The 123,695-nt window shown below is 34.4% G+C and overlaps 13 protein-coding genes, 1 long non-coding RNA gene and 1 other non-coding gene across 29 annotated transcripts; 7 read left to right on the forward strand and 8 right to left on the reverse strand.

Moving 5' to 3' along the window:
• The first annotated feature begins 758 nt into the window (after positions 1-758).
• On the forward strand, positions 759-2,110 carry LOC129304694 (LOB domain-containing protein 20). The gene is made up of 2 exons (XM_054944440.1): positions 759-1,142; positions 1,644-2,110. Exons 1-2 carry the CDS (start codon positions 804-806, stop codon positions 1,980-1,982), a joined length of 678 nt encoding a protein of 225 aa, XP_054800415.1. The 5' UTR covers positions 759-803; the 3' UTR covers positions 1,983-2,110.
• A 3,095-nt stretch (positions 2,111-5,205) lies between these two features.
• Positions 5,206-10,430, reverse strand: LOC129307085 (probable zinc metalloprotease EGY1, chloroplastic). The gene is made up of 10 exons (XM_054947948.1): positions 9,866-10,430; positions 8,832-9,293; positions 8,522-8,662; positions 7,697-7,798; positions 7,275-7,486; positions 6,454-6,504; positions 6,298-6,367; positions 5,974-6,042; positions 5,738-5,788; positions 5,206-5,651 (listed from the first exon to the last, which is right to left on the reverse strand). The coding sequence occupies exons 1-10, from the start codon at positions 10,199-10,201 to the stop codon at positions 5,493-5,495; spliced, it is 1,653 nt and encodes a 550-aa protein (XP_054803923.1). The 5' UTR covers positions 10,202-10,430; the 3' UTR covers positions 5,206-5,492.
• Positions 10,431-12,683: 2,253 nt separating this feature from the next.
• LOC129306481 (uncharacterized) lies at positions 12,684-20,183 on the forward strand. Of its 6 annotated transcripts, XM_054947098.1 has the most exons (12): positions 12,688-12,916; positions 14,026-14,254; positions 14,431-14,588; positions 14,704-14,849; positions 14,965-15,027; positions 15,164-15,256; positions 16,139-16,300; positions 16,887-16,978; positions 17,454-17,608; positions 18,311-18,595; positions 18,678-18,737; positions 20,044-20,183. In XM_054947098.1, the coding sequence occupies exons 1-12, from the start codon at positions 12,835-12,837 to the stop codon at positions 20,061-20,063; spliced, it is 1,545 nt and encodes a 514-aa protein (XP_054803073.1). In that variant the 5' UTR covers positions 12,688-12,834; the 3' UTR covers positions 20,064-20,183. The 6 variants fall into 6 exon arrangements, 5 of the variants coding, with proteins under 5 accessions (XP_054803077.1, XP_054803073.1, XP_054803074.1 ...); XM_054947099.1 differs by lacking the exon at positions 20,044-20,183 and having other exon boundaries at positions 12,689-12,916; positions 18,678-18,901; XR_008592219.1 differs by having other exon boundaries at positions 12,690-12,916; positions 18,311-18,737; positions 20,044-20,130.
• On the forward strand, positions 20,143-29,130 carry LOC129306483 (BTB/POZ and MATH domain-containing protein 4-like). Of its 2 annotated transcripts, XM_054947103.1 has the most exons (5): positions 20,143-20,282; positions 20,383-20,894; positions 21,359-21,704; positions 21,822-22,101; positions 28,327-29,130. In XM_054947103.1, the coding sequence occupies exons 2-5, from the start codon at positions 20,509-20,511 to the stop codon at positions 28,599-28,601; spliced, it is 1,287 nt and encodes a 428-aa protein (XP_054803078.1). In that variant the 5' UTR covers positions 20,143-20,282; positions 20,383-20,508; the 3' UTR covers positions 28,602-29,130. The 2 variants fall into 2 exon arrangements, with proteins under 2 accessions (XP_054803078.1, XP_054803079.1); XM_054947104.1 differs by lacking the exon at positions 20,143-20,282 and having other exon boundaries at positions 20,506-20,894; positions 21,485-21,704.
• Positions 29,131-33,987: 4,857 nt separating this feature from the next.
• LOC129306107 (cationic amino acid transporter 2, vacuolar-like) lies at positions 33,988-41,255 on the forward strand. The gene is made up of 14 exons (XM_054946472.1): positions 33,988-34,421; positions 34,941-35,142; positions 35,243-35,327; positions 35,898-36,038; positions 36,428-36,546; positions 36,630-36,726; positions 36,851-37,023; positions 37,130-37,196; positions 37,881-38,039; positions 38,554-38,824; positions 39,131-39,236; positions 39,558-39,670; positions 40,108-40,183; positions 40,702-41,255. The coding sequence occupies exons 1-14, from the start codon at positions 34,262-34,264 to the stop codon at positions 40,856-40,858; spliced, it is 1,926 nt and encodes a 641-aa protein (XP_054802447.1). The 5' UTR covers positions 33,988-34,261; the 3' UTR covers positions 40,859-41,255.
• Positions 41,256-43,079: 1,824 nt separating this feature from the next.
• LOC129306372 (replication factor C subunit 3) lies at positions 43,080-47,077 on the reverse strand. Of its 2 annotated transcripts, XM_054946928.1 has the most exons (11): positions 46,884-47,077; positions 46,670-46,780; positions 46,370-46,402; positions 45,279-45,447; positions 44,834-45,015; positions 44,578-44,714; positions 44,334-44,432; positions 43,945-44,014; positions 43,785-43,859; positions 43,404-43,449; positions 43,080-43,306 (listed from the first exon to the last, which is right to left on the reverse strand). In XM_054946928.1, exons 1-11 carry the CDS (start codon positions 46,965-46,967, stop codon positions 43,248-43,250), a joined length of 1,065 nt encoding a protein of 354 aa, XP_054802903.1. In that variant the 5' UTR covers positions 46,968-47,077; the 3' UTR covers positions 43,080-43,247. The 2 variants fall into 2 exon arrangements, with proteins under 2 accessions (XP_054802903.1, XP_054802905.1); XM_054946930.1 differs by lacking the exon at positions 43,080-43,306 and having other exon boundaries at positions 43,428-43,531.
• Positions 47,078-53,429: 6,352 nt separating this feature from the next.
• LOC129304368 (probable polyribonucleotide nucleotidyltransferase 1, chloroplastic) lies at positions 53,430-72,711 on the reverse strand. 2 transcript variants are annotated; one of them, XM_054943993.1, is made up of 25 exons: positions 72,293-72,711; positions 71,671-71,739; positions 71,059-71,165; positions 70,910-70,952; positions 70,106-70,189; positions 69,505-69,569; positions 68,104-68,260; positions 67,158-67,214; positions 65,680-65,793; positions 64,618-64,884; positions 63,621-63,692; positions 62,332-62,445; positions 61,386-61,478; positions 60,561-60,739; positions 59,266-59,449; positions 59,023-59,070; positions 58,726-58,798; positions 58,170-58,243; positions 57,933-58,040; positions 57,750-57,844; positions 57,059-57,122; positions 56,663-56,716; positions 56,520-56,561; positions 54,744-55,195; positions 53,430-53,857 (listed from the first exon to the last, which is right to left on the reverse strand). In XM_054943993.1, exons 1-24 carry the CDS (start codon positions 72,578-72,580, stop codon positions 54,863-54,865), a joined length of 2,784 nt encoding a protein of 927 aa, XP_054799968.1. In that variant the 5' UTR covers positions 72,581-72,711; the 3' UTR covers positions 53,430-53,857; positions 54,744-54,862. The 2 variants fall into 2 exon arrangements, with proteins under 2 accessions (XP_054799968.1, XP_054799967.1); XM_054943992.1 differs by having other exon boundaries at positions 53,430-53,900.
• A 3,069-nt stretch (positions 72,712-75,780) lies between these two features.
• LOC129304369 (cation/calcium exchanger 1-like) lies at positions 75,781-77,989 on the forward strand. Its single transcript, XM_054943994.1, has one exon. It carries the CDS (start codon positions 76,061-76,063, stop codon positions 77,840-77,842), a length of 1,782 nt encoding a protein of 593 aa, XP_054799969.1. The 5' UTR covers positions 75,781-76,060; the 3' UTR covers positions 77,843-77,989.
• A 4,069-nt stretch (positions 77,990-82,058) lies between these two features.
• On the reverse strand, positions 82,059-84,437 carry LOC129304370 (cation/calcium exchanger 2-like). Its single transcript, XM_054943996.1, has one exon. It carries the CDS (start codon positions 83,998-84,000, stop codon positions 82,279-82,281), a length of 1,722 nt encoding a protein of 573 aa, XP_054799971.1. The 5' UTR covers positions 84,001-84,437; the 3' UTR covers positions 82,059-82,278.
• A 4,439-nt stretch (positions 84,438-88,876) lies between these two features.
• On the reverse strand, positions 88,877-91,414 carry LOC129304371 (protein PNS1-like). Its single transcript, XM_054943997.1, has 3 exons — positions 91,117-91,414; positions 89,710-90,855; positions 88,877-89,611 (listed from the first exon to the last, which is right to left on the reverse strand). Exons 1-3 carry the CDS (start codon positions 91,237-91,239, stop codon positions 89,477-89,479), a joined length of 1,404 nt encoding a protein of 467 aa, XP_054799972.1. The 5' UTR covers positions 91,240-91,414; the 3' UTR covers positions 88,877-89,476.
• Positions 91,415-101,790: 10,376 nt separating this feature from the next.
• On the forward strand, positions 101,791-104,776 carry LOC129304372 (beta-glucuronosyltransferase GlcAT14A-like). The gene is made up of 4 exons (XM_054943998.1): positions 101,791-102,685; positions 102,806-102,881; positions 102,955-103,070; positions 104,158-104,776. The coding sequence occupies exons 1-4, from the start codon at positions 102,190-102,192 to the stop codon at positions 104,667-104,669; spliced, it is 1,200 nt and encodes a 399-aa protein (XP_054799973.1). The 5' UTR covers positions 101,791-102,189; the 3' UTR covers positions 104,670-104,776.
• A 60-nt stretch (positions 104,777-104,836) lies between these two features.
• On the reverse strand, positions 104,837-106,703 carry LOC129304373 (40S ribosomal protein S2-3-like). Its single transcript, XM_054943999.1, has 2 exons — positions 105,975-106,703; positions 104,837-105,237 (listed from the first exon to the last, which is right to left on the reverse strand). The coding sequence occupies exons 1-2, from the start codon at positions 106,635-106,637 to the stop codon at positions 105,079-105,081; spliced, it is 822 nt and encodes a 273-aa protein (XP_054799974.1). The 5' UTR covers positions 106,638-106,703; the 3' UTR covers positions 104,837-105,078.
• Positions 106,704-109,899: 3,196 nt separating this feature from the next.
• LOC129304374 (uncharacterized) lies at positions 109,900-111,314 on the reverse strand. Of its 2 annotated transcripts, XR_008591682.1 has the most exons (3): positions 111,263-111,290; positions 110,565-110,633; positions 109,900-110,111 (listed from the first exon to the last, which is right to left on the reverse strand). It is a non-coding gene; the product is annotated as an uncharacterized LOC129304374 (long non-coding RNA). The 2 variants fall into 2 exon arrangements; XR_008591683.1 differs by lacking the exon at positions 110,565-110,633 and having other exon boundaries at positions 111,263-111,314.
• Positions 111,315-111,797: 483 nt separating this feature from the next.
• On the reverse strand, positions 111,798-111,901 carry LOC129307537 (U6 spliceosomal RNA). Its single transcript, XR_008592428.1, has one exon. It is a non-coding gene; the product is annotated as a U6 spliceosomal RNA (small nuclear RNA).
• A 3,020-nt stretch (positions 111,902-114,921) lies between these two features.
• On the forward strand, positions 114,922-121,129 carry LOC129304964 (uncharacterized). 6 transcript variants are annotated; one of them, XM_054944826.1, is made up of 9 exons: positions 114,922-115,205; positions 115,605-115,711; positions 116,283-116,355; positions 116,451-116,569; positions 117,408-117,488; positions 117,685-117,780; positions 119,026-119,106; positions 120,092-120,145; positions 120,679-121,129. In XM_054944826.1, the coding sequence occupies exons 1-9, from the start codon at positions 115,097-115,099 to the stop codon at positions 120,904-120,906; spliced, it is 948 nt and encodes a 315-aa protein (XP_054800801.1). In that variant the 5' UTR covers positions 114,922-115,096; the 3' UTR covers positions 120,907-121,129. The 6 variants fall into 6 exon arrangements, with proteins under 6 accessions (XP_054800801.1, XP_054800807.1, XP_054800802.1 ...); XM_054944827.1 differs by having other exon boundaries at positions 114,923-115,205; positions 116,460-116,569; XM_054944828.1 differs by having other exon boundaries at positions 114,924-115,093.
• Positions 121,130-123,695: the final 2,566 nt, after the last annotated feature.

Consider the following 123,695-nt stretch of genomic DNA (forward strand, 5'->3'; position numbering starts at 1 on the left):
AAATGAGAATAAAAATGGAACAAGCCCATGGTCTCTCTAACCTCTAGATTGTGCTGCATCCTTTCATCTGGTGCCTGCTGTTACGCAATCCAGTTACAAGCGCGCGCGCGCGCGCGCGTGTGACACACAATAAAAACGGCGGAATGATCTGTTTTGCGGCCCCAAAAGGAAACTGAGAAGGAAAATCTTGGATGTGGGCCCGACCATGACATCCATGCATGTTTGGGATTGCCATCTCACGCGAAGAGCCGCCCAGACCTTGTGCTTTCCCACGAAACCAAAACTTTCAGGTTTCATATATATACGGCAATACTTTTTTGGAACCAACAAATCCCTTCAAACGTTGGAAGGAAAGGAGAAGTTTGTTTGATTTCATTGCAATAATAAATAGTTTAACTATCACCATTACTCATGCATAAACTTAAATATTCCCTTCAAACGTACTGGGAACGAGGATCATTAGAGACACACAATATAAAAAAGAAATAATTTTTTAAACAAAAAGTTATTGACATAATTACAGAAGGAAAAGAGAAGTTTGTTTGATTTCATTGCAATAAATAATAAACAAGAGTTCAAGAAACAGAATAGATAGGATGGGTCACGTGGCTTCCTTTGCACGTGCCTCTCACCAACCATAACGTCAACAGAAAGCTCACCACAATCACCTCGCCAACCCCTCACGAGACTAACGTGCATTCTTCCGCATATTATTCCCCGTAACCATCACCTCCTCTGCACCGCTCCCCCCAAAAAGCCCCACTCTTTTCCCTTTCCTCTGTCTCTCTTCCTTCCTTCTCCATATGGCTGACCCTCGGCGCCATCCCATTTCCGCCGCTCGCCACCCTAAACCCTCACCAGCCTCCGCCGCATCCTCCCCTCCCTGTGGCGCCTGCAAGTTCCTCCGCAGGAAGTGCATTGCTGGCTGCATCTTCGCTCCCCACTTTAGCTCCGATCAGGGGTCCGCCCGCTTCGCCGCCGTTCACAAGGTCTTCGGCGCTAGCAATGTCTCTAAGCTCTTGCTTCATATTCCCGTCAACCGCCGCCAAGAAGCAGTGGTTACCATATCCTACGAGGCTCAAGCTCGCTTGTCCGATCCTGTTTATGGCTGTGTTGCCACTATTTTTTCTTTGCAGCAACAGGTTCTTAATTTCACATACACGTGTGTGTCGTCTTGCATTATTTTATGGTCCAAAGCGGTTCATATTTAGTTAAGATTTGCTTACTTCCGGAGCTAGCAGGTAAGATTCTAAATTCAGCAAGCTAATAAGGAATCCGTGCGCGCGCCGAGGGACCTTGATCGAGATTGCCTGAAGAGAGACTCAGACTCGAATAAACTCGAGAACCACGAAAAGGAAAGAGAGCTTGCACCTTCTTGGTTATATCGAGGATATAATTAATGATCGGTCGACTTGCATGAATCGAGACCATCAACTTCCTGATTTCCAAGGCATTTATATCACTAATAATAAGCCAAAATAAGTGTGGAACTCTCTTGTCGATCATCCATGATCATACTTCGCACCGATCGACGAGCAGCAAGAAAATGAAAATAAATGCGCTTAATTATGTGAAAGTAATTAATTGATTTATGATGAGGAGGAAAAATCAAAAGGATTCATTTATTGAAGCTGTGAATTCAGGTGGCATCTCTGCAAGCAGAGCTGGGAATGGTGCAAAGTCAGCTGATGAACAGTAGGTATGCATTAGCAAGTGCTGTACAGAGCTCGCAGCAGCAGCAGCCAAACATGAACATAGGACTCCAGCCAGCGTACTCCAACAATTCATCTGCTTCCACCAATCTCATGATGAACATGAGCAGCAGCTTCAGCCCTTCTGGTTTTGACCTTGCGATGGAGGCCCCACCTTCTTCCCACAGCTTGGACCCTCTTCATTTCTCTCGCTTGTCCAAGGACGAGGAAGACGATGAACAAGAAAGCAGGATTCCCCATGTTTTCAACTATGAGATCCTTCACCCTTAATCACTTGGCACCCATTTTTGTTTATGTATTTTAGTTATACCTGCTGTACAACTAAAACTACTGATAAATACCTATAGACTATAGCTGCAGTAAAAGAGCAGCTAATGAAAACATCCTTTCTCCGTCAATATATTTTGTGAATGATGACGTGGATTCCCGTAGTTGCCCTCAGATAGTTCAGTATAAAAAAGAGGAGAGGGATTCATTATTGGGTCTCCAATCAAAGGGATGCTCTCAATTATAAAGAGCATAATTTTCTGATGGCTGACAAGTTTTGATGGAAAATCCATGTCGAAGTACCGGTAATTAATTCCCCGTCCCACGACAAGAACATGAGACGTCGAGTTTGGGCACAAAGGTTTCTTCTAACAGTCCTGATATTTTTCAATTTTTCATGCAGTAAGATAATAATTAAACTTGACGCGTTGATACATTGTCTTAGAATTATTATATTGAATCCTAGATTATAATAAGATCAATCTGCAGCTTAAGTGAACCTAAAGAACTCCTCTCAAAGAGCCATGTGTTGGATCGATGCGTTTGAAAGGTTCAATTGCATCATGCATGCGTTAAGTTGGCCATCCTACAGAAGAGGTGATGTAAACCAAGGAGGGGAGGACCGGAGGAGGGGAAGAGAGAGAAAAATGAGAGGAGAGGTCGAAACTCTATTTCATAATAATCAAAATTAAATATAAATAAAAAATTTAATTCTATTTATAAAGTTCTGAAATGATAAAATAATGATTAAAATGTATTTTTAATTCTTTAACTTTATATATAAATTTTAATTTAATTCTTTAATTTTATAAAGTATTTTTTTAATTCTTTAATTTTAATATTTTTAATTTTAAATGATAATTTTTTTATGTCAATCATTGTCATTAAACAAATTAAACTTAATATAAGATATTTATGTTAACATTTGAGAATATTTTATCAATATTTAAAAATTTAATATAAAACTTTATTAAAATAAAATTAATAATATTAAGATTAAAAGATTAAAAATATATTTTATAAAATTAAGAGATTAAAATAAAATGTTGTATAGAGTCAAAAGAATAAATATATACTTTATCCTAAAATAGTAATAAAATAATAAATCTAAATCCTAAATCTTAAATCCAATTTAAAAAAGATACGGATGATAATATCTCATATTATTTAACATAAATAAATCTAAGATAATGATATAAAATAAAATAATAAATTTTAATTCTAATTTATAAATTTTATTATTTGAATATCCTTAATGGATAATAATCCTAATATTTAAGACAAACTCTAATTATCTTAATTAATTATTATCACATATTACATCAAGAGAGCATCCTTGCTAGCTAGTGACATAGCTTTCACTTCCATCCAAGACAATAATAGAAGCTAATAGATGTATTTTTTTTTTTAAAGTCAAGTCAATATTATATCAAAAAAATAAGTAAAAAGAGTCCATCTACACCTATAAAAAACAAAACAAACTTATAATTCCCCTGGCGGAAAGGAAAAACAAAAGAAGCATTCCGAATCGCAAGCAAAGAAAAAACGAGCAGGAAAGCAATTCAAAAGGCCGTGAAAATCACTCTGCAACACATCTAATCCTTCTCTTCTAGTCAATAAATGTATGAATTGGCTTGTCCGTTAAGTTTCTAATAATAATTTTGACACTACAAATTCTGACGGACCACCTTTTAAAGTGTAGAAATTGTATAATTTCTGACATAACCTAAACAATTTTTTTTTTGCACAGTTATCTGTGATCTTGCGTTAAAAACAAAAATTGAGAAGGACTACGTACATTCCTGTACTTTTGTAAGCAGAACCCAAATAAAGAATGAGTTCTAGGAAGCTCATTCATCGGACATAAAATGGAGGAATCAGCTGCTGAGCTAAGCTTGCTGCTTGATCATTCCGCTGCACGTGCGAATGTCAGGTGACAGGGCCAACCGCCTAGATGAGAAGGGACCGCATCACAACCCGACCGCATTTGAACCCCCCTCTTTCTATGTTTTTTTTTTTTAATTTTAAGAATTCATATTTTTCCCGAAAATATTAAGAATTCATTTGGTACATTATTATTTCACCTTTTATAGTATTTTGGAATGGATGTTCGATTATTATTTTCTTTTGCATGGGTTTAGTAGTTAGATACCAGCTGAGAACCTTTTTTTTTTGGTGGAACAACAAAATTTTATCTTGCTTCGTATGCACGTGATCTTTTTTTTTTTTTTTTGGGCCAGCGTCTGCACAAGTGATTGAAAGTAATTATTATACAGTATAATTTATTAAGTCATTCCATATCATTGGATTTTTACATTTACTTACACACAAATTATACCAGCTATGGTTGTTTGTGTGGAATGCACTTAATTTTAGGTTAGATATTTAGACCTGCATATGTACTAGTACAAAAAATCACATTGATAAAATTGCTAGGGAAAATTAATGTTTTAGTCTCTCAATTATGATTTGTTATTACTTAATTCCTCAATTATAACTCACTGCGATTCAGTCCTTCAATTATGACTCACCTATGACTCAATCTTTTAACTTTTAACTCACTTATAATTAAGTCTCGTAATTTTTGTCAGTTTTTTTTCATGTTAACTTATATCCACATTAAAGAGCAAGAGAAATTTTTTTAGGCAATATGAGTATTTTTTATCCCTCTTATTTGATAAGAATTTTAAATTATAAGTGAGTTAAAAATTGAAAGATTTAATTGTAACGAGTCATAATTGAAAAACTGAATTATAAATAAGTGAAAAATTGAAGAATTAAAAAATTAATTTTTCTAAATTGTTATTAATTAGGTTTAACAACGTTTAAATATCAACTTTAGTTATTTTATATCATTCGTACATTGTAGATACTTTTCGTTTTCTTATTTAGTAAATAAATTGTACAATACAGCCTCAGACAACGTAACACGTATCAAAAAATATACATTCGCAGTCCGGGCCCGAGGAACCAACTACATTTAACCATTACTTCATGCAATGCAGCGTAAAGATTGAGAATTTGAGATTATCACGAGAATCGATCCCGTCGACAAGTCATTTAAAATGGGGATGTTCAGAATTCTTGCTATTAATTAATGATGTAAAATTGAAATTCAGGATCCAATTTTGACCTTGACATCTTCGATGCGTTTTCATGGGTAGAACAGATGTTCATCTTAGAGTTCTTTCATCTTTGCGTTTTGCAGCACTGATTCACGCTATCCTCATGCCTCCAATAGTAAATTGCATCTCTTTTTTATTGTCCATCTGACAAGTATCACTTCAACCAAGTTTAGTTTGTAATAATAATAGACCATAATTGTATCTTCTATTTTTGATGAATAGGTATAAAATCGAACTAATTTACATTTTTGGCCCAATAAAGTACACTGGGTTCATCACTCGAAAAAACCTCAAAAATGTTTCGCTTTAGCTGTGACTTTACCTATCTAATAAATAGAAAAGCTTTTTTTGAGAAAGGATTTACTCAACGCATCACGGCCATCACCTATCAAAATGCGGTTGCAAGACCTATACCCAGTTCCTCTGCAAGCTCATCCCAAACAGGAAGCAAAGTCAAGACAACAAGAAAAGTAGCAACCGCCACCAGGGTCCTTCTCCATGTTCCAACCTCCGTCACATCATTCAAGCATGGTTTCTCCGGTGTCCTCTGAAAAAGTGCATAAATTCAATCTGAAAGTTCACAAATAATAGCAATACCTTCTTGGTTTAGTCATTTCCTCTTAAGACGAGTACCTGACATAATAAAACATAGAGTCCCCAAGGAAGTGAAAGAGGCCCACCAAGCTGGAGATGCAAGGATGATCATACTGTCACTAATAATTTCAATATTGAATCAAGTAAAAAGAAACACACACGCAGAAGGATGGCTGGCATGGAGCATTAGGGCAATACAGTCTAAAAGTGTCTGCTGAATTATATCTGACTGGTTGTTCATGATTTTATAATATATCATAGCAGAATAGGCATACCACTCCTAATCCAAGCAACGTGTAAGTTGTCAAGCCAAAGCCAATCAATGCACTTTTTCCAAATGCACCCTACAAAAACATGCCACATATTAGCATGCTCCATTCATATTAGTAAAGATCTAATGAATCAATGAAGGTCTTCAGCCTGGTGCAAATTTAGTTTAGAATAGTGATTTTCTTTTCTTTTTAAACTCACATATTACTATCATCACCAGCCAAATTCCAAAAATATGAAATTGTTCACAAGCCTCAGGTCCGGAATAATCAGTAATCAAGTGCAAAAACTAATTTCCTCCCTGGAGCTCAATAGATGAAGTAACACACCTGCACTGCTCTTCCACCATCAAGGCATCCGACAGGAAGCATGTTAAAAGCTTGTATCGTCAAGCCACACCTATGAGGTCATAAAAAAGGTGATAGCGATCAAATTACAAAACAAGAATAAAGTCAGTGATCATCTATACAGGAAATATGCTTTACCAGCCAGCAATTACAAGAGGATGAATTGAAACAGTTGCAGCATGCATTGCTCTGCACATTGAGAACAGCAATGGATCAATGTGAACTATAATTAATTATACACATAAGCATGGAACATATCTAATTACTGTACACAAAGGGCTGCACTCAACCACCTGATGTCAATTGTTAGACCTTTTCTGGTGAATTGAATAATATTGAGCATTGGCGGTCACTGTCCCTCATTTCTTTCTATTTTTCCCCTCTTTTCTCCCTCCCCCTCCCCTCCCCTCACTTGTCCTACATGACCACCCTAAACAAATTCTCATGCTTGTGTTTCAAGAAGATGATTATCTTCATGGAGAGCATACAGGTGAGATTGTCAAGTATAAAAATTTGAACATCCAAGCTTTTTTCAAACTGGTATTATGACTTAAAAGAGGCAGGAATTTGTTAGTATAAAGAATAAGGTCTATTGTGGCTTGCCGGTAAAAGAATTTTGCTTTCACTTTTCAACTCACGAGCCACGAGTTCAGATCAGCAAGAAGAATCAGAAAGAATAAGGTCTATTGGCTTCTGATAAGAACTCTGCCTTGATTTTTTCAAAAACAAACCAGTTACACTGCTTGCAAGAGAATAATCTGCAGTGTGCTAAGACCAAGTGGAATTTCCCCGCCAACCAAGGTAAAAACCAATTGCCTTGCCTTGGTTGTAAGCATTTTCACTCTAATCCAATGGATATCAACTTATTAATTCTGAAGAGAAGATATCACAAGAACCAATTCAGCATAAAGCTAACAAGTTTTAAACACATTAAAGGCTCAAAAACAAATGAAACTTACGTATAACCGAGCATGGCTCTACTGATGAGTCCAAGAAACAAAGAACCTTGAAATAACATGTTAGGGACTTGCACCAAATCTCCTGTTGTAGCTGGATTTGATGAAAGTAGCAGGCCGACAGCAAACATTGAAAAAGATAGTACAGCACCAGCAAATGGGCCTGCAAGTGATATGTCCACCTTTGTGCTTCTATCAGGAAGAAGGGATTTAAACTGCAGAAGAAAAAAATATGGATCGTCACTCAAATATGCAAACTAAACCTTAACAAGTTTCACTCTGCCGGATAATGTTATATAACTTATACTGTTGCTCATGCTCCCAATTTAAAAAAATGACCAACAAGATTCAACCCAGAAAATATTTCAATATCAATTGCACATTCCAAGTTAAATTTATAAGCGGGAAGAATTAGATTAGCCCACCTGAGTAATTGCGCCAAAACTGCCAAGAGTGATGTTTGGAATGAAGTAAGGAATGCTTAGTTTCACTTTCTTTGGAAAAGCTGCCAGGAAGTGTCCAACTTCCTGCATATAGCCAAATCAATCAGGTAGACATCCAAAGAATCTAGGAACATAACTGGGTACTTGGAAAATTTTAGTGATACTTTCCAGAAAGCAGATTAAGTAAAATATAATTAATATGTGTGGCGTGGAAACTTTAAAATACTAAAGAAGTAGTTGGCCTGAGACTAAGGGCTCATGGTACAATGGGAAAATGGATCTTCGGAATCCACAAACTAACTCGTGAAACTATTCATTACTAACACGAAAATTTCATCAGTCAGTCAGCAATACGTGACAGGAATGCTGATTTCATAATTACATCAAAGGCAGATTTTATGGGAAAAGATTTTGATTTCCTAATCAGATTCATGTAAGGTAGAGAGTATCAGCCCAAGTAATCAGAGTATCTTTGACCAGTTATTGTCTAATCCCAAGCAACAGCTCCACAGACAATCGCAACATAATGAAATTTGTCCGCACCTAATCAGGTTGGATCTCATCCTAATCAAAGAACCACCATACAACTTACATGCACTATATACGAAGTATACTAGTCAAAGTGGATAGTGATAAGTAGCAAGTTAATTAGATCAGCCAAGGCAAACATTTCTATAATGAAGACAGGGTAAATCAGACAACGGTCTGCAGAAAATAACTCCAAGTTCTGTAATCACTGACAAAGATATTTTAGTGAAATGCAATTATGTGACAAAAATCCAACAAATGATAAGAACTAATGCTTACATGAAATAGCAGAACCCCCAAGACACCATATGCTACAGGCAAAGCTGACTCAACGAAGGGGAATAGTAGCTCCATATCAGGGGGTTCAATAGCATTGGGGTCTGTGAAGTATTTTACAACTTCTGGAGGCAGTCTATTTATCTGATGAATCAAAAACATGAAATCAACAAACCAGTTTTAAATAACAGAAGTTGGTTAGACAATATTGATGTGACGAATAAAATTTAGAAGCGTTTGAGATATAATGGTTTTTTCATCAACATTTACTGATCAGCACCTGATGCTTACAGAGAATCAGTAACCAACCTACCTGAGAAGCAATTCCTAGCTCCACTGAGGAACCAATGGTAAGAAGAAACAACAACAAAGCAATCACATATTGCCAAAGTGTTGTTGGCCCGGGCTCTGAAACTTCCTTCCGCAGCAAACCAAAGCTAACGCGTGGCCCACCACGAGGATCAGGACTGTCTGAATCAGGTTCTTCCACCATAAAAAGGTTGTACTTATCACCTGTGACCTCAACTAGCTGACTTTGAAGCTTGGCAAATACATCCTCTCTCTTCCCCCTTAAATTTCCAAGGAAAAGTATACCCTCTCCAAGGTCACCAAAAGGCTCCTCTTTGGTCACCCAAAAGGTTGTATAACCAAAAAGCTTATCCTTAATCAGCTTTACATCAGCAGGATCCACCTTCTCAGGCCCGAGGAGTTCCATGAGTTTGAAAGAATCAACTTGAAAATTGTTGTATGCTGGCCCAACTGAGGATAAAGATGACTGAAGAAGCGAAATAAAGGAACATAATCAAGAACGATAACTGACAATCCTTATACTTCCACAGAAAATATTTATCAGGGGGCTCTCAGTAAACGAGTACCATGGAAAAAATAAATCGCAAGATAGAAAATCATACTAACAATAGCAGACAAGTAGAGCAGGCATTGAGAAGCACAAGATCGTTCATTAAAGGACCTTTCTTTTATTTGAATTCATATCAGTCAACGTAAATGCAGTAAAACGGGCACAAAAAAAAAAAAAAAATTAGGCAAGCGTTATTAACGATGAACAAAATACAGGTGCCAAGATTATTGAGGAGGAGAGCTAACTACAAAATCTTCTCATAAATTTATCACCTGGACACCCATCATCATTTGGCACTCGCCAGATAATAATGGTTTTACATTTATTTTAACATGACAAGTGTGTTGCTTCAGCTTCCTCTTACTATATGTTCATTCCATCAAATTAGATAAAGAAGCAAAAATCTCATGCCATTTAAAGCATCATGAAAAAATCAGAATATGTGGAAGGACCCAAAAACATAAAACAGAGAACAGAGAGTTAAGTACCCTTGAAGAAACCGGGGACCTTGACTTCTCAGGATTCAAGCCATTTTCATTTCTCTCCTCAGCCCCTTCAGCTAGTGTGGTCGTCAAATTAGAATCTTTCGAGGCATGACTACCGCTTTCCCCTTCATCATTAGTGTCGTTATTGCTGCTAAAGCAAGTAAACCTACCAAAATCGATATACCTGCCTGATTTCGATCTTTGTCTGCAGAAATAACACGAACCCCTCAATCTGCTGAGCCGATGGTATTGAATTCTCTCCCTGAAAGCGCGTCGAACAGGGTTGGAACGGAATTCGGAATTCAAAGGTATAAAACTACAACTTGTGAGAGTTCCCATGGAATGGAAAGAGAGACCAAAAGGAGTGACGAATATTTGAAAGGAGTAAAGCGTTCGTTTCAGTCAAGCATTTGGAGAAGAACTTAGAATTTAAAATTTCAGCACTCTAAACTGCCACGGAAAGATGAACGACGAACACAACAGCGAGCCTAGCAGTAGGAATTATGGGCTTCTTTGGATGTGGCAGTGGAGCATATCTTCTTTCCCGGCTTCGGCTTCTGAAATATCTTTTCCTTTTCTTTTTTCTTTTTTCTTTTTGCTAACAAATATCTTTTCTTTTCTCCATGGTGTACTTTTCAGTTTTTATTTCATTTTAGATTTAGATTTCAGATTCAGATATCACCATGTCACCAAGTGCGTGAGATTTCTTTTTTTTTTTTCACCAAAAAAGTATTCGCACGCACGCACATTCTTAACAGACAGTATACAATTTCATATTAATGGTTATATTTTTATTATTCTTTCAAAATTTATATTTTTATTATTAATTCTGCATTAAAGAAATACATATACATATATGTATATATAATTTATAATAACAAATATTTATAATCTTTATCATCACAAAACGATTTTTTTATTAAATTATGTACTATATATTTGATTGGAGCACACCGATTTAACCTTTTATATTGACATATTTATTAGCAAATAGCATAGATAGATTATTTAGATTTTTTATATATTCAATTCATTCAAATTATTATCATTATAAATTATATATTATAGAAGTTAAAGGGTTGTCTGTAGTCAAAGGCCTCGGCCATGTCAATTACGTGAACTATTGGGTTATCTTTTGGGCCGAATGGGCTTTTCATTGCAGCCTGTGAGTATTCCAATGAACGATTGATGAAGGGTAGGTGCCCTTTTTTTTTTGGTTTTTTTTTTGTTTTGAACAAGGGTAGCCTCTTTTTAACGCTAGCATCAGCGCGCTCTACAAAGATGTCAGCCAAAAAAAAAATTATTATTTAGGTATATATGTTTTTTTTTTTGTTGGGAAAATTGTTCCAAAAAAAAAAGACCACAATACTCATTCGTTAGAATGACTTGAAATTTAGGGAGGAACCTTGATCCTGCAGTGCTGGTATGTTTAGGAGTTAAATGACTAAATTATCCTCAACCAAACACTTTCTTGTGATATTTGGCATTGTTATGGCCGCAACTCAGTGATTCCTAAAGACTATGATAATTGCAGCAGTGAGTGGTCATGATTTTGACGATGATGATGGAGAGTAAGGCAAGATATTGGTTGGTTGATCTCTCTCTAGTTTTTTGTCCAATCCCCAAACTTAACTCTTATGATATGGAATCATTCCCCATCCTCTCTCATCGAAGCCAGAGTCACTTCTCATCCTCATCATCCTTGTCTCCTCTAAGCTTTTTTTACTGTCTGCTGTAAAAGTGATTTAATGTGCTTCCAAAAGTATTGATAAGAGGAAATTAATGAGATATTCAAATATACAAAAGTCTCATTCAAATATGTGGAAAAAATTATATTTTATTGAAAATCAATCGAATATCGAAAAAGAAAAATTATATATGCTTCTAAAAATATTCACAAAGAAAATTAATGAGTGATATTTAAATAAATAAAAGTTTTCTTATATATAATTAAAACTTAAATGCACATAGAAGAAGAATCGCTGCACATGATTGAATGCCCCAACTCATACTATTCCAAAATGCTTCTAAACTAAAAATTTTAGAATATCAAAAAAATGTTATTTGAATAAATGAAAGTTTTCTTGCATATGATTGAAGTTCAAGTGCATGTAGTGGAATAATCACTGCATTTAATTGAAAACCTTTGCTTCTAATATTTTAAAATACTTTCAGGTTAAAAATTTTTAAAATGTCAAAAGATGTTAGTTGAATAAATAAAAGTTTTCTTGCATATAATTAAAATTAAAATTCATTCACTGAAAGAATCATTGTATATGATTGAAGAACCTTGCTTCTAGTATTCTAAATTGTTGACAGTGAATGACTTTGTGATATATTTACCAAATGACCTTATATTAGTGTTAACATGATAGTTAAAAATCTTGTGTGAAATGTAGATAAAAAAAACCTTGCTTCACGTTTGTTTTTTTACGACAACAATATTTACACCATTTAGCCTTGAGCAATTAATGCTAGCGAAGGATCTATTATTAGAAGCTATCCCAACTCTTTTTTAGCAAGTAAATTTGTAGTGAGTTTTTTTTGGGCAATTTTTCTTCTTCTTCTTCTTCTTCTTCTTTTTTTTTTCCGGCGGAGTACTCATTGTTCCATTGAAGTCGGGAGGTTAGCGAACTATTGGGTTATCTTATGGGCCCAATGGGCTTTTCAATGAAGTCGGTGAGTGTCACAAGGAACGCGTTAATGAAGAGAAGCCTTGCAAAAAAAAAAAAAAGAGTGGGGTAGCCTTTTTTGAACGCTAACGTACGCGTACTCTTCAAGCTTTCAGGGAAAAAAAGGAGCTATATAAGTTCTATCTGTTACCTACAACACAATTTACAAGTAACCAGCGGATGGCCGGATGCGATTAAAAGGAAAATCGAAGCGACAAAGCGCGGGATTTTAAATCCCATCGTTCATTTCTTTCTCGCTCTCCTTCTTTGCCGAACAGAAGCTAGCCGGACTCCAGAGGCATGGGGTTATTTCTTCTTCTGTTCTTCGTCTTTATCAATTCGCCTGCATTTTCAGCCGGCAATCAGGAGACCGCGATCAGAGGTGACCTTCTTGCCTTTTCTTATTGTTTTTCTTAATGAAAGTTTTCGGGTTTTTGACCTGTGCTGCATGTTAGATTGCTGAGTTGAAATTGAAACAATGGGGTCTTTTTAATGTATCTTAGGGTTTCTTTATCTTCGCACTGTACTCGACAGCAGCCTCCACTTTGTCGGATGGTTAGGGAATTCAATGAAATTTCTTTATTGTTGTGTCTTTTTTTATTTATTTAATGCCTGTGTGATTTGTAAGCAGAGCGAGGACGTGAACTATGTCTTAAATACAGGCCCTTTCTTCAATTTTAATCAACCAAAACTTATGCATTTATTGACTGATAAGCGATAAATCTAGCAGAAGATTGACGGTATTGTGATCGAGTCCCCTTTCGTCAGAATGATTGATCTCACTCGACTCTTTTTTCGATGTTCCAATTTCAGTTCTAGTTGTTTGACGTAAATAAATATATATGGGGACTGTGTTCTGGTTATGCACTAGTAAATTGCTTACCTGATCATATAATCAAACATATAGTAAATGGTTGAAAAATTGTAGGCTACATCTCTCTATTTTGTTTTTTTGTTTTTTAAATCTTCTCTTGGGCTTGGGTGTGGATGAGAGAATGAGGGGTGTGTTTGTTATCATCATATTCTATTTTGAATGAGCAGAACATCAAAGTTGGAGAATATGCTTTGTTTCTTCTCATTTCAATTTCACATTTTTGGCAAATTTCATCAATTTTTGTTGAGTTTACTGTACCTGAGAACTACCTGAATTTATTGTTCTACAATGTATAAATTTCCTCTTATGGCAAATCAGTTTTTAACCACATCATTTATCAGGCAGTAGCAAGATTATCAAAAGAGGGATAAAATCTGCCATATTAACATAATACTAATTGTGAGAGACTTTATGCTGTGACTTAGTGAGCCATGTGCTTGTTTTCTAGGGAATAAGAGGAATCTAACATGCTTTATATCTAGCTAAGCTGTAATTCAGACCAAAATATTCACGTCATCTGTATAATGTGTGTTCTCTGTTTTAAGAATTTTGTTGCTATATATCTCCCTTTCCACCTCACTGTGTTTTGAAAGAATCTCTACATGTTACAACTGCAGGAATTGATCTTGAAAGCCCGGTTTTGAGTATCCATGCCTTGTCACTTTCTGGGAAAATATCTACTCCTGGACCTGCTGTTAAAGACTTGTTAAGATGTGAACGTGTTCATGTATATGGCCTCTCAAGATTGAAACTTGGAAGTTATGCAAGTTCATTCCGCATTACTTTGGCTCCCTCAGCTGAAATTCCTGAGAAATTTCATAACAGGATCCAGGTTTGTCTCCACAGGTAGGTGCAGAGCGCATGCTGTGCACATTATTCTCAATATTCTTACTGTTACTCTACCTTCTCTCTCAGTTCTCAAGTCTTTTTGGTACAGTCAGTCTTTTTTCACTTCCACGCATTTAGCTTCAAATTACAAAGTTTGTGAAGATTGTTGCTTCTCACTTGGGGATCACATGCAGGAATAATTCACTTGGATGGTGCCAATGTGAAAAGGCCGAATTTGAAAGTGTCCAAAAGGGAATCTGGAGTGCTGTTATTTCTCCATATGAGAAAAGATATATTGATGTGAGATTCACTGATGAAATACCAGGTTCTGTTGTAGTTGCTCTTGAAGAAGGTTTGTTTTTTTTTATCTTAACATTTTGTGCTCTATTTATTTTACTCCTATCTGTTGTTTTTTTATTAAGTTTCTTTACCATCTATGCAATCATATCATTTATATATTTCTGCAGATTTTCAGCAATGGCGACTTGTTTGTCTGGCATTGGGATTCATACTATTGTTGTTGGCTCCCATTGTTAGCAGTTGGGTTCCATTTTATTACAGCAGTTCAATGGCCATAGGAGTCTTTCTTGTTATTATTATCCTTCTTTTTCAGGTATCTAGTTTAATGTTGTTTCTTATTCCATGGTTCTCATTTTGTTTGACTGCTTTTCAGGTTTACCTTGCTCTTTATTTATCCATTTACTAACTTATTCTTATTTCAAATGTAGGGCATGAAATTGTTGCCAACTGGCAGAAAAAATATCTTTTACCTTGCCGTATCTGGATCAGTGGTGAGTTTACCTTAATCCTGGTCTTTGTTGATCACCAAATCACCAGCAGGTCTTCATGTTTAATGAAAAAAATTAATGATTGATGTTATTACTTATTATTTAAAAAACTGTGGATCTTATTTCTGTGTTGTTTCAGCTTGGAGCAGGGTCGTTCCTTTTGCACCACTTCTCTGTCTTCATAAATTCAATTCTTCAGAGTTTTGGGCTGAGCGAAGAGATGCACAATCCAGTAAGATTCTTGCATGATTTTGTGGATATTTGTTTGTTTTAAGATCTTTTGTTCTACATTCTAGCAAATGGATTGAGTTGTATATGCATTTTCAGAATCTAAAACCTTTTTGCCTTTTTTTTTCCAAGACCCATTTGAACCTTTGCGTGCAATTCTTTGCTCAAGTGATGACAATAATTGGAATTTTACACATTAATTCTTTCTGACTCAAGCTGAGTTAGCATTTAGTGCTTCTCTTTTTCTGGTCTGTTTATTCTTTAATATTTGTGTACAGACAGTCGGTGTGTAGAATATTCTGTGTTGGGGTGGTTCTACACATGGCATGCCTAAAGGAGGTCACTATGAAATCTATTCTGTATGTATATCTTGATCTAGAATAAAATACACTCACTTTGGCTTATCCTGAAAAACTGTGCAATTAGAAATTTGTTTATATTCTTTAAACTCCATTTTCCGTTTGATTTAATCTGTTGTATTCTTGTAGCAGACAGTAAGTAAATCATTATTATCTCCTTTACATTGCAGTTGGTATTCTTAAATTCCATGAGGTAGCTTTTGATCCCTTGGGCTTTATTTCACGTGAAATATCCTTTTGGAATGCTAATTTCTTTGTCTAGGTCAGCAAAAAATATTGTGAGATCAATAGAAAAGTAATTTCCTCTTTTTAAAGTATGGAAATTTAATATTCCAGACCATGCTCAACCTCAATTCTTTAGATAATTAGATTTTATCCTTTAGCTATTATTTTCCACCTCGCACCTCTAAGATGGTTTCTTTGGTTTATGCTGTGTAACTCTAGCAGGTTGCCAGCAACTTTTATTAGGTTGCAAACGCAAGTTATTATAACTCAGATGCTCCTCCCCCTCCTTTATTTGTTCACAGGTTACAGTTTTTGTGCTAGTGGGGATCATCCTGGCTGGAGCTGCATTAGGCTATTGGATTGTTAGGAGATTCGTTATTTCAAAAGATGGTGGTGTGGATTCTAGCGTCGCACAATTTGTGAAATGGGCAATGCGCATCCTTGGCACCACATTTATTTTGCAGGTTTGCCTTTTATCTTTTCTTTGTATATACTATGACTGTCATTGACATTTGCCCACTTTGTCATATATCTGATAATTTCACTTTGTCATTTTGGATTGTGTTGAGTGACTTGTTTTTGTTGCATGCTTTTTCAAGATGAACACATTTCTGTTTGTGGATACATGTTACATTTAAACTTGCCTGTGCTTGTTGGACTTCAAATTTTGTATAAATTGTATGGTATAAATGATTAAATGAAGACATTTCTATCTTCTTATCATATAATTTAAATTTCTATATCTGATACTCTGTTCCTTTTCCGAAATACAATAGTGACTCTGAAGAGCTTTTTATCTTATGACCTATCATATCAAATCCCCTACAAGTTTCTAATCTGGTTCTTATCTCATGGAGACTCTGAAAGCTGTTTTATTTATTTTGTTGATTTGTATTACAGACATTTTCATCGGATCTTTCGTGATTTTTGCTGGTGCTGAAGTTTTTGTTTACTACTACCAAATGTTTATTGTTTTGGATTGTTGAACACTATTCTTTTAGGTATTGATGTACTTGTTCTTAATCATTCTGGTTATCCATTCTTTGACAGAGCACTCTTGATCCTCCTCTGGCAATAGGAGCGTTGGTTTTGTGTGGGACCTTCTGCAAACTTACATCTTCTATAAGGCATCTTTATGGATGGTAAGATTAGTTGTATTCGTAATTTTTGATGCTTTGTTTTGTTTATGTTAAAGCATTTTACCCTTGATAGTTACCATGCTGGCAATAATTTTCTATTCAACCTGTGCACACCTGGTCCTGGAGAGTTTTTCATCTTGCCTTTCAAGCACACATAGATTCATCTGTTTTGAAAATTCGTTGTGGATTCTTCCAAAATATTATACGATGTGACTGTCAAGACTTGTGATAACTTTATTTGGAAATTCTTTGATGTTTTCATGAAAGGTTATCTGTTTCAGACTCTAGATTTTGAATGCGAAAATCCCATTTTAGGGAATTTGAGCCAGTTCTCTATTTAGATCATAAGGAAACTAAAATAGTGTATGTATGGCTGTCTGAGTTTGGCTTGATAGACTTTGGTTTTTCATTATCAGTGTTAGATGTTCGTACGTTTTTCCTCCACACAAAATGGCATTGGCATTGTGATTTCGTGTAGGTGCACTTCAGGGAAGGAGAATTATACATCATGGCATGCTGGGCAGGTTAGAGGAAGGCGTGGTCGTGCTGAATTCTTAAGCAAGTCAACCCCGAATGGAAAATTGTGGAATAGCCCTCAAATTCAGTGTGCATGGTCGAATTCTCCTGTCAAAGGTATTATTCTATTATTGTTTTTACCTTTTTGATATATAATTACTGCAGTGCATACTTTAAAGCAATACCTAATTTAATTTTTTGATATATGCTGTGTCTTAATTTTTTGATATACTTTAAAGCGTACTTTTTGATATATAGAAAGGCTTGTTGTTGTTGTTGTTGTATGCTCTGAAGCATGGATGTATTTCTAACTTGTTGAAAAAGTTCTCCCATTAAGGAAAAATCTGATTTTGGTCCTAACTTGAAATCTGAATACCTTGCCAGTCTCTTTTTTCCTCCCCTTTTTATAATTTCAATATGGAATTCAGAATAAAGTTGTTTAAAAATTGAGGTCTGTAATTCCCTTTCGTTAGCTAGCCTTTAAATCTGGGTTTGTGTGTGTGTGTGTGTGTGTTTTTTTTTTTAATTTTTTTAATGCTTGCTTAAATTCATAGGATCCACTAGCAGACGGTACATAGCTTCAATTCTAAAGAATTGAGAAACCAGAACATCATTCCTCTGATCTTCTTCAAAAATAGTATTGGTACTAGGGTATGGTCTTAATTCTCAAAAAGACTGTTTCCTAGATTGATAAAGGCAACTCATGCAACAATTTGTCTTAAATTCCTTAAAGTAAGCCCAAACATCTAGCATATTTGCTTGTTTAGAGTCAAAATAACTTTGCCGTCATATGTGGTACACTTATTTTGTCTGTTTCAGGCATCATATCACCATCTTCTAGGAATGGAACGTCACCCCGATCTTCTGGAGCACGGGCAGGAGATTATTATTCAACTTTCCATAGGACAGGCAACAGAAAGAAGTTCACAAAGAAAGAGTGGGATGATTTCACACGAGAATCCACTAGACAAGCTCTATCAGAATGGGCATCGTCTCCTGAATTTACTGAGTGGATCGTCGAGCATGCAGACCGGATACAACTCCTTCCAAGTGCAAGTTCAGACGAGACAGAGGGAAGTGAATCGGATTCCTCTGATGTAGGAGGTGAAAATGGATATGGAATTTTTAGTTGGCAGTGACTATGGTTGAAGGTTCTATTAATTGGTACACATTTTTTGTTTTTCAGAATTAGGGGAAGCAGTGACAAGATCGAGTGATACTGTGATAGGAAGTCAGAATTGCTTTTGTAAGTAACACGTAGATTAGATATATAAATGCTGCAGTTTGACTGAATTATCTGCATTGTATATTTCTTTTTCCTGGTAAATCTTTGATAATTGTTTGCACAACGTTAATTATAAACGGATAATTTTAGTTTAAATCGAATGAAACTGGCTGAGTTCTTTTTTATGCCCCCCAATAATTTAGTATATAGTAATGGATTAAATATTAATTTTTGCTGAAATTATAAGTCCTATGTTTTTTTATCCTAACTTTTCGAAATATACACTTTTCTTTATTTTTGTTGTTTTGGCAACAAAATGTTATTTAGATTTAAATTAAAAAGAAGCTTCTTTACGAGAAACTTACAATAGATCTTTGTTTTTGAGAAATGGAGAGTATAATTATGGATCAATTTTTCGTGAAAACAATTCATCTTTTTAATTATATAAGAAACATTTGAATTTTATGCCATTTAATTTTTAGCACCTGATATATTCTAGCGGTTAACAATTCAAATTTATAGAAGCCGTTTTCGAATGAACTTTACACACACACACAATTCAATAAAGATGGGTTTAGTTAATGAGTAGGTAATTCATACTTTATGTAAGGATGTGTTTAAACTTTAAATTCTATTGTAAATCCGTTGATGGATAATTTGTGATTACTTTTGTAAATTTCCTTTGAGTTGTAATGTTGGTCTTAACTCTAGCAAGATTTCGGGTCTAATCTAAATTTTATCTTGCCAAAAAAAAAAAACAAGTCTTTCTTTTGAGAACATTGGAATAAAAAAAAAAAGAGTCAAAATCCAAGTTTTGATATATTAAATGAGGTTTAGAGGGGCTGGCGCCGAAAAACGGTTTCTATTTTGAGGCCAAACTAGGGAATGGACCTCTCGGGCCATACCATTTTTTTTTTTTGGGTTGTAATTAATCTCAAATTCTTCAAGCCATTTCTACGACTAACTTTTGTTTATTGGAGTTTATTGGAGTTATCTTCGTGATGTTTTTTTTTTTTTTCATTTATAAAGTTTAAACTATTAATTTTTTTCTTCAAGTCCTTTTGACATAATTAATATTGCTAAAAAAAAGTTTTCTTATTTAAAATCTTTAATTATTACTTTCCATAACTTAAATTTGTGATCTTTGAATTTTTCTGACTTGTAAATTTTGAATTAAATATTTTTAATGAGGTTTCATCATTTCAATGAAAATTTTCTCCGACTAGGATGTGTACGCGTAGCGTGTATATAAATACTTTAGATATTTGACAAGATAATAACAGTATCAGAGGTGATGCATTACGGCTCATTTCGTTTTCGTATATAGTATCAGCCCATGCATCATGAAAGTGCAAGGAAGGACCTGATGGGCGGGCGAAGAGGGAGACGCCTTTCAAATGGAAGACACGTCAGTCTGATGAGGTTTTTCGGACAAGAAAACCGCCAACTTCATTAATTCCTATTTCTCTATTTTGGTACGAGCCTACAAAACAGATCCTAATCAAGCGAGGTCTTTTGTCTCGATTTTGGAGAATCCTCCAGCACCGAGAAGGCGAGAATCTCCGGGTAAAATTCTTGGCTTCATTTGCAATATATGCGGCTATTCAATTAAGGGATAAAGGAACACCAAGAGGATAGATTCGAGCTTAGTCAACATCATTTGCAGCTGCAGCCAATTTTCCTTCTTTTCCCCTGAAAATCCCACGAAAGGAATCTTGCTTGTAGGGGATCCATCAAATCTCGTTTTCGTTTTCCTTTTCACGATCTTCTTTCCGTATTCAAGAATAACGTGATGCACTCGCCGAACCGGAGCATTTTGGTCTCTCCCTCTTGCTCCCGGTCGGTGACGGAGACCGTGAATGGTTCGCACAACTTCGTAATTAGAGGCTACTCTCTTGCCAAAGGGATCGGCATTGGCAAGCATTTAGCCAGCGAGAATTTCACGGTCGGAGGGTACCAGTGGGCTATATATTTCTATCCTGATGGCAAGAATCCCGAAGATAATTCTGCGTATGTTTCGGTCTTCATTGCGCTTGCGAGCGAGGGTACTGATGTACGAGCACTGTTCGAGCTGACTTTGGTGGATCAAAGCGGAAATGGAAAGCATAAAGTTCATAGCCACTTCGATCGGTCGCTTGAGAGCGGACCCTATACTCTCAAATACAGAGGCAGCATGTGGTGAGCTTTTTTTCTTCCCCCCCCTGAGTATTGATTCATTCATTGTATTAAGGATTTTTTGTTCATTCAAAAGATTGTATTCCTTGGGCGCCGTTTGTTTACCATAAACGGCACCTTTTCTTTCTCTTAAATACAGGCGTGAAGTATATAACAGTTCTTCAATGTTTTACTTGTGCATATATATTGCCAACACTAATTAATTAATGATGTTTTTAAGCACTGATGGTGAGGGATATGAAATGAATCTCCTTGGCCAGTAGCTTCAGTGGTACAAATGAAGTTTTAGATTTCATGGTGGTTTTTCAGTTTAAGCTGTTCATTTAACATTATCATTCTTTTGTAAATTAGTATCACGCATACCTCGTGTCATGTCCTAGGTTGATGGTGCCAAGGTTTCATTGTTATGTCCTGTTTCATGCTACTATAATTCCGATGTTGCCTGATATACTTCTCATTTCTATTAGGGGTTATAAACGGTTTTTCAAACGAGCTCAGCTTGAGGCATCTACCTTCATTAAAGATGACTGCTTGAAGATAAATTGCACTGTTGGTGTTGTAGTCTCATCTATAGATTGTTCAAAATCGAACAGCATACAGGTTCCTGAATCTGATATTGGAGCACATCTTGGCATGCTATTAGAGAATGAGGAAGAAGCAGATGTCATTTTCTCTGTTTCTGGGGAAAAATTTCGTGCACATAAGCTTGTATTGGCTGCTCGGTCTACTGTATTTGAGACTGAACTTTTCAACAGGATGGAGGAAGATAATCAAGAGATAGTTGTTACTGACATGAAACCAAAGGTTTTCAAGGTAATACTTACCTGAAGAAAAAATATCTTCTCTTTTTTCTTTTCTCATTTCATCTAGACTTTTCCTAGCTTCATTTGTGTGGCTATATGATGTTTCTTGAGCTCTTTTGTTGAGCAGGCATTGCTTCACTTTATTTATAAAGACACACTTATAGAAGATGAAGAGCTCTTTCTGTCACAATCATCTTTCTTGCCAGCAGTATCTGACACATTTGCTGCAAAATTGTTAGCTGCTGCGGAAAAGTATGATTTGCCAAGACTTAAACTGATGTGCGAATCTGTACTTTGCAAAGACATATCTGTAGATTCTGTTTCTTATATGCTGGCCCTTGCTGATCGTTATCATGCTACAGAGCTGAAGTCCATATGTCTAAAATTTTCTGCTGAGAACCTTGTTGGTAAGTTTTCCTGCGTAACTTTCCAACTCTGGAACTTGAGATTTGAAGTTCAACTATTTTTTAGCTTATAAGATTTGGCATCCTTTTGTGCTATGCTGTGTTCTTCAGCTGTGTAAGATGTATTGATTATTAGCATATGATGATTTTCTAGCTGAGTGGCCGGTAGATAATGCCTGTATTTGACATTGTCGCAGTAATTTTATGGGCAATGATTACAGAATTTTAGACATTTGATTTTCAGCACCATCCCAACATTTTCCAACCAAGTTTAGTAGCAGACTTTTGTGTCATGAGCACATACTCAAGTTGTAAAATGAAACTTGTTTAGAAAGACTTCACTGATAATAAGACGGGTGGTATGCGTAGATGATTAAATGATTTCACTTCATTGCAGTTCTCCTCTAGTGTTTCAGAATTTACATTTGTTGGTTGCTCAAAATAAAAATAATTATTAAAAAGAATTAACAATCCTATATATCAATAGGGTATGATGGAAACTACTGATGATGTACTTGTCAATCTTTGTTGTATGGAAATGAACTTGTAGTTGTCATATTAAATATGTGACACGTAAATTGTAATTAAATAGATATAGTTAAGAGTTAAGACTATTAGGAGAATAATGATAGCAGGTTAGGATCCCTATATATAGGGATGAGGTTGTGTATATCAGATTGTCTTATGCTTGATAAAATTGCAGAGTACTCTTCAGTCATCTCTCTCTTGTTCTCTATCCTATTTCTCTCTTCTTCCACTTCTTCCTCTTTTCTTTTCCTATTCTCTCTACCACTACTCATTAGTGGTATTAGAGCCGATGGTATTCAGCCTGTAGGCCAGAGACAAGAGTGCAGAAGCATCAATGTGCAATGGTAGAAAGCTCTGAAGAACGAATTCGTGCCATTGAAAATGAATTACAAAGATATGCTTCCTTGTCAATCACAATTCAAGCCTTGGCAGCCTAGGTTGCACAACTGATTCGTGAAAGAGGTGACTCAACTGGAGGAGGCAATGGGAGCAACAACAACGGACATGGTCGTCCAAGAAATGAAGCTAGGGACTACCAGCCAGCCACAAGGTTCACAAGGACGGGCTTTCCTTGTTTTCAGCGTGCAGACATCATAGGTTGGATTTAAAAATGTGAAAGGTATTTTCACCTGCCTGCTACACTTGAAGATTGGAAGATTACCATGGCAAGCCTTCGTCTTGATGAAGGGGCATTCCAATGGCACCAAGCATGGGAGCAAACGACTGTGGGCAAACCACATAGAGGCTTCAAAGACTAATTTTGGGCCTCTGTTCAAAGCCCTAATGGGTGGTTTAATGAAATTGTGTTAGTCAAGCTCTCCAGACACTTACAACGATGCCTTTGATTCAATTATCTACAAAGTACAAACCTCGACTGCTAGAGGATTAATTAGTTTAAACGTATATGTCAAGATTGGAAGAGGTATTTGGAGGTCAGATCTGTATCTTGAACCTGTCAACCCTCCAAGGAGCACGAAGCCTTGCAAAAATTCATGATCTGAACAAGAAATGATTGAGCGCCTCTTCTTGGTCAAACTTAGAACGTGCCAACCTTTGTAGACAGGTGGCGAGGTGCAAAAATGCCTTCTAGAAGTAGTGGGTCCCATTAATCAAAAACAAATTCTGTCTCCTCTGTTTCTTCCTCTATACTATCAGTACCATCAAGAACCAGCACGAAAAGCTCTAGAAAATTAAGCCTAGTGGAGGTTGAGGTGCTACAAGCAAAAAGTTTCTGCTATTATTGCTGCTAGACATTTTCGAAAGGCCATAGCTGTCTACAAAGGCAAAGAATGCAGCTTCAACTCATTGAATTGGATGAAGAGTTTGAGGTATGGCTGAAGATGACACAAGAAAGGGGGTCGCAGTCCAAGAAGTATCTGAATGCCTACATATTTCACTCCATGCTATTCAAGGGAGTGTTGGGCCTTCAGCTACAGGAGTTCAAGGCTATGTGGGCAAGAGACCTGTTCAGATTCTCATTGATGATGGTGCTTCTCATGCCTATATGGATTGTGCATTAGCCAGAAAAATTAGGTGAAAAGGAGACACTTGTGCTACTGTAGAAGTTGAGGCAGCAGGAGGTGGGAGATTGAAGGTTTATCACATATAGAAGGGTAAATAGAGGGCGCAGGATGAAGAATTTGAAGTAGATTTTAGCGTAATGGAAGTTAGGACATGTGATATGGTTTTGGTGTTGTCTTGGCTCAAAACCATTCACCAAGCTCATTGAGATTATGATATCTTATACATGACCTTTTGGTATAATGGAAAATTGTGTAAGTTGCAGCCTCGCAAAATCATGGATTTTAAGAAGATTGAAGGAGAGTTAGAAGCTAGAGGGCAAATGTTTCTATTGCAAATGTTAGAAGAATGTGATGAAAGGCTACAATGTTTCAAAACTGGGAGAAAATGTGCTGCCAGTGGGATTCAAGAGTTTTTGGATGTGTTTAATGAGCCCAAGTGCCTTCCTCCTCTAAGCCCATCCAATTATTCTGCAAGAAGGTTCTGATCTAGTGAATTTGAGGCCATATAGATACCTAGCACCTCAAAAGAATGCTATTGAGGGTATGGTGAAGGATTTGTTGCCATTAAAAGTCATACAAGAAAGCTTGTCAACATTAGCTTCACCAGTCGTATTGGTGTGCAAGAAAGATGGGTCTTGGTGGATTATTGTGAGGTTAACAAGAGGAAGGTCAAGAACAAGTATCCTATCCCTCTTGTGGAAGAGCTTCTAGATGAGTTAAGGGAAGCAAGGGGTTTGCAAAGTTGAATTTACATGCTGGTTACCATCAAATCAAAATGGAGCCTAAAGATACTAACAAAACAACTTTTAGAACTCATTCAGGGCACTATGAATGGTTGGTAATGCCATTTGGCTTTATTAATGCACTTGCAACTTTTCAAGGTGCAATGAACAACATCCTAAGAGAGTATTTGAGGAAGTTTGTATTGGTTTTTGTTCACGATATTTTGGTGCACTGCCCTTGTATGGAGTTTCATGTGCAACACTTGCATAAACTATAGTGCTGGACACTTTGAGAAAAAATAGCTATTTTGTGAAGATAGTGAGTGTACCTTCACTACAACTCAAGTAGAATACTTGGCTCACATCATTAGTGAAGGAGGATTTTCAACCAGTCCAAAGAAGATTGAAGCAGTGCTGGAATGACCAGAACTAGCTACTGTGAAGCAATTAAGGTTTTTTGGGGTTGGGTGGATACTAAAGGAGGTTTATTGGAGGTTATGGGTTGTTGACAAGGCCTTTGACTGATTTATTGAAGAAAAATAACTTCCATTGGTTAGAGAATGCTGTACTTCTTGCACTTCCAGATTTTTCTAAGGCATTTGTGGTTGAATCTAACAGAATCAACCTTTAGCCTTTTTCACCAAGGCTTTGGCTCCTAAGCATTTGAATCTCTCAATTTATGAGAAGGAGTTACTTGCTGTGGTGCAAGCCGTTAAACATTTGCACCAACATTTTGAAGGAAGGAAGGAAGTCATTAAAACGGACTTGCAAGGCTTAATTATGAAGACTTCATTTCAGATGTTTTGTGTGGCAAAACTCACGGGTTACAACTATAAAATTCACTATGAGAAGGGTAATGGAAATAGTGCAGCGGATGCTCTTTCTAGCATGCCTTGGCATGAATTATTTCAGATGGCTCTTCACACTTTCTCATATGATCTTTTTCTGGAAATTCGGAAAAGTTGGGAAGATAACGTGGATTTAAGAGTTTTAAGGGGGCTTATTTGCCGTAGCAAGGGGATATAGAGGGAAAATATACATGGGATGGACAACATTTGCGAAAAAGCGGCAGATTAGTGGTAGGAAATTTCGTTAGTTTAAGGCACAAAATTTTGGAATGGCTTCATGCTAGGTCACAAGGAGGTCATTCAGGTGTGCAAACGACATATCAAAGGGTTGAAAAGCTGTTTTGGTGGCAGAAATTGTTTGAAGATGTGAAGGAATTTGTTAACCATTGTTACACTTGTGCTAGGTGTAAGTCTGAATCAGTGGCATATCTCGGGATGTTACAACTACTTCCTTTTCCTAGTAGGATTTAGGAGGGTGACTATGGATTTCATTGAAGGGTTGCCCAAGTCCAATGGTAAAGATACAATATGGTTTTTGGTAGATCATTTGAGTAACTGTGCAAATTTTGTGCAACTTTGGCTCAGATTTTTCTACATTATGTGTGCAAGTTGCATGGATCTTTGTTAGAAATCATAAGCGATAGAGCTCTTATCTTTATCAGCGATTTTTGGAAGGACTTTTTGAAGGTTCTGGGGGTTGAACACAAGCTAACTTCTTATTATCCCCAAACAAATGACCAAGCCAAGATTCTCAATAGGTGTTAGGAGAATTACTTGCCTTGTATGTGTTGGGAAAAGTCAAAGGATTGGTGTAAGTGGCTATCTTTGGTGGAATGTTGGTATAATACTTCTTTTCACACTTCCACCGAGGCTACCCTTTATGAGTTGACAGCAACCACCAATGCATGTGCCTTTTTTACCTTGAAATGTGGTTTTGGAGGCCGTTGATAGGTCATTTGCAACAAGAGAAGAGGCTTTGGGATTGCAAAACATCATCTCAACAGTGTTGTGAATAGAATGAAGCAGCAAGCAGATTTGCACAGGTCTGATAGGAAGTTTGAAGTGGGCCAATGGGTGTTTCTCAAGTTGCAACCTTATAGGCAGGTTTTGGCAGCCTTGAGGAGCACTCAAAAGCTAGCTCCAAGGTATTTTGGGCCCCATAGAATCTGTCAAAAGGTGGGACCAGTTGAATACAGATTGGAATTACTTTCAGAACCAAGGGTTCATCCCACTTTTCAAGTTTCTTTTTTGAAATTGTGCCCTGATCCTTTGTTTAAACAAAGGCATCTACCTTTAGATTGGCTTGAACCTCCTCCAAATTTGGTGCTAGAGAAGATTTTGAACAAGAGAATAGGGTAGAAGAAAGGGGAGAATCATCACAAAAGTCTTGGTGCAGTGCAAAGGTCTCCTAGATGAATAATCTAGCTGGATATCACTGTTTCATTTGCAGAAACGGCATCCTTCTTTCAGCATTCCAGACCCTTGAGGTCAAGGGTTTTTCAGGGGGATTGTTGATATGTAAATTGTAATTAAATAAAGGGTCAAAGCCCATTTTTGTCCCTAAACCATACTCTTAGGGATACCCATTGTCCTAAATTCAATTTTAATACAATCTTTCCCTTAAATGTTCAAAACTGGATCATTCTTGCCCCTAAAGTTTACCTGAAGTTATTTTGGCCATTAAACAATTTTTTTGACAAAAATGTCCATGTGTCACTCCACCTTGCTCTCCACCTCTCCACCTCACTACCACATGGCACGTAGAATGTGTAATTTGCTTCGCTACCCTTCCTTGTCCATCTAACCTCGCTCATCATTACTGTCTTCACCCTTGCTCACCGGAAACATCCATCAATACAGCAGAAATTAATGGAAGCAGAAAGAAATCAAAACTGAAATAAAAAATCAACATAAATTTAGTAAATCAATCAATAATCGAGTAGCATTCACCCTTGCTCGCTCTCATTCTTCCAAATTCGTCATGGAAGAAGCCGTCAAAGCTCACATGTCCTTCTATCGCAAGTTCAAATCCAATCCTGCAATTCTCAGTACCCAGATAGACAAATCACGCAGTTTAAATAAAAAAGGACGAAACTTAATTCTCAGGACCTAGATAGACAAATTGCACTTTAAAATGGAAATGAGAAGAAGAAATTTAGGCATTTAGCAAAAGTAACTGTTGCCCTTGAAGCACAATCTACTTCCGTTAATGATTGTCTTGTTAGGCACAGTTTGATAGAAACCCACATCACCCAAGTCCTATACTCGCACAGTAGGCGTTCTAAGAAAGCTAAGATCGGGGAAAGTGATGAAGGGAAGTGGGTGCAGGTCAAAAGTAGTTGTTCGCAGCAACTTACATGGCCGAAGCATCAGGCACACTAAAGCCTCTTGAGCGGTTAGGCTAGCAACTCCCTGCCCCTTTCACAGTTAGCTATTACAAGACTTTGCTTACGTGTCAATTTTGGCTTCCCGTGTTCCATTGGCATGTGGCTTTTGACTTCGCGTTTTCATTAGAAACTTGGAAATCGAGAAAGAACTCAGTTTTGCCCATCAGATTTCTAAGCATTTTATTCTTATTCCCATTTCTTCATTTGTTGTCTGTTGCAGCTGTGATGCAATCTGATGGTTTTGAGTATCTTAAGGAGGACTGTCCATTGCTACAATCAGAACTGCTAAAGACAGTAGCAGGGTGTGGGGAAGAATTTAGCGGAGAAGGAAAATGCCGAAGTGTGTGGGCCCGATTTTCTGATGGTGCAGATACAAATGATAAAAGTGTGAGACAACAAACCTGGGAAAATGGTGTTGAAAGAAATCAAGGTCTATGGGTTCAGCTTTCTGATGGTGTTAACAATAACGATGGGAGTCCAGGGCAAGAAGGTTGATGAGAGTGAAGTTACCATTAATTGTTTATTTCACAGATATATTTGATAGTTACACACCACTGAAAGCCCTACAAAAGCTCGGCGTTGGTTGAGGGGAAGGTGGCAGGATGCAAGACCATGTAAAAAAAAAAGAAAGAAAAACCACGACCATGTAACGTGCCATGTTATTACTTGTTTTATGCTCTTCGGCTAATATGATCGGATGAGGATAGAGTGGCGGCGATGACAGGTGATACATCATTACATTGTATGGGTGACTGATACAGATCGAATATTATCACAATGAACTGGTCATGCCTTTTGCCTGCCTGATGGGCTTGTTGAGTCCCCCCAATCTTGCTTTTCAAGCGAGGGGATGAATGAAGAGGCCTTTGTTTTCAAGGAAAATTTACTAAAATAATTCAAAATAATGTAAAGGGAGAATGACATTTGTGTACCTTGGCAGACTTAGATGTTTTATTCGGCTAGACTGTTGAAATGTTATTTACATACTTAGGTCTTTAAGCAGAATTAAATTGTTGAAATGTTATTTTAGCTGTTCCCCGCTAATGGTGGCTTTGAAGTTGGTAGACAGGATGGAAGCAGGGAAAGTGGGAAAGAGTAAAAAGAGTAAGGTTCTTTTTTTTTTTTTGGGAGTGGGGGGATTTCGTGATCTGATTTGAATGTCAGTGGCATTTTAACATTTATCGGGCTACATGACGATATTGACCTTTTTTGTAATAAAAAAAACATTGTACCAAAATAAAAAAAACAAATATCGAAAATTAGACTGATTAAGGTATTGATTAACGGTTAATATTCAAAGTTGGAATTATATTGGGATTCAATTAGTTATAAATAAAGTATTTTATTAAGCTAGTCAAAATATTGATTTAATAGTTTAACTAAATTTTTAGAGGGAGAGAGATACGTAGAGGGTATGCCACGTTTCATTCAAATAGTTACATTTGGTGTATACTACATGGATTAAATTATATTCATTGGACTCTATAATTGACGTGGAGTCGAAAGATTTCATTTCCCTAGAAAATCTTTTTAGAAAAAATTACAATCAAAGACAGCTAGAAGAATCTATTTACATACAAGTACCAAATAATTCTAAAATTAAGCTACAGTACTAAGAGACCAAAATATAATTAATTTTTAATGTAAAAAGGTAAAATTGTCTTTCAATTTTTTTTTTTTAAAAACTCCTTGGCCACTAGCAGTTGGAGCTCCGACGTCAGTGGTCGAACCACCTTGTCGGATCGACTATTTGAGCTTTGGCAGCGATAGTCAGACCACCGTCGGAGCTCCGATGTCGATCATCAAACCAGTGAGGGAGGTAGACTATCTTTTAACAAATACTTTCAATTATATAATACAAAGTTTTGTATATATATTTAATTTTGTTTCCATTTTTTATGTTAACATTTATCAGGAGCTCAATAATTACTTGTCATTTTACAAATGACTACTTATTAAACTACTAATGAGACTTGTTAAAAAATTTAATATATACTAATTTTTATAAATGCATAGTTGCTTTCATTACCAGGAATAAAAAGTTCCCATTAACAATTTAACAATTAACCATTTGTAAAATGACAAGCCAAGTTACTAACTTTAAAAATTTCTTTTAATAACTTGACAAGAAAATTTTAGCAAAATAACAAGTTCTTACATGCTTTTGACATGTAAAATTTTAGCAATAAAAATAAGTAAACATTTATAAAAGCCACTCTATATTAAATTTCTTTGACAAGTCTCCGTTGATAATTTAACAAGTGAACATTTGTAAAATGATAAGTTTCATTACTAGTTTTAAAAATTTCTCTTAATAATTTGACAAATTCTTTTTAGCAAAATAACAAGTTCTAATGAGCTTTTGACATGTAAAATTTTAGCAATAAAAATAAGTAAAAATTTATAAAAACTATTCCATATTAAATTTCTTTAACAAGTCCCTATTAATAGTTTAATAAGTAGCCGTTTGTAAAATAACAAGTAACCATTGAACTCCCAATAAGTATTAGCATGAAAAGTGAAAGTAGATTTTAAAATGTAATGGGGTTTATCATTTCACAAATAGTCACTTATTAAATTATCAATGGGGATTTGTTAAAGAAATTTAATATGTAATGGCTTTCATAAATGTTTAATTATTTTTATTAACAAAATTTTACATGTTAAAAGCTCATATAAATTTTTTATTTTGCTAAAATTTTCTGGTCAAGCTATTAAGAAAAATTTTCAAAGCTAATAACAAAACTTGTCATTTCACAAATAATTATTTGTTAAATTATCAATAGGGACTTGTTAAAAAATTTAATATAGAGTGGTTTTTATAAATATTTACTTGTTTTTATTACTAAAATTTTATAAGTCAAAAGCTTATAAAAACTTGTTATTTTACTAAAATTTTCTTGTCAAGCTATCAAGAAAATTTATAAAGCTAGTAACAGGGCCTGTCATTTCATAAATGGTTACTTGTTCAATTATTAACGAAGAATTGTTAAAGAAATTTGATATGAAGTGGTTTTTATAAATGTTCACTTGTTTTTATTACTAAAATTTTACATGTCAAAAACTTATAGAAACTTGTTATTTTGCTAAAATTTTTTTGTCAGGTTATCAAAATTTTTTTTCAAAAATTAATAATGGGACTTGTCATCTCACAAATGATTACTTGTTAAATTGCTTTTAGGAACTTATCATTCTTGATAATAAAAACAAGTAAGCATTTATAAAAATTAGTGCTTATTAAATTTTTTAATAAGTCCCATTAGTAGTTTAACAAATAGCTGTTTGTAAAATGATAAATAACTATTAAGTTATTGATAAGCATTGGCATGAAAAGTGGAAGGAAATTTTAAAATATAATAGGGCTTGTTATTTCACAAATGATCACTTGTTAAATTATTAATGAAAACTTGTCACAAAAATTTAATATAGAATGGTTTTTATAAATATTTATTTATTTTTATTGCTAGAATTTTACATGTTAAAAGCTCACAAGAACTTGTTATTTTATTAAAATTTTCTTATTAAATTATCAAGAGAAATTTTTCAAGTTAGTAACGGGGCCTGTCATTTACAAACGATTACTTGTTAAATTATTAAGAAAACTTGTCATTCCTGGTAATAAAAATAAATATGTATTTATAAAAATTAGTGCATAATAAATTTTTTAACAAGTCTTATTGGTAGTTTAACAAGTAACCATTTATAAAATGACAAGTAATCATTGAGCTTCTAATAAATGTTGGCATGAAAAGTGAAAAGACAGTTAAGTATATATATAAAATTTTACATTATACAATTGAAAAGATTTATTAACCTACTGACTAAGAGGACATGAGTTCAAACTAATCTTGACCATTTAAAAAAAAATAGTCTGCCTTCCTCATGGATTTGTTGATTGGCATCAAAACTTTTGCGGTTACGATTTTTGTTGTCGGAGTTCAAACAATCAGTCCGGTGGGATGGTCCGGCCACTGACGGCTAGTGGCTAAGGAGGTTTTTTAAGAAATTTGAGAGGCGATTACATCTTTTCAAGTTAAAAATTAATTATATTCTAACTTTTTAATACTGTAGCATAGTTTTAAAATTATTTAATATTTGCCTGTAAATACATTCCTCCAGCCGGTTGTAATTTTCCCATCTCTTTAATGCGGGAACTGCAGTGAATCAATCATTGGGGTAAAGACAAAATTCAATAAATGGATACATCTGTTTTCTTTCAATGCACGTCATTGATATGCCTTCCATGCCCAATCATGTAGCTTGCACAGGAGTATGGGGGAAGGAAGATCTCACTTTTTTTTATTTTCAATTACTTGAACGTATAAATTTAATTAGCTTCTTGAAATTTAATTTTCTAATTATTTTCAAATTTATGAAAATGGTTGGCGTAACTACACTACTACAGAAGGGAGACACACACACATATGAAACATTTTTAATTGGTGCTTGCCCTAAATATAAACTTGGAAGCATTTGAATTTTCTTCATTTCAAAGTCGTGTGCTTCATCGATACACGAGTGAATTATCATATTTTTTAATGAAAAAAAGTAAATTACTGTATTATTTTTTTGTTTCAAAATAGTTAGAATAAAACTAACTGATTAAGAGGTGAAAGATTTGACAGATAATAAAAATTTTGCACTGTAATTTTTTTAACCTATAAGTATTTTTTATTGAAGATCATTCTGTTCGAAGGCATTATTAGTTATTAAATGCAGGTATCTATTTTAATAGGAATTTGGCTTGCTATGTTATAAACTCCACTCACAAGTATCTTTTTATTAAATATAATCATATTTGAAGCATGGTTGAGCACTCCTTAAAACAGAAATTCAAACATTAATTTATTATAATTAAAATGACTACGTCTTTTCACTAAATTTAAAATCGTTATCATTGCCCTTGTCATCACTCAATCTATGCTTTTAAATTAGACAATATATTTCTTCAAAAAAAAAAGATAATATATTGCATCAAAGTAATTAAATAATATAAAGATCAATCTCTTTGTTAATTAGCATGCATAATTTTTAATTGATCTATTTTAATAACACGTCTCTCACAATAAAAGTTTGAAAAAAAAATACCTTTTAATGCTAATTTAAAATTTTAATTGCAATGTTCCAAAAAGAATATTTCCTTAACTATTCATATTTAAGTCTAAGCACTATGCATTCCCCAACGCTATCCATTTAAATTTATATTTTCAAATCTTTGTGGCCATAAAGATTCCATTACCACCGCCCAACTGACGCATTCGGCATTTCACATGGAAGCCGCAAAATGTTTTTATAATAATACTAATATATATTAGATTCAGATTCATTTTGTAAATATTTTTAAGAGAACTAGTAAGATATTGTATCGCACTGCAAAAAAAAAAAAAAGCATACATACATTTATTAAAATCTAATGAGAATTTTTTTAGATAATATCTTAATGACCGCCACCGGAAACAAGAATGATAATCAATTAATCATCCGCGATCTTCGTGCCACATGCATACTACGGCCTTATCTACCATCCGTCACCAATTTTACATTTCATTTTCACTCTGATTCAAAGCATAATTAATGAAGAGATTGGTACTGTACATCTATTTGCAAGCGGGCCGCATCAGAGTCCTGCCTATACCTTTTCCCCAATCCAAGATTGGGCCCGGCGCAATTCTCTCCCTTGGGCCTTGGCCATTAGTCCCTTCGCACCATTTTACGATACGCAATTCAGAGATCCCAAATTCCAGTGCTGTCGTCATGCACGTGTGATTGCGACTACGCACAGTGGCAGGCCAAGAATCGAGGTATACCGGGCAGCGTACCATTTCTGCCCACGGGCACCCCGGGCAGCTCACCCTTCCATCCGCAATGCTGCACGCGCTTTTTTCCCTCCAACTCCGTCCCGGTTTGGTATTATTATGAGGATGAGTCGTTCAATAAGAAGACTATTTTAGAACGATAACGACTTGGACATAGCTCAGCCAACGGAATTATTGTTCCTTTTTCCTTCAGGAGCGGGGAGAATTACTTGTTCTCTCTGAATCTGCCCGCTTCCTCCCTTTCATACCAATAGTGTCAAGCACACCAGTGGATTTCGCTGGGAGCGCGGGCAGATTTTCGGAGAAGTCGCAGTTGGGTGAAGTCTTGTCGGGTTCTTCATGGGTGTCTCGATAGATCCACAAGAGTGTGGTAAAAGTGGCGGAAAGGGTTCATGGAGTTCATTGAATTTCTTGACTAGGAGGAAAAGGGTGGATTCTGATAAGAAGTCTGATAATCAGCTGGCCAAGGAGCTGTCTGTTCCCCATCTGATTGCTATTGGTAATTGTCTCTTAAAATGTTTCTGTTTTGAATCATCTTTTTATCTCGGCAGTTTTTTTTTTTTCAATTCTCCGGGAATTTCGGTGTGCTTCTGCTGTGAATACGTTTGGATCTGTTCCTGATCAGCCACTGGATGTTATATGTGAATCGTTTTTACTTTGTTTGACTGACCGAAGTTGTGGGACTTCAATCTTCTCCCCTCTTTCTCTCGTTGATCGTTTATGGAATCTTGCCCCTACTCTTAGCCACTCCTGAAAATCTAGCAGGCTTGAGCTCGGAGATACCCTTTTTCTTTTGATCTCGGTAATCAGCTTGTGGTTCCTTTCGTGTTTGATACCGTTTCTTCCTTTCTGTGTGACCGATAGTAGCTCCATTAGAGAGAAATTAGCGAGCTACTGTACTGAATTTCGTCTTCTCTGCTGTTTCATCATTGCGCCTTGAGCTTTGATCCCTCCCTATCTCAAATGAAGCCTAAATTCCTTACCTAATTGCAAGTTGACATATCGTTGCTTTGATTAGGTGTCGGTGCTACAATTGGTGCTGGCGTCTATGTTCTTGTTGGTACTGTTGCTCGAGAGCATTCTGGTCCAGCCTTGGTGTTTTCTTTTCTAATAGCTGGAATAGCAGCTGGTCTTTCAGCTTTTTGCTATGCAGAGCTGGCTAGTCGTTGTCCTTCTGCTGGGAGTGCATATCACTACTCATACATATGTGTTGGGGAAGGGTATTTTCTTGTACCCTTACATAGATGATTCTCTTGTTATATTGACGATTTTCATCCTTGTGTTCGTTTTTGCCCTCCTAAATGATTGCTTTGTTTGTAGTGTTGCTTGGTTAATTGGATGGGCCTTGATACTGGAGTATACAATTAGTGGAGCTGCTGTTGCTCGGGGCATATCCCCCAATATGGTTCGCTGCTCTCTTTAACTCTTATAGTCAGTTAGTTGTCTGTCCATATATGACCTTAAGGAGATGGGTGCATAAACTTTTCTCCCCCTTGGCTGATAGACGGGGCAGATAAACTTATTTGAGAAGTTGGTGGAATGGTTTGCCTTTCCCCTCTCAGTCTGTGGAATATGAATTGGATAATGAATATCTTTCATTCAGTTAGCCAAATAGAGTGAGGTGAAAAGGGAATACAGGGAAATGCTATGTTTAAGGTTCTCATTAGTGTAGTTAATGAATTGCATTATTAAATTTCATTTTTCTTAAATTAGTAAATTGACTATTCAGATGTTCCGGCTACTTGATGCCCATTTAAACGCTTGAAATTATTGTATTGTCAGAATTGTGTGAAATGCTCCCCGAGTGTAGGAAATACTATTTACCGTCTTCACTTTTCTTATTTGATGTTGAACTTCTATTGGGCATCATTTATAGATGATCTGTATAGTTTTATCATCAGATTCATCTGTTCAACCAGCTAGTCAGATTTCTCAATCTAATTATTTACGTCCAACATTTTTTTTAATCTATCAGGCTGCTCTTTTTGGAGGTCCGGACAGTTTGCCCATCTTTTTAGACCGTCAGCATGTTCCTGGAATTGATATTGTTGTGGATCCATGTGCGGCCATTTTAGTGCTTATAATTACTGGTCTTTTATGCCTTGGGATTAAGGAGGTATGTTGATATTATAATCTTTGTTTTCATCTACTGCTAATTTCTCGTGCACTTGAGTATTTTTACACCATTTTCATTCACAGTGCTTTTTATACCTACTTTTAAACTAATGTATGAAGTCAAATTATGTAAGCAAATTTTTTAACAAAATAGAGGTTTAAAACTGATGAATGCAATGGTGTAAAGAGATGCACAACTATTAAACTTGTGCTGGCGTACTCTGATCCATTCACCTAATCTCTGTCGTTTGTTTTATTTTCTTTTGAAATTAATTAGGGAATAAATATTTGGCATTAAGAATTGGTGCACAACTCTCATCACTAGCCCTCCAAATGAAAGGGACTTGACTTATTTTTTGAACATATCTTTGAACACTTAAATATTTGCAGAGTACGTTGATACAAGGCATAATCACATCAGTGAACGTATGTGCTTTGGTTTTTGTCGTAGTAGCTGGTGGTTACCTGGGATTCAAATCTGGATGGGTTGGATATGACGTTCCTACAGGGTACTTCCAAGCTTGTCATTCACGTCCCCATGCATGTTTGATCTTTCATTAATTAATGAATACATGACTATGTACTTTGATAGGTACTTTCCCTTTGGCGTAGATGGAATGCTTGCTGGCTCTGCAACTGTTTTCTTTGCATATATTGGTTTTGATGCCGTTGCCAGCACCGCTGAAGAGGTATATCTGACAATTCATATTATTATTATTTATTTAGTTTTGGATTGTAAATGTCATTAATTCTTCCATAGCTTGTAGTATATCCTTGAGTTTAACCATTGTAATAACATTTTTTTCTCAACAGGTGGAAAATCCTCAACGAGATTTGCCACTTGGTATTGGGGCTTCATTGTTTGTTTGTTGTGCATTGTATATGATGGTCTCCATTGTCGTCCTCGGTTTAGTGCCTTATTATGCAATCGATCCAGACACCCCCATATCTTCTGCATTTGCTAACCATGGGATGCAATGGGCAGCGTGAGTGTATTATTTAGCAATTCTATGGTTCTGAGTCTACATTAATTTTGGACGACAGAATAGATATTATAGTTGCCAAAGTCACATTTCCTGATTGTGATTGCAGTTACATAATAAATGCTGGAGCTTTTACCGCTCTCTGCGCATCGTTGATGGGTGGTATACTTCCCCAGGTAAGTTAATGGGAACTTTTTTATGCTCTTTTTGTGCATTGAATTGTGTATTTCTTGAGTTTATTCTTGAATATGAAATTTTAAGCAAATATGTTAACTCTAAATATATAATCAAATACTCAATTGACATAAAGTTTCTACCATACACGTCGGTAAGGTTCAACTATATTTTCAGTCGAAAAATTGTTACATATTGAGGAAGCACTTACTAAAATTGGAGTTATGAGGTATATAAATTTTTGTGAATTTAGGCTAGGGTTTAGAATTTGTGTCGGACAAATTCCAAATGCCAAATTATCTTAATAATGATGCCTAAAATGTGTAGGTTATATGTATTTTCTATTTCTTGAGCCCTGTATTGGTTGGCTTGAAATGAATTTTAGATGATTAAATGAAACTTGACCCAAATGTGCTGCAGCTGGTGCGAGAACTTATGAAATGAGTATTTCTATGCGCCCAGTGCTTAAATTTTCCTACGATTAAAATCCTGGCTCAGGAGAAGCACTAGGCGCATTCTGCAGTTAATTATTGAGATCGCCATAATGCGAGTATAAGATACATTGCTTCTTTCTTGTTTCAGTTCTATTGCGTATAGCAGTTAACAAATTTGTTCCCCTTATCCTTGGGTGTTTTCTATTTTCCTTGTAAAATTATGAATGGAAGTAACTTTTTAATTATTTTCAGCCACGAATCTTGATGGCTATGGCAAGGGATGGCCTTCTGCCATCATTTTTTTCAGACGTAAATAAGCGCAGCCATGTTCCAGTTAAGAGCACATTGGCTACTGGCCTTTTTGCTGCAATCTTGGCATTTGTCATGGATGTCTCTCAGCTAGCTGGGATGGTAAGTCCACTTAATCGACAGCGTGGATCCATGATCTTATATCTATTTGATCAAATTTCAGTTTGACATGTACTGTGTGCTCGTAAATAGTAGGGTGGGGTAATATACAGGTCATGTCATGACCAAGAAGATAATTCTTCAGTTCCAAGTATACAGTGCATATATCTTTAAATTAGACATTAATCACCATAATGGTGCTGAATCCTGTCCACATAGTTAGAGTCTTGTTAGATTTCAGAAACAATTTTGGTAGAACAGTGAAACTAATCTGGAACAGCCATTGACTTTTCTATTGAGCTTCCCTCAAGGCAATCTTTAACTCTCTTTTTAATGTATAAAAGTTAAAACAATCAGGAGTCATGGGATGCAGATTATGATAGATGTGCACTCTCGGCTAAGATTATTGTGACTGAATACAAGTTGTTTCTTGATAGGTTCTTCGAACACCATATACTTAGGACGTTGTTACTGTCTTGAATGTATATATAACATGTATTTGACTTGTCTCCCGCAGGTTAGTGTGGGTACGCTTCTTGCATTTACCGTGGTAGCAATATCTATATTAGTCCTTAGATATATGCCTCCAAAAGAAATCCCACTACCACCCTCTCTCCAGGATTCAGTTGATTATGTTTCATTGGGGTATGATTGGAGCAGTAAAGAGACGAACGAAAGAGATGCAGAAGCAAATATTGGTACTTCTGATAACACCAAACTTTTGGTTGTCAAAGAGGATGCATCAATTGAGTATCCTCTTATTCCTAAACAGCTTGCCATAGGAAACTGTGAGTTATGCCTTTCCTTTTCTTTTACCAATCTCTCTATTATAAAGTAATAAAAGAATTGGTTATGCTTGATGACAGATGGAAAATAAAAATAAAAATTTTGTCCGGCAGTATAGCCAAAAATGTCAGAGTAAAATGTAAATTTATCTATCAGGGTCTATTAGACATGTTTCTTTGGTAACTAACACCAAAATACTCTTGCCAAATTTGTCACTAATTATTGTGATTTCATGTTATTCTTTCCTTTCTTTCTGTCATTTGTCATCTGTTGTTATTCTCCTTACTGCCATTTGTTGATGGGTGCAGATGTTAATGAAAGTAATCGGCGAAAAATTGTTGGGTGGATTATAGCATCCACTTGCTTAGGGGTGTTTGTCCTCACATATACAGCTTCAAATATAAGTCTTCCCAGGTGGGTTTATAGGGAGATTGCCGTTTCATTCTCCAAGCAGTCATGCTTTACATAATGATGTTTTTTTAAAAAAAAAAAAATCAATTCCATAGAGAATTCTGCTGCTGATTTTCAATGCAAAGTAAGTGGATCTTTCAAGGACTTGGCCTTACCCTTCGGGTAGGCTATGGATTGATGATATACATGATAATTAATACATCAGTTACAATGGGGTTTGAGTGCAGAATCATGTTGCATCCGCATCATCAACGTTTGTCCTGTCATTCCGGTATGCTTTGGTGTTTTTGCTTGCTTACAGAGTTGTGCATTTGCTGTTTCCAGCTCTCTTCGTTACACATTGTGTGGGATTAGTGGCATCCTTCTTCTGTCTGGCCTGGTATTCCTAACCTGTATAAACCAAGATGATGCAAGACACAACTTTGGGCACTCTGGAGGTATGGCTTACTTCCATCCTTGATAAATTTTTGTGGATAGTGTGAGTTGGGGTTTCATTGCTGTGCAACTACTCTAGACATCTATGCAGAGATATGTATCCTGTACTGGCCCAAAACGGGGGGAAAAAAACAGGTGTAGATAGCTAACGTCTTGGCTGCAAATCCTGTTTACTGACCAGGATGCTGTAGCAGATATCAGAATGAAGGATGGATTTATTAATATTATGAATCAGACTCCATCTAAATAAATCTCTTAAATCTTTCTTAATTTGTTCTAGTTTTTCTGGTTTGGATCCGAATCTCACTGAAGTTTGATGCGTGGTTGTGTTATACAAGATAGGAATAATTCCTCTCGATAAGAGCACCGTGAAGCGGTGGCTAAATTATGAGAACGAACCAAGTGTGAGACAATAGCTGTTTTGTTGATCTCTTTACAGGTTTCATTTGCCCATTCGTGCCTCTGCTGCCTATACTTTGCATTCTCATCAATTGTTACTTGCTTATTAATCTTGGGTAAGTGCTAACATTCAATCTTCGAAACTTATCTGTCAAAGCTTTGAATTGGATGAGGGTATCAATGCTGGAAAGTTACGTTAGGTTTTTCTGCTGCTATGTCATCTTGAAACAGGAGGGATGATTCGATTTTAACTTCTATTTAGTTCCAAAAGAAAGTCTTTTTTATGACCCATTTTTATAATAGAAAAATCAAATTTTATTGCCACTGAATATAGATGGAATTACTTGGAGGAACCAAAATGACAAGCTTTTTGTTAACTAGGAATTTACATGGAACTATACCGTTCAGTTTGTTTCAAGTCTTTGCATGGTAGTTTACATGTTCTAATATTTTTAATCTAAAACGAACAAAAAGTCCCTGCCCTAAAATAAAATTGCACTTGAATAATATACGAGAGAGTGCGGAGGGGCAAAAGACATGTCTACTGTATTTAGTGGACTTAATAGTGATAGGTTCAGTATAGTTTCTTGAAGGGGAAATTGCATGATTTGGCTAATTAGTGTTTTTGTCACAGGGCGGCAACGTGGGCTCGTGTTTCCGTCTGGCTGTTAATAGGAGCGCTTGTTTATTTGTTCTATGGTCGAACCCACAGCTCTTTAAATGATGCACTGTATGTGCGGGCAACTCCTGCGGATAAAATCCATCGGACCCGTGAAAGATATGTGGCTTAATCTCGGTGCATGATATTTGTTAAGCCACCCACAAACCCCAATACGTGGAGCGCGTTTGCAGCTTAAGATGAAGAATCATGGCCGCTTCACAAGTTGTATATGCAATCCCTGTACAGGAAACGCACCTCAAGCCCCTAGGATTAAGAGGTTTACTTCTAGAGAAGAGTGTAGTTGCATGCTTCAAATTACAGCCCCACTTCTTCTAGTACTTTTATGTATTGACAATGCACTTGCTATCTTTGTGTGATGGTGGGTGGTGGGGATCTGGGGCTAGCTCCACTTCAAACAATGTATAGATATACGATGTGTGTACATATATATTAGGTACTCGTTTAGATTTTAGTGGAGTGTAATAAATTATGAAAATGATTAATTAAATGATAGATTTTAATAATAATTGATTATATTATAACACAATTTATTTGGATATTTTTTTTAAATTAATCTTAATAGAATAAAAAATATTTGAATAATTTATTTAGAATTAATTTTATTTGTTTAAATTAATGTGAAGGACATTACCTTTTAAAATTAAATTATTAATAAATTTTAATTTAATATTATTAAAATTGATACATTTTATTTAAAAAGTAAAATATACTATATTACAAATTTAATTAATTAAAAAGTTTAAATTATATTAATATTAACATTTAAATTTACGTAAATAAGTAACTCAATATATCTTAGTTAAGATAAATTTAATAGAAGGGAAAGATTTAATTTTTAAATATCAAACATCAATTTTACAATAATTAATGAAAATGATAATATATAAATTAATCTTTAATGACATTATAGATATGAGTTGTATCTAACAAAGATGTTAGGCATTATCTTAAAATTTTAGCAACATAAAAAATATAGTAATGTAACAAATGATGCAAAATCTCTCTCTCTCTCTCTCTCTAGATCTTTATAATAATCTTTGTAATGATCCTAAATTTTAAATTAAATTAAATTAATTTTTTTATCAATTAATATTTTATTTGAATAATTGAATTTGAATTAGTTTTATAGTAAATGTTAAGTGAAAGATGATGATTAACAGGAATTTATGCCAACAACTTTTTTAAATATCTAAAATTTAAATTTTATTAAGGAAAAAAAAAAAGAAGAGAAGAGAGTTTAATTTTATTTTTATTTAATATTATGCCTTTTTATAATTTTTTCTTGAATCTTTTTTGTAATTTCTCCCACCACTTTTGATCAACTTTTGGCAAAAAGCTCATTAAGAGAGCTTACAGAAACATGCACGTTTAAGCCAATAATCGATTTTTAACTTTTTTTAACTGTTTGGATAGCTTGGCCCAAAAAATTAATTTTAGGTTATTTAATTAATTTCGGCCCTTAACCGAATACACAGTAATGTGAGATTGATTGGCCCACTAGCTCTAAATCGGAACGTGATAGAAATCATACTCTCTATTCGCTCCGCATGTTGCAATGAGAACAGTATGGTGGAGATTTCAAAGAGAAATTTGCAGTTAAACGTAGGCTTTGCAGCTGGGATTTCGAGAAGGGATCATGTGATTAAATAGAAGTTGACCGTAGCTTGGCGGTTAACCTTCCTTGGATTCAGCCTTTATGACTGAGATCCTAATGGGTCTACCAACGGTGAGAGTCTTCCTTCCGCACATTGGTTTCAGCTTTTATGATTGAGATTCTAATTGTTCTGCCTCTGCGGGTTACTAAGGAACCGAAAGGTGGTGAGCTCACAAGGAAGATAAAGTAGTAGCCATGGAGTCGATGAGTTGAACTACTTCAGTTCCAAAATGGCAGGGCATGCAGAATTATTTAGTGATTAAGAGTGTAGGTATGCGTTACTTGATACATATGGTCAGAATAAAAAAGATAAGGTAAAAATTCCAAATAATGTAGCATCTCAACTATAAAACAATTATTATTAATTAAACATTTTTATGTTTTTGTTTTTGTTCTTGATCTTTTATAAAGATCAATAATTCATGTGTTTGTGAATTAACTTCAACAGATTCGATCACGATTTGATCGCAACTCAAGCAGTAAACTCTAACTGAGGCTTTCACCAATCCAGTCTTCGATTTTCACAACACTAAATTCAATTAGGAGGAAGAAGAGTGACAAGAGAGTAAAACGGATAAATACTTCTAACTTTAGTTAGCCATAAAAAATCATGATCTAAATTATCAAATTTTTTAAATGTTACCAATTTACTATAAAACGTGGAAAAATGGATAGATAGTATCAATCATCAATAGAACTTAGAAGGGTAAATGTAAAGTTTGCACATTCCATATTGGGTAACACATTGCGAAAATATAGTGATAAATTCTACAAATAATACTAGGTACAAAACTTACGTCCACCACATTAAACATGTTGAATGAACAGAACCATAATCTAGTATTCAGCCAAATGTCGCAATTAGGAAGGCTTTATAAACGCTCATGAATTTAGCCACAAATGCTGCAAATTTGAACATACAAAACACAGAATGGGTCAGCAGCTCAAATTCATACTGAATGTCCCATCAATAAACAAGTGCACGTTCAGGCCAAAATACCTTCAATGTGGAAGATGGCCTTCTGTCCAAGACGCATTCTATGCTCCTGGTCCAATATGGTAGAAGAATCAGAGGAAACGGTACTAGAAAATGGCTGGAGAAACTAGCTAATTCCAAGCCCATATGGACTAAAAAAAAATAATAGCAATATTAAATAAAGCAGACAGAGTGCATTAAGAAGACGGACACCAATATGAACAATGACAACAAATTCCGTAGGAGTTGCATTGTGTTCGATAAAAATGTCACAAGAATCTTACAAAATTGAATTGAACCAGCAAAATACTTGCAGAAGACAAATTAGGTATGAAGATCTCAAGAAACAGACATAAACGTGAAATTCAGATGCCAATATTAAATAAACGATTATAATACACTCACATAATAAGCCGCCCAATGGCAGACCTCAAGCTTTAATTCTGCATCCAATTTCTTCAACAGTTCATAAAGAAGCCTCTGAGCCACCAAATACAAAATTTAAAGTCAAGTCGCGGTATGAAGATGATTTGGGATTGGCAACATTTTCTAAGATTGTATTAACCTTCAAGATGATCTCAGGAGGGATACAGTTGATTAAGAGCTCATACAATTTCCCTCGAACTTGAAACAACCTAAAGCATATGCCAATGAAAGAGACAGATAAATATATACATGCATGGAGAGATGTGAGATGCAACGCGGAAAATAAAGGCCACACAGATCACTTGTAAGCAATTGTGAAATCTGAGTTTTATCTCTATAATGGTAGCATATTAAGATAAGTTGACTCCACCATCAGATAGGCTATCCGTGAACCTGATCATTTATGCTGTTTGGTATGCAGGAATTTGCAAGGTTGAGAAGGAAATGTGACAGGAATGTTGTTAGTCAACAGAAACAATTTATTTCTCCTAAAATATTTGAACAGCAGTTAGCTATATCAAAGCAAACCTTTTTGGGCTTTGTTCTTTCATTATGTCAGATGCAATTTCAGAAATATATTCCTCCCAATCCATTGGTGGTATTGTTTGCTTGCTACTGAAAGGATACCTACAAGTCATATGACAGTAAGAAAAATAGGGAGTGGTCCATAGTTTGATGATCCATATTTACAGTAGTACATTAAAAGTAGATCTCGATTTACAACCATGGCAGTGCATCTATTAAAAAAAGGGATGCTTAACACGGAGCTTACTGTTGGACACGGCAAGTTTCAAAAGACAATATGGCCCGCCTTAGGTTCCGATTTGATTTCTCTGCTATGCGAGCAGCAAATCCAGAAGGAAGTTGCAGCCCTTCTTTCTTTCCAATGAACTCCAATGCTCTAACTATCTGGCAAATAGATCTTGCACAGATTATTATAAGAGGCACAATGACACTACTGCCAGAATCACAGCAATTTTCCTAATTGTAACATGATCCATTGCAGCACAGGTTACAAATTTACTGACCTGCTCTTCACTTGGTGCATTTATTCGCACATTTAAACAGCGAGAGCAGATTGCTTCTGTAACTCTTGAAGAACTATTGCAGCATAGAATTAACCTGCAATAAGCGCTGTATTTCTCCATTGTTCTGCGCAGAGAATGCTGAGCTTCTCTAGAGAGTTTGTCAACCTCATTGAGCACTAGTACTGATATGGCACAGAATCAGATATTGTAAGTAAACAAACAGTAAGAACACAAGCGGAAAGGTAAAGACCAGGGGTTGTAATTATTGCAGTTATTTTACAAGCCTTGGACAGAGGTTGGCTAGCTTATAAATGAATTAATCACTACAAAATAAAAGCACCAACACCCAGATGCAATAGACTCTAAACTATTTAATAACAGTGCAAGGTACCACTAGCATCTATTAACTAACTGACAATCAAATAATAAAACAACTGCTATTTACCTTTAAATCCTTTCTTCCCCTTGGTATCAATTGGTCTATTTTTAGCCATTTCCTTAATTACTTCTTGAACAATATATCTGTCCTGAAAGCCTGCATCACTGGGGCTCATTTCTATGTGATTGGCACTTGATAATGTTGTCAGCTCTATATCAATAGATCTACTTCCAGCCTGAAACCAATCTCAAATATTTACAAAAACTAAAAATAAAATGACAACAGTTCAGTTCACAGTGATGAATTGATCCAAACATTATTATAACTTATTCCTCAGCAGCCACAGGATGACAAGATATACAAGTCCTCCCTTATGGAGAATACATGATATTGAGATTAAAAGCAAGATAATCTCATATAACACTGGTATGGGTACAGTATACAGAAAAATGTGAGTGTATGTATGCGTGAGTATAAAATAATACATATAAAAGTACAAAATTTTTATTCATAACAAATAAATAAATAATATTTGCATGAAACGTAACAATTGCATTACAATAATATTGAAAAAAAAATGCATACTGATTCAACAGATAAAAATTAAAATACTAAAAAAAATCTTAAGACTAATTTAGTTGGGTTGTTTAATCTTCAATATATTGCTTGTCTTTTCACCTGACAACAGTCAAACCCAAGAAACGGGTCCAAACTCACCGAGCCTGTTTATAATCACTCTACCAGCCTCCAATGACCTAAAACCAACCGTGAAGAAAAAAGTTTAGGTTGCTTACCCATATCATCCTAGTCCCACATGGCACCAACTCAGCACCACAGGTTGGGGATTGGATATGTATGCACAATGGAATACACAATTCAGCATACCAAGAGGCACCCATATCCCCACATGCATGTAGCTGGGGAGGAGTGTGTGCTTGTTTGGTTATGCTTGTAGTTAATTGAAGACCATATATTTCACAGATCCGGATCATCTGCTCCTCCAAAGAGAGCAAATGATACTTTACATCTCAACCGTTCCTTTCATCACAATAAGCCACGTGATGAAACATATTCGGTAGTTTCTTTTGAAATTTTAGCAGCTTAGGTCACAACATAAATAATGCTCACGTCAATGAGAGAGAAAAAAAAAATCTTACATCCACTTTCCATGTCCTATTTTCCACCTTCACCTGCAATATAAATAGAGCTAATTCAGAAAGCAATAAAAGTGTAGGTTCAGGACATGCCAGGAGGGTTGTAACTTGTAATGAGAAAAACTATTTCTACTGAATAAACACAATAGACCAAAAGTTAGGCGCAAATTTCTTCATTTCACCTCCCACAAACCCGAAGAAACCCACTCAAAATATAGCTTCGTTTCATATACTCTCTTCAATTATCTCACTATGAAAAAGAATGAGAAACAGTAAAATGATAATTTAAGAAAAAATGTTGACCTTCTCGGCACTGTTCCCAAACATTTGTCGGAGAAGAGCCATGATTAGGGTTTTTTTGCCAGACCCTGGCGGGCCATAGAAAAGCAAATGCGGGCAATCCTGCTCCGTCACCTACATCAAGAATTACGAAGGTCACATAAAAAACCCTCAGAAATTAACCATACAAAGTGTACTGAAGAAGCTTAAATTGTGTTACAGGGAGAGAGTAGATAACCAGTTTCTTAAGATTTTGGGCGACTTCTTCGTGGACCACAATCTGGTCGAGGGTTTTGGGTCGATACTTATCTACCCACAACATGCTCTTGATCTTCGTCTACCTTCAGAAGGGCAGATACTGACGAGCGAGAAGAGCTCCTTTGGAGTCGGTACAGAGGGCAGAGTGGCGGGAAACACATCTCGCGCATCCTGGAGGGCTCCTTGTAGTGTAGGTTTTCTAATTAATTTAATTATTAAGTAATTGAATAAATTAGTCATGCTTAAGTCAAAACTCATTACCGTTTAACAATATCACTTTTTTTTTTTTTAATTTCATCACTAGATATCTTGAAAACCTGAGTATTATCACTCCTCACAAATGTGAGATTGTTATTATCAATGATAATTTTATGCGTGCTTTAAAAATATATTTGACATATTTACTTAATATAATTATATATTATATTAAATAATATCATATTAGATAGAGTTCAATTTTTTTAATGTCTTTTTAAATTTTTTTCTTTATTTATAATTATAATTAACACATACAATTTTCCATACTCAACACATTAACCAATATAAGAATAAAAATATAAAAATATCTTACATTTTAAACTAACAGTAACTTATAAAAAATGTCATATCTTATAAATAGGTGGGAGTAAAATTTATCCCGGTCCACAGAAATTATGACTTAAAAAGTAATATTTCGATGAGAACCTAATGTGAATATCCAAGCAATGTAAACGTAACCGTTAATTAATCATATTGTTGTTCATATTTTATTAATATTAGATTAGATTATTTTTGTTGGCTATAATATAATATTCCCTCCATTAAAAAATATAAAGCATTTTAACTAAATCTTACCCCCTAATAAAGTAATTACCCACTTTCAAACTAACTATATCTTTCCATACTTACTCCTATTAAATACCCTACAATAAATATAAAGTCATTATCAATAGAAGTACTTTTAAAAAAAGGAAAGACTAAAAATGCTTTACATTTTTTAACATCCAACTCTTCAAAAAATGTCTTACATTTTTAAACAAAAAGAGTACAACTAAATTTGTTTATATTTTAAAGTAGATTTTATTTTCAAAGGAAAACATAACCAATAATTAATCATATTATTTACATTACACAATATTTGAGGTTCATAACTAGAGTTGGGAATAAAGACTGGGCCTGAAAGTCTTGTTTAAATAAGTGTTCGGGCTTAAAAATAGGTAATTTTTAGAGTAATCAGACTTCTAAGCTTGGCCTTGCCTTGAAAAGAAGAGCTTAAGCTCGAGTAGCCCTCCTAGCCTTGTTATAATTTTTTTAAATTAAAAAAAAAACTAAAAAATCAAATTAAGGATTTTTTTAAATATAAGATTTTTTCAATTTCAAGAGTATGGATGTTTCTTCCATTGGGAAATTTGATAAATTATTATTTGAAAGAAACTTCCTTTAATGGTCATCAATTTTTAAAATTACATGTGTTGCATTGGTTGAAAACTAATCAATAATAATTTCCTAATATTTCAAGTATGGCATGTAATGTTCTAAGTATTTTGATCACTATAATAACTAGTGAATCTACTTTTAGTATAGGTCTCATGTACTAATGAAGAATCATTCTTGCATCCTTTCAAATAATGTGCAAGTATTAATTTGTATTTGGGATTAAATGTTTTTATGCCATTTTATAATAATTTTTATATTTTTTTCTTTTGACATACATACATACATACATACATATATATATGATAATAACACCATTTTGTTAATATTTATTATTGGTGATGAGGAAGAAGTTGCAAAAATAATTAATATTGAACATTTACCTCTATCTTTAACTTGCATATAAGGAATTTAAAATTCTATTTTTAGATAATGATGAAAAGGATTTGGATTAAGATTGATGAAAGTCTTAATCTTCATTTTAAATTTAGATTTTTAAATCTTTTTTTAATGTGAAACTTTAATTTTTTTATGTTGAATTTTAGAATATTTTATTTAAATTATAATATTAATTTTTTATTTTTTCAAATGTGAGCTTATAGGCCCGGCTCTGAGCCCTTTGAATAAGGACCAGGCCTCTAGATTAGATCAAAATTAGGGAGTCAAACTTTAAGGTGTAACACACCAAATTTTTTTTTTAAAATAATTTAACTCAACCATAGTTGGGTTACAGCCACCCAACACATTTTTATATCAATAATTTTAATATAAAATATTTTATAATTGGCTTCAACTCATACACTATAACATTTCAGATAAATTTTTACCTCCCACATGCCATTAGGCTAAATCACATTTGTCTATCCTTATACTCCCAACAAGTAAACTAAATCACATTTGTCCATCCTTATACTCCCAACAAGTAAAATAAGCAATTTAGTCAATTTTCAACACAAGTCAGTTATTTGACCTTATAATCATGCCATTTTAATCAATCCAAAGTAAACCTAATATTAAAATTACAGTCATCCAAATTGTACCAAAAATAGAAATAGTTTGAAAGGCATAATTACATTTATATATTCATATAATTGACAATAAACAAAAAGCCCTAATATTGACAATATAACACATTATAAATCATAAATTAAATACTCAAAAAAGACAGTGGATCTATACCACTAAGCCTCTGGGACTCCTCCATGTGTCACTCGTGGCTCTTCTCCTAAAAATTGTTAACCACATAATGAGACTCAAAAGTTCCAGTAACCAAAGCTAATTTATGATAGTGTATACAAACAGTTAAGTGTGTGCTTACTAAGTAAGAATTAAAAATAATATAATTCCAACAAATATAAGAAATATTACAATACACACAAACAACCATCCTTATATCCCTCCATTAACCTCGAGCCGTAGCCCTCACTCAGTGCTAAATTATCCGGCCAAAGGTAGATTAGCCCGAGCGCTTATAAGCCACCTATTGAGCTCCAATAGGGGCGTACCACGTGGCACATAAATACAACAATAATAGCAAGTCTCCCAACACCTCCCACAATAATTAAATAAATTCATAATAATATTGCACAATTATACAATATTACAAAATTCATAATTTTCTCAATAATCACCCAATTAACATGAAGTAACACTAATCACAAATTAAAAGCATGGTTACCTTGTGGCTTTTTCAATAAATTATTCCTTAAAATTTCTCTCTCACCACAATCTTCACCAGTAATACAATCTACAAATAACATATTATTTATAAATATTAGTTTCAATTTTTGAAACTAATAAAATAATTCTAATAATAGAATTAAAAATATAACATAATTCCTAATCTCAATTTTAATACAAATCTATAGTTAATACTATTAAGTAAAATTTTTAACTCCACTTTTAATTATCAATAAACATTAATAATCTAAAAATCAACTTCTAAACTAATTTCTATTATCAAAATTTTCTTTTTATTTCATAAATTCGTACCTAAAATACTCAAAAATTAAAAATTGAGTCTTTAGTTTAGAATCATAATCCTATAACCATAATAATTTATTTCTCATCCCAAATAATCATCTAAACCTTAATAAATCAACATATATTTTCAGATCTAGTTTAGAATTTGATCCATAAGCCACAGATTCAAAGATCATCAATAAATTTATACTCTAGAACATTTATTATACTACTGACAACCTTAAAAATCATATTTATTCAACATAAATTCATCCCTCTTCCATATCTTAAATTTTTTACCATTACAAACTCAGAAACTAAAGAAGAAGAATGACTAAGAAAAAATTTTAGAACACTTACTTAGTCTTGAAAAGCTTAAAATCACACCCTAAATATCCTATTAAAAACTCTTACCTTAAAAATTTAGATATTTCGCACCGGCGACTCGCTTCTCTCCACCTCAGCTCGCGCGCAGGAAAAGAATTGAAGAAATGAAAGGAAACGGGTGAGTTTTTATAAAAATTCAGTGGGTCCCACATATTTTTTTTTATTATTTCTTCTTTCCTCTCTCTTATTCTCTCTTTTTTATTATTTTATATAACTATTGATGCATGCGGCGGCCGAAAGCAAATTTCTCTTTTTCTTCTTCTCTTCTTTTTTTTTTGCATACCTTTTTTTTATAATAATAATTTAATAATATTTTTTAATTAATTAATTAATAATAATTTTTTTAATTAATTTTTTTAAAAAAATTTTAATTTAGAATTATATCCTAAGTTAGATTTAATGATCATTTCCTACTAATTTATTTACTTCTAAATATTTTTTAAAATTTCTATTAACCTAAATTAACTATTAAAATTTAAATTGAGATGTTACATAAGGCATGAGCTTTTAAGGGCCGATAGAGTTGAGAATAAAGATCAAGCTTGGAGGATTGGGCTTGGCGATTCTGTTTAAATAAGAGTTTGGGTTTTAAAAATTAGATCTTTTTTAAAGTAATTGGGTTTGAGAGCTTAGCCCTAATAAGCCTTGTGAAAAGAGCTCGGGCGGCCTTTTAAGCCTGTAATTTCTAGCATGATAGCTAAAATGAAGGAAAAATTTGAAAAATATTAGAGTGATTATAGTGTGATCTTTTCAATGGGAAGTCTTTTTTAATCAAAGGGCAAAGCTTGAAGCAATTGAGTATTCTTACTCAGTGGCTGATCCTTTGAATTATTACATGAAAGTTGATACTATCAAGCAAAATTCACACACATGCACACGCATAAGCACAAAAATAACACAATTCAATTCACACACAAGAAAAAAACACAATTTGGCATGCGCGTACACCCACACATGTGCGCGCACACAAATATTTGATTAATATTTATTATAAGTAATGCACACACATAAAAATAACACAATTTGGTTTACACACACACAAAAAAAAAAATAACACAATTTGGTTAACATTCATACAAAAATAACGTAATTTGGTTGATATTTATTGTAAGTGATGAAGAAAAAGTTACATAGATAATTGATATTGAATCTTCCCCTCCATCTTTAATAAGTTGACATGCATTTGATGGATCTAAAATTTAATTTTTAGATGATAATGAGGAGGATTTAAATTTACATTTATGAAAATTTTACTTTTCATCTTAAATTTAGACTGCTAAATCTTTATCAAATTTTATGTTAATTTTTATGTAAGATTTTGATTTGTTTTATGTTGAATTTTAAAATATTCTATTTAAATTAAAATGTTAGACTTGTTCTTTTGTGAAAGAGGGATTAAGGGCCTGGCCCTGATTCATTTGAATAAGGGTCAAGCCTCAAAATTAGATTAAATTTTGGATAATCAAGCTTTAGATCTTGAGTCCTTAATGGTCGAGCCCCCTCTGATTCCCATCTCTAAGGGCTGAGCCCACCTGATTTCCTATTTCTATGTGTACCGTAAAGCTTGCTATAAATTTTAGATTTCATATTTTAGTTGTAAAATTTTTTGGCCAATAATAATTTCAATAGTAAATTTTAATGTTATTTTCTTATATTCTAAAAGGAAATTGAAAAAATCAAATATATTTAACATACAAAAATTCCATTTGAAAGTTAAATTGGAACCACAATAAATAAATCAAATCATGAATTATAATGTTGATAATTTATAGGATTGAATAATTTAAAATGCAAAAATCAAGATTGGCAACCTAAACACCATAAATTCCATGGCAAAAGCTTCTCACTCATGTCTATTGAAATATTTGGAAAGCATGATGCAAAAGGATTTATTTTAAAGAGAAAAACCAGGACACAGACATTACATTTTTTAGCATCTAACAAGTTATTGATAATATGATGATTCAATCAAGAATTAATATCTTTTATAGTGATAGTGAAAGATCTGAGGCCAAATGAAGACTTCTAAAAATAGGATGGGTCCAACTTAACCTTGATAGTTTTATCATATCCAACAGGGCTACAGTTTATGATAGCATCATATGAAATGACAAAGAGAGCTGGATTAAGAGATTTTCAAAATATCTTAACTATTAACCCAACATTGTGACTGAACTTTTAGACATTTTAAAAAGGCTTCATTTTTGTTGGAATGAACAATTCACTAAAATCAATATCCTTTTAATTTTATAAAAATTCTCTCACTCATTCAACATAATTTTTCCAAGAGTTACCTTTCAAAAACTATAAAGAAAGACAAATTTTGTCATGAAAAGATTAAATCATCACCTTAAATTATATGTTTAAGAAAACTAACAGATAAGCCAACATGCTTATTCACCCGGCCTTCAAAAAAAAAAAAAAAAAAATCTAATTTTCAATCATTTGCTTTCAGGAAATAATTCTCCATGAAATTTAACATGACTTGAATTTTGTCTCTCCCCCGCATAGAATTCCGTAGCCTTATCTTAAAAAAAAAAAAAATTGACAATTCAACATCACATGATTAAGTTTTCAATAAGTTTATGATATTCATGTTTAGCACTTCAATTCTACATATAAATAAAATCAAATACAGTAGAATTGCACCTTTTGTGATGTAAACGTGAATGACGATAAACCAGTTCCCCTTTGTATTGTTTCCCCACGTAAAGTTGCCAACTTGTTTACTGTCTCTCACAATTTAGCATAATTCGTATAAACATGAACAATAGTAAATCGAGCTGAATTAAATTGTTCTAAAGAAGACTGAGTACCTACAATGCGACGTAAAACACCCAAGACCTTCTGTGCTATAACACACAAGACCGTTCCTTATAGAAGCAATTACAGAAGACAAAGCATCATACAAAACAATTACGAGGGGGGAAACTATAAACGAACCGAAGAAATAGAAATATCAAAAGTGGGGAACGGACAAAATTCTCAAGCCGCGTGTATATAATGCCACACTCACAGTGTAGTGACAGTCCATTGATTTTTTGTGGACAAAAGTAGCTTCGGAGATCAGAGCTTAGTTTTTCCTGCTTATATGCAACTTTATCTGCCAATTCCCACGGGGAGCTATCTCATCGGAATCAAGCTTTCGTGAGCCAGGTAACAAGGGTGCCTCAACGAAATCTTTCCAGAGACCTGTAGATTGTGCTCCATCAGCAGGCAAGTAGACATATTCACACTGGAAAACAAGCCAACGAAAACTGCCTCATTGATAAAGGAAACAGAATGTTCATCAGCAAACTAAAGTAACCAGCAAGAGGAGCAAAGACTCAAGAGCAACGAAAGGCTTTTACTGAATACTTCATAGATACCAGAAGAAACTACGGAAAAGAGTCGGTCATCAATTTTATCATATGCTTTCTCATCATGAAATGAATACATTGGAAAAGCAATGTCTGCATAAACAAAAGGTTTCCAAGGGTATCTCTAAAGGTTTCAAGATTTCGCAATCAAATCTTGATTTGGCAATCAAATCTTGAAGGCAAACTTTTTTTGAATGAAACAAACAACAGCAATCAACTTGGGAATGACAAAGGATGGTCATAACCAGATGCTTCCCAAAACAACTACTACTTGGGGAAAGACTGTTTTCTGTTATGGCAGGAAAAAAGTTAGGAGAACTAGAAAGTTTGATTAGATCATATATTCATAATCATTACTGGTTACTTATAGCTTCTTAAGTCAAAATAAAAGTTTCATTCAACTGCTAACTGGGTAAAGGAATTATCATTGTTAATCTCATTCAGCCGCTGCTAAATTGCAAGTTCGATAAGTTTTATTCAACTGCTAACCTAAAGGAATTCTGATTCTCAATAATGTCATTTCTGTGGCTGATAAATTGCAACTCATTGAACGGAGATAGAGCACTTAGTTCTACCATTTTGCTACTTTTTTCCCAGCCACGATGAGTTGTTGAATCAAAATTATATTTGATTATCCTCTGATTTTTTTATAATAACAAAACAAATATGCAATGAGTTAGCAGATGGCCAAACACCGATAGACATAGGTTTACACATACCGTTCATTTGTTAGTATGTAAGCGCTTCCAACCTCATCCTGCCTGTGCAAATGGAACCAAGTCATTCTCATAAGTTCCCGTGTCTTATGTCCACCTTGAAAATATATAGGTTGCCTATTTTAAGCCTCTCCAACCAAGCTACTTTCATCTTTGCTAGAGAAACTACCAACTTCTTTCTTGCTATTCTTTTTTGTCTTGTCTTTGTCAGTTGAAGGCTTATCCTGGCCAGGGTTAACCAACTTCCTTACAAACTTTTTAGATGGAAGTACAGAGACATCCTCCGAACTACTTTTATGTGAAGCTGTTACTTTGGGAGTGTAACTCTTGTCTTTAGGCTGTTCAATATTCTGTTCGGCAGATTTTTCAGCATCCTGCTTCACATTTTGATTTTCAGGACTTGAATCAGGAAGCAGTGCTCGATGGCTAAGGCGCAACTGTCCCTTGTCATTTTTCTGTAGTGCATGCCCACAAGCGTAAGAGAACATTTAACAGGCAGTAAGTTAAAACCGAATCTCATTAAAGTGAGGAACAAAATCATATCCCCAGGACAATGAACTTATATATAGTTCACAAAAATATGAAACAGAATCTTGTGATGTAACTGACCAAAGCAGGAACTGAAACCAATTTCAGCCAAGACTTCAGTTCTAGGAAAGAAAGTGATAAACTTTAAACTCAAATATTGGAAAAGAATCAATTGAAAAAAGAAATGTCAATATATCTCTTTTTCATGTAATTACCATGTCATTATGTTCGGTTATATTCATAGGAATTCTGCAAAAATATCATTCCTTGGGAACAGAAAATTAGAAATAAAGGGAATATTTTTGGAGCTTGGATGCTATTACTCATTCATGATCTGATGCGTATAAAATGAAATAACTGACTTATAATCAAGTCGAAGACTGACTAAAACTCTCAACAATTGCTTGGTGCATTTTGATCTTCAGAGGATGAGAACGGAAAAGAAAAACAGTAAAACACACCGTCACAAATAAATATAATAAACATATGAATTTGACGCATAACCATAATACCGTTCTATAGTAACTTAAATGAAGTATAAACATTGCCCTTCACATTACATTTAACACAAAACTAGGCACATCTCTGCAATACAACTAAAGCAGACCAATAAATTAACTACTGAAATAGAAATTAATCAAAAAAAATAAGACTAGCAACACAATACCATATGTCCTGCCAAAGTAAATAGTAGTTCAAATAACAATGACACAAGGCTGCAGTAAGAAAAGATATAACTTTTTTATAAATGAAAATTTAAAATGTCATGCTATCCAAATCGCAGATCAGGAGAAAACTCAATCCATCGAATCTTCTAAGAAGTTATGACTCGTTTAGGTCCTCTTAGAAAGGGAAGGGGAGTTATATCTCGTATACTATGAAATAGTTGAGAAGAGTTATAAATGGGAGATCATGATTGAATCTCAAATCTTATTTTAATATAAAATCTTGTACGGCAAAAAGCATTGGCGTTTTGAAAAGAAAAGTCAAGCCCTATAAAGCATTATTGAAAATGGAAATCCATCCCTAAACACAACTATTTAAGCAGTGTTATTCTTTAACTATGTTTCTGCAAGTCAGCTACAATTCAGAAAGCTAACTCACAAAAAATAACCCAGCACAAGGACTAAACATCACGTGGGAGTTTTAGTCTGGCATGTGCACCAACGCCAAATCACCATCAATGTTCAGGGGGAAGAAAGGTAAAGGCCACTACAGGATTCAAGAACTTGAAATTGTAAATTGGCATACCTCTATAAGCTTGACATCAAGACGATCTCCCACTTTAAAAGCCTAGAGAAATAAATTCAAGTATTTTGTCACCATTTTTTGCATATAGTAACTAAATTTCTTTATGAGGAAAAACTAGAAATTAGAGAGAGAGAGAGGCTTACATCTTCTGCCTTGGCTAGCCAACCTGAACTCAGTTCACTGATATGGCATAATCCCTACATAAAACGCAAAGCAAAATATTCGAATATTAATTACGTAGTTTGGAATTTGTAACATTTTATACGGAAGCACTATCACTTGATTTCAATTTTTAAAACCTTCTGAAGAAAAGTAAAAACACAAACAAAAAACAAAAATTGCAGGCATTCAATATCCTCATATTTCAAATGAACTGTTTATTCCATTAAAAACATTAAAAATAGCAAACATGAACTCTCAGAGATGAGCAAGATTCAATATGCAATTTCAGAATGAAACCTAAGAAAATGCAATTGAATCAGTTGTCAGTTCCCTGCCATGTTATAATGCTGATTTGGAAACCTAGTTGAAACAAGTACCTCACGACCAGGTGCTATCTCTACAAACACTCCATATGGAGTTATAGACTTGATTTCACAGTTCCTGAAATATACATAGTAAAGTATTATAATCTTTATCTAAAGATTACTAGCATGAACAAAAATAAGACTTTATTATAAAGAAAAATAATAGAACAAGGAAAAGGAAAATATATCTTCATTAACAAAAAATTTGAAGAAAAAACCATAAGACAGCAATCAAAACATCAAAGCCCTCAAAACTTTATTTTATTCCCAGGGAAAATTCTACTGCTAATAATCACAACCAAAATACTAGAAAGTATGACGAACAAATCTGCCCCAAAGCATCGTCTTCTATTGAGAGGAAAAAGAAACCAAAAGCATACAAACACAAAAGGGAAAACAGTGAAAGCATGCACAACCTAAGAATACTTAATGATGGATAAGGATTAACAACCCTACCCCTACCTAGTAAATGATTCTGATGCCACATCAAGCAAGCTTAAATAAGTCAAATACAGCAATCAAGGCCCATAGATCCCTAGCAGATGCTGAAGCTTTTTCCCAACTATTTTAAGCAAGTCTTTTTCTTTAGACATTTACTTGTGTGTGTGTGTGTGTGTGTGTGTAAAAGAAAGTTGCTTTAGCTTTGTAAATCGTTGTATAGTCCAAGCAAGACAGAAATAAGAAGAAAAAAACAAAGTGCTACCTATATACATCACCAACAGTAGGAACCATTGTCAAATTACTAATAATAGCTTTAGACCTCTCCAAACTTGACAAATCTTTTGCAGTAATTTTGACCTGCCAAAGCCAAATAAGGTACTCATTACAATAGAAATGCCCAAGTTTATCATGTGAAAGCATGTATATAAGCTGAGTGTCTTCTTACAGTGCCATCATCTTCTGTATCAATAGCCTCTATTCCAGATTCTTCAATGATGCTCTTCACCTTTTTCCCACCAGTACCAATTATAAGATTTATCTTGTCAGGTTTGACCTATGAAATATATGAATGTGAGAAAGGAAAATGCTTCACGTCATAACTTTTGGATTGGATCATAAAATGGACAATAGTAACAAACACGCAATATAGAAATGAAAAGGGAATTAGAGGGGTGGAACAGACCTTCATAACATGAATGAGAGGTGCATACTTTGAAAGACTTTTTGCAGGAGGAGGCGAGCATTTCATCATTTCACCTGGATCAGGAAACGGGAAAACGAAAATGAAGGCATGGAATCACTTATTTAAGAACTCAAAAGCACAAAAACGCATTCTTGGCTTATAAATCAGTTATGTTTGAGCTGAATACTCGTGCATTTAGTTAAATAACAAGTCATATCCTCTTCCACATTTTTAAATAAATATTATGTTACTCAAGTCATCATTGATCATCCTCTTTTTGTCTTCAATTCTACTTGAATCAGCCTCCACCTACAACTCAGCATTCTATAAGATTTACCAATTTTACGAATCATCACTTGTAACAGGTAAATGTTTCTTATTTTATAGCCCAATCTTTTTTCTTGTGTTATTTCTCTTCTCAAATAAAACAGCTCAAAAGTCAAAAACCAATCTTTATGGATGCATACGCCAAAGTCAACATTTAGTTCCAAAACATAAGGCCCAATACACAATTCCTTAGGGCAGTGTTGTATGGTCACATTCAATCAAACTTTACCAAGAATATGCTTTCGGCCATCTCTGGCTTGCAGGAGTGCTTCTTTCATGATGGGCAAAGTAACTCCTCCTACCTATAAGTTGTCAATTGTTGGTTAAAAGTATTCTATATAAAACATTTCATAAAAGTCAAACACAACTGTTATTGTTTATTTAATTGGAAAGGGAAAGTGATTACAAATAACTGGAAGAAAAGAAATACTATCCTCAGGGCAAGAAAAAGGCATGTAATTGAAACCAAAATAAACAGGAAAAAAAATAAGATTATAAAGAAATTAGTATTGAAAGGTTGATCTACCTTAATGTCCATCTGAAATGCAGTTATGCCATCTTCATTTCCAGCAACCTGCATTACATAATCAGTTGGAAATTATCTTTAGCATCATCATAACACTTATCTTGAGACATGATAAATAAAATAGAAAGGAAAAAAAAAAAAAAAACAGAAGAAACCCAACTGAACACTCAAAAGTATTTGTTAATTTAATTAGAAAACAAGAGAGCAAATAGGTATTGTGATTCTAATTCCAAAAAGTGAAACCTTAAAATCCATATCTCCAGATGCATCTTCAGATCCAGTAATGTCAGAGAGAATGAGTGGAGTTCCATCCCCTCCAAATTCCTTGGTGTCCAGCACCATACCCATGGCAATCCCAGCAATAGAGCACTTAATTGGAACCCCAGCATCTTGCAATGCTAAGCAACCTCCACAAACAGATGCCATGCTGCATCAAGATGAAAATTTTGGCATTTATAGTGGGGAAGTTCAGTAACTGTATATAATAAATCATATCTGTAAGAAGAGTCTCCTGAGGAAAAGAGAACAGCAGAAGTATCATAAGCCAAAATAAAGAACACTCAATCTATTCATTCGCATGAATGTAAAGAGAACTATTCTCATTATGCATGTGGGTGACATTATATTAACCAGAGTCACATAGAAGATATAAAGAAGTTGAAGATAGTACTTTATAGTGAAATTAAAATTCAGGAAATTGAGGAACTCATATTTCTTAGGAGTGAAAGCCGCAAAATGTAAATGAGGTATCCTGATTTCCAAAAGCAAGCACCCTATAGACTTGTTGAAAGAAACAGGAAAGCCGGTTGAAGCAGATCTGAACCCGCAGTTTAAAAAGGTCAAGGAGTTCCAGTTAACAAGTATGGTTGACTAGTCTATGCCCTTTCCAATAGGAAACAGCTTATTTTTAGAGAAAAATGAGCTGAGGAGTGTGAAGATTTTTCCTAATGAAGCTTGGTATAAAGCATGCTGAGGAACACCAACATTTCATTAAAGAAAAGAAGGAAGATGGGGTAATAAGTATGATATATGCCTGCCTAGAAACAAATACCATATCTTCCAAGCAAAGGGATTCCTAAACCAAATTTTGAGGCATTTGCTGACAAGCTGGGAATACCCAGCTTCTATTCACTAGCATGAGAAAAAAGTTCAAACAACTCATCCTATAATTGTCCAAATTCTCTACAGGAAAACAGTACATCAACTCAAAAGACTGCACAAAACATAAATGTTAGGAGACAAAGCCTGAACTGCATAGACCTTTTACAAACCTTGGTGTATATATACAAGCCCAACCTAGTTTTAAATCACACCTTTCAGCATAGTCATTCTCCTTCACACTTCAAAGGTTACATGTATAACGCCAGCCACAACGAAGGAAGTTTTATAATGCTGAAATTATTTAGGTTGGAAAAGAATAAAGTGAAGATGATTTAAGCCCTTTTGAGATCTTCAAATTTTCATCAAAGGGACGTTGATATCATATGAATGCAAAAACATAAGTAACTTTTGACAGAACTGAGACTTAAAAATTACACCTTGAAGAGCCGTTGCTTTCAGTGATAGTACTCTCAACACGTATAGTGTAAGCAAAGTCAGCTTCAGAAGGCAAAATTGATTCTAGAGCTCTCTCTGCCAGCGTCCCATGACCAATTTCTCTTCTACTTGGAGCCCCAATCCGGCCAACCTCTCCAACACATGAAGGAGGAAATGAATACTGCAAAGTATAGCTAGTGAGCCGCAACGATGCCGATTTTTGACATATGAAAAAAACTTGCATGTCAAACCAGAAAGTTCCTTTCACAAAAATATTAGGAGAAAATATCCACCTAAAGAAAAATTTAAAGAAAATAGTAAGCCTTAAAGCTAAAATTACAATATATTGGTCCAATCTCTCTCTTCTCCTTTTCTTTAGATAAAAAGTCCAACACCCTCTTGCATATTAAACTGTAAAACTCTAAACATATCAATAAGTTGCTATTAGATAGACAAAGTAAATGCCACAATATGTTGTGTGACGCTATTCCTTCTTGATATCCATGAACCATTAGCCATCAACTGGTCTCATCATAACCAAAGGGCAAAAGAGATTATACCATTCTATTTCCAGACATGATCATACAACTACTAATTATTTATCTATGAATTTCTATTAATGAACTAAGCTAAAATGAACAAACTTTTATATGACTTAAGCCTGAGCAGCTCACAAATGAGATAACCTATAAAATCATTGGAAACTGAAAGCTTTTACAACAGTCATTTTAGATAAAAAAATTTCACTTTTTCGGCCATTAACAACAATATCTAGCCAGTGGATTAGATGAGAACAAAATATGAAAGCAGTCAAGTTCCAAAGAGACCTGAAGATAGAACCTCTTGAATTCATCAACACCTATGAGATTGTCTACTCTTTGTGCCATTTGCTTATCTCCGAGAGTAACAACTGCAAGTGACTGCCAAACAGATAAAATGGAACAAGTCAAAGAACGTAGTCAGAAATATGGGCAACAATTTGTCCCCCATTTCAAGATGCACCATTGAATACCACCCTAACAGAATTGAAAGAAAGACTGAACAAATCAAACAAAAGAAAAGAATCAATAGTAATATTCATCAAGACAACTAACTTTCCCAAAAGAAGCAAGATCAACAACTAGGCCTCTGATTGATGGCAAATAAATTTATGGTCTTATTAAAGTTAGAGGGGGAAAGATGCCTAATCTTCATAGCAGAAGCCTCTTACGAAAATTATGCAGGAAAAAAATGACCAGTCTTTTAAAGAGCATTTTGGAGAAGCAAAGCTCCTCAAAGCTGCTTTGGAGGAAACAGAAATTTGGGACAGCAGTTTAACAATGATGGATTTATTGTATTATTTAATCAGCAAGTGCGTTATGCAAACTATAGCAGAGTTAACAGATAATATATTATGGCATTCTCAGGAGGCAGGGAAAGGATTGGATCCTAACCATTTTTCATAGCCCAATGCAATAAGTTGCAGATCATGGTTGGTTCATGGCTTATGTCCAAGAAGTTTAAGGTGGATTGCTTTACTTAAGGGAAATGAGAGGAGCTCCAAGGGTGAAATTAAGACTTTGACGGGAAAACAAGAGTAATTCTCTCTACTGTATGCAGGTCTTCCAGTTTTTCCCCTGATGGAGTCAGAGTCCCTGGAAATGATATGGAAAAGGATAGTTTTATGGGCCTTCTTTGAAGCTCAACTCATGGATTCTTTTAGGGGGTCTCTTTGATGAACATGCCAAGTGATTGTAGAGCTCTTATGTATTACCAATAGTAGCTGATTCAAACCTGAGTTTCTCCTCTTGTAAAAAGAGCACTTCCATGTGCTCTAGGAAGTAAGCCACATCTTGAATTCACTGGTCGTATTTCATTTGGTGCTCGCCCATCGCTCCTTTTACCCCCCTATAACATGCGTAGATATTAAAATAAGTAAACATGAATACATTCTATTTGAATAACTCACAAAGTAGATAAGCTATCAGGTAGTTTGGCAATACACATAAATATAGCCAATGTTCCCAAACTTTCAAGCACAAATTAAACAAAAACTACTTGAAGCCATTGCGTACACTAAGTCAAGTTTGCCCAAATGAGCTGATTCCTTGAAATGCTTTGTTCTTAAAAATACTAGGAACAAGTGATTCAATTGCACAGGCCCATAACAATCTTTTTTCCTGATATTTGTATCATTTGTTTAAAAAGTTTTTGAATAAATAACAATCTATTTTTTTGCATTGCAAGTTAGCTTGACAACTTTATAGCTAGTTGTTTGGACTTTGGAGATTGATGGGTCTGTCCTAATTTGAAAATCTGATGGAACCCTCCACTCTATTAAGCTTAAAAACAAGGAAAACCAGAAAATACACTTCAAATGTAACTAAAAATTACTATTTGCTGAATAAGAGAATGGGATCACAAGCAAAATAAGGAATGAAACTACACTCAGATGACAACTGCAGTGTACAGTAAACATCATAAAATACACCCTCTTGACAGCAACAAGCACAAGCCTCTCACAAATACACATTAAGGTAGAAAGATAAAATGATGAAGAAACGATCATCTTCTCCACCCACAATCTGGCATTCGAGAGGGCAGTACTCTCCTCACTTTGACCACAATTCTCCAAAATACTCTCTCCCCCTCTGCACGAAATTACAGATTTAAAGAGCCAAAAAATTGCTCATTACTCCTACCAACACTACCTAGCTTTCCTTTCCTACTTAGATGTGTCAGCTGGTCTTTACCCATAGGATCTTCTCCTAAACTAACAGTTCCATTTTTGCTGTCACTTTTCTATTCTTTCCATGTCTCCTTTTAAAAGTTTTGACATTGACCAATGATGGGGTCTTATAAAAATCTTAACTCTCATTTATATTGACTTGAGTTTAAGAAGGATAAGAAGGTTCCTTGATATTGTGCTCACTTTGATGGAAGCATAATTCCATACTTTCAGTCACAAGTTTCTTCTTAAATAATTTTGTGGGACAGAAGTCCCAGTCAGACGGGTGAGAAAACTAACTTAGACAATGATGTTTGCATAGAGCTCTTATTTATTGTATTACAAGTACTCATACCTCCACAATACGTCTGCGTAGAAACTTGGATGTAACTTCTTTAAATACCAGCTTCACATCAACCTCAGCAAACTGAAGGAAGACAGTTTTAGCCACATTAAAAAACAATGACAGCATATGTGATGTTGATTGCAATGACATTAAAATTGAGCAAAAAATTATATTGTTCAATAGAATGACAGCCCATACATAGGCATAATAAAACTAAGCCAACAAGCCAAACATCCAGCAGCTCTAATTCTAGTGTTGTTTAAACACTTACCAAAAGCTTAATAAAATTAATATATAAATACCTTAAAATTGATCCCTAAGTCAATTGCAAAGAGATCATTACAATAAAACATTAAGTAAAACTAAACTTCCTAGGTCTTTCCACACCATTCAGATTCTATGGAATATTAGCATCAGGCTCAGTAGATGGATGATGGGAAGAATGATCAAAGTTAATCAGACTCTGACATCTGCTCTCTCCTTATTAACATAAAAACAGAGGACTAACAAACTGAAATATCCTAAACTGATTAGTCTATCCCATAATATGTTATCAATCTAAAATAGAAACAGAAATACAATCTGATTCAGTTGACCTAAAATAAAGGATAAAGAATAAAAAGCAGAGAAAAATAAGAAATGGAGAAAGCCTGAAGCCATTAGAGAGAGTATTTAATCACCAACGTTAAAAAGGAAAAGCCCAGAGAAAACAGAACAGCAATAGAAGCAAGGATCTAACAAAGTTGCCCACCCTCTGAATATCCTAACAGGCATTCCCTTGAAGAGGCCATGAATAACAAAATGGGAAGTCAAAAGCACATATCTACGCCATGTAAGATGAAAAAGCAACAAGACACTATTAAAAATGTGTGCACTCCCATCACAATAAATACAACATAAAACAGCAGAAACATCATGAGTCCACAACTTTTGCCTCGTTATCATTAAATCATTCATCTATTGTCTCAGATAATCATCCCGAAACACAACATAGATAAGGACTTACTAATGGATGTGGTTTGCGTGAAGTTGGCTTTATATGAACATCACCTTCATCAACTTCACCATCAACTATTACTTCCTCATCTTCGTCCTCATCCTCAAGAATGCCTGCAACAGTTTCAGCATTACTCTTTGGTGTTGCATCCTTAGTGACAATCCCTTTCTCTGTAAGTATATTCAGAACTTTTTCTTCCAAAGATGAAAGGGCTTTCCTTCTTGGTATTTTATTTTTAATTTGAAGAACTTTTACCAACTCGGCGCCAGCAATTTCCTGCACATTAAAACTCACTTCTATTCTGATCCTCATCTTTAACCCAAAAAAAAAAAAAACATCAAGTAAAATCTAGAATCAATTTTCTACAAAGGAGAAAATTGATAAATCTCAATTGTTTTAACTATCCCTCTCTAAATCAATTGATATAGAACCATATGATACACTGCCACCTAGTCTCCCATGCTTTAGAAGGAGGAGATGTGAAGAAATAAAGGTGGCAGTATTGACAAACATGGTTATGACTTTGATCGTTGCATGGAGATACAGGGAGAAAATTTTAATGCCTATTGGCATTCCAGAAGTACCCTTTCAAAGTCCTGGAGGGCAAGACGCCTCCAGGGGCTGAAGGTTACATGGAGATGCAAGGAGGTTAGCACTGATGGGAACCATCATTGAAGCCAATGATCTCATCAACAAGCATTGAAATTTCAATACCATAAAAGAGGAACAAGAGGAAGCTATCCAAATTAAATCCAAACCCAGAAAGAGGATTCAATCCAACTGTCCAACAATGTTATACTACAGAACAGTAAGTAGGGGTTCACATAGAGGATTTCAAGTGAGGATCAGAGTAAGCATTTTGGAGCCGTCAAAGGAGATAAGCAGCTTTTAAAACCATTTGTCTTCTTTTATTTTTAACTGTCTACATGTTATTTCCGCATATATGGATGTGTGCCATGTCAACAACTGCACAATCTAACAAGTAAACTCCATCAATAGAGACATAGAGTTAATAGAGAAATCATTTCATATTTTTCCAGAACCAAAGAAAAGGTAAGGCAAAGAGCATACTTCAACATGTTTATAGAGCTCAGGAGGAGGTAATTTGATGGCATCAAACATTTTTGGTTTCCCACACTTCTTGACCAAAGCATCTACCTCATTACAAATTGCCCGCACAGCATCCTGATTTTAGACGATAGGCAAGTGATCAAGCATCAGTAATTAGGTACATGGCTGTTTCAACCGTAGAAGATTTAGCCAGCCTCAACGAAACAAATGCATACAATATTCACAGTAGAGTGATTGATGTTTCAAAAGGCTTTGAGAAGTTTATGGACTTTATGATGAGACAGTATCTTGTGTACAATCCCTATCAGCAGACATTTCAATATGCAACAGGGAAAAGTACAGAACAGCAACATCGAGTTATAAAAATAATGAAAACGTGAATCCAAAAGAAGGATTTTCCACAATCCAAAGGTTTTGGAAATAACAAGGGAAAAAAAAATTGTTAGCATTGCATCATTTTCACAGATCACTTTTTTTACTTTAATCTGATTGCAAGCATCTTCAAGGGTGTTATTTTCCCCTTACTTATGCCATGAGATCCAATCATGTCTATGGATTCCTTTTGGCGTCATCATACTCAGCCTCATGGCTATCTTAACATAAAGGGTGCTAACTGAATGAGCTCATTTTCCAAGATTTTCTTAACATAAAGTTGACTGTCAGCCTCTTTACATACATCAATAACGAAAAAATCACTAAGACATTGATATCCCTTTGCTTAATCATACCTTGACAATCTACATACAAATTCCAAGACATTTCTCTGCCCTAAAGATGTTATGAGATGGCTTGTATTTACAATCTATATTTGGTGCTTGGTACATGGTCTCTCAAGAGAGTTTCCCAATTTGATACGAAGAGAATGACCATTTTGTTCTATTCGAGTCTGTTAGATTCTGTTTTCTTTAATTTGTCTCTTTAAGAAAACAACTTATCTTCCTCCGACAATAAATTTTCTTTTCTCCTCTAATTAATTTTTTTTTTTTTAACACACACACTAGGGAAAAGTTGAAAAATCAATCAACATGAACCAAAATTTTTAGGATTAATAGCTGATTTAGCCAATCATCAATTATCACATTCGAGATTGCATTATCATGTATGCCAAGAATATACGAAGAATTTCTACATCAACCTTCTTTTCAAATGAAAACATTAAATGTAGGTGTGCAGAGAAATTAGCGGTTTCAACATATGCCCAATATATTCTAACATTGGTACACTCATAACAACAACGAGAATAAGATTTCCAGAGATGAATAACTTTTTACTCAGCCAGGAAGTCTTTCCTCTTTTAGTTCTCTGCCCTATTAATATCTATAGATAATAGAGAATCCCTCAAACATCCATATATCTTCCATGAAGCAGAACCAAAATCATTTTAAAGGTTCCGTTTTTTGTGTAAGGGATGAAAAGAAAAGTCATTGAATATACTAAAGAATGCGAGCTTGTTTGCCATACTCAGATAAGGAAACAACCTGACCAACTTCAACAGCTTGAAGTAACTTCTCTTCTGGAAGAAAATTGCTATAGCCCTGCAATAAAAAACTATGGCAGTCGAACCAGTATGAAACTACAAATATAGAGTATTTATACCACTATAACCCTGCAAGAATGGCTTTGCTTCAAATTGGGATCATATTACTATTGCATATATCTTCTTATCAATATTCTTTTTTTTTTTAAAAAAAAGGCCAAGGTCCTTTTGGCTTTTCAGCAGCTCCAAGGGACTCATCCATTAGATCTTTTTTCCTCATTCCACTCGCTACCATGATACAGCCCTTTAAGTATCAAAGCTACACATGGTTGAGCAGCTGCCCTTCAAGCAAAGTTGAACAACTTCGGATTCATGTTTGGTCCTGATTGATGGTAACCCCTTCTCTGTCAAGAAAATTCTTCAATCTTTCACAAGTTAAAACTCTCAATTTGCATCCAAGCAACTTCTGAACTAATATTAGAGATCACAAAATGGTAAACTTCTCAGGAGTAACAAGGACAATTTACAGTCCCTATTTTTTTCTGTTTTAGGAGGCCTTTTGTCCTTATTTTTTAATTGCTCGTCTCTTCTCTTTGATGATTTTTTTATTATAAAAAAAGTCATTTTGGTTTCCTCTTCACTTTTCCTTTGGCATAGCAGTGACACGGTATTAATCCTTAAGGCCATGAAAAAGTCACTGCAGATAAAAAATGCTATATCAAGGTGAAGTCAATATGTAATAACTTCTCTATCTTTAAAAACTTGCTTTCCAGCAGTCTTGTTCCAGCTTCTATTATCCACAAATTAGGAAAGTTATACATGATGTTCTCCTGAAGATGAAGGAGCTAAGTTATAAATGATTTGTGTATAGCAGCTTATGTTATATTGGCGTATTCCAAAATCCTGATAAGTTATCGTCTACAAAATCAAATAGAATAATAGCTTACCTCAATCATCAGTATTGCACTATCTGTGCCAGCTAGTAACAAGTCCAGCTCAGAGTTCTCCATCTCTTCAGTTGTAGGGTTTACTATATACTTATCACCAACAAGACCAATTCGAACTCCAGCAATTGCTTTTGATATTGGCAGTTCTGAAAGTGCACTGTAATAAATAAACGACTAGGGTCACTAATACTGCAGAGAGAAAATGATTATGTGCATGTTAGATATAGATAGCATCACGTAGGGGGACTAAATGCCTCAAAGTTGGCTGCAAATGAAAGGGAGTAACAAACATTTGGTTGTGCCCCTCAGTCACAAACAATGGCAGAGCCATGATCTTCAAAATTGAGAGATCAAGCAATTTTTTTTTTAAAAAAAAGTATAATTATAATTTATTTTAAAAGTATAACATAGTATTTAAATAAAATAGTTTAATATTTTATCATTACATTAAATTAATTCATTAATAATATCCTATACTTTTCCTCAATTCAAAAATCAATTAGAAATTCAAAAAGGCAAAATAATGTGCCAAAAAGTGCTCATAATAAAACCAATAACTTCTCTATATAGGAAGAAATATTTTGGATATTTTAGCGCTTATGCAATGAGTAACGAGAACATGCTAACAATATCATCATAATAATTTCTTGAAAACCTCATAATAACATACTGAAAGAAAAAAAGTTTATCTGATAAAGAAAAGAAATTTATCATTGTCAAATTGAAAGTGTGTGTGTGAATAGAATAGTAAAAATTATTTTAACCAATAATATTTCAATAAGTTTAGCATTATTTCCAAAGGTAATTGTTAGCCTAACTGAAAAAAATATATTGACATTCAAACCTAGTTATATTCTACTCAATTATTGTGGAGTTATTACTTACAAGAAAATATTAAAGGCATGCATAAATTAAATATTGATTGAAATATGGAAATATATTGGGAAGATAACATTCGCAATAGAAGAGAGATAAATCATTGCACAAAAGCTAAAAAGTTTAAAAAAAATAAGAAAAAAACTGCATAGGTCTGGGTAAATACAAAAAGAGAAAGAGGGGGCAGGAAGAAATGAAAAAAAAAAAAGGGAGAAACGAATGAAATGGAGGAAGAAGAGGGGAGAATATAAGATTGTATTCAATAATTTTTTAATTCTCCTTTAGCTAAATCACAGTCAACTCTCTTTGTTAGGAAAGATCTGAGCGATGGGCTGATAGGCAAAAAAATTTCCATGCCCATTTTTTTCTCAAAATATTCTAATTTAATGTATCCATAGTCCCAAGTACTCTTTATTGGCTGTCTGATTTAGTTAATTAATTCCTCCAATCATGGGGATATGCCCTCACTAGCTCACTAGCTGACTCCCCGAAGGATTGCAGAAAGTATAAAACTAACCAACTTACACTGCTATACCAGCTGCAGTGACAGCCAGAGAATCAGGCGAGTGCAATCCATCATAGCTTAAAACCTAAAACAATAAATTCAAAATTACGGTCAGAATGTGGAAACGTGAAAAAAAAAAAAAATTCTTAGCAGTGAAGTCATTAAGTCAACTCTTGTAGTTCTTTTCATTTATTTTAAAAGGACCAGAATCAGAAGGAAGCTTCAATTGTTTGAGAAGGGTATGTAGAACATGCAGTTCTAATTTGTGATGACCTACCTAGGGGAAACTGGAAAGTAACTGTATGAAGAAAAGTAAAGGTCCCAAAAGAGCATATGAGTGGACTTACACACTGAAGAGCCCCAAGGGTTTCCTTAAACAACCTGTCTTTTTCCTTTTCTTTTTTTTTTTTATTTTCATCACATTTATATCAAGTCCAACCAAAACTGATTGTACAGCAGACACTCAGACTGAAATGCAATATCATAAATCATAACTTACGATGCCTCTACATGCGAGTGAGACAAAGCAGAGTTAAGCACATTAAATTGACAATGAGAAAAAACAGCAGAACTAGACACATAAACAATGAAATTTAAGGAGAAAATTTACAAGGAGCATACCCAAGACAATATTTGTGTTTCATAGTAGAAGCCTTTTAGCATAGTTGGACGCAAAGGCCTATCAATCAATCTACAAATAAGAACCTGCAAGCAGCATCGATGGCCTTTTAATATAATCATTGGTTTCTCACAAACAAAAGGCGTGAGAATGTCCAGCCAGGTTCTGGTACTGCACAAAAGGACTTCATCACAAAGAAATACAATCTATAATGTGAATTTTGTTCCTTTTCTGCTTTATTTTGTGACAGAGGTGGACAACCGTCCTAATGAGGGCAAGGAAATAAGTGTGTATAACGAGGACAGGATAACCATTAGAACAGAGAAGGAACAATAAGACAAGGACAAGGGCAAAGAAGTTTATAAGTACAATAAGCAGCTTTCCAGTATTCTTTATGCATGCATCCAGCATGATTGCATTTGATACACCAGTAACCAATAGGAAGCCTCCATTGTGCTGGGCATCATTTTCTATGCCAAACAGAACATAAGTATCTCACAACCCTAAATTTTCTACGTCAAGTTTCTTAAAATGTGTTTCGCATCATTTCTTTGATAACTTTCAACTGCCTACCAAACATGAGAACTTAAATGTACTGGTATATTACACCATGACATCAGAGATATCTGAAATTGTAAAAGGGCTACTATGATGAGAGGAAAAGCTAAGTATAGAGCTTACCATAAGCAAGAGTAAATCTCAAAAGGGGAAACAAATTATCAATAAGTAATTAAATGGTTATTATACTCAAGAACATTTGTCAGCAGAAAACATGTCTTCTAAATGCCAAAATTGATAATTAGTACCTCATGATCCTTTGCCTTCCCTTCCCGTTTGAAAAACCCTCCACTGAAAAACAGTAGAGGAAGACCAAAAAGCAATTAGTTCATCCAATATCCAAAAGCAAAATGAAACAAAAGAGATTAAAAACATTGAAACTTGTGGGGAAGAACACCTCGTCCGACCAGCTGCTGAAAAACGCTCTTGATAATTAACAGAAAGAGGGAAAAAATCAGATGGCTCACTAGGAACATCATCTATACAAACAGATGTGTAAACAATCTGCAATAAGAAAGACAATGGCGTGATTTTTTTTTTTTTCAAAGGAACAAGTGTTGAGTTTATCATGAAAAATATACTGTTCTCAAATAATTCAATATTACCGCTAGAGATCAAAGAAGCGTGAAGTGCAGTTAAGACACATCACAAATCAATGTTGAATTTTGGGAGGTTTAACAGTAGCATCATACAAGAAATTCTTTTGCTAATCCCCATTTCATTATGAAGAAATAGATAGTAATCCACTCAACAATCAATCATAGCCACACACCAACATGCTTGTATTTGGGTCTTGATACTCAAGAAGCTATCTCTCAAAATTATCATTTAACCAATCACCTAACCTAAGTTAGCAAGAACGAAAATACTTTAGCGGTGTGCACACTCTCTTGAACTATGTGAATCATGAACAGTATCAATGCTTTTCTTACATGCATAATTATGAGCCATATAGCATTGTCAAAAAAAAAATGATAAATTAATCAATAGAAGAAAGATGAGAACTTACAGTCTCTCCATCTGTGACTGTAACAGAACCACTTGCCTGCCTTCCTATATGACCAGTCTCAACCAAAATCTACAAAATGTCACGACAATAGATAATTCAACGAATCCCGAATACATTTCTCTTACACTATACAGAGATCTAAAATGGAGAACCAGGTATAAAAAAGTCTTCCCGAGCACTTGTTATCGAGAATCTGTAAATGAGGGGCGCAATGGAAAGAGGTAGGCTTTGTTATCACACTATCAAACGATTGTTTTGAGTCCATAATGCTCATTGTTATTCTTGCACTCCTAGACTATACAAGCCAAATCCATCCCCTATCCCCGAGAAGAGAGGCCATAAAGACTGAAAATGAAATATATAGCCCAGCAAAGAATCCACTTTGGAAGCCATACCGGTGCCCCAAATTTTGTAATAAAGGTCAGCCAACGGATAGAAAGTCTTCCCCGTCGTTTAAGTTCACAAAGCTAGCAACGTTCAGAAACTATCCTACTTAAACCAAAAAAAATTAAAAGAAATAAAAAAGCGCGCGGCACTTAACGATTATAGACAACTGGTAAATAAAATGTCACAATTCAATTACAAGTTCAGGAAAGCACAACCAAAAATGTCAGTAACGTACATGTCTATCACCAACAGGAATCCTCACAGAGAACGGTTGCGGCGCAAATTGTGGGTTATCACCAACAGACGAATCTGAAACCTCGGGCTCCACCGAAGCTCTGAAATTGAACCGCTGAGGGTTTTTCCGGGAAAATAAAAAAGATAAAGGACTGAACTCGCATTTTCTGGATATGAGATGACAGGAGCTACTGGGGAAGAGAAGTCGATTGAAAGGCTTGGAAGAGAAGAACTGGGAGGGTTGTGTAGGGTATAGTCTGCCCTGGTGAATGCCGGGACATGCGAACATTTTCGTGGTTGTTTCAAACTTTTGGTGGTCTCTTCAATTTCACCACTTCAATCACTGACCGGTGTTTTGCTGGTGAGTGGCGAGCAAGGGAGACAGCGGAGTTGAACAGCGCCAGCCATTATCCGATTGATCCGTTAAGTCGCGCAATTTTACTTCCTTTCTAAATTTTCTTTTGATTTTTTGTTTTTTTTGGGCCGATAACTTTTGATATTTGGTAAATCCGAGCTCCTCAGCCCATGTAGGCTTACCAGTGCTGTGCACAAATGGGCTTGAGCCCATTTGATTATAACGCCAGCAATATAATATCTTAAAAAAACGAAACGAAACAAAATTCCAATAACTATCAGAAAGTTATAATCTAGGTTATATAAACATGTATACTGTATTTTTTAGAGATTGGATGTTTAAAAATTTAATTTATTTTTAATATTTTAAGATTTAATTATTATTTTTAAAAAAAATTATAATAAATAAATCACTATATATTTACTTTAAAGTAAAATATCCTATTAAATAGAGATAAATAAAAAAATAATATTAATTTAAAAATAATTAATTATTTTACTTAGGTTGTGAGATTTTGTTAAAAATAAATTATATTTTTTAACGGATGGAATATAAATATTATACCCCTCCTTTTAATATACAACTTTTTTCAAAAAGAAAAATCATAATTCCTGTAAATAAATAATTGCAATTAAATAATATTAACAAGGTATAAATTAGATAGCTTGTGTTAATAAGAGTATCTCTCCACTGCTTTTTTTTTTTACTCCTTCGTTGTAAATTTGAATTGTTTAAATTAAATTTATATTTTTAAAAATTATTAAATCTAAATTATCAAATTTAATTTAATGGTCCAGATTTATAGTGATTCTCTTTCTAATCTCCTCTACTAAAGAAGAAAGCCAACTCCATGTCAATAACTGTTAAATAAATTTGCAATTCAGATTTTACTTGTGTGAAAGCCATACTGTTTCAAAACTAATTCATATTCATAGTAAGTTCCACAATCGGTCACAACCTATTTGGTAGTAGAATGCATTTGCCCCAAAAAATAAATAAATAAATAAAGGAAAGAAAGATGAGATCGGTCAGTCAATCATGATATGCATTGGAGTGACTTTTATGTCAGGATCTGTCGCTTGCCTTCTCCTTTACTTTGCATTTCTTGTGTGATCTGATTCATCAGAGGAATGGTATGGTTGAGAATGGAAACTGAGGGAACTATTTTGAGATATCTGGATTGTTCAATGAGGCGAATGTTACAATCCCAATTCACGTTGTATTCTAGATATTATAAAAGACGTACAAGAGAATGTTGCGCAGCTTACAGAGTCAGAAGTGATCAGAAGCAATGGGGGAGGAAGGTGCGTAAGAGAGAATCGGATCAGGATCCGAGAGAAGATGACGAAGTTGTTATGAGCAAAGTCACCATTTCTTGGTTGAATCAATCACAGAGATGTACTGTTGAACCCCTTTTGGAAAAAACAATCGATCTCATAAACAAACAAGCCCCTCATCTGATAACGCCCAGACGAATATCATTGGCATGCAATGCGACGCAGGAATTATTGTTTTATTAACGATTGATTATTGATGATTGATCACAATCTTGTTTTATTCCCATCTAATTTTTTATTGTTTTTATTCGCACCTGCAAATATATTATCATCATACTTCAGGGCGCAGAAATATACTCACTCAAATGATCCGATGACCTTCTTTTTCTTTTTTTCATCTGATGAGCTTCACGCATTTGCTTTTGAGCCATCTTATCGGTCCCCCAAAAAAAAAGCACGTTACAGTATCCAAAAATTAACAATTTTGATTGCACATGGGATTTTGCTCATCTTATTGGTTACCCGGAGAGATATTAATTATCTGTGTAAATCTTACATCGTACACGGTGCTAACATCCACGTTATAAACATATTCAGAACATATTTGAAAAATTATTGAAAGCCATTTAACCAACGTAATCCATGCTTGTTTTTAGCTTTGATCAAATGGATTTTTGCTTTGCTAGCTAACAAAACGGGGCATCTCCATATTTTCTTCAGCAAATGTTTTTTTTCCCCCTTAGGAGCAAATGTTTTGATCTAAGTTTCTCTTATGGAGAAGTGACCATTTTTAAAAAATGATTTGATTTTGTCATAAACATAACTTTATTTATATTATTTATCTTTATTTTATTATAAATGTTTTCCCAACTATTTTAATTTTACATTTTTTATACATTTTTATTATATATATTATTCAAAATAATTTTTTATATTATTTATAAATTTTTATTTAAAATTTTTATCACATTATTTAAAACATTTTTAATATATTACATTTATATAATAAAAAATATAAATTATTATAAATTAATATCTTTTTTTATAATTATATATTTAAAAGTATAGTTCACTATATATAATTTAAATTATTTTTAACTTATCAGACTGATTTTTAAAAAAATATATTTAAACATAAATTTATTTATAACAGTTGATTTTCATTAAATTAATTTTTATCAAATTAATTTTTGATAAATTAATTTTTGGTCAATAAAAAGCGGCACACGCACTAAATGATTATATTTGTGAATACAATATATAACCACGTTCACGTTAACGTCATCATCATGCATCCAATCAAATAATTGCATACTCTTTAATAATCTGGTTCGGCGCGTTTCTTGGAGTCCTTAACAGACGACAATATTGCCACGCCATCAAATCAAATCAAACCCGCTCATCCTTACTCTCTAATTTTATGAACGACGCTGAATTTGGGCGGTATTGATTCCTTTGCTGTGATTCTCTTCAATTCCTGCTTTCTTTTTTGGCCAGAATCTTCAATTCCTGCTTTCACAAATTAAACTATGTTTTTAAGACATAATTTAGTATAACTAGACAATAAATCTCACACGTTACATAGAATTTGAAATGAACTTTATTGTTTATGATATGTAAACAACTTTTTATAAATTACATCGAAAAAGTCAGATGAAGTGTTTTGATTAACAGCGTCAGGGTGGGGACAGGAAAACGTTTACCTGGCCAAAGTCGACCACAAGGAACGCTGTAGGAAACATTATCACAGTGCATGCCAAGTTCTTCTCTTTTCTAATCTTTTTTGTTTTTTGTTCTAAACCGAATCACAGTGCCAATTAAGTTCAGTCGTCTAAACTCATCACCTCCATTCTCCTTTCATTCACGTCTAGTGAACACCTTAATTACGTCGCTTTACCAATCATACACACGGCATGAAATCAAATAGCTGAGATCAGAGCAAGAACTTTTGAATTTTGAGAGTTGAATATTCGATTTCTGTCTTCTTCTTCGTTAAATCTCGTTTCTTTGGTATTTGCCCTTGTTCATCACACATAGCTAGCTCACCCAACAGACAGCAAATGGCCCACCAGATTTTGTCCACATATATTATTCCGCCATTTTTATTCCTTCCACTAGCCTCCTCCTCGTTTAATTAATGGCAACTTTCTTCTTCCCCACCTCCAGACCTCGACCTAGAAAAGTTGCAACCATTTTTATCAACATCTCCTCTCTCTTCCTCCTCCTCTTCTTTCTTAAAGCCTATCTCTGTCCCTCCAATTCCAATCACGCTCTCAACCAGCATTTCCATGGCCCCGCTGCAACCATCTTTAACCGCGTTCCGACTCTGCATGACCTCCAAACTGATGAATGTGCCGATCTCCACGAGCTCTCAGACCATATTTCAAAGTGCTCGTACGTCAAGACCAATCTCAACTGCTTTTCCAGGGGATACATAAATTATCTCCAGATCTTTTACTGCAATCTAGGCGGATTTCCAGTTCTGGGCTTTGCTCTGCTTGCTTTATGGCTAGTGGTACTGTTCTATCTCTTGGGGGACACAGCTTCGAACTACTTCTGTCATTCCTTGGAAGGTTTGTCCAATATCTTGAGGCTATCTCCCACCATAGCTGGAGTAACACTGCTTTCTCTGGGAAACGGTGCGCCTGATTTTTTTGCCAGCGTTGTTTCTTTCACAAGATCCAACGGCGGTGCCGTCGGCCTCAATAGCATTCTTGGAGGGGCTCTTTTTGTTTCTTGCACGGTTTTGGGGATTATAAGTATTCTGGTTAGCCCAAAGGAGATTACAGTTGATAAGGTTAGTTTCATTAGAGACGTTGGTTTCCTCCTATTTTCTCTGTTTAGCCTATCGGTCATCATTTATGTCGGCAGAATCAACTTGTGGGGTTCAATCTGCTATATTTCTACCTACTTCCTTTATGTTTGTGCCGTCTCAGTTCCTCATTTTATAAACAAAAGGGAAAAGAAAGAAGAAACTGCACTGTTTTCGGACGAATTGGCATTGGCAGAGTCTGCCGTACCAATGTTGTGCTCTATGAACAGTGAGAAAGAGAAAACAGAAGTGGCAGAGAAAGCAAGCGCTGCTGAAGATGAAACGCAAGATCCGCAGAGTCTTGGCAATGCTTCGCTCAATTGCAATTACCTAAGCAAGTTTCTAAAAGCACTAGAGCTACCCCTTTCATTGCCAAGAAGACTGACAATACCTATTGTGAGTGAGGAAAAGTGGTCGAAGCCATTTGCAGTGATGTCTGTCGCCTTAGCACCACTAGTATTCGCGGCTGTTTGTGATACCCAGCTGGAATACGCGAGTAAAAAGAGCAACTTGATCAAGTACTTGCCAGCTGCCATAGCTGGTTTTATTCTGGGGTGCACAACATGTGTGAAGACGAAGAGTTCAAGCCCACCAAGAAAGTGTTTGTTTCCTTGGCTAGCAGGGGGATTTGCAATGAGTATAATATGGACTTACATTATTGCAGAGGAATTGGTTTCCCTCTTGTATTCACTGGGGAACATAATTGGGGTGAGCCCTTGCATCCTAGGACTAACTGTCCTAGCCTGGGGTAATTCATTAGGGGATTTGATAGCAAATGGCGCAATGGCTCTAAATGGTGGTGAAGATGGGGTCCAGATAGCCATATCAGGTTGCTATGCAGGTCCCATGTTCAATACACTAATAGGTTTGGGGTTGCCTCTTGTTCTATCAGCATGGTCTGAATATCCATCATCTTATGTGATTCCTGAAGACCATTCCCTGTACGAGACTCTTCTGTTCTTGACGGCGGGGCTGCTATGGGCACTTGTGATATTGCTCAACAAGAACATGAGGCTGGATAAGGCATTAGGGGCAGGCCTTTTGGCCATATATCTCTGCTTTCTCTTCATCAGGATCGCCACAGCCATTGTTGTTATTAAATTATAGCGCTGCTTGCCTTGAAATGGTTGTTTTTTTTGTATGTACTTCTCCATGTTCTGCAGCTCAATTAAAAATGTGGCGATCTTGTAAATTTCATTGTCGTTATATAAGATGATCACTACAATAATAATAAAAAATGTGATTCCCTTCAAAGGTCAAGGCTCAAGCCATGCTTAGGCATCTTTTTCTATGTCAGATTATCTATCAGATGGTGCAGCCATGAATTGCCATCAAAGCTTCGCCAAAGGGACAGTCTTGAACGTTCCAAGGTTTATTAAGCAAAGCAAGGCTCTTCATCATCGTCCCTTGTTTGGCACCAAGCTAATGGGGACGTATTGTCATTGCTATCATCGATCAATTTCCAATTGGGCACAAACAACTCATGAATACATGATTAATATGCAAGCGTCGATGGGAGCTAGACAAGGACAGATACGACAAAGTTTCCGGCAAACGCAGAGGTAGAATGAAAAAACCGGGGAAAAGAAACGTGAAAGTTGAAAGCCGTAGAATCCTTAGTAAGCACTAACCATGAACAGGCTCTCTCTTGATTGTTAATGTGGGGAAATGTACGTCCTTGATGAAGATGATGATGATAAAGCAGAATTGATGAAGGACCTTCTAGCCTGCAGAAGGACCAGCAACCATACCGTCAAGGACCACTCCATATGTCGTATGTGCCTTGCCTTTCTAAATCACGGTGGTCCATATTTACCCCACCTTCCTTTTACTTTTTGTCCAATGCAATTCCATAGATTATTATGCATAACTAGTGCAATTCTCATTTGTCAAACGAATTCTGAAGAATGAGTTTCATCTAAAAGTCTGCTCTTTGACGAAGTAATGGACGGTAGCATGGATAACTTACTCCAATATTAATTGGTTGACACACTAAATCTAAATGATATAATCGAAACTAGGTGTTAAATGTGTGCGTGTTCTAGAATCTAAAATGAGCTGTAATGTCTATATAACTCATAAATAATATAATTTTCTATTAATTATATTAACTGAAACCGTTGATAGCGATATTAATATGAATTGATGGGCCAAAAAAAAAAAAAGATACTAATACAGATTATACATTGATATTGGAAGGACACAACGTGGCCAGCTAAAATGGTTAGCTTTTAAGACCTTGTACTGACAAAATCAGTCATTGGTGCAACTTGCAAGATATATTTATTTTAATTTTTTGATTCAAGTATAATTCAGGAACCATGAAAACACGTGTACATGTCTTTATAAGAAAGAGGAAATCAAATTTAAAATGAAAAATAATGACATAAACACTCCCTTATATATTTTTGCATGATTTTCATAGTGGAAGGGAAGTGGAGTAGGCAGTGTTTTCTTATCAAGTACAGCTTATTGTTGATTTTTCTTTAAATATTTGTTCTTTGAGGAAGGAGTGAACAGTAGGAAAAACAGTTGGCCAAAAAGAACAGTAGGAAAAACAACCTGCTCTAATATTACTTGTTGACATGCTACTGAATCCAAATGATATAGTTATTATTAAATTTATAGTTTGTATTATAAATATTATATTATGGATGTTCATAGCTCAAAGCTCTTAAGATTTTTTTTGTCCTTAATATCTTAATGAATGACATAAAAAGAGTTTCCTATTATTAGTAACCTATAACTTTTAAAAATTACATAATGTACCATTATATGTTTGTTTGTAACTTTATAATATTAGGATATGATTTGAATGATTGTGGGCTTATAAATAAAAATTATATTCAAAATATATGCACAGAAGTGAATAAAAATTCTCTTCATTTATGATATTGTTTTGTTCTTCTCTGCCATTCATAGTTTCATACCAGCCATAGTTTATATTAGCTTGTGCATTTTACATGTTTTAGGATAGTCAATCATGTTAATGAAAAATTATGAATAATATGATTTTCTACCGATTTTTTATTATTTACATACTGGATTGGTATCATTGATAATGACATCGATATGGATCATATATTAATACTAAAAAGGACATGAAGAGGCCGACTAAACTGACCAGCTCTAACAACTTCATTGACTAGCTCAGAAAACACTCTTCGCACTAACAAAATCCAGTCATTAGCGCAGCTTGCAAAAGATATTTTTTTTTTTATTTTTATTCAAGTATAATTCATAACCATAAAAAATACTAATTTTAGTTTACATTTTTTATATTGCGTATTCTAAAGGCATCCTTGCTTCTAAATCAAGATTTGTAGTGACTTGGACATACTCTTTCCCCTGTATTAAGGAAAAACAACAGTTACGTCTCAAGATATAAATTTAATTATAATTAGATTTTAGATAAAATAATGTATGAAATAATTTGTAAATATAAGCTAAGACTGTTCTAAGTCGAGAATTATATTTAAAATTTAAACAGTTTAAATTAATAATTTAAATGCTTTTTTAAAATCATAACCTAATTGTCCTTTTAAGAGTTATTACAGCATCTGGCAGGATCACCGTTGAAGCCTGACCAGACAAGCGCTTGCCCCATTTCTCTGATGATCAGACAAGCGTACCCAACGCACGAGATATTACAATAATATTGACGATGATCTGGGCAATCTTATCCATCCAGTGTAGGCAAAAAAAAAAAAGTGTGGAGATGAAGATATTAACGCGAGGGCGAACGAGTGATTGGGAAGCTACGCAAGAAAGTGAATAGTCAAAAACTGATTAGTGCACGCATGTGTTTCGTGGCCGCGAACTACGGCCACCGGTTCCAATAATTGTACTGCAATTAATAATTAACCAAAGGACGTAAAGGCGGGGACGTGAAAGGGACCATTTCTTGGTTCAATCAATCCAGAGACGCCAGTGAAATGAACATATGCAATATGCACTATAAACAAACAAAGAGTGTCGTTTGGAAATTGGGTAAACTCCAATCAATCTTGGGCTAGCGTGACCACCACAACATGTTTTTTCTTTCTTTTCTTTTGTTTTTTTTTTGGGTGCATCTTTTGCCAAATATATTGTTGAATCTAGATAATCAGTATCACCGGAAATGCTACGGTTATTCCCAGAAAAAAAAAAAGAAAAAGCCTGGTAGTGTGCCGACCTTCCTTCCCACTGTTGAGGAAGAATTAAATACTCCACTTTCCTTATATATACTAACTTTCGGGACCATTGTTCTCAGTGCAGTAAATGAATTTGTTTTAGTCATAGATTTAATTAATGTTCATGATTAAGAAGTGGAGGAAAAACGATGATAATGAACCTCTCTCTCCTAAAGTTAAGGGTTTCACTATCCATGCATCCACATTCAGTGTTCATCACTGTGATGAGCATATTGAAAGTGCTCATCAGAGTTACGAAGAATCCTAACCATCCATTTCAATCTAAATTGATTCCTACCGTATATTTAAATTAATTTTTAAATATTTTTAATACTATATTTATTAAAATAAAAATAAAAATATGAAAAAATTTAATATTAAATTAAAATTATTTAGAGTACATTTAAATGGTTAATTTTAAAATTTATAAATTTTTTAATATTAAATTAAGTCATCTAAATTGTCTAAAAATTATTTGAACAGTCAAATTATAAAATTATAAAAAATTAATCTTAAATTAGACTGCTAGATTAAATTCATACTAGCTGGATTGATAATTAAAATTTTAAAATTTTTTATATTAATAAATATGATATTAAAAATATTTAAAAATTAATTTAAATAAACAACATGGATCAATTTCAATTGAAATGAAGAGTAAAGATTGCTCTTGATCCTTGATGAGCACGCACTGCTCATCACTTGGAACGAGTACCGAATGCAAATCACATTGTCCAGAGACATTGATATTAGAAAAAATTACTTTTAACATGTTTCAACAAAATTAAAAAAAAACTTTTAAATTCATCGATTTGTTCTGAAAATTTAATTAGTACCTCTATAAAATGTAGACACATTAATAACATACTATATTCTCTCAGTAATTCTCCCTTAAAAAAAAATCTTTTTTATGCTTTATAAATAGAGCAGGGGGAGTGCTTCCTAAAATTCCTCCAGCTCCTTAACTCATCAACATGTGGAGTACGGGCACAGCGGTTGTTGACTAATGACATTCTAAATGCAACTAAATAAAGGGTTTGAAAAATATTAAAAAGTGAACATGAGCAACACTATATAGCATACTGTATACAGGTGATGCAGTTCGTGGATATATCATCTCTCTCCAGCTAAAACCAAGTGAACATCTCATCTGTTAAACAGTGAACTTTACGGTATTACTGCCGCTGTCCAAAGGAAAAGCGGTGGCAGTTACACAACCAACAAATGTTCAGTTACATATAATAAGTTCCAGAAAACTGTACAGAAAATATGTCAGTTGCTTAGTAGCTTTTTTTCTTTTTTCTTTTGGTAATCAGTTGCTTAGTAGTTGCTTAATTAAAGTGATTCAAATCATCTTTTAAAGAGTAGGGCTCACGTATCTAGGAGCTGGAGAGGCCCGAGTGTCTGAACCAGCCTCAGAAACACTGAAACAAAGTAAATAACCAAAAGCCCACCACCCAATACTCCGTCAAGCCTCATACCCCTCGCTGTCAAAACCACAAGAGCCCAGGCCAATCCACCTACCAGAAATGCCAAAGTCTCTAACAGATATGGATCTCTGGGAATCACAATAGAAGACGGGTATTCTGACCAACTTGAGATTATGAGACATAAGCCCAAGCCCACCAGAGTATTAAAGATGGGGCCTGCATAACAACCAGATATTGCTGTTTGAGCACCTTCTGGTCCACCATGTAAAGCCACACTTAAATTTGTCATCAAATCACTAATTGAATTTCCCCAAGCAAGAACTGTTAGCCCCAGTATTGGAGGACTTATTCCACATATATAGCCCAGTGAAACCAACAGAGCCACCAATTCCTGAGCTGAAATGTAGCTCCAGGTCACACTCATCACAAAACCTCCTGCAAGCCATAGGAACATGCATTTCTTTGGTGGGCTTGACTGCTTGGTTGTGAAAAACACAGTTATCCCAAGTATAACCCCAATCAATAATCCAATTCCATAAACTGTTAGGCTTGTGTTGACTGTAGTGTCTCCCTCACAAGAGATCCACAAGGCAGATAACAGAACAGGTGCTAGTACAACTGAAGAAATTGCAATGGGCTTAGACCACCTCTCTTCACAAACAACAAGAATTGTCAATCTCCTGGGCAAGTAAAGAGGCATCTTCAGGATTGAAAGTGACACTGTACATGCTGGAGATCTCATACAGCAGCAAATTTTCTCAATTTCCAAGCAACCTTCTTGAGAACTTTCTTCTGCACTTTCAGGTGACCCATTTTCCATGCCACTGAGAAGGGACACACTCAAGTCACTGCTATAACTTGAATTACTATCCCTTTCGGTATCACCACAAACGCCTTTCCATCGTGTAGATGAAATATAAACAATAACTGCATAAACTATATACAAGGAAGAAAAGCATATTGCCCCTAGAACGTTGATCTCACCGCTGATAAGAATGGTAAACAAACAAAGCAGGACCAAGAGAAGAAAACAAACATCTCGAATAAAAGCAGACTTTTTAACCTGAATTCTCCTGTGCCGTACCGAAATGCTCACTATTCCTGCCACGACACAGGACACAAACGAAGCACCCCCGAGTACTGTGTTGAAGCCAACGCCGCTTGTACCGCTACTTTTGAAAGAGACGAGACTGGCGAAAACGTCAGTGGCTCCATTACCGAGAGAAAGAAGCGTCACCCCGGCAATTGTAGGGGAAAGCTTCAGTGATTTTGATAGGCTTTCAAGTGAAGGACAGAAGTATTCAGAAGCCGTATCAGCTAGCAGATAAAACAGAACAAGAAGCCAGAGGAACAGAAGAGCATAGCCCAACAACGGGAATCGCCCAAATTTGCAATAGAAAAGATAAAGGTAATCAATATAGCCCTGTGAGACGCATGGATTATTGGATTGAAGGTACAAACATTTGGCTCTGTAATCGTCCAGTCCCACGAAGTTGTGGCAATTCTGCTGTGTCCCACCACGGAATGAGGCGGCTCGGTGGCTAAGAACAAGTTCTGTAGAGTGCAAATGGATAATCCCGAACACGCAAGCTAGTAAAAGGAACGAGACGTTCAAGAACAAAATATAACCCACGCGATTAGACACGGGAACTACGGTATCCATGGGAGATTGATATTCAAACTCGTGTACAGAGAAAAGTGGAAACTAATCAAAGAAGCGAGCATAATGGAGCAAGATGATCAAAATCCCTTGAATCATGGAAACGACAACCAGCCATATCAGAAATTAAAGATAAAAAAACTTAACTTCGAGATCACTGCTTTATATCTGATCAGAAATGATGGTTCTCCTGATTGGCTTGTGAGTTGCAGAGTAGAAGGGAATCGTACTATGTCTAGCGACGGAGGAATCAACGAAATAGTAGAGGAAGAAGACAAGTCACTGCCAGAGTCACACTAAACTCCTCGACTAAAAAAGCATCAGAATACAGGGATATATCATGATGGTTCGAAGGAATACACACGCGGCTTTAGAAGAAGAATCGCCATCACGGTGTTGGGGCATGACGAGTAAAGGAGGAGAGAAAGAGACAAGCACTAGTCAGCATCACGAGACTATTAGCAATTGAGCATACATCCACAGAACTTGGGGTAGCTTTTCACATCAAGGGCTTCATCTGACGTGGCTGCCGCGTGCACAAAGCAGCTTGGTCCTTTGTGAACATCATTTTTAAATTTACCAGTTGGGTACTCGGTTTCCACTGTCCTGACCTGAGCTGCTCTTCATTTGATGACGTTGTACAGTAAGCAGATAACTTGGCGCACATAATGTTTGATTGGAGGAAAGGATGCTCCCTCTCCTTATTTTATTTGAAAAAGTGGAGCGGAGCCGACCCCTCCAAACCCTCCCCTCTAATTGGAAGGATTGGGAGGGGAGGGTATGATTATGTTATTCAATGATTAATTTATCCTCTTTTTTAATTATTACTTTTTATCTTTTAAAATAGTTTTGATAGTAATTGGTTTTTAATAATATATTTAATAATGATAATTATTTTATATATTTATAATTATATGTTAACAATATTTATAACTATATTTTATTAAAAAATAATGTTAATAATATAAAAATAAAGTTGTTTATATGTAATTATTTTTTCTTTCCTCTTCTCTTAAATCAAATTAAATAAGATAACATTAAAATCTTATCTCCATTTTCCTTATGTTAAATCAAACACATTTTTAGTGGCTCTTATTTTGATCACGCTATTTGCATTCCCGAAGAAGGCTGATCTGATCGTAATCACACGGTTGCTGGCGTTCAGCGAATTGGTTGGCCCGTCGCGATCACCATGGCGTGTAACCGAATGTTAGCTTCCCAAAAACCTATGAAGTAAAATCTTCAACCATTGTCTAACAATCATATCAAATAAAAATAAGGTCATTTACGCGTGAGAGAGTAAATTTGCCTTTAAAAAAGGATCGACGGGGAGGGAGTCGCGTAATTAATGTACGCACACGGTACCTGCTTATTTGCAAATTGTTGCATAAACTTAAGGGGGGAAATTTTTGCGTGGATTGATTGTTAATATTTGTTATACATTATTTATGATTTATCTAATAAAAATATATCATGTTGAGCCAACTCAATTTAATAAAATCTAATATATTATTATTTTAATAATTTTATTTTTAGAATAGGGTGTCTTTATTAATTTTTTGATTTGTCTCCCCCTCTATCATTATCAGGAACAAAATTAATTTATATTTATAATCATTTCAGATAAAAAAATTTTGGACAAGTTATAATAATGTGATATATCAGTTCATGCAAGAATTTTTTCATACAGAACCCCCAGGAGTATTTCCTAGCCTTCAATTATCAATTATTGATAAATGACTTTCAATAAAGGAGATTCTTGTATCTGAATTTACAAATAAAGGGTAAAAAAATAAGTTTTACCAAAAAAAGGGTAAAATATAAGTAAAACACTCTCCGTTCAATGAACAGCTGCGATGGCCATGTGTGAGACATGTTTATTGATCTGCTCAATGAACAAGGGATGGATGGTGAAATACAAATTCATTGAGTTGGATAATAAACATTGGGATTGATGTCAAATAAATCGTGGAATAATAATTAACTTTTGTAATTGGAGGTAATTTCCACAAACATGTCATCTTAAGGAGCGACGCCACATCAGCGATATGATCTATTGGCCAGGGGATCAATTGCAAGGGTCCCAGTCCTAGATCCTCATGCGCCAAAAATGGGAAGCTGGCAACCGAGAAGCTCAAATTCCAACGAGCGATTCGTCCAATGCCTCAGGAACGAAGGAAGGAAGTGGCTTGCTCTGACTCTGAGCACTCTAACTTCTGGTTCTGTAAGTAAATTGGGCACTAACTGGATTATCAGCAGCTTTGAAATGCAAATGGCATCTTTAACATTGCTTCGTCGGTCGAATGCTCCGCAAATTTCAGTGACTTTGAATTCCGGGCTTCGTTTTGAAAGAAGCTTCTTCCCCATTAAGGTGCACGACGGCGCCGCTTCTCCCAGGTCGGTTATCAACTTATCATTTCCCCTTCATTCTTTTCATGTAAGCGATTGTGTCTTGTGACGAAGTCATGGGAGAATTAGGCACTTTTAGATGCTATTAAATATATGGGACTTCATTATTCTATTGACTGAAGATTGAACCGGAAGCTGTTAGGGCGAACTCTCAATTTGAACTCCATCTAGGTTGATTTAGTATATCCTTAGTCTATTGAATGGATAACTATGGTCAAGAATTTTAAGGAAAAAATAAAAGGAAAGGAAAGTTCACTCCGCTGTGGCCTGTCTCATTTGTCCACGGTGGACAAAATCATATGAAGATTGTCAACAATTTATAAACAACGTTAAAATTGAAGAATCGAGTTAAAAAAAGAGGGGGGGTGGGGAATTGAGAAGTCTGCTCTACTGTGAAGGCCAATTTGGAAACAGTTCCCGTTGCAGTGATTGCCGATGTCAAGCGAAAGTTGCTATTCTTGTCACTGCTTGTGCCTCGTTTAGGCTTTTGGCCAGTGCGGTGACACCCTATTGGGAAACGACGGCATTATCGTTGAAGTTGGCTGCCTAGGTACCATGCTATTTTTTTGTTCAAACAACCTTATCTTGAAAATATCAGGAAATCATTTCCCTCCTGATCCCATGTACTCATTCTTGAAATGAAATATAAACCATTTAAATTAAATTTAAATGATTTAAATTTAAAGTATTATTATATTATTATATATTATATTTATTTTAAAAAAATTATTAAAATTATAAAATAATTTTAATAAATTTTTTATTTTTAATAAAATCTAGATTTAATTTAAAAATTTTAATTTAATATTAAATTTTTTATAATTGATATATATTAATGATTCAAAAGTATTCTATATAATGCAGAGTATATTTGGATAATCAATTATAAAAATTTTAATATTAAATTAGACCCTCTAAATTAAATCTAGATTAGATTAAAAATAAAAAATGTATTAAAATTATTTTATAATTTTTATAAATTTTTTTAATAAATATAATATATAATAATACTTTATTTAAATTTAATCTGAATTATTTAAATTATATCTCATCTTGAGGATGGTGCTCATCTTTGGAATGAGCATGAAAACTGGACCCAAAATATCAGTGCTTTTTCTTTTTAATTAGTTCCAATTGCATTTCTCATGTAATACATCTATTATATCTATTATATATAATATATAATCTATAAAAAAGTCATACTCCCTCCATTAAAAAAATAAAATATTTTTAATTGAATTTCACCCCAATAAAATAGTTATCTACTTTCAAACTAACCCTATCTTTTCATATTTATCCCTACTAAATATCTTACAACAAATATAAAGTTATTATATTTTTGAAAAAAAAAGTAATTATTACACTTCAAAAGACTAAAAATGTCTTATATTTTTTAACATTCAACTTTTTAAAAAATACCTTATATTTTTTTAACGGAGTGAGTATAAATAATTTTTACTAATTTCATTAATATCAATACAACAAAAGCACAATGAATAAAAGGAAATGAAATTTCAAACATAACCCTTAAATAAAAAATAAAAAGTGAGCAAATTATATAATATTATTTTTTATTTATCTCCCTCTCTTGCTTTGCAAATGTAGAAAAGCAAACCATATTGTGGTGGGAGGTGAAAAAGTGAAATAAATGAAAAAAAATTTTGAATACAAGGCCACGGATGACTCATATTATAAAAAAAAAAAAGGTCTAATCATGTTTATAGTCAAAAGACTTCTACAATCTTACAGAGGAATATCATAGATTGTAATAATAAAAATATCATTTCGAGTCCGATGCGTTAAGCGATCCCCGTTCATGGACATGTAGCAGGGGATAAAAAAAAAAAGTCAAAGTTACGGCACTTTAAAAGAGAGTTACATTGTAGCCATAAAAAAAAATAACACAAAACAAAATAAAGAAACAAAAAAGGGCCACTAGTGAATTTTCCATCATGAAAAATATTTACTTCTCTTTTGATTTAAACACTATAGTCATCTGGGAGAATGAGAAAGACAACGAGGACAACGAAATAAATGGATGGATGGAGTTGGGCAACAACATTTTCTTAAATTTAAATGCTCTTCCCATGTGAAAACTTCTACTTAGACAGCAATCAAAGCAAACATGAATATCTTGCAATGAATGAAGAAAGAAACAGTAAAGACATATATATATATATATATATATATCTTTACTTCCACCCCAAGAGTTTTGACATCAACATGAGAGCCATGCCATAATAAAACAAAAATTTATACCTTTGTTATGTTAACACTGTAAAATCGAGGCTGCAGGGACCATGTGGTAAATAAAATATTAGGATTGATACGTCAGATAAAATGAAAAGGACTGTAATGAACAATATAATGAAGTAATTTGATGATAGAAAAGAACTCTCATTTTCTTATTGTCAATAATTTATAAAAAAGATGTTGTTGAGGAATAATTATGAAGTTCATGATAAACCATACACAGGGATGATGAGAAGGAAATTCCTTTCCACTTTTGTAACCAGTGACCGAACAGGGCAAGTGCTTTGATTTGAACCTATGATCTCTAGCTGCATCCACCGATCAGAAGGAAGCCCTGATTCTTGTCCTTTTGATCCTTCATTTTACAAGATTCAAATATTACAAGGCTTCGCTGTATTTTGATCTCTAGCAAGTTCACATGAAAGTTGTACATGATTTAGAGATGTTGCCAGTAATTTTTTCCTGTGTGAAGCAATGCGCTTTAATTTTTAGAAGTTAGGATCTACTTTATCAAAGCTAAAGATTGTAGTAAGTTCTTGCTTTGATTCGATGGTGAGTAAATTTGATCTCCCTATGGGATTCTAGCAATTTGCCTTCGGGAAGAAGAAACGGAAGAATCAGTGGTCATTTAAAACGTGATTTCAGGCTACTCTAGCCTGAATTGTGTTGCGTGAGCTATGTACATTTCACCTTTTATACAAATTCATTACAGTCCTTGCAAGTTGCAACAATGTGCCAATTTCAACGGTTTCATGGGACTATGATAAGGAACCTACATTAGTAAGATTAGAATCTACGAAAGACACAAGAATGTTTGCTATGCTCGAGCTCTTTGAAGCTGCTGCAACCGTAGCGGGATTGTTGAGTCAAATCGATTGTTCTGTGGATTCTCTGCGTAAGCTACGTAGTAAGCTGAAACGCATGCTTGTGGCCAGGCCATAGCCAGCCGGCACTGTAAAAGACATTGGTACCACTACTAGCATGAGTATATGGGGCGGACTCACATAAGTGATGCTAAAGAAATAACGAAATGCATGTAAAGAGACTCACCATGAAGTAGCCAATCAAGAAGGCATAAATGGACACTTCTGCAGCATAGTTCTTGTGAATTAAAAGGGTCCATATTCCACTCATCAGGCTACTGATAGCACCCCCTGCCACCCCACAAAGGAAACAGAATGATCCTGTGAGATCTGAGTCTATCAGTTGCTCCAAACCAACCCTATTGAACATCTCCCATGTATCAGAGGATGACTGCACAAATCCCTTGTTATAGATTCCAACATACACAAAACCCCATCGATTGCCACGTCTTACAAGAGTAGAAGCAATCCCCATGTAGCAACTAACGCAGGAGAACATGAACTCATCTGTGTCTCCTCCAGCCAGACTCATGGATCTTGCAAAACCTCGAAAGAGTCCAATTAGAGGCACAAGGATGGAGCCAATGGAAACACTACCAGTTAAGTACTTGGTTGTGTCATGGAATGCCACTCTTGTGTCCATGTGTACTCCACAAGCAAAATTCATGTACATGACCCTTGAGACAGAGACTTGCAGCACGTTCTTCAGAAACTGCATAGTCCATCCTAGGCTCAGCAGGATCACCAAGATGAACAAAGCGGACAACTTGGTTTTGCTTTCAATAGCTTTAGACCCTCCTATCCCAGCAACCAGGAAACAGCAATAAAGAATACCAGTAAGGATTAATGAGAAAACCAGCCCCATAATTCTAGCAGGAGGAAAAGTTAAGGAGATTGATAACAATTTGTTGGCATATTCAAATCTGGGACTGACCCAACAGCCATAAAGAGACAGTATCAATGCAGAAACCAAGGCAACCACACCAGCTACCATACTAACTGCAGATTCAATGTACACAAACATAACGCCAACTGCTAGTGTAAGGAGGGGACTCAGCCAAAATGCTGCCTTGATGACCTTTGAGGGCCTGCGCGCTGTGATCCATTGACATGTAAAGGCAAATACTCCGGCACTCGCTGTTGAAGACAGAAGCGGAGGGTACCACCTTGAGGGGTGGAATTGGTGGTTGCGAGAGGCAGAGATTAGGCCGTAGGTAGTCAAGAAGATTATCAAGACTGTGATTAACATTAAGTGTGAGTAGAACAAAATTTCGAAGACCCTCCTCGAGATCTGCCCCGCCACTGTTCTGTTTGGAAAGACAGGATCTTGATCCTGCACCGGAGAATTATCAAGTTGACTGGCGAAATTTTCATTAAACAAATGGATGGGTAACAAATGCAGAGGCTATCTCTGATCATATTAGTTTCACTCAGATACAACCAAGAAATGGGTGTCTCGGATGCAGAGAAGCTTGCTTTGAAAGAAACAGAGCAAAAGGGAAAAAAGAAAGAAAGAAATCAAGAAGCTGTTTAGTTGCAAAGCAAAAAAAGCTTGACGGGAAAGAAAGATACAGAGAGAGAGAGAGGAGATAACCTGGATGGGGTTTGTGTGGGGAAGCCTGTCTTCTTGAACTCGAACGTGAATGCTGCGTGTATATCTGGTATCATTGAAGTAGCTCAAAATGGTCATGCTGTCAACTGTGGTTATTTTAATCATCACAGTGTTCCATTCAGGCTTTTATATATGGGGTTTTCTTTCACTTTCTTGGGGTCTACGATTCAATGAGGCGCTTAGCACGATGGAAATTTCCTGGTGCCTTGTGGTTTGAAATGACAGATTGTAGCAAACCAGAAGAGACTAAGTCCATCTTTCTTGATTTTCCTATCGGTGTAAGCTATGCAAATCAATATCAAGTGGGGAGGTGGGATTAGGGGTGGTTGTAATTCCGTACTATAGCCATTGTGTGCTGACATGGAGGTGGATGATCCGTCTTCGTGACGTTCTCTAGAGGGTCCCTTCTCCTTTTCCCCTTCGAATAGTGCCCTCCTCTTCCAGTGGTTGTTGTCACGTGATACCGTTGGATTATTCGCCAGGAAAAACGTTGCGGCTTTGAATACGGAGAAATACGAAGCAAAAAAAGTGAAATAGAGAAAGAATATTATTTATTGTTGATTATTGATATACCGCTTTTCAAAAGAAAAAACAAAATTTAAAGGGGTTGCGTGTTTATCAGTTCGACTGCTAATTTTTTTTTTTTTTTTGGTCCTCCTCCAGATGATACGGCAGAAAAAGGAAAAAAAACAAAAACAAAAAAAATTGCAGATTTGCAGGGTTGAAAAAGAGTCAGATTTTTTTTTTAAAAAAAAAGTTGACAATATGACATGTAAAGTAATAGCTTCATATGACCGCTTGAGTTAATTTATTTGAAATTCGAAATACCAAGCACAATGAGCCTATTTTGTGAGATTATTCAAAATTCAACCTACGTAATGCTTGAAAGAGAGAAGATAAAGTCTGGAAGCTAGCTTGACTGTATTACTAATTAATTGGCCACCACCTTGACAATTTGAGTTTGCTTGATTCAATTAATTATAAGTCTGCTTGAAAATCTCATCAAATTTTTACTTTTGTCAGCTTAATTTGCAGTTTATACATAAGCAACATGTTCGAATGGTCATACATACATACATGTATGCGCATCTTGTATTCTCTAATTAATCAACAAATAGAAACATCATTGATATTAATATAATAAATAAACTATAATCCCGAGGTCAATCAACATCAAAAGATAATAAAAATGAAGAATTTGGATCAAACGAAAAATCTCAGAGATTACCTTTTTTTTTTTGGTCAGAAGTCAAGGCTGACTTAGCTTGTTTATGCAATGCCTTACTATCTGTTTGCATTTTATATTATGTTTTATTTTATAAATTATGTTTAGTTTCGTCTTATACAAGTAAAAATGATTTGCTTCTTCCTCAAGGCAGCCTATCTATATTTGCCCCCTTTTTTTTGGCCAGAATCTATATCTGCCTCTTCGAGAGAATCATGAAATGAAAAAACAATATTCCTTTTTATTTATGATTGTTCCTTACCTCACATTAATAAGCAATATTGACTTATGAACATATAGCGTATTGTCACGGGTGATATTTTTATGATCGTGTAGAGATCAATGTAATGAACGATTCGCTGGTTAGCCTCGCACAATATGAGTAAAGGGGGCGACATTGACATTGGAGGTGTTCTGCCTTAGTCTTCGGGCTAAGTGCACAACTGGTCGGGGGCTAGTGTCGCCTCCCTGATGAGTCCATAACAGGGCGAAACCAGTGAAATTCGTATGTGGTAAGGCTTGTCTCGGGGAGTATGGAATGCTCGAGACGCCGCACGGGCGCCGTGTGTTGCGCCAGACTCTTAGCCCGTGACAGTATGCTTCCGAGCTAAGTACGACTTTTAATAATAAAAAAATAATAATAATAGTAACTGTGGTCATGTGGCGGCGATATTTTAAAAAGGCCACGTCCACAATATATAGTATTCTTTTATTGTGTATGTTTAAGTGATGATTAAGGTTTCTGGTTGAAAATGTTGGTGAAAAAAAATAAAATGTTAATGACGTGCGTAGGTCTCCTACATATTAGGCATAGCGCATATTAAAAAAGTGATATATGACGAAGAAGAGAATATAAAAAATGAAACTTTCGAAATTGAGAATACATCACATCACTTCCATAAAATTTATTTCTCGAGAAAGAAAGAAGATTTGATTTTTTGTAAAAAAAAATCAGAAAATAGAAATAAGACTTTACAAACATTTATGAATCTCAATTTTAACAAATTTGTTTTATAAAATATATGTACATAGTTGTGCGCGCGCCCTCCATTTAAATGAGAAAAAAAAAGGAAAAAAAACTCTTAAAAATGATAAAATTTCTATTTTTAAAAATTTCTCTCTAAAATTTTTTCTCTTCCATATGTTTTTCTCTCCATTCCTTTCATCCACACCAAACTGTGTGGTGGGGGAGAATGGGAAGTATGTTGGATTAATGTGTGAAGCCTTGTCCTAATCCTCATGGAAAAATGAAGAATTTTCGCTTTTAACTTATATTTTTTATAAACAAAATCAATTATTTTAATAAATATTTATTAAATATTTTTTACATCACCCTTCATAATTCATATTAACAAGAAATAATTAAGGTATGGTTATGTTAATTAATAAAGAATATTTTACTTTATTTTTTTTATTTCAGACATAATTATTATAATTAATTAATTTTTTTAAACAGTATGATGTAATTTCTTTTTCTTTGCATATAGAAATGGTGGGAGTATGTAGCTATTTCATTGAATTTGAATACATGTTTCCAAAGTTGAGTTCTTTAAAACAACAAAAGAAAAAGCCTCTGATTGGAATGTTTGCTTTGCTTTCTATTGACAATTATGAGATAAACGTGGCCGAAGAAAGCGGACTGACAACCTGAAAAAAAAAAAAGAACTAACAACCCTTAAAAAAAAAAAAGGACATTCAATGCCCCAACAAAATTCTAGTCTCTGAACATGGACGGACATGTTTGTCACTTTCACAATGTATTTAGTATTGACTTTATATGTTCCTCAGTTTTTTATTTTTATTTTTAAATTTATGATTAATCGTAAACATGTTTTTTATAGTTCAAATCGCATTTTTTTATTTTACTATATTTTATTATATATATATATATATATATATTTCAGGAAGATTGAAATTCAATTAAATATCAAAGTTCTAAAGTAGCCTAAAGAACTTATAAAAGATGAGCGCATACTATTCTACTTAAAAATATGCATCAAATTCATTTATAAGTGACAAAATTGATATTTTTTTGTCAATAAATTACATCAAATGCATAATATAGGACAAAATCTGTTGCTTAAGATGCTAAATTTCTGTTGCGATTTTAAATACGCATATATTATCAGACGAACCACAACTAAAAAAAATCTGATATTAATTTCTAAACAGATATTTAAAGGCTTAGAGTTCGGAACTCCACAGGTGGGGAAAAAGAAAATGGAATCCATGTCTGTTATTTCTTGGGGAAATAAAAAAGGCCCCGGGCGTGCTCCATATGTGGGTGTTTGTTCCTGATTCTTATTTCACACGAGTCGACTTTCAAACTTCTGTTCATCTCATGCAAAAATGGGCCAAGCCCATTTAATAGGCCATGTTGAGAAGCCCACACTGGCACCTTTTCTTAAAATACAATCCATGAATACCTGAATAGAAAACATGTTGCAATTTAAAAAAAAAAAAACAACTAAATAATGAAAACTAGGTGACTTTGTGCAACATCTTGAATTTTTATTCTTGGATTAAGTAAAATAAACAAGGTTAAATAAGTAAAATTTAGTATCAATTAATTTAAAGATGGTTTGAAATGGCTAATAAACTTATTGGATTTGCTTACAGCTTATGGATAAGATTTAGTAAAGTTTTGGGCCACTTGAGCTCAAATTAAAGGATTAAATTTGAGCTGGTCATTTTGTGCCATTCACTATGGCTAATGGCACAGCTTGCCATGATGAACAAGAAAAATATTAAGCCATAAACTTGCAAACACAAGTTGCAGAACAAGAGAAAAGAAAGAGAGGGAGCGATGGAAAGAGCAAATGCTCTACTAAGGCATGGAATTTCTAGCTCTTAGGAGGTATTTGAGCTTGTTTCCACCTATGTATGTCTCCCCTACTTTTTCCTCTTCTCTTTACACAAATTTGGAGTAAGGTTTAAGGTTCAAGGATGCTGATTTTCAAACTTAAGGCTATAGATCCGAACTCATTGATTTAAATGGGACTAATGGCAGTTATTTGACTTATCTAAATCTAGTTTTGAAAATAATGAGGTCAGGAGTTTAGGGCTAAGGTTTTGGATGGACCCTAGTTACTTTAAGGAGAAATTTGGATTATAAAATGTTATATTAATGATTATTTGAGTTAATAATTATTTAGGTTGTAGTTGAAAAAATGGATTATTAAATTGAGCAAATTATTAGTTGGAAGTTTATTTTAGATAATTATTAGTTCTTGGTGGTTGTTATTAATTGTAGACTAACCTTGCAAAGCATTAGAGAGCTTGAATTTAGCTTGAAAGCAAGTAAATTCTTAGGGGATAACCTTTGAGCCTTTAAAGATTTGAGGTACTAAGGTATTCTATTGTGTGTTATTGTTTGTTAAATTATTATGGGTGTTTGTTGATGTAAGTTTTCATTTTAGGTCTAAACACATTGATATAAGTTATCATTGGATACATGATGTTTTGGATGCTAAGTTGCTAGATTTGGTAAAAATTCATACTGATGAAAATGTTGTTGATATGTTGACTAAGGTAATAACAAGATGGAAGTTTGACGCTTGTTGTAAGGTCGCTGAATTCACAGTAACTCCACATAGTCGTAAAGAGGAGATATGTTAGGTTTAGGCTCCCTTCCTATATAGAGAAAGGCCAATATTAAAGTCCATTGTAAGTTTCATTAAGTAAAGTGGAGAGGGGTCAGATTAGGCAATGTGAGAGAGGTCATATTCAGTTTTATGTACAACTATTTGAGAGAGAAGAGAGAGAGTCATTTTCACATATTTACAAAAAAATCTTGGTGAATCGGTGTTTGTAGATTATTTCATCACAGGATCGAGATGAAATTTAGTAAGCTAGTTTGCAACATCCAATGCATAATTTTCAATAGTGAGATCATTGATTCATTGCTTGGTGTGAGTGATATTCTATTCATACTACAGCTTTTATTTTGGTGTTTTTTCATCTTCTTTGTACTCTTTTATAAGCCTATTGATTTGGTGTTTTGATTGGTTGGTTGTACTAGTTTGTGCATCTGATTGAGACCATCTTGTATCTTATTTTGATCATAATAGAGTTTTTCTTCATTAGTCTGGATCCAGACCCATGATTTTTACCTTTACATTGAGTGGTTTTCCACGTTAATAATATATGGTGTCTCTGATGAAATTTATTTTATTTATTTTTCTTTCACATATTTGTTAAATTTATTGGCTTGTACTTTTTTCTCATTATATTGGTATCAGAGCCTAGTTGCTAGGTTGTTTGAATTGCTTGAATGATAGAGTCAAATACAAATAGGATGGTCTCTTTAAATAGAACTAATTATCATTTGTGGAAGGGCAAGATGAAGGATTTTCTATTTGTGAAGAAAATGCATCTTGTATTTGCTACTTAAAAGCTTGATTCTAAATCTAGTAAAAAATGGGATTTCGAGCATTAACAGGCATGCGATTTCATTTGATAATTTGTAGAAGATAATGTTTATAACCACATTGCTAATGATATACATGCGAAAACCTTATGGGAGAAGATTGAGTCCTTGTATGCCACTAAGTTAGGAAATAACAAATTGCATTTTTTTTTTATCACTTGAATGAATTTCAAGGGCTCCTAGATCAATTGTCAATAATGGGTATCAAGTTTGAAGATGAGATTTTAAAACTATGGCTTTTGAACACTTTACTTAAGTTTTGGGAGACATTTCAAATTTCTAAAACTAATTTAGCTCTTAATGGTATTATCTCCTTGCAAATTGCAAAGAGTGGTACTCTTAATGAAGAGATAAGAAGGAAGGCACAAGGTTCTTCATCTCAATACGAGGTGCTTGTCATAGAAAATAGGGAGAGAAATCAAAAAAGAGAACTGAAAGGTGGTAGAAAGAAGAGCAAGAGTAAGTCTAAATCCAAATACAAGAATGTAGAGTGTCATTGTTGTCACAAGACAGGGCATATTAAAAAGAATTGCTTTTAATGGAAAAAAAAGAATAATGGTAAGAAGGGTAAGCTGAATGACAAGAGCTAAGATGATGATGAGCATACTGCTACTAGTGATGATCTTGTTCTTCTATGTGATTATGACACGGTTAATCTTGTATCAGATGAGAGTATGTGGAATTGTAGATAATACATAGTGGTGCTACATTACATGTTACATCAAAGAAGGAGTTCTTTACATCTTACACTCTTTGTAAATTTGAGGTGTTAAAGATTGGTAAATGATGGCCTGTCTAAGGTGATTAGTGTTGGTGATGTTTGTTTGGAAGTCAACATAAGTGTAAAGATACTTCTTAGAGAAGTCAAACATGCTCCATATGTTCGTTTTAATTTGATCTCTATTCAGGTACTTAATAATAATAGTTTTAATAACTGTTTTGGCTTTGAAAAGTGGAAACTCGCTAAAGGTAACCTAGTTGCGGCTAGAGGAGAAAATTTCTCTAAATTGTATTGGACAAAAGCTTTGGCCGCTAAAGATAGTGTGAATGCTATTAATGTGGAGGCATCGAATTTGTGGCACCGAAGGCTTAATCATTTTAGTGAAAAAAGGTTGAATTGCTTAGCCAAAAAGGATGTACTTCCTGGGATAAAGAGTGTAGAATTGGAGAAATGTTCTCATTGCATGGCAGGTAAACAGACTAGAGTGTCTATTAAGATGCATCCTCCTTTAACGAAGTTAGAGTTGCTTAACTTGGTGCATTTTGATATTTGTGGACCTTTGAAGGTAAAAACCTTTAATGGTTCTCTCTATTTTGTTTCCTTTATTGATGATAGTTCTAGGAAGCTTTGGGTCTGCACTTTGAAAACATAAGACTAAATGCTTGAGCAGTTTAAAGAATTTCAACTTTAGTTGAAATGAAATTAGGTAAGAAGCTTAAGTGCATTCGTACTGATAATAGTGGTGAGTATTGCAGACCATTTGATGCTTATTGTAAGCAATACGATATTAGACATTAGAAGACTCCTCCTAAGACTCCACAACTTAATGGTTTAGCAAGGATGATGAATAGGATGTTGATGGAAAGAGTAAGGCGTATGCTTTCTAAAGCAAAGTTACCCAAACATTTTTGGGGTGAGGTATTGCACACAATTGTGCATGTTATCAATTTGAGTCCTACAATTATTTTGAATAGTGAGATGCCGGATAAAGTTTGGTATAGTAAAAATATTAGTTATGATCATCTACAAGTCTTTGGTTATAAAGAATTTGTACATTTTCAAAGGATGAAAGATCTAAGTTGGATGCAAAGACAAGGCAGTATATCTTTATTGGGTATGGTTAGGATGAATTTGGCTACATGTTGTATGATCTTATTGAGAAGAAGCTTGTTAGAAGCTGTGATGTGCAGTTTATAGAAGACTAGACTATTGATGACATTGATAAGGTGCAGAAGACTACACTTGGAAAAGGTGATAATCTAGTTGATTTTAACCAAGTGAGGTTGCCTATTCATAATCTAGATGCTAATGTTGAGAATGGTGTGGAACATGATAATGTTGATTATTGGCATCTTGGTGATTTGTTTGAAGATCCAATAAATGATGTTGATAAGCAACATGAATCACATGATGTCTTTTTAGATAATACACTTGAACTACCTCAAATTCAACTTAAGAGGTTTAATAAGGAAAGACAACAATCTAAAAGGAACTCTCCTCATGAGTATGTAATGTTAACTGATAGGGCAGAACTTGAGTATTTTGAAGAGGTAATGGAGAATGAAGAAAAACAAAAGTGGCTCGATGCAATACAAGATGAAATGAAATCCTTGCATGATAATCACACATTTGATTTGGTGAAGTTGCCTGAGGGAAAAAGGGTACTACAAAAGAGGTGGATTTATAAGAAGAAACATGAAAGTAATCATACATCTCCAATGTATAAAGCTAGATTGATGGTTAAAGGTTTTAAACAAAGAAAGTGTGTTGACTTTAATGAAATTTTCTTGCCAATAGTGAAGATGTCATCTATTAGAATTGTGTTGAGTTTAGATACTACTCTTGATTTAGAGGTAGAGCAGATGGATGTGAAGACTGCTTTTCTCCATGGTAATTTAGAGGAAGAGATTTACATGTAGCAACCTGAAATTTTTCTTGTTAAAGACAAAGAAGACTATATGTGTAGGCTAAGAAAGAGCCTCTATGGATTGAAGTAGCATCCAAGGTAGTAGTATAAGAAGTTTGAGTTTGTTATACGCGAGCAAGGCTACAAGAAGACTACTTCTGATCATTTTGTCTTTATTAAATATTTTTCTAGTGGTGACTTTATTATCTTGTTATTATATGTTGATGACATGCTAATTGTTGGGAAAAAATGTTTCCATGATTGATAGGTTGAAGAAGCAACTGGGTAAGTCATTTTCCATGAAAGACATAGGAGCTACAAAGTAAATTCTTGGTATAAGAATTTTGTGTGATTTAGGAAAACTATATTGAAAAGGTGTTGCAAAGGTTCAGAATGAACAATGCTAAGTTGGTAAGCACTCTTCTTGATACTCATTTTAAATGGAGTGTTGAACAAAGTCCTTTAAATGAAGCAAAAAAGTTAGACATGTAAAAGGTCCGTTATGCATTTGTAGTCGGTAGTTTAATACATGCAATGGTATACACTAGACCAAATATAATGCGTGCTATTAGTACAGTTAGTAGATTTTTGTCTAACCTAAGTAAAGAGCATTGGAAAGCTGTAAAATGGATTTTGAGGTATATTTGCGGTACGACTAGTATGAGGCTTTGTTTAGGAGGTGATAAGCTTATCTTTGAGAGGTACACAGACTCAGATATGGCAAGTAATATTGAATCTAGAAAGTCTACTTCGGGCTATGTAATTAAATTTGCAAAGGGAGTTGTGGCATAGCAATCTTAATTGCAAAAGTACGTAGCCTTGTCTACAATAGAGGCTGAGTATATTGCCATTACTAAAGCATGTAAGGAGTTGTTATGGTGAAACGATTCTTGAAAGAGCTTGGTTTTACTCAAGAAAAATACTCATTATTTTGTGATAGTTAGAGTGCTATTCATCTTGTTAGAAATCCAACTTTCCATTCTACGTCCAAACACATTGATATAAGTCCTCATTAGATACATGATATTTTGAATGCTAAGTTGTTAGATTTGGTGAAAATTCATATTGATGAAAATGTTACTGATACGTTGATTAAGGCAATAAAAATATAAAAGTTTGAAGCTTGTTGTAAGATCGCCGGATTTATGGTAATCTCTGCATAGTCGTGAAGGGGAGATATGTTGGGTTTGGGCTCCTTTCTTATATGATAAAAGGCCCAATATTGAAGCCCATTGTGACTTTCACTAAGTAAAGTGGAGAGGGGTCAGATTAGGTAATGTGAGATAGGTCATATTCAGTTTTATATGCAACCATTTGAGAGGAAAGAAGAGAGAGAGTCATTTACAAAGTAGTCTCAGTGAATAAACGTTTGCAAATTATTTCATCATTGGATCGACATGAAATTTGGTGAGTTGGTTTGCAATATCTAATGTGTAATTTTCAATGGTGGGATCACTAATGTGTTGCTTGGTGTGAGAGATAATTTTCTCTGCACTACAGCGTCTAGTTTAGTGTTTTTTCATCTTCTTCATCCTCTTTTATAAGCCTGTTGATTTGGTGTTTTGGCTGGTTGTTTGCACTTATTTGTGCATTTGATTGAGACTGTCTTGTATCCTATTTTGATCATAGTGGAATTGTTCTTCATTGGTCTAGACGACCCGTGGTTTTTACCCTTACATTGAGGGGTTTTCCATGTTAATAATTTCTAGTGTCTCTAGTCAAATATATACTATTGATTTCTACCATATATTTGTTATATTTTCTCCTGTAAGCTTTTAGCAAGTGAATAAGAATTTATTTTCGCTTCATATAAATTATTAGCTTATATTTTTTTCTCATCATTTATCTCCTGTATAATTTCCACCACCGCCTTAAAGAGTAAAGCTCCTTCCACGGTGTGATCAGACTGGACATGGCACCTATTCTGGTGACTAAGAACCATCTTGTGGTGGAGGTGTATACATGGATTAAATTTTTGAAAATTACATGTTAGAGTAATTCAGGACAGAGTTTTTTTTTTATAATTATATTATGAAGTGTAATATCAAATTGAAATGCTTCAGGTGGCCCAAAAAAAAAAAAGCTTTCATTAAATATTATACACATGACTTAAAATAAGAAGGGATGTTGAAACTATTTTTATTATTTATTTATTATAAACTGTAAGAAACAACAGAAATAATTCACATCAACATAAATATTTCCATAACTTTTTTTATTGAGAAAATAAATATTATGGATGATAATGATTTGAGGCCATGATTATAGTAGGGTTGATAGCAGATCTCACATACCTTTAACTTACCGACTGGGACTTTGTGGAGCTAGTTTGGTGAGACATAAATGCATAACCTAACTAGTAATCTTTCATTTCTGGCCATTCAGGCTCATCAGTACTCACATGCACTGAAAGATAAAGATCAAAGGCCATAATTACGGTTCAACCTCACAAGCTCAAAAGTGCTTCTTCCGGAATATTTCCTTCAGCTTCAGGCTCCTGTCAGAATAAGAGTCTCTACCTGTTTGCTAAAGCAGACCAATAATGCTCTCACTGGAATCTCTATCCTTCTCTTCCCTTCAAACTAACTAATGGTCTCCTTATGTCTGAAGGAACGAATCCAATCCAGAAATGTAAACCTTACTCATCACACCCATTTTATATTATATTCACTCTAACCAAGCTCCTATTTCACTATTAACCATTTAACTACCTCTTTCTTGTCGCCACTCACCCTTCTTCACCTTCTCTTTCTTTCTCTGAAATTTTCTCTCAAATGGGTGTGAAAGTTTTCATGATCTTCTTCATGCTATTCTCACTATTATTCCTGTTTCTTTATATTCCCACAAGATTAACCATGCCCATTTCCACCTCCATGCCTGTGATCAAGAGCTCCTTCAATATCTCAAGAACCAGCAAAGCATCATACCCAGTCACTTTTGCTTACTTGATCTCTGCGTCAAAAGGAGATTCCAGCAAGCTCAAGAGGTTGCTGCGAGCATTGTACCATCCTGGAAATTACTATCTGATTCACATGGATTATGGGGCTCCTAAGGCGGAGCATAATGATGTGATTGAGTTTGTGGCTAGCGATCCTGTTTTTGGAGCAGTGGGTAATGTCTGGATTGTGGGGAAGCGTAATTTGGTGACTTACAGAGGACCAACAATGCTGTCTACCACACTTCATGCCATGGCAATACTCCTGAGAACTTGCAAGTGGGACTGGTTTATCAATCTCAGTGCCTCTGATTACCCTTTAGTTACACAAGATGGTATGGTGAGTGGCCTTAAATTTTTATGAGTATTGGATATAAGAAAGCATTTGTGTGCGGTCTTACTAATGTTGATTCTGCATATGCACTCAAACTGTGGTGAATCACTTCTCTCTTCAGATCTGATCCAAGCCTTTTCTGGGTTGCCAAGAGATATCAATTTCATACATCATAGCAGTCACTTAGGCTGGAAATTGTAAGCAGCCCTGTTTCTGTTTGATCCTTATTTTTCCGCCCAAAACTTCTGAATTTTGTTATATCTATTTCAGTAATAAGAGGGGGAAGCCAGTTATTATAGACCCAGGTTTGTATAGCCTCAAGAAATCAGAAATTTGGTGGGTCTCCAAGCAGAGGAGTCTGCCAACATCTTTTAAACTATATGCAGGTTTTTCTCCTCCAACTTCTGAACTTTGTTAACAATCAAATACAAGGAATAGTTCATTTGTATTTTTCTTCTTATCATGTAGCTTATGATTTATGCTATTAATGGTAACATTCAAGCCAGTTCGGATTGAATTACCAAGAAAAATCCTTGCTTGATGAAGGACTAATAATCTCAGATAACAGAACACAAACCATCAAACATAGAATCAATCCTAAGTTATGGAGTGGACAGAATTTTATAATTGAGGGATTAATCGTCAATGTAGCTGGCTGACAGAAATGTCCCTTTCACTGGGTGTGATGGCGAAGGGCAGGGACCATCATTCATGGAAGACCATTAAATGGTTGATGCATGGAAGGGTACTGCTAGCTGGGCTCTCATGGCCATAATGTGCTTGCTTCCACAACTTTACCTAAATATGTCGGCCCAGTAAAATCCCACCACCTCTCCATTCACACAGCAAAATCCAACCAGCATGGATGCAATCAACAAGAGTGATGTTTGAGTTTTGACGTACCTGTTTCCATTACCAAAACAGATTAGGCTGTGCAAGACTGAACTGAAATCGAAAACTGAACGGAATTAACTTAGATTCGATCTTTTTTCCAGTCTGCTTCGAATTTTTTTTAAAATAATACTTCAGTCCGTTTAGTTCAATTTTGACTTTCGAGTATCTTATGCACAACTTAAAACAATCGAATCAAAACCAGAATTTCAAGACGTAGCCTATTTTTGAAATAGGAAAAATGTGTGACATGCATAAAAACCTAATGGATATTTCAGGGACAATGTAAATGGCATTTGTTCAAGTCGTTGGATATGTTGTTTAGTATTGAATTTATAATTTATTTTAAATAATTTATTTTAAATTGATTGATATCGTGTGACATTACATGTACATAGTCATGAACAAAAGCCTACAAAATTAGGCCAGCCGAATAATTTGGTTGGCTTGGTTGAATTTTTATACCATGTCTCGTTCGGTTGTTAAATATTTTAATACAAATCAATTTTCAATGCTTGACAACTGAACACCCCACGAACTAGTGTCGTGCAAATATGATTCTGATTGGCTTCCCAAAGACAGGTTCTGCGTGGACAATGCTATCAAGATCTTTTGCTGAATATTGCATCGTGGGGTGGGACAATCTGCCAAGGACCCTCCTCCTCTACTACACTAACTTTGTATCATCCCCTGAAGGCTATTTCCAGACAGTAATATGCAACTCTAAATACAAGAACACCACTGCCAACAATGACCTTCACTACATTACTTGGGACAACCCTCCAAAACAACACCCAAGGTCTCTTGGAATCCGAGATTATCGGAAAATGGTGCTGAGCAGCCGGCCATTTGCCAGAAAATTCAAGAAGAATGATCCTGTGCTGGATAAAATTGATAGAGAGCTTCTCAGGAGGCACCATGGTCAATTTTCTTTCGGGGGATGGTGCTCCCAGGGCGCAAAGAACAGGTCATGTTCTGGTCTAAGAACTGAGAATTTAGAGGCACTGAGTCCCGGCCTGGCCTCTAGGAGGCTAACAAAGTTGCTAGCTAAGATTCTCTCCGATAGAAATTTTCACAGACAGCAATGCAAGTGAACGACCATCCATTCATTTCATTGAGTCGATGGTTGTAAAAAGTATACTGCAATTTCGTCATTTGATAAGTTTTGTTAAAAGTTAATGTGGTTAGAATGGTTGTTTAATGTGGATAAGAAGGCGACCTGGGTTAGATAGGAAGCAGGACTTGCCAAAAGAGAGAGATATTTGAGCATATGAATTATTCTCTAAATTCAGGATGAATAATCTTGTATTTCAAACTCAGTGAATAGCCCTTAAATTGAAACTTAGAAACAAGCAAATGCATGAAAAACGGTCCCTCGAGAAAGATTAAAAAAGGGAAACTACATAAGCAGCAAAAAAATTAATTACCAGTTCCTATCCAAACATTTCCTAGGATCCACTACGTCTCATAACATGAAAATGTGAAGATCTCCAAGGTGCCATCTCAAGCGTCCCCTCTGTCATCCTCCAGGATTAGAGCCTTTCCAGTTTGTTTTGCCAATAGATCAGTATACTCTTGGAATGGAGATTTGGTGAAGCGGGTTTCCCTCCAAAATTCAGGAGTTAGGAAGCCATAGGTTTTCAGCAAACAATCAAATGTAGCCTGCAGAAACATAAAGCATTACCAACATTTAAATAACATGCGATGCAAGTTGCAAGACATGACATGATGATTATCGATAACTGCAACTATTATAGATTAATTTTCACTTATAATATCTAACAAAGATTTGTTACTCCAGAGACACTTCCGAAATGTCATTTAAACTACCAAGCCGAGAAACTACACAACCTGCACTCCGCAAAGACTTGCAATATCAAACCCGGCTTATCCGTCTTATTAGCAGAATGTATTCACAATAACCATTTGCATCTAGGGCCAACTCCTCACAGATAAAAAAATCCCCAGACTCAGGTTAAGCTCGAATAAAAACTGATGTTTCCATCTGTACATGCGTTGGCTGCAGTATAAGCCGACATGATTTTAGATATAGATGTGAAAGCCTTTCAAGCAAAACCACTCTCGAGTCTTAAACATCAACACTGCTTCAGAAAAATTCCTGATCACAAAATTTGACTCAGTTCTTCTATTAAAAAAAAAAATTCAACATCTAATTTCTACATAGTCTTGCGCAAAGGTTACACCTTCTCGCGCACTCGCTTAATCCAGGTAAACTAATTTGGCCATGCGTTATTTTATTTATTTATTTATTGCATGGCTTCATTACCAATATACTAAAAGTCTAGAATGCATGTAAATCAGTATGAAATAACATCTTATCAAGAATTGGATTTGAATTCAATCAAAAGCATAAATTAAAAGTGAATTAGAGACCAAACCTTGACAAAATTCCCAAGTGTCTTGGTCGACCCTCGAGAAGAAGTAAAGACATCTTCGATTCCTGCAAACTGCAATACTTTCTTTGGCACCCTAGCAGCAACGATTCCTGCACCACGGGGGGCAGGAACCATCCGCACGGTAACTGAACCGCACTTTCCAGTAACCTTGCAGGGAACTGTATGAGGCTTCCCGATCTTGTTACCCCAGTAGCCTCTTCTCACCGGAATAACCGAAAGCTTGGCCAAAATAATTGCGCCGCGAATGGCCGTAGCGACCTCCTTGCTGCACTTCACGCCAAGCCCCACATGTCCATTGCCGTCACCGACGACAACGAAGGCCTTGAACCGGGTCCTCTGACCGGCTCGCGTCTGCTTCTGGACCGGCATGATCTTCATGACCTCGTCCTTGAGGCTAGGACCAACCAAGGTGTCGATGATCTGATGCTCCTTGATCGGAAGAGAGTGAAGGTAGATCTGCTCGAGGCTACGAATCTTCCCCTCCTTGACGAGACGGCCAAGTTTAGTCACGGGAACCCATTTTTCCTCCTCTTCCCGACGAGCGCCCCTGCGGCGGCCTCCACGGCCGCGGTCGCCTCGTCCTCCACGACCACCAAAGCCTCGGCCAAAGCCGCCACGATCTCCGCCACCGCCACGTTCAGCCATTGTTACTATGATAAGAGGAAGCCACAAGAACTCCCCGCCGAAAACAATGCTCAGGGCGCGACTGTGCACAGAGGATTAGGGCTTTTATGTTGGTCTGTTTTCTTTTTTTTTTTTTTTAAAATAAATTTACTATGTCATATACTCATATAGCCATATGGGCAATGTTTTCAAAACCAAATTAAAAATTAAATTTACAAAGTTAGTAATTTATTATTCACATAGTTTAATTAAATTGAATAAATAATCAAATTAATAATATAATAATTAAATTAAAAAATTATATATATATAAATATATATAATGATTTAAATATAAAATATAAATATAAAATTATTATTTAATTTAAAAATAAAATTAAATATTTTAATTTTATCATGTCTTAACAAGTCACATGATATAATAAAATATTAAATAATTAAAAAATTTTGTCATTTTCTAAAAAAATTGATCAAATTTAAACAGTTCAATTTTTGAAAATCAGATCCAATTTCTAACTTGATTATGATTCTTAGTCCGACAACCGGCTCAAAATGATCCAACCCGATTCAACCCCAAAATAATTTTTGTATGTTGACTAAGCCAAAATCTAGACCTATTGACAATTAAATCAATGTGGTTTGATTTTTTAATCATTGCATATAGGTCAAATTCAGAGGGTTTGCAATTCAAAAGTTGCAACAACTCATTAAAACTTGAGAGAATGATATTTAGGTTATACAATTTTGGGTAAAATGTTTTTCAAAATAATTACAAATATCAATTTAAATAATTATAAATAAAATTTTTTATTATAATTTAAGAGTTACATTTGATATTTAAATATTTATTTATAATTAAAATTATTAAATTTGTAATCATTTAAATCGATATTTTTAATTTATTTTTTTTAAATTTATCAAAAACTTAACTATTATTATTCATTTATTTATGACCTAACTGTCATTCTTTCTTAATTTTTTGTTTTCTTTTTGGGCCAAAATTCAACTTTTGTAACTAAGCTTCTACATTTTATGGGTAAAAAACTAGAGAGAGAATGATAGAAGGGTTTTAAAAGACACAATTAATTTAAATTAGGTTCAATTATCAACTTTTAAGGATTTGCAAATTTAATTTTTAATTTTATAATTTTATTATGATGAATTTGTAACTTATATTCTAAATTTTTAATGATAAAAAAAATTTATTTATTCTTCAACTATATTAAAATTTAAAAAATAAATTATAAATTTATGACAATAAAATTATAAAATTAAAAAAATTTATAAATTTTTAAAAGTTGACACTTCAAACTTAAATTAAATTAATTATTTTTTTAAAAATCTCTATGTCATTTTTCCAAAACCAAGTATATTCACATCACATCGCAATGGCACAAGGATCGTGGGAGGCAGTTAATTATTTCAAGGGAAAAGCACGCACAGGTTTCATAAGCTTTAACTGCAAAAGAAAAAAAAAAATCTCTGGAATTACAAAAATATCCTTATTGTTAAAAAATTTAAATGCTCTTCTCATGGTTGCCGTTGTTGTCACCAACGGGATGCCAAAGCTGCAATGGCACCACTGCCGGTCAGCTTTCGCTGCCATTGTTCGTCGGCCGGCTAGTGATCAACGCCGACGATCATGGAAAGATTTTTTTTTTAAATTTGTTTAACTAATGGCATTTTTTGGGCATATGATTGACAAAATGAATATCCAAAGTTTGAGAAATTAGAAGCAATTAATATTAGATTTCCAACAAGATGTAAACAAACGAATGCTAAGCAAGGTGTGGAAGAAGAAGTTCTACAAGAGAAATAATATGAAAGAAAGAACTCGCAAACCCATAAAAGCTAAGGAGAAATTGAAAATCCCATATGCTCATCTAAAAAGCAGCAATGCAACGAGCTAAGAATGAATGGAAAACATTCAGAATATCGGGCAACAATAATCTGCAATATGAGATAACCGAGAGAACAAAATGCAACAGCAAGCATATCAACTTGTGAGAGAGATGTGATGGTGAGGAAGATGGCGTGCAACAACGTTCGATGGCAACAGGAGACCTTAACAAATTAAAGGAGGTGAAAGGTGGAGTAAATGCCCTTATTTTAATTTTTAAATGATCATGAATTTTTAAGATTACATGGTTAGTTTAGTTTCCCACCGTGATCTACCACACCATTTTTTGCACAGAATTATCTTTAATAAAAAGATATATTGACTTTAATGTAAAAAAATAAAAAATCAAAGCTTTATGGACGAAAATGCACATGCATGATTAGCACATAGTTCAGTTGCAAATGATATGACGTGAGTTTTAACTTGCGAACTCTCAACTGTGTACCTAAGAAGATCATTTACAAATTAATTGTAATTTATTAAAGCTTTATAAATTCTAGAAGCTCGGTTAGTAAATTTTGAAAGTTTAGTTATAACAGATCATCAGTAAGTCATGAAAGTTTTAAGATCTTAAAAGTTTAATTTAAAATTCATTTGTATCTAATCTTTCATTTTTTACAACTGAACTCCAAACATTTACGAGTGGGTTTAGTTTGGAGAACCTTTAATATTTATAACTCACTTGATTTTCATATTTGCAACTGATTGTGGGTGATTTGCTACTAATGTGTCCACCGGGAAATTAATATGGATCATGAAAAGAAATTAATTATACCGTAAATTTTTAAAATCATAAATAACTACCAAAGTTTTTTTAGAAAGTTTAGGATTTAGGATTTACAGTAACAGCATAGAGTTTTACAACTATGCTTTTATATCCTCCAATCTTGTATATAGGCCAGAAAATATTGTTTCGTGGAGTTTAAACAAACAATTAATCCTTTTGATTATACTTGGGATTGATTTTTAAATTAAGCCATGCTCCTAAAAAACTACTACATCATTTCCTAGGCGAGAGTCAATTACAATAGATTCTAAAATATAACGCTAACAAATGACTAGCTGTAATATACTAAAATTTTTTTTTTTTTAAATAATTTAACTCAACCATAGTTGGGTTACAGCCACCCAACACATTTTTATATCAATAATTTTAATATCAAATATTTTATAATTAACATTTCAGATAAATTTTTACCTCCCACATGCCGTTAGGCTAAATCACATTTGTCCATCCTTATACTCCCAACAAGTAAACTAAATCACATTTGTCCATCCTTATACTCCCAACAAGTAAAATAAGCAATTTAATAAATTTTCAACACAAACCAGTTATTTGGCCTTATAATCATGCCATTTTAACCAATCCAAAGTAAACCAAATATTAAAATTACAGTCATCCAAATTGTACTAAAAATAGAAATAGTTTGAAAGGCATGATTACATTTATATATTCATATAATTGACAATAAACAAAAAGCCCTAATATTGGCAATATAACACATTATAAATCATAAATTAAATACCCAAAAGAGACAGTGGATCTATACCACTAAGCCTCTGGGACTCCTCCACGTGTCACTCGTGGCTCTTCTCCTGAAAATTGTTAACCACATAATGAGACTCAAAAGTCCCAGTAGCCAAAGCCAATTTATGATAGTGTATACAAACAGTTAAGTGTATGCTTACTAAGTGAGAATTAAAAATAATATAATTCCAACAAATATATGAAATATTACAATACACACAAACAACCATCCTTATATCCCTCCATTAACCTCGAGCCGTAGCCCTCACTCGGTGCTAAATTACCCGGCCAAAGGTAGATTAGCCCGAGCCCTTACAAACCACCTATTGAGCTCCAATAGGGGCGTACCACGTGGCACATAAATATAACAACAATAACAAGTCTCCCAACACCTCCCACAATAATCAAATAAATTCATAATAATATTGCACAATTATATAATATTACAAAATTTATAATTTTCTCAATAATCACCCAATTAACATGAAGTAACACAAATCACAAATTAAAAGCATGGTTACCTTGTGGCTTTTTCAATAAATTATTCCTTAAAATTTCTCTCTCACCACAATCTTCACCAGTAATACAATCTACAAATAACATATTATTTATAAATATTAGTTTCAATTTTTGAAACTAATAAAATAATTCTAATAATAGAATTAAAAATATAACATAATTCCTAATCTCAATCTTAATACAAATCTATAGTTAATACTATTAAGTATAATTTTTAACTCCTCTTTTAATTATCAATAAACATTAATAATCTAAAAATCAAATTTTAAACTAATTTCTATTATCAAAATTTTCTTTTTATTTTATAAATTCGTACCTAAAATACCCAAAAATTAAAAATTGAGTCTCTAGTTTAGAATCATAATCCTATAACCATAATAATTTATTTTTCATCCCAAATAATCATCTAAACCTCAATAAATCAACATATATTTTCAGATCTAGTCTAGAAGTTGATCCATAAGCCACAAATTCAAAGATCACCAATAAATTTATACTCTAGAATATTTATTATACTACTAACAACCTCAAAAACTATATTTATTCAACATAAATTTATCCCTCTTCCAGATCTTAAATTTTCTACCACTACAAACTCAGAAACAAAAGAAAAAGGATGACTAAGAAAAAAATTTAGAACACTTACTTAGTCTTGAAAAGCTTAAAATCACATCCTAAATATCTTATTAAAAACTCTTACCTTAAAACCCAGCACCGGTGAATTTGGCTCACAGATGCTCTCTCTGCCGAAGCTCACGCATGAAAGAAGGAATGAAGAAATGAAGGAACAGGTGAGTTTTTATAAAAATTCAGTGGGTCCCACATTTTTTTTTAATTATTTTCTCTCTCTTCTTCTTCTTTTTTTTTATTATTATTTTATTATTGTTACTGTTGAGGCGGCGGACGAAGCAAATTCGTTTTCTTCTTCTTCTTCCTTTCTTTCTTGTTTTTACACCTTCTTTTTTTTATATTATAATAATAATTTAATAATATTATTTTATTATTATTATTTTTTATTTTTTTTAAATTATTTTTTTTAATTTCCTATTAACCCAAATTAACTATTAAAATTTATATTGGGATGTTACACTAGCCATTTCGTGTTCAAACTCGTAATTAACACAATCACAAGCGCGAGAGGCTCTCCATTTTCAGTGAATAAACGTTAGGTTAAGAATAAAATTTTTAAAATACAAAATATAATATTGTAAATACCACCTGTACCTTATCTCTTTTTTCATTTGCACCATTTCTCGATTTGTGCATGTCATTCTTGCATAAGGATCATGCTAATCTTCTCTTATCGTTTTAATTTTATCGGATGTCATATCTTTTAGAAATCAAATTGTTCTCAAAAGTTTAAATATCCCGGTCGTTATATTATATTATTATATTATATATATATATATATTGTTTTTGAAATATAATATAAGTTACTGTTAATTAATTTATGATTTTCAAAAATAATTTATTAAAATATTAATTTTCTAAACATTTTTTTACATCTTTTCATCATAATTTTAAGTAAAATAAATATAATATTTAAATTATTTAAAACTTTATAATTAATGATTTGAATAAATGGTAAAAATATCTTAAATTTTTTTTTCTTGACACCTATCCTATGATCCTAAACCTTTCAGCACCAAAGGTTAAAAAAAAAAAGAACTTTTTAATTCCACCATTAAAAATTATAAACATTGATCGATGACTGAAATTTGATCAAGATATTTTAAAATTTTGCTCTCTTTTATTTTTATATTTTTTAATCTTCATTTTCATTCGTTGAAAGAAAAAAATTAAAGAATTCTATGAAAAATGAAATTTGAGACTAAACATAAAAGAAAGGAGGGACAAAAATACAAAAATATCATTGATTAAACTTCAATCTAAAGGTCAATGTTTGCTATTTTTAACAAATGGGCAAAAAAGCTCCATTTTTGAAGCTTTTGGAGCAAGAGTACTTAAAAAAAAGTTTAGAATGTCAAGCGTCTTGAAAAAACAAATTTCAGGTATTTTTTTTCCTTTAACATTTGAATAAAATATAATGAAATAAAAATATAATTGAAAAAAAAACTATAAAATCCATTCAATAGCTTGCATTTTAAATTAAATGAAGCTAATAGAAAGCACCATATATTATAGAGGGAGAGCATACATCATTTTTTGGGATTAAAATAAATAAAAATTACAATTTAAAGGGTTGGTTCGGTTCGGCTCTTGATTATTCTTAGGAAACCAAAAGGGCTCCACCGTGGATGCTTTATTATTATTATTATTATTATTTTGAACGGAAGGCCGTGAATAAATTGTGTTGTGCTAACCTACTTGATGAATCATATTAGCATGCAGAAAATTTCTATAACCAAGAGGCATAGTATCAAAAATATTAACATTAAAATTATTAATAAAAGCTCAGTGAGTCAATTAGTCAGCACATTTATTTAATTTACTTCTCTAAAGACATGGTAAAAGGTGATAGTCTAGTCTCTCATAATGAAATCTTTGATTTTGCTAATAGTAGCAGAAAGTGAGTAATCGGTAAAGAATCCATTGTGAATCAATGAAAGAACTTCAATAGAGTCGAAGTAAACATTAATTTTGTCAAACTTTCCAACCCAACAAATATTAAATCCTTTCAAGATGCTCATAAGTTCAATTATTATACTTGGATGATATTCTAAATATTTAGAAAAACTTTTAATCCAATTGTCTTATTTGTCCTATATGAGACGACCATAAGAAGTTTCACTATGAATGTTGATGGAGCCATTTACATTAAACCTAATCCATCCTTCCTTAAGGAGGAGCCATTTAGCTTTTATTCTATCACCTTTTTGAGTCAGAAAGTCAATTATTGGAGGGGTTGATCGATAAGAATATTTTTAATACTAGTGAAAACAATATCTTTGTCATGAATTTCTTCTTTGAAATAAATATTTTTGCATATTTCTTTCTAGATGTTCTATCACATGTGGTTAAAGAGTCTTTGCCAATAGGTCTTTTTTGCACAAGCATTAGCTACATCATTCTCAACATTTCAAGTTATCTAATCCTACAAAGGGAGAGAAAAATGTGTTAATTTTAGATTGCTTTAATAATTTTAATCAAACCTCTCTAGATTTCTTACAATCTCTGAATACACAAATGGTTGAGTCTAAAGAGTTGCAATCAAACAAGCATATCCTGAGACAATTATTGCTCCCTAATATGTGAATTAAGTTGAATTTGATTCCAAGTAGCTTTTCAAATGAAGGTTTTGATCCTCTCATAAGTTGACCATTTCTAAATCTTTGACCAAATCTTTGAGTTAATATTGTCAGAATGATTTTCAATTGCCTTGTAAGCTAATTTGATAAAGAAACTATCATTTAAAGGCCTCCAACATATAACATCATTATTTGTATTAAGTGAGTGCTTGGTTAAGGGGGAGAGGTGGGGAGAGATATTGTCCCCCACTCCTTGTTTAGCTTTAAAATTTGGAAGGGAGGAGAGGGCAAATTTTTTCCCTTGCCCCCCTCCAAATTAGGGGCATTAGGAGGGAAGGGATAAAATATATCATACCCTGACCAATATGCCCTCTATGATAAATGTAAAAAAAAATGCAAATATGCTTATATAGTATCTAAACACTAATAAAATAAGGATAAAATTGTTTATATATAATTATTTTTCCTTCATTCCTCTTCTAAACTAAATAAGGTAACATCAAATCCCTCCCCTTTCCTTCATTAAAATCCTTCCCTTCCCCTTCTCTCAAACCAAACATACCATAAGATTAAGAGGTTGGACAATAGAAATATGCTTAAGAAAAAATTACATACAGGTTCTATATAAAAAATTAAAAAAATTAATCTTTTAGTCCTTAAATTTTTAATTCACTTGTAACTCAATCTTTCAATTATGACTCGCCTATGATTCAATCCATCAACTTTTGTACTTATAATTCAGTACCTTAACTTTTGTTAATTTTTTGTATGTTAGCTTAAATCTCACATTATAGAGCAAGAGGAGGATATTTTAGAATAATATATAAGTATTTCTTTTATTCATTTTATTTGACAAGGAATTTTTTAAAAAAAATTAAAAAATAAAAACCGAATTATAAGTGAATTAAAAGTTAAAAACGGAGTCACAATGAGTTATAATTAAAGGACTGAGTTATAGTAAGTTATAATCAAAAACTGAATTACAAATGAATTAAAAATTAAAAAATTAAAAAATTATTTTTTAAAAAAATTGATTACTGTGAAGTTTGTTAACAATTTATATAAGACGAACTCACAGTGATTAATTTTTTTTTTTTTTATGCGAGGCTTCAACGCAGCGCTCTTACGTTAATAACATTCCGGTGTAGATATCTACGTCGCGGATGCCCTTTTCAAATTGTTGCCCTAACGATCAAAAAACAACCCTTGATCGCGACTGCCGTCCTTTTTTTCGAAGATCCAGCTTTCAACCTCGATAAAAACATATTCGCTCTCATCTCTCCGAGAATACTTCCGATTAGAATCTCAGTTCAAACTCTCATGTAATGTGCTTAGAATCTTTGAAGCATGCTCTGTTAGACACGATATCACGCTTAGATCATCAACATAACTTTTTCTGTAGTGCTGGCTGGTCATTGTTCCGGGGGCGTTCCTGTCCGTACACACTATTCTTAACTTACAATTTGCGGCGTAGATGATGAAATTCTGATGCCATAATCCACATGCTTTAAATATAATCTGCGTGTCTGCTCTGCTGGTGCCAATTCATCTTGTCTTCATAGTTATTGATGATTCCAACTGATGTAGGAAGCTTATTCATGTCAATCTGTTCTGTGGGGATGCTCTATATCTAAATCTGTTCTGTAATATAATAAGTTACGGATAATCTTGTACATTTGCATTTATGGTGTCTTGGGAATGCTTGATTAATTTTTTTAATTCGCTGATTCGTATCCGGTCTGCATGTTAAAGTGGCACGCTCTGCGAGCTGTCCTAATTAACATGGAGTTGTCCTGTCTTAACTCATGCTGTCCTTTTTATTGTTTGGCATAGTTTACAAGACTCTGGTCAGTCTGGTAGATCCTCCGTATTTCCAGCGTGCTCAGAGGGAGAAAATGGCAAGATCACTTTCTCAGGCATGTGCCAATGAATCAAGTGATGTAAGTACACAATGACTATAGTTCTTGGATGATATGCATTTCCTTTTACATGTAGTGTACGCATGCTTCTTTTTCACTTTCTTGGCAATAAAAAATTTCTAAACTACTTGCATTAACATTGTAGTAAAGCTGCTACCCCGAGATCATATAACTTGAAAAGTACTAGAAACAAAAAAGAGAACTCAAGCTAATCAATAACATAATCATTGTAAAGATTAAAGATGCTTTGACAAATTCCAGTTTAGTCCCATCAAATGTCAGTGTTATCTTGGAGAAGACAAATTAATCTGTCTACGAATTCCAGGTAAAACAGCCAAAAGATGCAACAACAGCATAAAAGATGTCCTATCACGCAACACCTTATCTTCTCGTCTGATGCAGCATTGCTTCTGAGAAGCTTTTGTTTTTTTTGGCATAGTCCTTAAAAGACTCCTTCCTTGCTCAAGCTATATATATGAGCATCTAACATCAATTCCTGCATACTGTCTCTTTTTCCTCCTTACAAATTGGTAGAGCCATCTGCTAATTAAACCTCATAATTTTATGTATTTTTTACCTTTCTTTTGGTTAGTTGAATAAATCATTGAATGCTGCATGCGCAAGCCAGAAAAAAGAATCAAGTACTTATGGACATGAAAGCACTGGTTAGTGCCTCTGTGTGTGTATGTGTGTGTGTGTGTGCACTACTAGAAGTATTCTGCTCTCTACCTTCAATTATTCATTCATAATTTTCCTAAAGCGCTTTCAGGAGTTGATGTTGAGCATGCAACCACTATAGACAGTGAATCAAATAGAAATGACATGAATATGAGAACACATGATGAATCAGAATGTCTCTCTGACATTGATGATCTGGAGGTGCTCAACAAGTTCCATTCCTTTTCTGTCACGTGCAATTTAAATTGTCATGGTTTTCTGCTTCCATTAGAGTTCCAATGCACTGCTTTTCATTTAGTTTGGAAAAACTGTTCGTGCAATAATTTGTTTGACTGATTGATGGATGATATTTAATTCTTTCATAAACCAGGTGTTGACTATTTGGAGTGCTTTTTTTCTTTCAGTTAGAAGAAAGACCGAATTAAGAAATTAAATTAGCATTGATTGGGAAAAACTTAGTTTTCTAAGGCAACCCTAGTTCTCTTATGTGAAAGAAAATACATCACCCATTCTTAAGTTTGATATTTAAAACTTATTTGTTCCTGACAAGAACCGGATAAATAGAAAATTTATATGCTTCGTAAGACATAAGTCTAATTGATCTTTCAAGGGCAATTATCTCAAAAGGGTTGCATCACTGAACAATGAATAAACCCTAGACAACTGGACTTCTGCCAAGCATCCAAGGCTTAAAACCTGCCAAAAATGAGCCTATAAAACCTGCAAACTAAACTATGCTGCTTCAGTGATATGAACTGATTAGTGAAAAGGGAGGACAATTTAAATCTGAATTAAACTCTCAAATGGAACCTGCTTCATATAAACTATTTAGCTTTTGATTCAAGGCTTTTAAGTTCTTAGTCTTGTATCTTGATGTTTACCTTGGCCACGTTTATTTCTGATTATAATTGTGCCCTTAATCATAGTTACTCTCAATGATGCTTATGCATATTATGTCAATGTTCTCTAATGTCCTTAACAGGTTGTCGACTTGTTTAACCCTGACTTTTTCCCTGCTAAAATGTTGCATGCTCCTTAGATTGATCTCTACCTTCACAATGAGGAGGAGAGGCGATACAAGAAGATTATATGGGAAAAACTGAACCGAGATTATCTTAAGGTAAATATGATTCGATCAACGTCTTTCTTTTCTTATATATCGGTGGACAATGTTCCATGGTTGATTTTCATGCTTGGTTATTCTTTAAACTCAAGTACCAGAAGTTTATTGCTTACAATTGCAGTGTGTTTTTCCCTGACGGCATTCTACGTTCGTTTATTTGGAGGTTAATTTCTTTCTGAAATTCTTTTTACAGGAACAAACGGCCAAGGAAGCGGCTGCAAAAAGGGGTTTTGATGGTTTGCTAGCATCAAGAGAGCTGGGAACTGCTTTTGCAGCAAAATCCCAAAAGGTGACTTCTAAATTTTTATTGTAAGATTCATTTGGTGCAATTGTTTATGAGTTCTCAGTAATGCAACAGTAAATTACAGTTGCAACAATAACTTTAAAAGGACATTTTTTTCAAAATTTACTCTGGCATTTTAACCCAGTGATTTAAGAGTCTGTCTTTCAGTAATACTGGTTTTGCCAGTATACTTTGTTGAGTTGAAAATCATGTCGATTATACATTGTTATTGAACTTATTGAACATTACTTTTAGATCTTGAAGAAATCCTGGTTTGAACTTTGAACCTTTTATGGTATTAGAAGTTAGACTTAGTGTTTCATGAAAATGAACGCTGAGATGGAAAAGAAAGACTTTGAAAAGTGATTGTGGGAGTATAAGTTGATGAGAATGGAATGGCAGAAGCAGAATATCTTGCCTGTTCTTGTTTTCGCTCTAAGAAATGGTTTCAGAAGAAAGAAGCAAAATATAGGAATTACTTGTTGAATTATTAATAATACACACGTCTTTGTGTATATGTTTGTAGAACTCAGCCAGTGTGTTCGCAGATGATATCAAGGTTGTTCGGCTAATGAAGCGGATCAAAATATTCCCTTTTATCTATCTGTGTATTTATTTATTTATTTTGCAGATGCAATTAAACTATTTCAATCGTAGATGCCTTTTTTCCCCCCCTAAAAATTGTATAAATTCCTGAATGTACTGTTCAAGTGGTTACACATACCCTTATTATTTTACCTTTCTAATATCAATTGATCTGCATAAGCATAATTGACGGCAAGATTTTAAAACTATGGTTTGTTTTGAGCTGAAGAGAAAACCATGGTTTGTTTTAAATACACATTTGCAGGGAAAGAAGCAAAATATAGGAATTACTTGTTGAATTATTAATAATACACGTCTTTGTGTATATGTTTGTAGAACTCAGCCAGTGTGTTTACAGATGATATCAAGGTTGTTAGCTAATGAAGCGGATCAAAATAGTCTTTTTTATCTATCTGTGTATTTATTTATGTATTTTGCAGATGTAATTAAACTATTTCAATCATAGATGCTCTCCCCCCCCCCCCACAAAAAAAAAAAATTGTATAAATTCTCGAATGTACTGTTCAAGTGGTTACACATACCCTTATTATTTTACCTTTGTAGTATCAATTGATCAGCATAAGCATAGTTGACGGCAAGATTTCAAAACTATGGTTTGTTTTGAGCTGAAGAAAAAACTGGCTTGTTTTAAACACACATTTGTAGGGAAAGAAAAAGGGACAAGCGGCAAAGAGTTCAGGTTCTGTCCAGCTGGGTCCAAAGGCCGCTCTCTCGTTGGGGAAAAAGGTTAATTATTTAATAATGCTCATCAAGTATCATGCTATTTCTTTTCAACAGATGTTTTATATTTAACGGAAGTCATCTTTTTCTTCTTTGTTATTATTAATCATTAATTGTTTCTTGTATTAGATTTAATATGTTCATGTCTCAAGCAAACTTGAAAATGGGAAAAATAAGAGGAGCTTTGTACTACTGTTCTTTTTCGTTCTACATGCTATAGTTGTTCTAGTTATGAATTATGCTAACCATTTCCTAGTTATACAACTTCTAAGGAAGTGATTAATACGTAGTTTCCATTCTTTGTGCTGGTTTCGGTACGGAAGGAAAAGACCTAAGTCTACGAGCACACAGCACAAATGGGAGAGTTTTTAACTTGCTGAATGAATAGAGACAGACAAATGGAAGTTAGTAATGCAGTGTTGCAAGCTCTTTATAATTAAAGATTAAATTGGAGTGGCTATAATCTATTTTTGATTTGGCCTCTGAACGGTTGATCTATCATCAAAGTACTATAACTTCCAACCCATGTTATCACTGATTTCTAAAAAAAAATATGGGGCTGAGGTCTCACTGTTCACGACATTTTCTGGTTGTAATTTCCAAGCATTTCTCCTGTATTGTAATAGAAATTTGTGTGTGCTATAGTACCCTGTTTAGATGTAATATGGAAATAAATTATTGCAAAAGAATGGCAAAAGCATGTTCTTTCCAAATATTGAATAGTGACTGAGAGTAAGAATACAAGTTCTGGTTTAGTTTGGACTTTGGAATTGGATTCTCGTGCTCCTTAGGTATTTGGGGTTGCCGCTTGATTCTTTCCCCTCTAATTAGTCAAGGATGTATTTACATCCGACTGTGATCTCTATCATGTGTATTTTATCCTGTATATGCAATTCAGTAACTGGATCAGTCACCAATGATATGATTTATGCTAATTTTTCTGGTTATTCTGAAACTGGTTGTCTATAACAAATGACATTTATTTTTGCAGAGGCTTAGCTCCAAAGTCAATTTTGAAATGGTGGAGAAATTATTTGATGAGCCTGTTAGTATTTCTTTCAACCGTTTTCCTTTTGGTCAGAATTATTCTGTTCCACGACTTAAACACATGACTAAGGGCATGACTGATTTTGTTTTTAAAAATTGTTTTTCTGTTTTTAAAAAACAAAAAACAAAAAATAAAAAAATCATTTGGATAAGTGTTTTAAATTTAAATATTTCTCGAACTATTATTATTTTTAGCTTTTAAAAATAACATGAAAACATTTTAAATTTTTTTTATCTATTTTTTGTTTTCAAAGCACACTTAACTATCATAAACTATCACCATTAATTACTAGCTACCATAGCTGTCAACGGATTTTTTTTTTTTTCACTCAAACTTTTTTCAACTTATATAATCAGACAGATTTTTTTATTTTGTTCTAAAAATTATTCTGAAATGTTTATTACAAAACGGCTTAAAAAAAAATCCATTTTTGTAGCTGAAACTATCAGCTTCTCTCTATCTTCTTAAGAACGAAAAAGTTAGGAATATGGTTCTTTTTATTAAAGCTTTTCTACTGTTAATATACGCAGGAGGCACTAGAGAACCCCAAGAAAGCACGATTTGATCCATGCTCGGAGAATCACGATGATTTAGAGTCGGAGCTGGAGAATAAAAACAGAGGTGATGATGAGCTGGAATCGACAGGCGAGTTTGAGGAGGAGACAGATGATTTGGGCGGGTTATATGAAAACACTCGTTACGATAATATTGTAGACGAGGGATCTAACTACGAGGATGATGATTATAACTTTGAATGAATGATGGTTATTTGAGAGCTGCTTGAATCCCATTTCTGCTTTTAATTATGTGTGGACTTCTTGGATCCCGATTTGACATGGCTAGCACAAGGGGAACCTAGGATTATCAGAAATCGTCGGTGATGCTGTGTTGCCATCGACGAGGCATGTGTCAATTATTTTATCCTATTTCCTTTCTCATACAGCTGTGGAGTCCACTTCTCTCCACATTTCTTCTGCCCCATTCGTGGTCCCTTACTTTTGATTTTTACCAGAGTTGCTAAAATCTTAACGAGCCCGTGCAATTTTGGTGTTGGATTCAATCTTTGGTTGGAGAGATCTGGTGGGGTGGGAATATATTGTTAATTGTGTGATTGAGCCGCAAATCCACCCAAGTGGAACAAATAAATTAGATATTGAACAATTTGGTTGTGTTCTTTTGCCCCAATCCTCATGCGCGTGCATGTCTGTCTTGTGGCAGCAAATCATATTGTGATCACATTGGCGGCGTTGTGAAGCTTTGGTGGATCAGCGACGCCAATTTGGTGGTAGTGACAAAAATGGTATGACTTGAGGTTTGGGACGCTTTTTCTTATTGTCGCAACAAGTAGTGGAAAAGCAAAAGTTGGAGACGGTGCAAAATCCCGAAGCGAGTGCCTATGAGCTTTCTTATCTGTAGGCCAATATTCCCCTTTATGGTCTAAGCTTTATCAGGAACGAAAATTTTGGACTGACTAAATAATTTGTAGGGCACAAGAGCCTAAACAAAGACTAGGTTTTAATGGAGTTTTTCTTCTTAGATGCTTAGAAACTCCCTAACTCTGGTGGATACCTTGAAGATGAATGACCTTCGTTTACATTTGGGAATTGTCATGTGGTGGTTGTTTAAGTGCTAACATATTGCATCTTTAGGTGGATAGCTCCCAAACAATTTATGCCGATTTCAGTCATTTCTTAACTATCCTTTCTTGACTTCTTACCTGCGATCTAAGAATTGCCCAATCTGGGATGTGAATTTAGGCAAATTTCAATTTCTCAATCACGTGCGCATTTGATATTAACATACAAGGGGGGAAAAATTAAACCTTGTAGCACTTCGCACTGTTAATAGACACAGTCCAGAGGACTCTTCTTATTGGCACATGTTGTAAGTGTCTGAGATGATATTGTCAAAAACGTATCTAAGCCCACACCTTTCCATAAATGCAGTGTGAATTGAAACAGCTCATGAATCATTATGAAACTTTGATGGCACTTCATGCTGCACAGTTATAGTGTGGGTCGGTACAATCCCACTAAAATCCAAAGTGGGAATGCAAGCCAGATTCGTTCGTTTCAACCACGGCGACTTTCGCACGTCAAAAAGCATAATTCTCTCCAGTGCTCAAGTAAATGGATTTTGTAAGACCAATAACATGCAAGTCAAAATCTGGCTTGAACCAAAAACATACGGATATTAGGAACGACTTGGTTGTAAAATTTAGTCAATGCATAAAATTTTGTAAGCTTTAATTGCTTTGCCGACATCAGGAATGACTTAAGTTGCTGTTCACCTTATAAACATATCACACGTATCGTCTTCCAAATATCAGGTCTAATTTAGCAGTTCTTTGAAGTTGCAATCACTTTCCATGTTATCTTTTTTTTTTTTTTTTGGCTGACAAGTGACAACCATTGAACTATAAAAATCCCGAAACTGCAATTAATCTTCTGAAATGCATTTTCCTTAATTTGTGCACTCGCAATTGTCAACGGTTGGCGGGTTGGCACTAGAATCTGGTAATTGCCTGTGGTATACGCAAACCAAGAAACGATAGTCGATAGATGGCACATGAAGTTTCCATGCTCTCACCAAAAGAGAAACTGTATAGTCCCTATAAAGTAACAAGTGATGCATGTGGCTCCCATCATGAAGTTGAAACCAACTAGTTCACGAGATGATGAGAGAGTGAAGCTGATCACTATTATGGGAAAGCAACACGTCCGTGGCCACTGGAGCCAAAGCTGACTCAATTGTGGAACGAATGATGCTGCATTTTGAATACAGATATTGCTAAATCTAATCCTTGTGATCGCATGCGTTGCCACTAGCTGAAAATTTATGGGTGGACAGCTCAGACAACCCACCTACACTCTGCAGAGTTCCTGTTCTGCATTACTTTTTGAATAAGGGGATGCTATACTTTTAATGTTATTAATCTATTAGTATCTCTTCGTTGTTGTTCTTCATTATTTAAAGCGGGCTAGAGTTCGCCTGACATTCGCCACATAGAACTGTATTGATTTTCTGCTGACCGTGAAGAATCCTCAACATTTGCTTATATCATGGGCTGTTAGGTAATTGCAAAATGTGAAAGCAAGATTGGAAAGCGGCTACATGCATGTGTATTCATAATCATGAGAGGACGACTAATCCCACAATTCCATGGATTACCTTTACTTTTACCGAGAGACAGAGAGAGAGAGAGAGATGGTTCAAGGAGAATGGAATTAGTTGGATAGTGACAGTAATTATTCCACAAAAAACAGAGGCCTCAGTATAGGTTCAAGACATCGCATCTGAACGATTGGGTATGGAGTGTAAAAAATATTCATAAATAAGTTATCAACAATGTGATTTATCTCAAACTTCATATAGATATACAGAGGTTACTGTAGTTGAGACTAAAATAGTAACAATGTTTAATACGATTAAAAAATATGATTAAGTGAGAAACCTATTGAATTAGTAATTAACAAGAGAAACCTAGCCGATTTAAACGTTTCATAGAACAGTCTATATTATTCTATAATATGAAACTAGAGGTCCC

This window comes from Prosopis cineraria, unplaced genomic scaffold, assembly GCF_029017545.1.
Source record: "Prosopis cineraria cultivar Desert tree isolate PC_DT_omini unplaced genomic scaffold, ASM2901754v1 PC3, whole genome shotgun sequence".
Classification (NCBI taxonomy): domain Eukaryota; kingdom Viridiplantae; phylum Streptophyta; class Magnoliopsida; order Fabales; family Fabaceae; genus Prosopis; species Prosopis cineraria.

What these genes read in the sequence shown, in the direction of transcription:
- LOC129304694 (XM_054944440.1), top strand. Translation starts at nt 804, where the DNA reads ATGGCTGACCCTCGGCGCCATCCCATTTCCGCCGCTCGCCACCCTAAA. An exon ending in TTTTTTCTTTGCAGCAACAG is followed by an intron (nt 1,143 to 1,643) that starts GTTCTTAATTTC and finishes CTGTGAATTCAG; the next exon opens with GTGGCATCTCTGCAAGCAGA.
- LOC129307085 (XM_054947948.1), bottom strand. Translation starts at nt 10,201, where the DNA reads ATGGGAACTCTCACAAGTTGTAGTTTTATACCTTTGAATTCCGAATTC. An exon ending in AGAGCCATGCTCGGTTATAC is followed by an intron (nt 6,505 to 7,274) that starts GTAAGTTTCATT and finishes CTCAATGTGCAG; the next exon opens with AGCAATGCATGCTGCAACTG. An exon ending in TCTATGTTTTATTATGTCAG is followed by an intron (nt 5,652 to 5,737) that starts GTACTCGTCTTA and finishes GCACTTTTTCAG; the next exon opens with AGGACACCGGAGAAACCATG.
- LOC129306481 (XM_054947098.1), top strand. Translation starts at nt 12,835, where the DNA reads ATGGGGTTATTTCTTCTTCTGTTCTTCGTCTTTATCAATTCGCCTGCA. An exon ending in TTGCCGTATCTGGATCAGTG is followed by an intron (nt 15,028 to 15,163) that starts GTGAGTTTACCT and finishes GTGTTGTTTCAG; the next exon opens with CTTGGAGCAGGGTCGTTCCT. An exon ending in GTCGAATTCTCCTGTCAAAG is followed by an intron (nt 17,609 to 18,310) that starts GTATTATTCTAT and finishes TGTCTGTTTCAG; the next exon opens with GCATCATATCACCATCTTCT.
- LOC129306483 (XM_054947103.1), top strand. Translation starts at nt 20,509, where the DNA reads ATGCACTCGCCGAACCGGAGCATTTTGGTCTCTCCCTCTTGCTCCCGG. An exon ending in AAATACAGAGGCAGCATGTG is followed by an intron (nt 20,895 to 21,358) that starts GTGAGCTTTTTT and finishes CATTTCTATTAG; the next exon opens with GGGTTATAAACGGTTTTTCA. An exon ending in TGAAACCAAAGGTTTTCAAG is followed by an intron (nt 21,705 to 21,821) that starts GTAATACTTACC and finishes TTTGTTGAGCAG; the next exon opens with GCATTGCTTCACTTTATTTA.
- LOC129306107 (XM_054946472.1), top strand. Translation starts at nt 34,262, where the DNA reads ATGGGTGTCTCGATAGATCCACAAGAGTGTGGTAAAAGTGGCGGAAAG. An exon ending in GGGGCATATCCCCCAATATG is followed by an intron (nt 35,328 to 35,897) that starts GTTCGCTGCTCT and finishes TTAATCTATCAG; the next exon opens with GCTGCTCTTTTTGGAGGTCC. An exon ending in TGGGTGGTATACTTCCCCAG is followed by an intron (nt 37,197 to 37,880) that starts GTAAGTTAATGG and finishes AATTATTTTCAG; the next exon opens with CCACGAATCTTGATGGCTAT.
- LOC129306372 (XM_054946928.1), bottom strand. Translation starts at nt 46,967, where the DNA reads ATGTTGTGGGTAGATAAGTATCGACCCAAAACCCTCGACCAGATTGTG. An exon ending in GAAACTTGCCGTGTCCAACA is followed by an intron (nt 44,433 to 44,577) that starts GTAAGCTCCGTG and finishes TATGACTTGTAG; the next exon opens with GTATCCTTTCAGTAGCAAGC. An exon ending in GCCATTGGGCGGCTTATTAT is followed by an intron (nt 43,450 to 43,784) that starts GTGAGTGTATTA and finishes ATATTGGACCAG; the next exon opens with GAGCATAGAATGCGTCTTGG.
- LOC129304368 (XM_054943993.1), bottom strand. Translation starts at nt 72,580, where the DNA reads ATGTTCGCATGTCCCGGCATTCACCAGGGCAGACTATACCCTACACAA. An exon ending in AAACACAAATATTGTCTTGG is followed by an intron (nt 69,570 to 70,105) that starts GTATGCTCCTTG and finishes TTATTGTTTTAG; the next exon opens with GTTTTAAGCTATGATGGATT. An exon ending in TACGCAGACGTATTGTGGAG is followed by an intron (nt 62,446 to 63,620) that starts GTATGAGTACTT and finishes CGCATGTTATAG; the next exon opens with GGGGGTAAAAGGAGCGATGG.
- LOC129304369 (XM_054943994.1), top strand. Translation starts at nt 76,061, where the DNA reads ATGGCAACTTTCTTCTTCCCCACCTCCAGACCTCGACCTAGAAAAGTT.
- LOC129304370 (XM_054943996.1), bottom strand. Translation starts at nt 84,000, where the DNA reads ATGGATACCGTAGTTCCCGTGTCTAATCGCGTGGGTTATATTTTGTTC.
- LOC129304371 (XM_054943997.1), bottom strand. Translation starts at nt 91,239, where the DNA reads ATGATTAAAATAACCACAGTTGACAGCATGACCATTTTGAGCTACTTC. An exon ending in CCCACACAAACCCCATCCAG is followed by an intron (nt 90,856 to 91,116) that starts GTTATCTCCTCT and finishes TCTCCGGTGCAG; the next exon opens with GATCAAGATCCTGTCTTTCC. An exon ending in TCTTGATTGGCTACTTCATG is followed by an intron (nt 89,612 to 89,709) that starts GTGAGTCTCTTT and finishes TGTCTTTTACAG; the next exon opens with TGCCGGCTGGCTATGGCCTG.
- LOC129304372 (XM_054943998.1), top strand. Translation starts at nt 102,190, where the DNA reads ATGGGTGTGAAAGTTTTCATGATCTTCTTCATGCTATTCTCACTATTA. An exon ending in CCCTTTAGTTACACAAGATG is followed by an intron (nt 102,686 to 102,805) that starts GTATGGTGAGTG and finishes TTCTCTCTTCAG; the next exon opens with ATCTGATCCAAGCCTTTTCT. An exon ending in ATCTTTTAAACTATATGCAG is followed by an intron (nt 103,071 to 104,157) that starts GTTTTTCTCCTC and finishes TCCCAAAGACAG; the next exon opens with GTTCTGCGTGGACAATGCTA.
- LOC129304373 (XM_054943999.1), bottom strand. Translation starts at nt 106,637, where the DNA reads ATGGCTGAACGTGGCGGTGGCGGAGATCGTGGCGGCTTTGGCCGAGGC. An exon ending in CACTTGGGAATTTTGTCAAG is followed by an intron (nt 105,238 to 105,974) that starts GTTTGGTCTCTA and finishes ATGTTTCTGCAG; the next exon opens with GCTACATTTGATTGTTTGCT.
- LOC129304964 (XM_054944826.1), top strand. Translation starts at nt 115,097, where the DNA reads ATGTGCTTAGAATCTTTGAAGCATGCTCTGTTAGACACGATATCACGC. An exon ending in GTGCCAATGAATCAAGTGAT is followed by an intron (nt 115,712 to 116,282) that starts GTAAGTACACAA and finishes TCTTTTGGTTAG; the next exon opens with TTGAATAAATCATTGAATGC. An exon ending in AGAAATTATTTGATGAGCCT is followed by an intron (nt 120,146 to 120,678) that starts GTTAGTATTTCT and finishes TAATATACGCAG; the next exon opens with GAGGCACTAGAGAACCCCAA.